The sequence below is a fragment of the Ptychodera flava genome, chromosome 7 (genome assembly GCF_041260155.1).
Source record: "Ptychodera flava strain L36383 chromosome 7, AS_Pfla_20210202, whole genome shotgun sequence".
In the NCBI taxonomy this organism is placed as follows: Eukaryota; Metazoa; Hemichordata; class Enteropneusta; family Ptychoderidae; genus Ptychodera; species Ptychodera flava.
Window position 1 is genome coordinate 13,781,922 of NC_091934.1, and position 144,179 is coordinate 13,926,100.

Here is a 144,179-nt window from a genome sequence, read left to right on the forward strand (position 1 = left end):
GTGCACCAAGAGTTCATAATTTTACCTCTATTTATAGATTTTGAGCGGATCATGCCATGTTTGCCAAGAGTCAACCCTAATCGAAAACACTCTTTGTCTAAGTTGTTACGTGAAGAGAAAACGAACAAAAGGGTGAACTCAGCAGTTAACGTTTAAACAAAATTTATTACGAAAATAAAACTAATTGCTAAGTCAGGGATAGAGTACAAGCTTTAAAAGTGTACAGACTACTTATCTCAGCTGGGACGGCAAAGCTCCAGTCTCAGAGTTGTAACAGTCAGTCTGATGAATGAACAGTCCTTCGGCTTGCAGGCTTGTAGTTGCACAAAATCCACAGTATAAATCCAGCGTTGGCAGTGAAGGTCTTGAAAAGTCTTGAGAATGACTACTGCTGGAGTTTAGTAACACACAAGAGACACGATCCCAAAAGTCTGACTAGAAGCTGTGCACGTCCCTTTTATATACACATGCGCTTACATAAGACATATAAGAACAGTCTATAACTTTTATTGACATGCTAATTACTGTTCTAAAATTATCTCTCTTACACAACTAATCAACTTTCAAGAACATTCCAAACATGAATAATTGAATTCAAGGTTGTGAGGTCATTAAGGGCAGTGACCTTGAGAATGTTCTAGTCTAATTGAACTCAGGTCATGATGAGTGTGGGGGGAAATGACCTACATAACAAAGTCAACCAACAGAGTAACATAGAGAGAGTGGTAACGCCTGCATGCCTTTTGTTCCATGGTCGTCTCGGTAGACTATTGGTTTTTCATATTAAATGAGCTTCAAAGGTGTTAAACTTTTTGGAGGCTTTGTTTGTGGTTGATAATTACACAAGATTATGCAAAATATACGACGAGATGGCAATGTACTGCCAGTCGCGTAGCAACCATAGTTACTTTCTGAGCTCTCAGGCCAGAAACACTGCTTCACGCCAATCAAAACATAACACGCCAGCAGTTTCATAAACATGTCCTTCCTTGACGCATGTGTGAAAGACGGTATGACTGACCGTAAACCATTGAGTAAAACCAGACAGTATCGATAAAAGACTTTCAAATTTGGTTCAAACACACTCATTATATATTCATAAAAATATGAGAGGAATTTTTAAAATGGTAAAACTCACTTTCCTGAAGCTCAAAACACTCCCGTTTTCGCCAGCACGTCAATTCTGCTCAGCACCACACGAAAACAACAATACAAACTTTGCCGAACATACTTTCGCTTAACAATTGGCGAAAATCCGAAAATTACCGAAGGATTCATGGTGGGCACTCTTCGGAAAAGAGAGGCAAGAGCAACTTGAGGCGAGGCGAACATGGATGGGTTACGTAACCGCTTCACGCCTTAAACAATACCCGTTGCGACTCTATCTATCTTTCTCTATGGTCAACCCTAAAAGGAAACACTCTTTGATACAAATTACCTAGAATTTGGAACTCGGCCAGTGAACAATAAAATATGTCAAATCTGGCCGTGCGCATGGAAATTGTATAGAAATTTGCATAAAGGCTAAGGCTCACGCATGCTCAGACTGATCTACCGTCACACTCGTAATAGATCGATAAATACTTAGTGTTCATAGTGTTGGTATGCCCGGGCAAATTTCGCGGCAGTCAACTGAGAATTTGTCAGAGAGAGAGAGAGATTATTCAACTCGTCATCCATTGTTATTGTGGCCGGCACTGCTGCACTGAAACCATCTGACTTCAGACAGGCACTCGATCACACCCGATCACACGCACTTGAACACAGCCGAATGCCATGGCCCTGAAGGTACTCCATGTTTATATGTGGTATACAAATGAGGCCCCCTAAGCATGTGAAAAAAAGTACGTCTCCTAGGTGATGTAAAAAAGACCCCCTAACTTACCCAAGTGTTCTATACCTGCCCCTATACTACCAATGGCAATATGAATTTCACCGTTAAGAAAGTCTATGACTTTCAAATTAGTCGTACAAACAACAATAAACATGGCGGAGCAATGATACCGACGTATTATTAGCTCATATTTGGTTTTGTATATAAATACCAAAAAGAGCTTATATGATGTGTCGGTGGCATCTGTATGTCTGTATGTATGTTGGTATGTATGTGCGGATGTATGTCCGTCACACAAAAAGGCTCCCATACCGCCAAAGCTACCATCTCAGTATTTGGTGTACAGGTAGATGCAGCAGTTGAGATGTGACGTTGTTCAAATGAACACGTAAGTGTCAAAAATGTGCAAATGAGGTAAGAAAAAGGGAAATCCTGCAAATGTGCAGGAGTAATGGTATGCCAGTGACTGAACTCCACTGTGCTTGAGTCATTTCCTGTAATGTTTTATGAACTGTTACATATTAACAGACCTGCTCAAACCATAGACAGTCGAGGGTGGGGGGAGACTATCTATGCTCAAACTAAGAGGGGCTAGCTTTTTCTGATATGCATGCTGCTAAAGTTAACATCCAGTACCTAAAGTTTCAGACCTTATTTACTTTTGTCATTCTTGTTTTTCTGGTCTAAATATTTCTTGTTGTTTTTCTGGTTGTACTGTGCATAAATCATTGTCATAACATCAACGTAGAATTTTTCTGCACTAAACGGATAGAATCAACATTTATTGTTGATCTTGCGTACCCGTACTGGTATTTACCAATTCTGATCAAATTTGAGCGTCACCGCAAAATTGCAGTATTTTTTTTCTCGACCGCTGATGAGAGCGACTCGCTGAAATTTTCCAACCTGGTAGGTATTTGGTTTTGCCCCGTGTGCTGGGTTATGTACACGTAAACTAATAACAAATGTTGTATTCTCTGTAAATCAATAAGCCTTTCGAACACGAAATATTCGAATATCTGAACCTCAACATCGGTTACGCAGCTCGAAAGTTATCCTCCGAAACGGGACAGGAACATTGGTCAAAGCCGGATTTCGTATGGTATATAGATATGGAGACACGCTGCTAATTGTTAGAAAGCATGCAATGCATGATGCTCCCTAGCTTGGTCCTTGGATTGTTGCCTTCCGTCTCGCCCCTACAGACCGTCAATTGCCTAACAATCACAGGATTCAGTCACATGTGTCTTCAAATTTTGATACATTACTTCTACCAATCATCAAGCACGGAACACATCCAAAAAAATGGTCGCGGCTACGGGTTCAAGAACGTTCACATAGAGACAACATCACGGATTTGTCGCAGAATTGTTTCGACTAGTTTTATGGAGAATATGGGCGATCTGCGTACTGAGTACGCCAAGATAAAAATATGATGTCCAAAAGTTTAGTTTTGTTTTATTCAACTCAGTCATCGCCTTTGTTATCGCCTAAACATCCTCGGGTTTTGTTTTTTTCGGGCAGATTGCAACATGAATATCTTCCCAAAGCATACCGTAGAGTACGGCCGTTCATGCAATCATAGACCCATGTGCTTTGGCGAACGGGCCAAGTTTTTGTACGTTGGTTAAAAACTAATGACGATATAGCTAGGTGAAGATGTTACATCTGTCAAACTAGGACAGAGTATTGAAGATTAAATTACTTTTATCGATCGACAAAGAAGAGAAAGGATGAGTCAGTGAATATCGAATCATAGACAGGAGAATCGAGGGTTTATGATCAATTGGGAACAAAAATATTTCGATTAATTGACTAATACAAACAGAAATGAAATTTTATTTAACTTTTAAAAAGTCACCGCCTTTCGTTGACATTATGATGTCGTTTAGGTCCTCAAAAAAGATTCTAAAACGCCACGACGATGATAACTAAAATGAATGAATAATTAAAAGCCCGTATTTAAATGACACGATATCAGTTGTCGTTTCAATTTTTCCCTTTTTGTTAGAAACTCTACGATGATGTTTTGGAAATCGAATGGGAAATACCATATTCTCAATGCTCCTATCGATCCGTCCATTGAGGTAAATTTCACTTCCATGATCCGCCCATGGATGTGAAACAATAGATGATCCGCCTCAGTAAATATCTGAAGTTTCTACAGGAAATCTCTCGTCCGTCCACGGATCTTTTTTTGTCTTTCATTTTAGGGAAACGCCTTGCAAGACCCTGCTTTGTAGAGAGAAGAGAGATTGTAGGAACTCTGCTTCATATGAATACAGAAATAAGTCTGCAAGAAGAGGTGCACAATTTGTACCCATTGGTATGCCGATAGATTGCTGAAATGTCATACCACCAAACTTAACAAAAATGTTGTCAATTAAGAAATTAAGCATTTTAATAATTTCTTCGAATACCGGTTTGGGTCCAGACCGGATCGACAAAACTACCCCTGATGGGCCATTGAGGGCCGAATATTGGAAAAAATCTATCATCCTTCCAATAGTTCTAAACTAAGCAGGAGCTACCGCAAGCAAAGTGAACACTATTGGATCACTGAACTTGGTACAGCTATGCCCTATGGATGTAACGAGTGATCTATTGTGTATACTTAATCAGCCATTAGGTGTTCACAAAATAAGAACTACTTTGTTTGCTTGCTCCTTGCAGAAATTGAGATCTTCACTATCAAGAGTTCAAACGATGAATATCAACCAAAACAGCCCTGATTATCGTTTAGTCCAAATTATTATCGATATCAGCAATTACCGGCTGTTTAAGCCGGTAAGGACAGAAGTCTTGAACAGTGACAAGCGTTTATTTTTTCATGTACCATTTGCAAACAAGGGGATTGACCAAATAAGCATTAGCAATATTTTGCATGATAAGAAAGTTGTGGAAAAAATACCTCCATATTTTAAATTTCATAAACCACCTATAGTTTCCGACTCATACACAAAAAACATTTATAGGAAACTTTTAACTATAACAATGTCTTGAAAAATTTCACCTTTCCATTAAACAACAGCAGAGCTTGCAATTGCTTGTCATCCCCCTTTTGCTATAATCCTCTTGGTCACATAATAACTTGTGACCTGACCATCATTACCAACAGTAAACTTCGGCAACTCTTTCAATATGGCCCAAAATATCAAGAGCCACAAAATATTAATTGGAAATTTTATTTCAGAATTATCATGGATGTCGCCGAAAAATATGCAAGACAGTGGGCTGCAGTTGAGGAAGTTGATGTGGAACGCCTCTCTGACTGGCTGAGCAAAGTCAGAGATAAATTAAAATCACGTATTTTACATTTCCGTTCTCACAGTAAAGATGTAAATACTTCCTCAGTATTAGATGACCTATTGGTCAAAGCATGCCTCGATGCTTTACACAACGAATATGTTGTAGTTCCTGCAGACAAAGCTTCAAATACCATTATCTTTGTCTGTAGGAATTATAATATATCCAGTGTATAAGAGATGAATTAAACGTCCATTCAGATAAGAGTAATACAACCTACACTCTTTCCTCCCTCACTGATGAAGACATTTTTTCAAATCATTCATCTGTGCTCAATGAATTTGGTATTCCTTTGAAAGAGAAGGACAAAAAAACTGCCTATGTTGTATTGGATACCTAAACTGCACAAGAAGCCTTACAAACGACGTTTTATTGCAGGATCAAGCAATTACACTACGAAACATCTGTCACAATTACTGACTATAATTTTAACAACCATCAAAAATGGTCTTTTTCGATACTGTGACAAAGTGTATGAAACAAGTGGGTTGAATCAAATGTGAATACTAAAAAATTCGAAGAAATTGTTGCTTGATTTAAAAGTCAAGAAAAACAAGTTCAGCTCAATCCGAACATTTGACTTTTCCACATCATACACCACAATTCCCCACGATAAACTTAAAACAAGGCTGTCATCTCTTGTTAAACAAGCTTTCCTGCATAAAAATGGCAGTAGAAGGTACCAATACATTACCATCAAACATAGGTCAGGTTATTTCAGTAACAACATGGATGCCCAGCACAAATACATAGATGAAGAAACTATTAAAATGCTTAATTTCTTAATCGGCAACATATTTGTTAAGTTTGGCGGTATGACATTTCAGCAATCTATCGGCATACCAAAGGGTACAAATTGTGCATCCCTTATTGCAGACTTATTTCTGTATTCATATAAAGCAGAGTTCCTACAATCTCTCTACAAAGCAGGGTCTAAAAAACTTGCAAGGTGTTTTAACAACACGCACAGATATATCGATGATCTGATTAGTCTAGACAATCCAGACATATCAAATTACTTACATCATATTTACCCTGATGAGTTGGAAATCAAAGAAACAACAGAGCGTAGGAACTCTGCTTCATATCTTGATCTGTTCCTACAAGTGGGTACTAATGGGCTACACACTAAGCTGTATGACAAAAGGGATGATTTCGATTTTGAAATCATAAATTATCCCCATTTGTCAAGTAATATTCCATCTGCACCTGCTTATGGTGTGTACGTGTCTCAACTTCTCAGGTATTGTAGGGCTTGTGATTCCTACTCTGATTTTCAACTGAGACACAGCTCATTGGCATCAAAATTACTGAGACAAGGATACACAACAAAAAGACTCGTTATAGTCCAGTCAATTTAGGGTTTAACCCAGGACTAATTGCAACAGAAATTATTTCTTCACCATGCCCTTTAGAAAGGTCTCACTAATGACATATTAAAAGTATAGGAAAATCCAAGGGTTCAAATTGGTTAAATTTGCATATATTCAAATTAGCTATATATCACCTTTAAACTGACTGCTATACTCACATTTTGGGCATGTAAACTGAATTCAAGTGACGTTTTGCATTGCAACACAATTTAGTAAGGTTCAACAAGTTATTTTCTAAATGTTTTGAACAATAAAGATTATGCAAATTAAGTAATTTGCATACATTCCAGTTTTTCCACTATTTCAGACAAAATGAATGTTTAAGCTCACACTTAAACATTTTTTTTCTCTATGAAATTGTTAAGGTTTTGCAAGAATTACCTAAAACAAATGAGGTTGACCTATTTTGCATGCATAATTTGCATATTTTATTACAAAAGGACTAATTTGCATAATTAACACAAACGACTTCTGAATACAATAAGCCTACAATAGCTTCCATTGACATTTTCTGGTTATTCAGAAATGCAATGAATAAAGAGAAGAGTTTCAGATCATTACTGTAATAATAAAAGAGAATATCAGAGTTCTTTCTAATGAAAGGAATCAGAATTCTTTCTTTGGATATTCTTCTTTCTTTTACGACGATAAGGTTATTCATAAAAAATCATTGGACGTGTTCAAGTTTTTGACATCAATTGTCATTTTCAGTCATTTTCTCCTACAACATGTTCAATTGCAGTAAAATTTTTTAAGGAATTTTTTATGCTTTCGGTCACTATTTTCAATGACAATGGAAATATTCAATTACTAATAAATGGTTCATCACACTTAACAGTTGTGCCTGTAAATCATCTTTCTCATTATTGAACTATCATTAGTATAAATACGAACATCATTTGAATCACCATGATGGTAGTGGTGATGACAATTATTATGATGGTCATTATCATATCAAAATTTCTTCCTCTTCCTCTCTGTTTACATCTTCCTCTAGGTGGTTCATTTGTTTACAGCCAGAATCCTTTCGTTGACAACAGAAAGTCTAGATTTTGCTTTCTTTCGGGTTATTCATGCTGCTGCAGTTAATTGTAGAACCCATAAGTATGGGGAAGGGTAACTCAATGAAAAGATGTGAAGCATAGGATGATATAATTGTACTGCGTATCATATCAGATCTTAGATGTGCAAGTATCACTCATGGGGCTGTTATGTAATGGACTTCCCATTTGCAGATTATTAGACTTTTGTATTATTACCAATAAGATCGATCACTCAAGGAATTGAGAGTCTGGAAATCTGAGGTGAGACTTCCATACGTTCAAAATACAGGATAACCAATTTTATGATAATTTGATGTCAAAATTTGATATCCTAATTGATAAACTTGTTAACGGCAGCTTCTGTGATGCAAATCCCTTCACATTTTGGTTTTCCTGTTTCAAGGTCATGAAATTTTGAAAGAGCAGCTAGACCATGTAACATTATGAAAAGTATCTAGATTTGCCTTTACCAGTGATTTAGATTATCATGATTCAGTCAACAGATTTTTTTCAGTTTTTCCTCAAATGCTATGGCTGTGTACGGTAAGATTAAACAGGAAATCTCTTTCTTCAGTAAATTATATGACTTTATATTAATTTTCATTTGTTGTCTTCAAAAAATTTCAAAATTTTGAGAAATGCAGTGTCCTTCGATTATTGTAATGTCTTTCAGCTGATAAAGGAACAGCTTTCCTTATCCATATTTCATGATAGTTGGCAGTATAGTATAACATTTGTACCTCTATATCATCATGATTATTATAATTTATTTATGATTATTATCATAAATTTCTGTATGTGGCATGAACAGGCAAGTTGCACACTGTCAAAAGTATATCTGATTTACCAGTGACCACACAACCTGATCTTTAATTACATTTTACCAACACTTAATCATTATTAGTAATACCGGTAAGGGTGAAAAGAAAAGAAAATAGAGCTGAAACACAAATTTTCTTCAGCGTCGCCTAGTACAAAGTGTTGGTTATTTGGCCAAGCATTTTGGTATGCATTAAGAAAATCAAAATCTTCCAGTAAGTTCCCAATGTTATTGACATTATGCAAATTCTCTAGATAATTGAAATGAACTGTACGGATCAATCATTGTTTATTTTTACAGGGCTTTTCATTCTGTAGGCCCTATTAGTATATAATCATTACAATGAGTTAAAATACACAGAAAATAAATAACCATGTCAATTTCTTTGTACTGAGCAAAATGTTCATTCAAGTTATAAAATAGACATCTTTCGATAGAAACAATTTAAAGTATTAAATAACTTAAACAAGTAGTGTCTCTTAATGTAACTTCTCATTTTACTGATAACATAATTAATTAAAATAAGTTGACGTCAATTTGAAAAATTAAAGAAAATTATTTTAATGGTCATCATATAGGATTTATGCACATGAGGAATCGCTCAAAATTAGGTAAAATATATTTAGCAATATTAGTAAAAACATCCAATCTTTCTTTACATATTGTAAAAAAATTCAAGTTTCAATTATTACATTTAATACAGTTTAGGCATTTCCTATAAATCTTTTAAAATTAGCCCTTTTGCACAATGTAGATTGTATTAGACTTTGAATATACCTTTCTTGGACCTTTTAAGCATAAAATGTGAAGAATAATTCTTGTTCCAATTAGAAAAAGGAAGTGACACTGTTGACTTATTGGACAAATGCAAATAAGAATTTTTTATCGCTGTAAGATATATTTAAAAACATTCCCTGAACTAAAAACAAAAAAATGATGTTACATAGCCATTACAATGTCAGCTTATCTCTTAAATCACTTTTGTAAATAGATTATCAGCACCAGGCTTGTATAGCATCTATGACCCATTTAGCGTTTTGGTAAATTAGCTGTCATATGCACTACTTCATTAAATGCACTTTTCGCGATCCCTGGGATCGCCTTTTTTCTTGTCTGTAAGAGAATGATTGAGGTGTAATAGCCTTTTGTTTTCCATTGATATTGTAATCTGGTGGGTAAATTTTCGGATGAGAAAATCTTGTGCCGACACAGGCCATTAAACTTGCGATATGTAACTCCCATGACCCTACTAAAATTTAGTTCTAATGATCTCCGATGTTTTTTAACACTATATATAGTCATTTATACCATAGGTCAAAATAGGGAAAAGTAAAGTGGTAGGAGGGGCACATTGCAGTTATATAATGAGGAATCTTAAATGATTTTATGCATTGCCTATAAACACAAAAAGTAATTAAATAATCAAATTGCTTGAATTAAATATCAATTTGCTGAATATATTTTAAGAAATCTATTAACAGCAACGATTTTGTTCCCTTTTCTAAGTTTTATGTTATTCAAATTATGCACTATCTCCCCTCTCAATGGTCATTTTGTTTGTCATTCTATACATTCAATACATAGTGAAAACAAAAACTACTTCTTTTGTAGATTAAATATAATTCTTAAGTGAAATGCAGTGGCAGCCATACTTTATTTAGGCAAATTAGGAATATTTCTCGGGCGATTAAATGTATTCAAAAATATTGCCTGGACAAAAATTAAGATAAATGCATACATTACTTGAACATAATGTCGCATTTTTCTCAATTCAATATGCATATTTCTTTTATCAGTGAATGTATTGCTCCCATTATCCGTTCATATCATTCTATACAAATTAGGTAATGTTATACCTCTTAGATTGTATTGGACTTTTAGTATGTCATTCTAGGACCTCTTTAAAATACACAAAGAAAAAATAATTCTATTGCTGTAAGAAGTAGCTAATATAGTTATTAATTAGGGACATGCAAAGAAAAGCGAAGTCTTGTGGCGGCCATATTGGATTTATGCAAATGAGGAATATTTCTATGACGACAAAATATTTTAATCAACATTGCCTGAACCAAAAACAAGGCAAATAAGCCCAAAACCCGCATATATCATGTTTAGCCGAATATTTTTAGTAGCAACATTCTATCAGCACCTAGTTTGTAACCATAATCTTTTTACATATATGCAAATTAGACATTGTTTACATTTCTAGATTGTGCGAGGCTTTTAGTATGCCATTGAAGGACTTCTCTGAAATACACAGTGGATAAATAATTCTATTGCTGTCAGAAGTAGCATAAAACTAGTTATTGATTGGGAAAAATACAAAGAAAAGTGAAGGTTGTGGCGGCCATATTGGATTTATGCAAATTAGGAATATTTCTATGACGACTAGATATTTCCATCAACATTACCTAAACCAAAAACAAGGCAAATAAGCCAAAAACCGCATAACATATCATGTTTAGCCAATTATTTTCAGCAGAAAGTCAGCACTAAGTTTGTACCCATAATCTTTTATATCTATGCAAATTAGACACTATTTACAATTCTGGATTGTACTAGGCTTTTAGTATGTTATTCTAGGACTTGTCTAAAATACAATGTAAAACAATTATTGTATTGCTGTCATTAGTAGCTTAAATATAGTTATTATTTCGAGAAAAACTAAGAAAAGTGAAGTGTTGTGGCGGCCATATTGGGTTTATGCAAATGAGGAATATTTCTATGACGACAAAATATTTTCAACAACATTGCCTAGACCAAAAAGGAGGCAAATAAGCCAAAAAACCTGTATCAAAATCATGTTTAGCCACATATTTTAAGTAGAAACTATCTATCAGCAACAATTTTATACCCATGAGCCCCCTTTACATTTATGCAAATAAGGCACTGTTGCACCCCTTAGATTTTATTATACTTTTAGTATGTTATTTCTAGGACCTTTCCAAAATGCATGGTAAAGAAATAATGTCTGTTGCAATTACTCCTAGGTTGACCCCTTTTTTGGCTTAGATTGACTGGACTATCAGGACTCGTATATATTTCAAAAAGTTCTACAGTCGATATGACGACATTGTAGCCAAATATTACACCTCGGTCACTTAAATGATTAACGACAGCATTCCAGGCTTTGACTTATTACAGTGATTCATATCCTGTATCTTTTCATACAATATTAAGACAATTTTGGGACCAACCCTGACGGGTGTAGCATGCTAGCAGGGTACGCTTACCCATTCCGGACACCTGATACCACCACTAACTATCAGTGGTTCAGGGTGGTCCTACTTAAATTTGTAAATCACAATTGTCCCATGGACCTGGTAATATATTACCTTGAATGGAAATGATTATTGGACCAGTTTAATGTCATATTGTTAATAGGGTAAAGAAGCTTGAAATACATCAAAAAATCAATTCAGGGTCTATGATCAAAAGCATGAGTGCGTTTTGTCATCAGCTATCGGCAGATTGTTTTCCAAACTGCGACAGGGCCTCGTAAACCCACCATAGTGTCACAGGAAGCTAGACCTAAATTATATGTAATTGTGTGCTATCGTTTGGTCCGTTTCAAGGTTAATTGACTCTAAATAACCTAATCACGGTCTTGATTCCCGTTTTTGACATAACTATATAAATACCCGTCAGGATTGAGTGTTCATGGCGTCCTCTTGCACTTTGACCAGCACTTTGAATCAGTCTGTAAATCGTACGTCTCAGCCCGATCGGTATCTCGGTACGCGGTCTCTCGCCGATTTTTAAAACCTGGTGTGTGGAATATGACCAGGTCTGAGTAAGCAGTCGGGAGACGAAGTCGTCTAATACTATAAATGACTACTTTATTCTGTGCTAATATTATAGACAGTGGGTAATACAGTGAAGCATATTTACACTTGGGTGAGAGACCGTACACAGAGTCCAGTGACGTGAAGTGTCTGTGTTGAGGGTGGAAAAGTCTCTGATTAGGGAAGGCGAGGTTTCCCGTAGATAAAGCACTTTTGGAGGGAAAGTGTCTATGGGTCATGAGAAAGACACATGACGGATTAGACATATTGTCTTAGCAGATGGAATTTCTGGTTGGTAAATAGAAAGTGATAGGAAGCGGTGCCTCAAAGCTTAGTCGTAAAAGAAATGCTATCAGAGTATCTAGAGTAAGACACTTTACTAATAATGGCGTTATACAATAGTATATTTCCTAACACCTGATGAACAAAGTTCTTCGAAGTCAGATATGATATTCTATTCTCCATTATGTAAAGATAAATGTCTCATTCATATTTTTATTTAGACGAATATATCAACTTTTCGTGTTTGGAAATAAGTGTCTTTCGATAATTTTCATCGGGACTTCAATGATGAATTCACTCAGGCGTTCGCTCATGATACACAGCACTGTACTTCCATGGAGATCGTATCGCTGTGTTAGCAGTGACTTTGATCGTAAGTTTTCATTCGACCAAGGTGATGAAATAAATGCTGACAACCCTGACAAGCACTAACATTGTACAGACTGAGTTCACTTCTCATCCTCAGTATCGCTCGCACTTTCAAAGTGAGCACGTACACTTCAAGCCCTCACATTCGCTCCTTTAACTTTGGCCCCGCACTTTTCGATTTCCGGTACCCTTACATGCCTTACTTCAGGAAGTCAGTCGCAAGAACGGTCGCATTTGCTGTTTGCCCATTAAAAGAGAGTCTCAGAGCCGGTCTCAAATTCACTCGCAAATATAAATCACAAAGCGAAATGGGAGTCTCGTTCAGTCGCAAACGTGATCGCACTTTGACTCTTCTATGAACTGAGAGTCTCAGAATCAGTCGCATTCCTTTTCATTTGGGGTCGCCATGAGTTGGAAGTAGAAATTATTGGACGTACGATTCAAAGGTCGCAGAATTAGAGCAAGAATTATGGTCCATGAGGTTCCGATCGAACGAGTATGGAATGTCCGATTTACGGTTGCAACGCCTATTCAGACACTGAGACAGGACACTCTCGCCATATACTGAGTAGAGTTACCCTACGAAACGCATAATGGCAGAGATATTTGGCCATCGAAATAGTTTGAGAGTGTAAACTTTAGCGTCTTTTTTAAATGCGACTTTAAGAATTTACCGACAAGGTTCGGGTAGAAACTACAGACAGATTCAAAGGTCGCATTACAATTTACGATGCAAATGGCACTCGACTGGCCGAGTTACCTTCCCTCTTGGGTGATGTTATCACATACTTCACGTACGTGTCGGAAAAAATACTTCCATCCTCTGCATTTTAGTGACACATTTCACCATATTGCCAACGAAAAACATAAATATTTCTTTGAAATTGCTTGACTAAACCAAAACAGACTATTAGTAGCGTGCTCAACATTGAAACCTCGCAATGGCGCAGAGTAAGGGTGCAGTTTTGGGCGGCGCAATATACCGGCGCAAAATGGGGGCACACTTTGAAATGTGCCGGCGCAGTTTGCCAGCGCCCTTCGCTTATTTAAGACCGCTTACATAGCTCGCGCTTCACACGAAAATTACACATTTAGAAGATCAATATCTGTAGGTGGTTTCACCAAATTTGGCGCAATAATTTTAGAGTTATATCACTAATTGCAAAGTTCATTATATATGCAATTGAATCCATCATTAAGTTCACTCTACTAAATCCTTCACAACACAGTGAGATATCTGTCTAATGAGTATCTGCCGCAGATTCTATTAATTTCGGTTCAGTGATTTCAGAGGTATATGGCTAATTACAGAACTCCATTAAATATGCAAATGAGCTACTCATTAACTTGACACAGCACAGTACTTCACGTGACAATTACATATTTATCACATGAATATATGTAGCTGGTTTAACCGAAGTTGGTGCCATAAATTCAGATTTGTATCAATATGCAAATGAATCCTTATATAACTCCAATCTACTAAATGCTTCACAACACAGTCAGATATCTGTCTGCTGATGAGTATCTGCCGCAGATTTTATCAATTTTTAGCAGTCATTTCAGAGTTATATGACTAATTACAGAACTTCATTAAATATGCAAATGGGCTACTCATCAACTTGACACAGCACAATACTTCACGTGACAAGTACATATCTATCGGATCAATATATGTAACTGGTTTCACCGAAGTTTGTGACATAAATTCAGATTTTATCAATATGCAAATGAATCCTTATATAACTCCAATCTACTAAATGCTTCACAACACAGTCAGACTCCTCTTGGCTCAGTATCTGCAGCAGATGTCATCTAATTTGTTGCAGTTGTGTTGGAATTATATGACTAATTACAAAACTTCATCAAATATGCAATGAGCTGTTTCTTAAATTCACATTGCTCAACACTTCTCAGTTCAATTAGCTATCTCTCAAACCAATATTTGTAGCAGGTCTCATCAAATGTGGTGTAGGAATTTCAGAGTTATATCACTTATTACAAAAGTTCATTTAATTTGCAAAGGAGCAGATGCTTGACATGACAGTCACAGTATCGTCAAAATGTTCTGAGATTGTCATCTCTGAAAAGTTTCATGAAATTTTGTGCAGTATTTCTTGTTATAACACGCCACATGCTCATTCCGTGTCGCGATTCGCCAGAATACGTCACGTGACGAGAAAATAGATACGTCTAGTCCCCACCAAATCGACAAAAGTGACGTCAGAGGGTATTTTTTGAAAAGCTATTTCCCTAGGGAAATAGCTCTGACCAAATTTGGAAAAGTGCCCGGTCACGTGACCGTAGTGTCGTCTGCAGCTTTGCAACAATGGCGGGTGACTAGAACGTGATGTGCGTCCGGGATAGGTGACGACACATTCTCTATAACAGATTTTCCAACATTTTCCAACATTCCAAGAGCGTAGGAACTTGAATAGCTCATCGACGGAAAAGATTAAGGTGCAACTAAGGATGTCGCTAGGTATGCTTAGAATATTTTTTGAAAGAAAGTGGTACCACGTACAACTGAAAGCGCTGTGTAAACATCGCCCAGTAAACTTGTCACAATGGATTGTTGCGGTGAAAAATATCAAAACACATTAAAAACTATATAACAATACAACATGAGCATGTGGTGTGTTATAAAACACCTATAGCCTGGTCTTTATTTGGGCTTGTACTGCGGCATTTTGTAATACTGACGCATTTTGTAATAACTTACGCAAAATGTAATAAGGGGTATCAGCATTTTGTAATAACTGACGCATTTTGTAATAACGTCTGCAGTATTTTGTAATAAACCAGTCTACGCGTTTTGTAACAAGGGTATCAGCATTTTGTAATAAAAAATTGTCTACGCAAAATGTAACAAGGGTATCAGCATTTTGTAATAATTCGCACTTTGTAATAACAGTTAACGCATTTTGTAATAATTTTAAAAACTTTTCCCAGTTTTAAAGCATTAACAGATATTTTTTGACTTTGGAATGGTATTACAAAGTGTGTGTTTACTTGTTAAGTAAGTACAAAAATTGATCGCTCCCTGACTTCCATTTCATATTAGAATGACTTAATTTTAGATAGCTGTCAATCATTATTTTTACCGACTGATCATCTGAGGCAGGTAACTACTAGATTTTGACTAGTTTATTATCATATATTTGAGAGAATCATTGGTATACGCAGTCAGTTGATTTGTTAAATAGAGGATAACGACATTCTTTCTGATGTATTGCAGACAACCAGCAATGAACAGGTAGATACTCAGATAAATTAAAATATAATAACATTAAATAAATTACTATACATCTGCCTTCGCAAACAATAGAATCGAGCTTCCGTAAAAACGGGCATGTAACGGGCATGCAGTAATCCCTTTACTTTCATATTTGAAAATAAACATTGCATCATTGAATGGCTCCATACTGAAACTCCATACTGTACTTTGAAAATAACTTCTGATAAAAGAAACAGAAGTAAATGTATTACGACTGTTTGCAGGTGAAAAATATTATGAGGTAATAACGACAGTTCACCAAGACGGCACTGTACAAATTTGGCACGACATCGCGACGCTGCTCGGCTCGTACATCCGATGTTGGATGAGCGCGCGATGTAAACAAAGATGGCGCTTACCCTTAACCCGCTCGCAGAATATGCCTTTAAAGTGTATGGAATAATGCATCGGAAACGACGGGTGCATATATTCTTGATAAAAAAGGAGATGTATGATAGAGAAATACCGGGCGACGCGCTGACCATTAACGTTTGTTTGAGGGCAAGGGCGAGAGGAAAGCCAAAAATTAAGCCTCGCCCGTTAATTTGGCTTTCCTCGAGTCCAAGCCCACAAATAAACGTTAATGGTCAGATCGGAGTCTGTTATTTCCATTATATTATCATCGAACGCAAGGAAACCGTCAAAATTTCCGAAAATTTCAGGAGCGAACGTCAACTGGGCCCCAGAAACTGAGCAATACGCGACGCACTGTCACGCGCGCTGTCAAAAATTGGCAAAGCCGGAGATGTTTTCAGAAAAAAGTATCTTAACGTGACCTACAAGTGCTCCATTTTATTTTGTGATTGATTATGAATTACGTTTTAGCTGTAAAATTACGATACTTTGAGTCGTTAATCTTATTATTCACATTCACGGGCACGTAATCAAACCATTACTGTGTATTTTTGGTCAGTCACGTGTTTAGCTCCACCAATCAAAATGCGACGGGCAGGGCATGGTAATATAGTAATAACTATTACGAAAATACCGCAAAGTAAGCATTCAGACATTGGTGCAACACATCGCCGGACGCGCTAAACGCGCGCTAATGACTAAATCTATGTGTCGTTATACATTCTTTGCGTTATTTTCATAATAACCTTAACTATACTGAAGTAATCTAAAGTAAACAAAATTAAAAATAAACTAAACTAAACTGAACTAAACTAAACTAAATAGTCAGAATAATCTGATGTTTTAGTGATTCGACTTGTTAGTCCCCGCGTCTGTGCGTCCGTCCGTCCGTGCGTCCGCAGCCGTTTCTCAGACACTCCTGAACCATTTTGTTCAAACTTGGCACAAAGGCATAGCACTATGACCTATAGATGCACATCGATTTATTTTTCGAAACGATTCAATATGGCCGCAAGGTGACCATATTTTGCGATTTTTCATGTCTTTGAGCCATAACTCAAACATCCTTGAACCGATTCTATTCAACTTGGCATAAAGGCATAACAGTATGGCCTACATATGCATGTAGAATTATATTGCGATACGATCCAAAAAATGGGCGTGAGACGGCCATTTTGTTTGCGATTTTTCGTGTCTTTGAACAATTAACACAAACATCCTTGAACCGAATTTGTTCAAACATTGCACAAAGGCAAAGCACTATGGCATACATATGCATGTAGAATTATATTGCGATACGATCCAATATGGGCGTGAGGCGGCTATTTTGTTGCGATTTTTTCATGTCTTTGAACCATAACTCAAACATCTTTGAACCGAATTTGTTCAAACATTGCACAAAGGCAAAGCACTATGGCATACATATGCATGTAACCTTGCGATAGGAGCCAATATGGCTGCAGAACTGCCATTTTGTTGGAATTTTGCATGTCTTTGAAGCTTAATTCAAAGGTCATTACACCGATTTTGTCCAAACTTGGCACAAAGATCATGCACTATGGCATACATGTACATGTCAATGTACTTCGTGACATGTTCCAATATGGTTGCCAGATTGTCATTTTCCCAAATATCGCTGCCAGATGGTCATTTTTGGATTTCTTCATGTCTTTGAGGCTTAATCATATGCAAATATTCCTTATCCAATGTTGTTGAGACTTGGTACAAAGATAAAGTACTATGGCATACATATACATGTCTACTAATTTTGTACTATGATCCATATGGTCAATAGACAGCCGTTTGATTTCAATTTTGGTGTGATTTTTTATGTCTTTAAAACATAAACATAGGTCACTGTCCTTCGATGGACTGATTTTGTTTTAAACCTGATATGGCTGCATTCTTGTGCACATTAATTTGTTTCATTATATTATCCGAAATGGCTAATTACAACAGCATACCCGATCCCATACCATTTCTAAAATTCCACCAAAACATGTGTATAGTATGTGCCATCATGACACTAGAGGCAGTGAGGGCATCGTTATGTGTGATATAATCAAAAGTTCCTTCAATGGTCATTACCGGCAGAGAGGGGTCAATTTTATTGAACGTTCCTCAGATTACTTTATCATGCAAGTCACAGGCCTGATGCACCCCGCATCAATATCATTTCACAGCTACGTAGACCACAGCTACCTAGACACCAAAGATTATAACAAAATGGACAAGCAGGGACTGTGTCATCAACGATGACTTGTTTAGCTACTAAAGCGGAAGTATATCTGACCTGTTGAGTATGTATGTATGTATGTATGTATGTATGTATGTATGTATGTATGTATGTATGTATGTATGTATGTATGTATGTATGTATGTATGTATGTATGTATGTATGTATGTATGTATGTATGTATGTATGTATGTATGTATGTATGTATGTGTGTGTGTATGTGTGTGTGTATGTATGTATGTATGTATGTATGTATGTATGTATGTATGTATGTATGTATGTATGTATGTATGTATGTATGTATGTATGCATCTACGTTGGTAGGGAGGAAGGAAGGGACGGAGAGAGGAAAGAGTGCCTGAGTATGCCCATCTATCTATGTATCTATCTATCTATCTATCTATCTATCTGTCTGTCTGTCTGTCTGTCTGTCTGTCTGTCTGTCTGTCTGTCTGTCTATTTATCTTTCTATGGCTGTTATCATTTAATGATTATGGCAGATGGCAGGTATAACCAGTAGGATAGCGAACCAAATTAAGCTTAATCTTAGTATCGCAGGGCAGCTTATCCTAGCTCGTTGGCTAGACAAATTTTACCATAGGGCGATAGCGTAGATTCAAAGGAGGAAGACAACGGGAAAGAAATAGATCTATGAAAACAAAACCATGGCTCTGTAAATATGAATTGTCACCTTTTACATACAAGGAAAAGTGGCTGGTCTGTCGATAGAGCTTTATTTTGTACTTGTTTATGGGATGATTCAAATAAATGACCATTCAGTATTTTAATTGACTGCTTCACGTCAGTATTTATTTTAGTATATTTTGAAAAATATCAGCTGTCAGCATTGACATATTAACGTGCCTCTCCCATCTTATTACCGTAAATTATCGACAATCAACTTTAGAGAATCATTAATCATACGTATAGAAGTTGCTTAGAATACTGCAATCTTTCGTACGTTATTTTCCACTTTAACCCTTTGCACACCAGGGCCCTGTGGTGGAGTTGACATTTGGAAGTACCATCTAGCATGACGTCTGACTTCTTAAATTAACAAAGACTGTCCACCATACCATTATAATTTTTGAATCACCATAAAATACTTGTCCCAAAAATATGCAAATTATGGTCATGTGACCTCATTAAGTATTCAAAATGGCCGCAAATATATAAAATACTGTATTTTTTTTAAATATATTTCTTTATTTTCATAGGAATTCCTCATTTATTCATCATTTTCATCACGAAACCTCTTTCTATCACGTCAGCATGGACTGAAATGAAATAGTGACAAAAATTTTGAAAAAACACTGATATTTTGTATCATTTTGACCTGCTAAGTGTAATGTAAACTAAGGCTCTGTATATTAAGTGTTAGGTCGGTCAAAGCATAACGTAACATAACATCCAGCAACTAATATTATGAAATATTTCCCACAGTAAGTATGTATATTTTGAATGACAATGACACACTTGTCCCAAAATATGCTAATAATGGTCATGTGACCTGATTAGGTATTCAAAATGGCCGCCAACAATATAAATTTATCATTATTTTTACATAATTTCCAATTTTCCAGTAAAAAATAATCGATATTGTATCATATCCCAATGCTTAATCAGTATTTATAGTGCCATGACCATGGACTTTGATGTAAACTTTATATATTATGAAAAACTTTACACAGATTTGATAAAACTTACACAAATTTTCTTGTCTTCATTCATAAGTGAAGAATTACACACAGCGCCCTTGAATATGGGAACAGACAGGTCAAGGTATCCTATTTTATAACATCTGACTATTGAATTTATCAAACTTTGTCCACAATTACAAGATATTTTTGGAATTGTAGTATTACAATTGCCCCAAAAATACGCAAATACTGGTCACATGACCTCATTAAACATTCAAAATAGCCCCCAGTATTCTAAATTTACAATGATTTTCACATATTGCTTCTCCTTCTGACGACATTCTAAAGAATTTATCCATTCCTATTTCTCAATTATGTCTAAATGTATATTAGATTCCGTTGTCCACAACTGATGGTTCCAGGAAAATGTTTGTACACCATCCCTCCACCCTACAGCGATTTTGCTGAATAAACTTGTCGATATTGTAACACAAACGTTTCGATATTGAGGTGGGAGCCTCAAGGTTCTTTCACATTTTTATACATAAAAATTCATTTCTTTTCAAAGCTTTTGCGTACTCTTTTGGCCTCCAAAACAGATTGAGCTTGCACGGAATCGCCGCTAAACAATTGTACGCGACCGTACCTCTAAGTCTTAAAACGGATAAACAAAGACACAAACAAAATCACTATCCCATAAATCATCGTTTCGGACGGAAAAAACATCAAAATAAGTGTCTCACCATACGTAAAATATCGTATATTTAATGTTCAAAGACTGAAATATGCTGGGTTGGATTAGATTCAAACATGGAAGGAAGGAGAAAACACTTTGTGACCGAAGAACAGACGTGCGCGATCAAAGTTTCAAAATGGCGTCGCGACAAACTCACAGCGTTCCGAAACATCGAAAGCATAAATTTCGAGTAATGTTAGAATGAAAATTGATTCTAGAAAATAAACTTTTAGGAGGTATGCACCTCGCAAGTCAAAATTCACGGGGAATTTTACGGGTTGATTGGCAATTTTCGTTGTTCAAAAAACGCGTGGCCGACGTATGGTGGCCGCCATGTTGATTTTTAACAACAAATGCATCGTCGAAAACTCGGGCGTTTTCTGCAACAGAACAGAGTAAACGACAAAAAAACCCATACTACCAATTTTAAATCCCATCGCTGATTGATCACGCCAAATTCGTTTCGATTTATTCTTATTTCTACAAGTGAAAGGGGGGAAAACTTTCGTACTGTAAGGTGCCTCTTCCTACCTAGGGAGGTCAAATTTGGTGGACGAAAATCTAAAAAGAAATTACTCTCAATAAACACAGTTTCTCAGTTGTAGCAGAAATCGTGGCTATGGTAACAAAGTTACCTGAGGAGCAAAGACATGACAAAAATAAAAATACTCCGCACCGCAAGATGTTGCCAAACGCTACTGATGGCGTCCCCAAGCAAGCATTACATCCGTAACGCGCTTCGTACCAACGGTAGAGCAATTAACACCTTTAAACAATAGCGCACGTGTCGCGTTTCCAGACCGGTGGGTGGAGGGACGTTGGTTTGTAACATCATTTTTATGAACCCAATAAAAGCTTCGTTCAAATCACTGTGTACACTAATATTACAATCATTTTGCAAAACTCAGAATTTGATTATTCGAGTTTTGCAAACTTCATCCAATATACATGCAAAAACATAAGATACACAATTTTATTGTAACCAAAAACAATATAATGTAGCAACGCCCTAAAAATCAGACCGAAACCCTCAAAATGTCACAAGGGAACCATTTCTGGATAAGGTTGGTTTTGTTGCATGTACATCATTAGTATAATAAAATTAGGTCGTAGTATACAACACAGTCAATGTTGATGATGTCGCTGTCTTTTATCATATTCTGAGCTCTGCATGTCATCTCCAAGCCTTCCTCTTTCCATCCACCAACAGTAATATTGAATAAAAAAATGCAGAAATGTCTGCAGTATATTGTCTTTTCAAAGTACAGTACTCTATGTAAAACCAACAAAAACTTTATCAGTTTGTTTTCTCAATTATAAATCGCATAATCTCATTCTGTCTTCCATTGCATTTTCAATGTCAACTCAGACCCCCTTATATGGCGTTAATATGATAACCTAGCACCGGTAGTGAGATATAATCTCGATATCATTATATGCTATCATATTTTTACGTATTCAGAAACCACAAAGCATTTTAAAATACATACAATATCAGCGGATGTTTATAATTATTACAAAATGCGTTAACTATTGTTACAAACGCGTTTTATTACAAAACGCTGATACCCTTATTACAAATCGCGTAAACAATAATTTATTACAAAATGCTGATACCCTTATTACAAAATGCGTAGACCATTTTATTACAAAATGCTGATACCCTTATTACATTTTGCGTAAGTTGTTACAAAATGCGTCGTATTCAAAATGCCGCAGTACAGGGCTATAGCGCTCGTCTATTACCCCTTGTGGCCGTGTGTTACCAGAAACACACAGCTATACCCCTCGGCCTAAGGCCTCGAGGAATAGCGATGTGTTTCTGGTAACACACGGCCCCTCGGGTAATAGACGGTCGCTATAGCCCTCATGACCAGGCAATAGGTGTTTAATATATGTTGACACTGTCATTACTGTCTCCATAGGGAAACCCCTGTATGAAAAAATAATGCTTCATAACTTTATTAAAGGGCCTATGACATCATTTCAAAAGTTTTTATTTCTTCCCGTCAAAAACTCAGCTGGGGGACCTGTCTACGGATTGCATATTGTGTCTGTTGGGAAAGATGTGCGCGAATGGCGAAATTTGACTCCTTTTTCATGCCTGGTGGTCAGGGGCAACTTCGCAACAGAGCCAGGCAGCGGTATTTGCATATTGACCAACAGGTACAATTGACGTCATTTGTTCCACGCTATCGACACGAAAATGTATTTAGCGGTCCTTGCATAAATTAAACCACAAACAAAGTCAGCTATATAAACAGTGCTCAGAGACGCCCAGTAAACACTGACAAGACAGCCACTCCAGCGGTCCAGCTGCAGGCACTTGTCAAGTTGCTCCAGTGAGGACCAGAATTCAGAAAATGATTTCGAGGGGAATTGGCTTGAAGGCGCATAGGCATAACAATTTGAACCTCAGGCATCCGGGACGAGTGGCTGCAAATCAAAATCGGATTCTGACTCTGAAGGACAAAGCGTGAGTGGACAAAGCAATAGAATGCTCAGGACAGATTGGAAAGTACGATGAGGCCAAGTTTGTATGTGCGATGTGTGATAGTGAGCATGCGTGTGTGAGTGCTTCACGAACTCTACAACATGTGGAGCGGTCTCAGTCAGAAACATGTAACAACTTAGCCGGCTCTTGAACCACTCTTTTTTGGGAGTGGAGATTTAGCCGAGCGGTTCTCTCTGTGGCCTCTCCGCTAGGCGACTGATGCTGTATGTTGTGGGTCGAACCCGATTGAAAACTAGCCCTATTTTCTACCCTGGGTTGGTAACTCTGCTGGTGGATAGAATTGTCCCAGAGGTTATCGTTCGCCCGGTTTAAGCGATGAATTCGTTTCTTCGCTTCGATAAAGTTTGTATGTGCGATGTGTGATAGTGAGCATGCGTGCGTGAGTGCTTCACGAACTCTACAACGTGTGTAGCGGTCTCAGTCAGAAAAATGTAACAACTTAGCCGGCTCTTGAACCACTCTTTTTTGGGAGTGGAGATTTAGCCGAGCGGTTCTCTCTGTGGCCTCTCCGCTAGGCGACTGATGCTGTATGTTGTGGGTTCGAACCCGATTGAAAACTAGCCGTATTTTCATCTCTTTGTATTAAATAAGACAGTATCAGTTTTGGTTTGATCTTTTCAAGGTTGATTTTATTTTATAGAAAGTTGAGCGATCCCGCCCCTGAGTGTTTCGGTTCAATGAGTAAAAAATGCTTTGCATGTTGTATGACGTAGCTGCAGTACAGTAGCTGTGTTGGACATCGACCTTTGACAGAAATATCATTTTCTTTGAGCACGAGACAAATGATGCCATCGACCCACGTTCCCGTGCATTTTCAAAGCGGACTATCCAGCAAAAAGTGACGTGTTAGGCCTATTTGGACAACTTTTAGACAAATATTGCTCGTGATGCCCAGTGGTTGGTGTTCAACTTGAATATGGAGCACTTGTTTCTCAAATGGCCTAATTTCCCACTAGCAAAACACGACTCTAACTGTTCTCTTATATTTTACCGTTTTAAGTTGCTGAGGTAATAATCTTTTTGTCCTCGGTTTGGTGAGTACTCCATCGGAAATTGCCCGATATGTACCCTTTGGCGCGTTGCTTGGCCAAGTGCACTTGTTTCTTTTTAGCTCGAGCTTAGGCCTTATTTTCGTCATTAGATCCTTCATTTAGCTCGTGGGTCACATATTCCTCCACCATACCACCTAAGATCAGATTTATTGGCCATTCATACTAATGTATATCGAAGACATAATGTTTTTAACAATCGGTTTGTCTGTGAGCAGAGTTAGGACCGGTAATTGGGGCTTGCTGACCAAGTTGTTGGACCGGAGCAAGAGTAAGCGAGTGAAGTTCGAAAACAAGCAAGTGAAATCCATCATACACATTTTAGGGTTAGGGTTAGTTTGTTCATGTCATCTAGTCAGAAATTCCGTCTCATGGGTATTATACCACCTCTCTCATATTTTATATGTCAAATTTGTGGTTATATACAAAATAACACCGACAGAAATGGCCACATTGACCCTGTTTAAACAGTGCAGTTGCCAAAAATAGTAGCCTGCTACGTAACAAAGATCAGAGTATATTCAAATTCAAAGAGCGATCGTAAAGAAAGCCAAAATACTTTTTATTTTCTCATTTGCATTACTTGTTCTATTGACCAAAAATCAAGCGTATATTAGGTCAAACTCTATTCAATTTGATTTCTTTCATATTTGTCCGGAAATTTGTTTCTTTTGTCTTTGCGAGCATGCCTCCGTACAGATTTGTGATCCGGCTGTATTGTAGAAATTGATGAAACCATGGATGTAAAAAAATCCACGATAAATCTAGTTTCGGAAAGTCAACTACAGCTGGGGTCGACACTGTGAGAGACATTTGGTGTTCGGAGTCATCTGTGGCAATGTTTCTTTTTTGTTTTTAATTCGTGATAGCTGTGGTGTGATGACAATATTTTAATTCCTTTGATCTCTGTCTGTCTGTCTGTCTGTCTGTCTGTCTGTCTGTCTGTCTGTCTGTCTTTCTATCTATCTATCTCTATCTATCTATCTATCTATCTATCTATCTATCTATCTATCTATCTATCTATCTATCTATCTATCTATCTATCTATCTATCTATCTATCTATCTATCTCCTGGAAACAGGTCGTAAGTATATCCTAAAAGAGTGTTACCATTTTTTAATACTTGCAGTCTTACCAGGATAAAACAATAATCATTCAATATATTAATGTGTGTACACAAGTACACACAAAAGGAAGATATGTCATTTACTACTCTTTCAGTTTTAGAGGGCTCACACAAACTCTTTTCAAAATATTAATGTGTAGTACAAGTTTAAATTTCTTTTGGGAAGTGATCCTGTGTTCGATAATCTAAAGTTGTACTAGATATGAAGTTACTTTCTTCCCTTCAATATTATTTTGTGATAATTCTGTTAAAGTACAAATGTAACCTTATTTGTGACAGCAGAAATATACATAACAAAAACAGGAAAATACGATAAAAAGCATAACATGCATTACATCAGTGTGATAGAGCGTCCTTTACACGCTTTCTGTCCTTGAATGTCATTATATACTGATTTTGTTAAACTACAAGGTTCATCTCATTTCTTTAGTATTTATTAAAAGGAGATATACTAACACATAAAACACATTTAGAAAAATACAACATGTATTACAAAAATGTGATTGAAATTCCTTAAAGAAAAGCTCGTATAAATCTCTTTGTCTTTGACTCTGTCCCTGCTTTGGTCTCTGTTTCTTTGTCTCTGTCTCTGTCTGTCTGTCTGTCTCTGTCTCTGTCTCTGTCTCTCTCTGGCTCTAACTCTGTCTCTGTCTCTCTGTCTCTGTCTCTGTCTCTCTTTCTCTCTGTTTCTTTGTCTCTGTCTCTGTCTGTCTGTCTGTCTCTGTCTCTGTCTCTGTCTCTCCTCTCTCTCCCTCTCTCTCTCTCATAGTATGTAAGTGTACCAGAAACTAAAGTTTCAATTTATTTTTCCGGCAGTTTCAGTGGGCTGAGACAAACTCATTTCAAAATATGAAGTAAAAAAATTGATTTATATGGGAAATTCTCATGTGTCTCGTCATCAAAGCGATACTTAATATGTCGTTAAACTCTTTCTGCCCGTCAATGTTATTCGGCAGTGATTCTGTAAAATTGCCAAGTTCACCTCATATTTTTAGGCATTTATTAAGAAACTGAAATACATAACAAAAAAAGAGGAATATACAACTGAAACAAAAAGCATGCATTACAAAAGTAGTATTGACTGTTGTTCAAGAACCTCTCTCTCTCTCTCTCTCTCTCTCTCTCTCTCTCTCTCTCTCTCTCTCTCTCTCTCTCTCTCTCTCTCTCTCTCTCTCTCTCTCTCTCTCTCTCTAAAAGGCTGTAAGTATACCCAAAAGGAGTTTAGGTTGACGATACTTGTAGTCGAACTATTTTTTTAAAATATTAAAGTTTACTTAAGGTTTTCTTTTGTAACGGGCAATGCCATTTAGTTTCATCATCTAATGCTAAACTTGATGTGAAATTAATTTGTTTTTGGCCTTCATTGTTATTTGGTAGTGATTCTGTTCAAATACAAAGTTCATCTCATTTTTGAGGCATTTATTTAAAAAAGGGGAAATATAAATACAAAGACAGGAATTTGCGAATGAAAAATACAATCTCTCTCTCTCTCTCTCTCTCTCTCTCTCTCTCTCTCTCTCTGTCTCTCTCTCTCTCTCTCTCTCTCTCTCTCTCTCTCTCTCTCATAGACTGTAAGTATACCAAAAAGGAGATTAGGTTGACAATACTTGTATTCGGACCACGCTAAAAGAAAACACTATCCTTTTAAAATATTAATGTTTATTAAAATCTTTCTGTTCTAACGGGGAATGCCAATTAGTTTCATCGTCTAATACCATACTAGATGTGATATTAAATTGTTTCTGCCCTTCATTACTATTTAGTAAGGATTCTGTTAACGTACAAAGTTCATCTCATTTTTGAGGCATTTAATAAAAAAGGTGAAATACACAATACAATGACTGGAATTTGCCCATGAAAAAACAACATTGTTGACAACAGTGTAATTGAGTTTTGTTTGAGAAAACATATTTCAACTCTCTCTCTCTCTCTCTCTCTCTCTCTCTCTCTCTCTCTCTCTCTCTCTCTCTCTCTCTCTCTCTATAATGTATGTCAGTGTCTGCACTAAGTTTCAATTTTTTCTCTCTCTCTCATAGACTGTAAGTATACCAAAAGGAGTTTAGGTTGACAATACTTGTATTCGGACCACGCTCAAAGAAAACACTATCCTTTCAAAATATTGTTTATTAAAAATGGTTCTTTTCTAACGGGGAATGCCAATTAGTTTCATCATCTAATACAACACTAGATATGGAATTAAATTGTTTCTGCCCTCTATTGTTATTTAGTAATGATTCTCTTAAAGTACAAAGTTCATCTCATGTTTGAGGCATTTATTAAAAAAAAGGCCAAATACACAATACAAAGGACAGGAATTTGCCCATGAAAAAACAACATTGTTGACAACAGTGTGATTGAGTTTTGTTTGAGAAAACATATTTCAATCTCTCTCTCTCTCTCTCTCTCTCTCTCTCTCTCTCTCTCTCTCTCTCTCTCTCTCTCTCTCTCTCTCTCTCTCTCTCTCTCTCTCTCTCATAGTGGGTAAGTATACCAAAAAGTGGAGTTTCAATTTATTTTTACGGCAGTTTCAGTTGGCTGAGACAAACATATTTAAAAATATGAATGTTAAGTAAAAAAGTTGTTTATTTATGGGAAATTCTCATATGTTTCGTCGTTAAAGATATAATAGATCTGACGTGAAACTTGCTCTTACCGTCAGTGTTATTCAGTAGTGATTGTATAAAGTGCAAAGTTGATCTCATATTTAAGGCATTTATTAAAAAATTGAAATACATATAAAAGGAGAGGATTATATAACTGAAAATTAAAGCATTCATTACAACAGTGGTATTGACTTTTGTTTAAGAAAACATCTCTCTCTCATCTATCTCTCTCACACACACACACACACACACACACACTCTCTCTCTCTCTCTCTCTCTCTCTCTCTCTCTCTCTCTCTCTCTCTCTCTCTCCCCGTGTAATAGAAAGTAAGTATACCTGAAAGGAGTTTAGGTTGACGATACCTGTAGACGAACCAGGCTAAATTGAAACAATATCATTTCAAAATACCAATGTTTATTGAAATTTTTGTTTTCAAACGGTGAATGCCAATAAGTTTCATCATCTAATACTATATTAGATACGAAATTAAATCGATTTAGAAATTAAATATTTACTGCAAGTTTTCGTTAGTAACGAGGAATGCCAATTTGTTTCATCATGTGATGCTATACTAAATATTAAATTAAATTGATTCCTGCCTTAATTGTTATTTAGTAGTGGTTCTGTTAAAATACAAAGTTGATATAATTTTTGAGGCAAATATTCAAAAAGGCGAAATGGACAATACAAAGACAGGAATTTGCGAATGAAAAATACAACATGCTTTACAACAGTGTGATTGAGTTTTGTTCGAGAAAACATATTTCAATCTCTCTCTCTCTCTCTCTCTCTCTCTCTCTCTCTCTCTCTCTCTCTCTGGAATAGGCTGTAAGTACACAAATAAGGAGTTTAGGTTGACGATACCTGTAGTCGAACCAGGCTAAAATAAAACACTATCCTTTCAAAATAATAAAGTTTATTAAAAGATTTATTTTCTAACAATGAACAAATAACAAATTCATCTCATATTTGAGGCATTTATTAACAATTTTAAATACATAATAAAAAGAGTAATATACAACGGAAAAATAAGGCATGAATCACAACTGTGGTATTGACTTTTGTTTAATAAAATCTCTCTCTCTCTCTCTCTCTCTCTCTCTCTCTCTCTCTCTCTCTCTCTCTCTCTCTCTCTCTCTCTCTCTCTCTCTCTCTCTCTCTCTCTCTCTCTCTCTCTCTCTCTCTCTCTCTCTCTCTCTCTCTCTCTCTCTCTCTCTCTCTCTCTCTCTCTCTGGGAATAGTTGGTAAGTAGACCCAAAATGAGTTTAGGTTGACAATACCTGTAGACGAACGAGGCTAAATTGGAACAATAACGTTTCAAAATAATAATATTTATAGAGAGTTTTCGTTTGTAACGGGGAATGCCTATTTGTTTCATCATGTAACGCTATACTAAATACTAAATTACATTGATTCCTGCCTTCATTGTTATTTAGTAGTGGTTGTGTTAAAATACAAAGTTGATATAATTTTTGAGGCAAATATTCAAAAAGGCGAAATGGACAATACAAAGACAGGAATTTGCGAATGAAAAATACAATATGCTTTACAACAGTGTGATTGATTTTTGTTTTAGAAAACATTTGAATATCTCTCTCTCTCTCTCTCTCTCTCTCTCTCTCTCTCTCTCTCTCTCTCTCTCTCTCTCTCTCTCTCTCTCTCTCTCTCTCTCTCTCTCTCTCTCTCTCTCTCCCTGTAATAGGTTGTAAGTATACAAATAAGGAGTTTAGGTTTACGATACGTGTAGTCGAACAAGGCTAAAATAAAACACTATCCTTTCAAAATAATAATTTTTTTTAAAGTTTTGTTTTCAAACCGGGAATGCCAATTAGTTTCATCATCTAATACTGTATTAGATATGAAATTTAATGGTTTCTACCCTTCAATGTTATTTAGTAGTGATTCTGTTAAAGTACAAAGTTCATCTCATTTTTGAGGCATTTATTAAAATCAAAGTGAGACTTGAGTGGACACCGTGGGTCATCAGTATGTATTAGGGAGATGGTGCAGTGGCAAAGAATGTGAAATTTTCAGAAGAGTTACTTTCAGAATGTGCTTAGGAATACAATTCAGAATAACATTCAGACACTCACTGTGTGGAGATAATATTCTGTATATTCCAGAAGAGTCCTTTCAGAATGTGCTTTGGAATACAATTCAGAATATATTCAGACACTCACTATGTGAGATAATATTCTGTATAGAAGTAACAAGTCATTGACATTGACATAGTCCCCACTTGTAATAGGAGTATTAGTCTTGATGGGGCAGGGAAATGAGGTCATTAAGAAGTATCACTGGAGTGTATATGTTCAGATCTATGGACACATAGGTCGATGTCATTGTTCCCATTTTGAAACAAGAGGCATGTCTAAGTTATGGTTCTAAATCGGGAAAAAAGATCAGACCTCTAGCTGTATTGGCCAGCCAAGAAATACATATGTGCATAATAAATGAGGTACAAGATGTGAGCTCTTAAGGTCTACTATCCTATCAAAATTGAAGCGTAAAGAACTTGTTATTAGATATGTGCATAATTAACGAGGTACAATATGTGGCGTCATAAGGTGTCCCATCATACCAAATATGAAGAGTGTAGCACTTGTGGTTACTGAGTTATGCACAAATATGTATATTTGAGGTCAAAGGTAATTGAGGTCACGTGACATTTTGTCAAAAAAAGAGCATTGCTAAGTTATCCGTAAATACCAAAAATTAGACCTCTGGCTCTATTGGCTCGCTCAAAATTAGATATGCACATAATTAATGAGGAACAATATGTGGCGTCATAAGGTGTCCCATCATACCAAATATGAAGGGTGTAGCATTAGTGATTACTGAGTTATGGACAAATATGTATATTTGAGGTCAAAGGTCACCAAGGTCACATGACAGTTTGTCAAAAAAATTGTATTGCTAAGTTATCCATATATACCAAAAATCAGACCTCTAGCTCTATTGGCTTGCTCAAAATTAGATATGCACATAATTAATGAGGTACAATATGTGGCATCATAGGGTGTCCCATCATACCATATATGAAAGGTGTAGCACTTGTGGTTACTGAGTTATGGACAAATATGTATATTCGAGGTCAAAGGTCACCAAGGTCACGTGACATTTTGTCAAAGCGTCTGAGATATCTGCGTGAAGGATGGACTCACATGGATGGACTCACGGACTGACATGACCCAATCTATAGCCCCCTGGACTTTATCTGTGAGGACTAAAAACTGTGTCACTGCATCCTTTTTGCAATATGAATACGATGAGAAACTAAATTTTTATTTTTTTGGCCTTATACATGGGAGTCTATGGACTGCCTTATACATGGGAGTCTATGGACTGCCTTATACATGGGAGTCTATGGACTGCCTTATACATGGGAGTCTATGGACTTCCTTATACATGGGAGTCTATGGACTTTTTTGGTCCTCAAACATACATATATGTTTAGTTTATTGCATTCCAAGGCCTCCGGCCCATTTGCAAGGAGTTACAATTCAAAAAATTATACAAATGGTTAACGGAAAAGAAATTGAATTGATTTGACAGGTAAAGAGAAATTACAATTTAGTTTCACTTGAAAGAATTTCTTCTGAGCGAAGCTGAAAAGCTTTGTAAACAAATTTACATAACTTAATTAAAGTATTCTCATCTCTTGATCGTAGTAAACGTAGAAATTTACACTTATTTGATGAATAAGAAATTCTTTTGCAAAATACATTAACCGAAGCTTGTCTATGGACTGCCTTATACATGGGAGTCTAGGGACTGCCTTATACATGGGAGTCTATGGATTGCCTTATACATGGGAGTCTATGGACTTCCTTATAATGGGAGTTTATGGACTGCCTTATACATGGGAGTCTATGGACTGCCTTAAACATGGGAGTCTATGGATTGCCTTATACATGGGAGTCTATGGATTGCCTTATACATGGGAGTCTATGGATTGCCTTATACAGGGGAGTCTATGGAGGCGAAAACTAAAAAGTCCTCTAACACGGCCAAATTTGATCACATTGTGAAACAAATCAACGTGCATCTGTATGAGGTAGAGTACTATCCTTTTACCAAGTTTGAACGAAATCGCTCCAGGCGTCTCTGAGATATCTGCGTGAATGAAAAAAGTCATAAAATATGCAAATGAGCAATTAATTAATAAGCCACACCCACCAAAATCTAATCAGATCTAAGTCTCATCATGATAATACCAAATTGCATGACATTGGACCTAAGGGTTCTTAAGTTATGAGTGGAACAAAATCTGTCTACGGACGGACGGACGGACGGACAGACAGACGGACAGACGGACAGACGGACGGACGGACGGACAGACGGACACACACACAGACATTGTGGTGACAAAGGACACCTTTGGTGCTTCGCACCACAGTGTCCAAAAATGGCGAAATACACATTACAAAGACAGGTATTTGCGAATGAAAAATACAACATTCTTTACCACAGTGTGATTGAGTTCTACCCTTCAATGTTATTTAGTAGTGATTCTGTTAAAGTACAAAGTTCATCTCATTTTTGAGGCATTTATTAAAAGGAAGGCGGAATACAAAATACAAAGACAGGAATTTGCGAACGAAATATACAGCCTGCTTTACAACAGTCTGATTGAAGTTTGTTCGAGAAAGCATTTTAACACTCTCTCTCTCTCTCTCTCTCTCTCTCTCTCTCTCTCTCATAGACTGTAAGTATACGAAAAAGGAGATTAGGTTGACAATACTTGTATTCAGACCACGCTAGAAGAAAACCCTATCCTTTCAAAATATTAATGTTTATTAAAATCTTTCTGTTCTAACGGGGAATGCCAATTAGTTTCATCGTCTAATACCATACTAGATGTGATAATAAATTGTTTCTGCCCTTCATTGCTATTTAGCAAGGATTCTGTTAACGTACAAAGTTCATCTCATTTTTGAGGCATTTAATAAAAAAAGGTGAAATACACAATACAATGACAGGGATTTGCCCTTGAAAAAACAACATTGTTGACAACAGTGTGATTGAGTTTTGTTTGAGAAAACATATTTCAATCTCTCTCTCTCTCTCTTTCTTTCTTTCTTTCTCCCACTCCCTTATAGGATGTAAGTATACCCAAAAGGAATTAAGGTTGACGATACTTGTACTCGGAACAGGCTAAAATGAAACATATCCTTTCAAAATATTAATGTTTATTATTAGTTTTCTTTTCTAACGGGGAAGGCCAATCAGTTTCATCATATAATACTATACCAGATATTAAATTAAACTATTTCTGAACGTCAGTATAATTTAATTTTTGGGAGTGGAGATTTAGCCGACTGGTTCTGTCTCAGGCCTCTCAGCTAGGCGACTGATGCCGTATGTTGTGGGTTCGAATCCGATTGAAAACTATCCGTATTTTCTATCCTGGGTCGGTAACACTGCTGGTGGACAGAATTGTCCCCGAGGTTATCGTTCGCCCAGTTAAAGCGATGAAATTCGTTTCTTCGCTTCGATAAAGTGTGTATGTGCGATGTATGATAGTGAGCATGCGTGCGTGAGTGCTTCACGAATTCTACAACGTGTTGAAAGGTCTCAGTCAGAAAAATGTAACAACTTAGCCGGCTATTGAACCACTCTTTTTGGGAGTGGAGATTTAGCCGAGCGGTTCTGTCTCAGGCCTCTCAGCTAGGCGACTGATGCCGTATGTTGTGGGTTCGAATCCGATTGAAAACTATCCGTATTTTCTATCCTGGGTCGGTAACACTGCTGGTGGACAGAATTGTCCCCGAGGTTATCGTTCGCCCAGTTAAAGCGATGAAATTCGTTTCTTCGCTTCGATAAAGTGTGTTTGTGCAGATGTATGATAGTGAGCATGCGTGCGTGAGTGCTTCACGAATTCTACAACGTGTTGAAAGGTCTCAGTCAGAAAAATGTAACAACTTAGCCGGCTATTGAACCACTCTTTTTTGGGAGTGGAGATTTAGCCGACTGGTTCTGTCTCAGGCCTCTCAGCTAGGCGACTGATGCCGTATGTTGTGGGTTCGAATCCGATTGAAAACTATCCGTATTTTCTATCCTGGGTCGGTAACACTGCTGGTGGACAGAATTGTCCCCGAGGTTATTGTTCGCCAAGTTAAAGCAATGAAATTCGTTTCTTCGCTTCGATAAAGTGTGTATGTGCGATGTATGATAGTGAGCATGCGTGCGTGAGTGCTTCACGAATTCTACAACGTGTTGAAAGGTCTCAGTCAGAAAAAATGTAACAACTTAGCCGGCTATTGAACCACTCTTTTTTGGGAGTGGAGATTTAGCCGACTGGTTCTGTCTCAGGCCTCTCAGCTAGGCGACTGATGCCGTATGTTGTGGGTTCGAATCCGATTGAAAACTATCCGTATTTTCTATCCTGGGTCGGTAACACTGCTGGTGGACAGAATTGTCCCGAGGTTATCGTTCGCCCAGTTAAAGCGATGAAATTCGTTTCTTCGCTTCGATAAAGTGTGTATGTGCGATGTATGATAGTGAGCATGCGTGCGTGAGTGCTTCACGAATTCTACAACGTGTTGAAAGGTCTCAGTCAGAAAAATGTAACAACTTAGCCGGCTATTGAACCACTCTTTTTGGGAGTGGAGATTTAGCCGACTGGTTCTGTCTCAGGCCTCTCAGCTAGGCGACTGATGCCGTATGTTGTGGGTTCGAATCCGATTGAAAACATCCGTATTATTATCATATACCTACATTCATGTGCCTGTGTAAAGCTGCGGGAGAAGCGCCCATTCGGAACCCCTTGCATTTGTTGTACGTATCACGTTCCCGGTCCGGTTTGGTGCTCAAATATGGGCACTCGCGTGCACTTCTGAACTATCTCGATTCTCGTTACTACGTGCGTTGCTATCCCCAAACGTTCCATTCGTACACAAAGCCAGCGCGAGATTTTGAAAACGTCTGCTCGCTCAGATCGAAGTTGCCCGTGGCGACAGTGGAGCCGCGCAGGTGACATCGGCTTTTCTTTCTAAATTCTAGTGAATTCCTGTGTATACTAAGTGTGTGCCTGTCCAGTATAAATTACAAGCAACTGGCATCACGCTTTCATCCTTCTTACACCTCGATTTCAGCCTTAATCTCTGTTGGTCACGTAATAGTACTCATATTGCTTTGCGCGTTCTGGAATTCTGTAGGCAAACAAATGACGTCATTATGTATGTCAACCCGCGACGGGAAGTGGCCATCGTATTTATGAAAAACTGACACTAATTGCGATGAATTTTTGATATCGCACGTATTTTTATCTCCTTAATAATGTTGAATATTATGTAAACTACATATTTATCATTCCATAAGGTATATGATAAAACCTTTGCGGCCCTGATACGGCTTTTGCGGCCCTTGGTCGTACGGCGTACGGGCCCTCGCACGCTCGGGCCCTTCCGCCGAACGACCTCGGGCCGCAAAAGCCGTATCAGGGCCGTAAAGATTAGTAATGATTCTGTTAAATTAAAAAGTTTATCTCATTTTTATACATTTATTTAACATAAGGCGAAATGCACAATACAAAGACAGGAATTTTAGAATGGAAAATAGAACATACTTTTCAACATTGTGATAGTGTTCTCTCTCTCTCTCTCTCTCTCTCTCTCTCTCTCTCTCTCTCTCTCTCTCTCTCTCTCTCGAATAGGCTGTTAGTATACCAAAAACGGTTTAGGTTGATGATACTTGTAGTCGGACGAGGCTAAAATCACACATTTTCCTTTCAACATAAAAATGCGGTTTTTAAATTTTTATTTTCTAACGGGGAATGCCAATTAGTTTCGTCATCTAATACTATAGTAGATGTGAAATTAAATTGTTTCTTCTCTTCAACGTTATTTAGCAGTTATTCTGTGAAAGTGCAAAGTTCATCTCATTTTCGAGGCATTTATTAAAAGAAAGGCAAAATACAAAATAGAAAGACAGGAATTTGCGAATGAAAAATACTAGTTGCTTTACAACAGTGTGATTGAATTTTGTTTGAGAAAACGTTTCAATTCTCTCTATCTATCTCTCTTTCCCTCTCTCTCATTCTCTCTCTCATTCTCTTTTTCATTCTCTCCCTGTCTCCCTGTCTCTGTCTCTGTCTGTCTTTCTGTCTGTCTGTGTCTGTGTCTGTCTGTTTTTCTGTATGTCTGTTTCTGTGTCTGTCTGTCTGTCTGTCTGTCTGTCTGATTGTCTGTCTGTCTGTCTCTGTCTCTCTGTCTCTGTCTCTGTCTGTGTCTCTCTGTCTCTCTCTGTCTTCTCTGTCTCTCTCTCTGTCTCTCTCTCTCTCTCTCTCTCTCTCTCTCTCTCTCTCTCTCTCTCTCTCTCTCTCTCTCTCTCTCTCTCTCTCTCTCTCTCTCTCTCTCTCTCTCTCTCTCTCATAGGAAGTAAGTATACCAAAGGATTTTAGGTTGACGATACTTGCAGTCCGACAAGGCTAAATAAAACAATATCCGTTCAAAATATTATTGTTTACTAAAGTAAAGAATGTCTAAATGTCACATCCACTGTACACAACATTACCTTGTGGTCTTTATAAAGAGAGCAATAACTTGGAACGATGTACCTTCCAGTTTAATCCACTGTTTTATGTTTTCCTATGGTCTACGCTGTCTTTATGTGAGTTTTTCTACCAAGAAGACCAAAAACTTTCTTTAGAAAAGGTTTATCATTTCGAAATGTCAGGCATAATGTGAGGTTATTACGAAAATACTGCAAAGAATGTATCACCCGACCCAAAGCGGAGGGCAATGCTCGGCGCCAATGTCCGAGTGCATCCTTTGCGGTATTTTCGTAATAACCTTATAATAATACATCTTATATTCGTTACTGGGGCATCAATTTGTCAGAGCAATGACCGTTTTTGTGCAATGTCAACAATTTTTCTTCCGATTTATAGCATGTTTTCACACTGTTGCAATGAGTCCCTTGAAACCATTCAACACTGAACGTGCAGATACAGCAGCTGGGGATGGGGCGCCTTGAAACCGTACGTGTTACGGAACGGGCGTGCCGTACGGCTTTTTAAGCGCACACTAAACTATATTGTTCTCGATTATTGATTATGTGAAAATTTAAATGTTTGCTCATAAGCGTTATAAAGTAATTTACCTACAGAGTGGGGCAGACTTGCAGCGATTTTCTAAGCTGTTATCTAATTGGTAAGCAGAATCGCTCCGTTATAATTGACTTATACAAATTAATTCCCTAAATTTCTGTAAATAATGACGATCGACCAATCAAATATAGCCTTGTAAACACGCTGCAAGTCAACCGATAGTCACCATCCAGCCGATAGTCACTATCAAGAGTCTTATTCATTTTAAAGGGACAAAGTCGGCTATTTTCTACACATTTTTCAAGAGCAATATTCCTCAGTCACAAAGTCGACCCAAATAGTGATCATAGATATATGAAAGCGCCTTCTTACTCTTTACAGCAATGTTCAATGTTTGCCTTGGCGTCCAGGCGATTTGAATTAACCACCATAGTTGAATCCCATCAGATAATGAATTAATGCGCACACAACTTCAGATCATCGTTTGGAAAAGTGCGTAAGCGGCCCATAACCTTCATACAACCTTCAGTACAATGGATAACGAGGAGCACACTACAAAACGAACAACAGTAAAACAGTGAAACTTAAAAGGGAATTTGCTCGTTAAACTATCGAATGATACGGACTGTGAAACATTAATAATACCACAGACCAAATTCTTCTATGATAAAACTAAAACGTACCACATGTGTAAGATTGCTACCTTGATACTGATAGTGAAACAGTTACAGAGTAATACATTTTCTTTGCATTTTATGGTGAACAAATCTTGATTACAAACCTGCATCTTCGAAGACTTTTATGTAGGGAATCTTTCTGCCATTCCTTTATTTTTCAAACTTCATATGAACGTTGAATCATCGCAGCCGGAGATGCGACGGGACATCGGTGACATCGTTGCACTGCCGAGTACAACCGATCGTTGGTTACCTCTTGACAAACAAATTTGTGCGAATGTTATTGTACGGGGGATTTCTCTGCGCCTCATGTAACTATTTGTTACAGTTTTACGGTATTACGAACTACATGTGAGTACATGGATGGCAATGACCGCAGCATTGACAGCAGCAGTCGCCCTTATTGCCTTCCTGTCACAATCATCGCAGGGCAGTCTTTGCAGGATTTGCTGCGCTGACTGATAGTGGTTTTGCCCGAAGTCAAAGACCGCTAAACAAACACAACAAGCCGCTTACAGGAAATCCCCTTGATCGATAATTGCTGTGAATGCCATAAAATTCATGCCACGAACAGGAACACATTGTAGGAACCTATTATCTTAGACTGCCCCGGTCGCCTGGCTTTCCCCGACAGCTGAGTTACTAGCTGGTCAAGCAAGGCGTTCACAGCCTGCCATTAGCGCGTCGGTCTGCTGATGTTTAGTCCTTCAGTTTTGAAACCTATATCATGCCCCCAGACTTGGAGCAATTCTACCTTTATATGTAAAATATTGTGTTCGCCGGTACAGCTGAAACCACAAGACTGATTTCCCTTGGCATGCACCCAACTAGCTACTGGAGGCCTATAGCCGGTAACACACAGCCCTGCCATGTAGAGCTTAGTTACTACTGCAGAACATTTTTGTATGGACGAAGCCCGGGTTGAAACAACCCGGGAGTGAATCTGATTTCTGATGATGAAGCTTAGTCTCACCGTTGATTCTTTTAGACGTGATAAGAAAAAGTAGAAGTATGTCTCGTCGGATTGAAACATTATCATACGGTGTATTCATGCAGTCATGACTAAAGGACCGGGCATACACAGCATGCAGCAGTACCCACAATGTATGCATCAGTCACCAAAGTATATTGCTTCAACCTGGTGATCACCTCAATACTAAATGAGACAGTCTGCGTAAGTTTCTTCCTTCATTTTAGTCCCTTTTGATATTTCTATACCCACAGTCCATGGCCAAGTAAGTCTACATGAAAGTACAAACGAGACAAAAAGAATCCGCTATTTAGGCAATAGGTCACAGTGAGAGACACTCTAGACGATCGGCAAACGGCTACGTGATTGTTGCAGCCTGTAGGCATTTGAAATTCCCTTTCGAAAAATGTGCTCTTTTGCAGCAAACAACAGTGTATCGAAGAACAAGATTGGTCGTCAAGGTCTGCATGCAAAGCTGACCGTCAAAATGTAACTTCAGCAAACGGCATCGATAGTAAGCTTGGGTGAATCCGGAACTCTGCTTCTTGACACGGAGCTATATAACTATAAGCGGCAGGTGTCATTGTGTGTTTTTTTTCATACGGATGCTCACACTACTCACAGCGGTGAACAGCCGAGTTGTTGGTCATGACCATTTATTCTTTCTCGTGATGGTTTTATTTATCGTGCCTAAAACCGGGATGGAATACATGCATGCTCACCCATTCATTCAGTATCTTTCAACGTGTCAAACAATGTAAATAGTGTCTCGTATCAAACAAAATTCATGAAAAACGGCCGACTTTGTCCCTTTAAAGTTATATGATTGCATAAATAGATAGCGAATAATAGCTTAACTTCTTCTCGAAAAAGCCTTGTTAAAACTATGCAAAGCGACTTAATGTTGATGATTATCTCAACAACAAGCGGTCAACCGCTAGTTCCTCATTGCGTTTTGCGTTGAATTTGCAGGCATACATCTTATGAAAATTTCGATGTCAATATAGCACTGTATATATGCGTACCCCTTGTGAAAATGTTTATGGCAATATGTGTGAACATTAATATTCTTTTTTACTTTTTTACCAGAATTTTTTCATGAGGCTTCAAGAATCCTCTCGAAGAAGTGAAACGTGCAGAAATCTTTATCGAGGACGGGTTATGTTAGTAGGGGCATATGGTGCAGGGAAGACATCGACAAAAGGAAGTCTTTTCAAAGAACCTTATAAAACAGAGCATTTGAGCACAGATGGAGCTGATGTCTTCAGTATAGATATCACAGAATGGATTATTAAAGGTAATGTTTTGTCCCACGAAATGATGCATTAAAATTGTTGTCTTAAAAATTAAAGTACTTAAAGGGTTAAAGACGCCCCTCGGGTACTTATAGCGGATTACTAGAAATGGACGCTCATTATGCAAACCGACACGGAACGAGTAAGACAAAGGGGAGCTCCCGAAAATGTAGCATTTTCATCATTTATAAGAGACTACTTACTTGGGGCCAAATTTAAACACCTACGGTAGCATGAATATGCTACCCAGTAGTTGAGGGTCTCAATTTAAACACTAAATAAGTTTAGAGGTAGATTTCGATGTCTAAATGTAACAAGGACAAAGTGCCCTTGATTTACATATCAATGCATAGCAGTACAAGTCACTGGCATCGACTGTCGATCAAACGCTTCTTCAAACTCAGCCTTGTATCAACGCAATGTTTGTAAAATCTCTGGAAGCGTTTGTTTAGTAAATCAAGAATAAACACTTGTAACCACTTTGCCTTGCTTGATCTTCTAACGGTAGCCCGAAAGGTAAATGTTCCGAAGATCAACGCGGTTATGCAAAACCGTTGAGGTAAAAAAGTCCACCAGACGAACTTTTCCTGGGACCTGCAAAGTACCTACCTTCGATGCATTCTGAAAACAAAACGTAGTTACATTAGTATCTAGGTCGGTATAGTTCGGTATACTCTTTTTGGAGGATGTGGTGGCCCTGAAAAGGGCCGTTTTGGTTTGGATTGAACGTGCAGAGGAGTGCTCATGACCACGTATGGCCAACGTACGGTACCCCGGGCAAATTAGGATACAGTGACCATACAAGGGAAGTTACACAGAGGGGCATAAATTCCCTCCTTGTGACGATGACATCATCTGCCTGCATAAGTTGTTGCTTTCGCAACAAATACCGCTCGTCCCGCCAAGCATTTCTCCGATCCAACATGTTCCAGAATTGTCGATAATGTCGATGTCGAATCGACACGTTGCCGTTGCAGGGCTCCTGACCATTGCCAAGCCATTTCTGTCTGTTTGTTGTCACACAGGGTTGGCCAAAACAATGGATGCATTCGTTGGCGGCGGGATCTCGCGGAATTAGAAAACGACGTCCGCTGTTTTCACCTTCGACTCCTACCTTTTCCACTCCATTGCTTTCTTGATGCGTGCTTGCGGTTACAGGAATCGCTCTTTTCTGTCTTTTCTGACAACGCGACTTCTTTGACTTTGGAAGATACACAACTTGCCAGCCACGGTCATTGGAAACTTCTTCGATGACACGTAGCTGCTCTTTTGGACATGGCGATTCCGACGTTGTCACCCATGCTGAAGCCAAACTGGGAATGAAATACGAGGGTTTTTCTAGAGCGATTTGAATCCCCCTCCCCCCAAAAACCCACATTCACACGTATTCTCATTACCATGCTTGTAAACGGCAAAGGTCGTATGGTCGAAGTTTGATACCACAACAACAACTGCAAATGTGTATTTTCATATCATTGCCAACTAAAGGTGTTGTTGCTAAGGCAGAATACAATTGACAGGAACTTGTGCCATGTCCTGTGACAAGGTGTAAATTTCACACAACAAAGCTGGGCGAAAGATGAACAGGTAGCTTGTCACACTGGCGGAAGGACGAAAGGAGCCGATCTTTGAAGTTGGATGTCAGACTAATTCACACATAGACAGTAGGAGGAGACTTCTGCTGTCAATTTCAGGAGATACAAACATCTTCATATACGATCCCACCATGATCATTTCAAACATAATTGTCTCAGCGCTCCAAACGTTCATTACTATACCCTGCATTGCAGAGAGTTTAGACTTTTTCGTGAGGTAAATTTATCCCTTTTCCAGCATTATTTTTAATAGTTTGTTGGTTTTTTCGAGTGTAGCAGAGACCATGTTTCAACGAAGGTCCTGTCTTTTCGGTTGATATATTTGTTCCAATTTGTTCGATGCTGTAAATCGCGACAACAAAACCTGGCTAAACCGACATGCAGAGAATAGCTACCAATATCCACGCGAATACCCTATCTGCTTTCTACCAAGAAGTACTCCATAAAATTGCTGTACTTTAGGCAAAATGTGTTTCCTTCATGAAACAATTAGGAATGGCGCCGTTGAAGTGGTCGCAATACACACGAAACACGCTCACGCCAATGACACACTAAAAAGACCCGTACGGTGAGAAATCGGGTGCGTCAGTGGCATGCAACGCCGTAATTTATAGCCAACAAGTTTCTAATAACACCAACCGAGCGAGGTAGTTGCAGTTTCTATGAACTTCCATTTTCAACAAGTTGTCTCATTGAGATGGTTTGGCTGTTATAATTGTCTTTGTTCAAGTGATCAGCGTCCCCTTAAACTGATCGATCAGCATGGCCTGACAGCGTCTATTCACCTACGACCTCGCCGCACCGCAGGCGAACATCAAACGAGATAGAAAATAACAAATGTAACTTAGCTTGCTCAAAAATCATTGGTTACAAAGCGAGTTTTTGAAGTTCGTGGGGACAATCGGGGATTTTACATATTGATCGATCAGTTTGTGAGGTCATAACGCAGGCGCAGCGCGATAAGCTTATGCTCGACAGCATGGTCCAAATCAAACGTCTTTTCGTGCGCGCACGTCCGTTTCATTCCCGGATTTCACTTGTGAAAAATACATATTCAAATTCGACTGTAACCTCAAATGTGGTAACCGTTATATATAATGTACATGGATAATTCTTGTGATAATCGGGTCAAGTAAATCTGTGTAGAGAGTGATATTGATACTGATAAAGGCTATGTTTGACCGGGAGGAGTACCCACTAATGCGAGAACCAGGGATTGAGAACGGCGGCTTTAATACTCACAATAGGGTGATAGGAAACACATGGTTTACGTCTGTGCAACCTTCACCGTGGAAAATTCCTTGTAATTACTTTGTACGTTTCAAGTCACTCGTGGTTGTATTATTTTGATGTCGAACTCTCCTCTGAAATGAATGACTGACTCTACAACTCAAGATACTAACATACACATTGGAAGACCACAGAACACCTATATGTGGTTTATTTACTCAAATGTGAGCAATTTCTACGTTGTTGTGTTCTCTTGGCAAGAGGAATTGTGCCACACCCCATTTCATGAAATGATTGATGAAAAGTTAAAGAATCCTTTGGTACCATGTATGCGTCGAGTATTGCAATGATAATATTGCTAAATCCTACCCACGTTAGAGTTCAAGTGGTCTGCAAACATTAAAATTCGCCCTGCAGCTGAAGATCCAACGAAGCATTCCGTTATATGCCTTTTATAGGAGTAGGGAACTTAGTACTTGTTTAGCGCTAATGCAGCTCTTACGGAGTGTGTAAACTTTATATATAAAAGGGTCTGACCATGTGCTACAGTAATGGACAACGTCGAAAAAATTGTAAAATTTGTTCTCTAAATACCGTCAGCAGTAGTAAATCCCACGTGCGAGTTGTTACATTTAATCAACACCTACAATCGAGGTCATCACTATCGTGGTTGACTTGTGATTGAAAATGAAAACTCGGAAAAGGAGAGTAAAGTTAGAATGTTAATTATAAAAGTGCCAACGTTGTTGTAGGGTACATGAAAATATATAAAATGATATAACAAAAATGTTTCTACGCATATGTCCATGTTGCAGGGAAATTAAGCTATTTCAAAGGATCCACATCTCTGCAGACAATTAAGATGGATAGCAACATTAACACATTTGATTATAAATTATGCATATTGTCGTACTAAGCAACTAAATCTTTGATTGTTTTAGACGTTGTATTTGGTACGCTCAGAACACTAGTAGATTTATGGTGTCCAATCCATGCTAAAATTTGTTCTTTCTCTTTTGTTGTTCTGAATTTCAATTTTATAACTCAAGATTGCCCTCGCCTTTCTTTATTACTATTCTATACTTAATTTAAAAACTCGACTTTCTATGTCTACTTCTACGTTCTATTCTAAATCCCAAATTACAAATAAACATTTCTCTCAATTTTCCGTATTCTTATCCTATATTAAATTTGACAATTCACAACCTTAAGATCAAAATTGTGTTTACGTTGTCAATGAAGGCTTCATTCTACCGTAATGTAGCAAAATTGTACCTGCATTACTCGGTCACAGCAATTCATTACGTTTAATGATAGAACAGTGGAGAGGTTGGCACAATTTTCACCGAATAAAATTTCACCCTATTTTACTAATCTATACTTAGCGGAATGTTGTTCGACAAACCACGGTTCGTGGACAAACCGTCGAAATTAGAAGACGTCGCAACCATTTTTAAAGATAAAAAGACAAAAAACGTGTGGTTACGTACTTTCCAAGCGGGAACAATTTTAAATACCGGATTTCACTGAGTTTTGGCAGACGTTCGTCAGCAAATGAACATTGTTGTTTTAGTAGCTATCGGACGGACTGTAACTGAAATGTCTTTATCTTTGACCTCTTACCGCATTGATCGGCTCTCTATATTGATATTAACGAAGCAGCCCGGCCGTCAACATAAAATAGTAAAAAAGTATATGAATGGTATTTAAATGTTTACATTGCTGTTTTTTTACTTCTGAAACGATCACATTTCACTTTTTAAAAGTACAAAGGAGCTACCATTACCTCTTTGAAATCAGCTTATTGATAAAATAATTCCATCAATCTCCTTTTATAGAGCCACAACTTGGGCTGATCAAAGTACATATAAGAATAATAAAATTATAACAAAAGCTAAGGCCACTTTAGCAACTGGAAATGTTATTTACAGTTTGAGTATATGCTGTGCATACTTTGTGATCATATGCCCACGACCTCATCAGTGTCTCCTCTGACGTGAACATGATTTATCAGCCGTGACCAACTCTTTTAGTGTAACCCGCATTAATTTAAAGGCGACCACCCATTATTAAAACGGAACAAAAAATTCTCAGCTGTCTTACGTCTGATCCCTAAACGTTTTGGGTTTTGAAAACTATTCCGAGAAAATCGGGCCTTACGGTGTTCAGGACACGTGCTGACGTGTTACGTGTTATTTTGTTGTAGATAAACACTGTACGGAGCCATGTAATCGTACAATACTGTCGAGAATTGTCGTTATCGGTCAGGATGCTGCCATTCTCTATGTTCAGAGTGTTTAGTATGTCGAAACACACAAAGAAATAATCAGTTAAATGTCACTTAAATTTATAGCAAGGAACAATACAGACAAGATAGAGTAAATGAATACTTAAATGGAAATGATTATTGAACAAGTTTAACGTTAAAGTTTAACAAAAGAGAAATATACTATTTAGACAGTGTTATTCTTAATAGTTAATCACACTCTATGAAAATCGCGATCCGATCTTATATGTTGTATTGTCTCCTGCAGAGTCATGTTAGCCATATGTTGGCTAGTGCTCAGCATTTTCATAATTATTTGAAACTTAAAATAATATCCAGACACTCGTCTTTCCCTAGTAGAAGTAAATTGATCCCAGTAAACTACTAAACGTCGGTATATGTTGGGGTAGAAATTCTTTGTGGACGCATGGACACTACATGGTACGGTCAAACAGTTCCTTCAAAATTTAGGCAACATCAAATTTATTGCAGGTTTTCAATCAGTTTCATTTACATTTAGTCATTGGGATATGATAAAAAGGTGATATCCCATGTTATTTCCACTCGGTCGGAACACATTCGTCCTGTTTCATAAGTGAGGTCCGAGACACATGTACCTGTCACAGTGATTGGTGTCTGCGGTCCTATAAGGTCCGCTTACAACCCACTCAATGGCAGGACCCTTTTTCTTAGGTCTCATTACCGTGTAATGTTTAGTTGACGGCACTCTGCCTTTCTGCCTCATCATGATGTCCCCGTGTTACTAATAGCCTCGTTTTGAATGTTCACTGCCTTCTTATGTGTAATGTTCCATGTATTTCCTGGAAACCGTTGTAGTAATCAGTCATTCATGATGTTTGAACTGAACTAAACTTGGTTCTACCGCGACATGAAGACGATGACAAGGAGAATCAGTGTTCACTGAGAAATATGAAGTCATTCAATTTGGTTGTTTTATTTTGCAATGCACGCTTGGTGTTCAGCGATTCCACGATTCAATAGGAATATTTTGATGTAGTCGGTAGCGCAAAATAAGCATATTCTTTTCTGTAAATTTGGAAAAGTTTGGCCAGTGATGACGTCTTGTGCAATGAGGAAAGACGTTTGGTACGATTGCTATCTCTAACAATGATTACAGCGTTCAGACATGAAGGATATGATTCCAACAATCATCACTGCCCGTAAAGCAAAGAAACTAGTAAAATTTTGAATTCTGCATCCCTTACGACTAATGTCACTTGTTACCGTAAAACATTAGGACGTGCAGTAACAATGTTGTAAATATCGTAAATATCGTAAATGCTGTAAAATCGTTATATCGTAAGGTGTCGATGTGGTGGATATATTTTGACGTTGGGTGGAACTACCGTAAATATTGAATAAGGAAAATGGGAAATGGATTCCGGAATGTGTAGCATTGCGCCTTAAAAACTCAAATCTTGTAATTGTGGAAATTTGAAACACTCACTACTGTGTTTTCCGACGTACAAGATACACAGACCTGCGTATGATGCCTTTTTCCTACGCGTTATCCGGCCTCCCAACACAGCCGTACTAAGGTCCATAGACAAAACAGGCGACATGCGGTCCTAATTTGGATCGTGCATGAATAATGACATACATACTTTCCAGATCACAGTGTCTGAGTTTTCCGAATATGTAGTATAAAAACAGTAGAGAGTTTTTCTAGTATCTCAAAGTTGCGCAAGCATAGATACAGCGAAAATAAAGCTAGCGTGGACTCTGTTTTGTGCTGCGCAACAAAGTATACGCAGCCATTGACGTTTTTACAGACAAAACATATAGGCATTACTGCAAATGTCATGAAATCTTTTTATTGACCCTGTTATTTTTTCAAAACTGACGCTAAACATAGATAGGGCCTTTAAAACGAGAACGGACGTGTGTGGATGCGATGGAAGAGGTTCTTTGGGAATAGGTGGGAACCATTCATTGGTACGGATAGTCGCTGATGTGGGAGTGGCATATAAGAATCGGTCATAGTCGATGACATTGTGCTCGCTGTTGTCGGAATTTCATCTGGACGTTTATAATAGACGTACGGTGATGATACTGGCATCACATAATATTGATAAGGTGTATAACACTTGCAATTAAGTTTTTAGCATTCTTTAAGCTGTCTGCTTCGGTGTTTGTTCGGTTGATGTTGTTTCTGACTTCGGGTTTAAGTACTGTCTGCTCTGACAGAATTTTATCTCTTTCATTGTAAAGCTCATTAAGACGCATATTCGCCATCTCTAATTCTTCAACAAAAGCTCTGTAGTCAGGATTTAGATTGTTCCATTTGTAGAGCTTATTTTGGTATACTTGTATTTTATGTGCATTACTGCTAGCAACATGTCGTAAGAGAGTCAGTTCATCTCTGATTCGTCCCATATCATCGGGTGTCAGATCCTCGACTGGTATTGTATCGTTTAACAGATCTTCTAACCGCATTGTACGACTCATATAGTCGGGCTCTGCCAACCCCTCCCACTGTATACTTTTCATATAAATTCAGAAGCTCCCGCACTTTTTTTAAAGATTCGGGGGCTAAAAATCCACCTCCTCTAACTTTTGATAGCCTGAGGTTTTTTAAAATACAGCTTTCCATACAGCATTATTTATCATTTCAGTTCGTGCTGCTTCATATGTAATTCTCGTCTAAGAATTGTTCAGCCATTTGTATTCTAGGTTCTACTCTCCGTTTAGTCATAGACTCTAGAGAAAAATGGGACAGGCAACTGCTGTGGTTTCTTTGTGCGATCTATCTTGGAATATATTAAGTTTATTTGCCAAGCGGTCGCCAACAACAATATTTCGTACTTAACACTGAATCTCATTAACGATCAAACTGACGTTCTGAATATGTACACTTTGCTCTTGCACATGGCACGTTCCCAGTGATGACACAGAGAATTTTGAGGGTTTTTTGGATACCAGTCATGGTGAATGTTCTGGTAATGATGAAGATCACATTTTGGATTCTAGCCGATGCCAATAGGAAAACACCAGACGATAAAAACAGTGTATATTTAGCCATAGATGCTACAGAAAACTCTTGCTAGGTATCGACATCTTAAGTTTACATTCACTACGATACAAATCTCTGATAACAACAAGTATTTACAAGTCAGACAGGTCTACACTTCCCCAGTCCTGCGCAACAAAAATCTGACCTTTAATTTGACGAAAATCAGGGTACACAAAAACTGATTACTTCATCGGAGCTCAAATACACGACCTTTTACATTTTGGTACTGTTTTAGCCTAAAGAAACGCCAAAGTTCGGATATACTACACATGTCTACACCCGCAAAGTACTAGAAAATACATTTTTAACACTGACTTTCGCTGTCAGGCGAAACTTTGCGATAATCGGACTATCCATCGGTTGATGGAGTCAGAAGCGATAAGGTAGACATGCATTTACACAAAGCTGAACGCTGTCCTCACAAATTTTGCCTTTCACAGTTTTCAAACAACAACATTTCAGTAGTTAACATACATACTTTACCGAATCATGGAGCACTCCTCGCACAGAAAATATTTCGATGGTTAAAAAACAGCAAAAACGAGGGAAACTTCTGAGATACATAGACGATTGTGGAATGTTAACAACTCTGTGATGTCAACTGCTGTCAAGTCTGGAACTGCAGTTATATGTGTTTGGGATTTCTATTGTAACCTTTGTCACTTTACAGCACCGTACTGACTCCCTGCAGACTTCTAGTTGCATCGAATCTCGCTATCAATATGTTAAAGTTCTTTAAAACGATTTTGACGAATTCTTCTCAAAATAGTTGTAACACTCTTCTTTCTAAAAATGGACTTGCGGGTTATCCAAAATAACTTGTAATCCGAAAACATTATTACCATTTACCCGCATGTCTATGAACCGGACGTTGTGCAGTCGATCTGGTCCAGCTTCATTCCATCCCTGACTCATTAACACCTCTTAATTATTCCAATTAGGATCGCACGCTGCTAATCCCATGGACCCTTTGTTCTCTTTCGCAGTTGCCTGTCCCATTTTTCTCGAGGGTCTATAGTTTAGTCAAACGATCCATCTTTGGGCTATCGCATGAGCTGTCAACCTGGAAAGGGTCGGCTTCTGCAAGGGCATTATCGTCGTCCATAAAGTAGGTTTCAGCAACATCAGCATCATCATCCACATTAGTATTAAATTCATCGAAATCCTTGAGTGGTATATCTTCTCCTCCCTCTGTCATTTTGTGTCTCTATATTACTTCTAATTATTTTATATCATCCCTTACATATACGGTAAAACAATGCACGTCTTAGTCGTTGACAATGTTGAACAGTTGGCTGACTATATTGAAAGAATGGTCAATGCTTATCGCTGTAGTTATAAATTAATGGGGCGAATTAATGTAGCTCTTATTGTGACGAAGGGAATTCTTGTAAGTTCTGCTGTAATAGCAGCCATTCCAACAGTTCCAGGACTGTAAGCCTTAACTCCTATACCAGGTGTTGTCATTGATGTAAGACAAGGGAAAACAGGTGTAGCAAAGAGATGTGAGAAGTATAAACATTACTGTATTCAATATAAACATTTGCTTACACAAATACTCGAAAAAGCCACATCTATAAAGAAAGGAGAAGAGAAAGAGGTCCCTTCGGAATGCGCTTCCGACCTTATTAAGGACATATTCAAGCAGGCATTAGAAATAGAAAAACAAGAAAGATTTAGTCCTCCACTCGAGCTTTACATGATGCTCTACGGCCTAAATGGTTATGAAAGTTAACTCTGTAGGGGCTCCACATATCCTATCAATCTTGTTTCTGCCAACTATTCTTTTGTGTCTATGTTATATAACTGCACACGTTTGATATCAATTGGCACCATCATGATTTTACTACGTTTTTCACTACGGATTTCACTGTTTTTTTCAGTACAAACTGTACAAATTGTGCCCGCTCAGTCTCCTTCCTTCGGAACGCACCAGTTTCAAACAGATCCTTATAGTCTTCAAAGTTGAGATGTTTACAAACACAAACATCTTTTATCACTTTATTTTTTAACGTTTCCGAAGTTAGAGTCCGAAAATCATACACTTTCGAGCAAATGCCAACAAAATCAAGAATAGGTTCTCCATTCAATTCATCTTTAAATTTACCTATCACTTTTTTATTAATCTTTGGAAAATCGTGATCTGCCATCCCACTAGTATCATATATAGATTCCTCACCATTCTGTTCTACATCTTTCCGAACTATGTCATTGAAAGTTATGCCAGGAGACGGGAGAGGCACATCGTATATGAATCTTTCGGTATCTATGGAGGCAAATCGTATTCCAGGGAACCGCTTTCGAAAGTAATTTTAATGCGTGGCATACATAAGCAGCTTAGAAAGTTCGAGTACTGCCGTGCCAATGAAAACTGGCTTCACATACCGATGTTCATCCGTTTTTAGTACCAGTAGGGCACTGTCGCAGGAATCACCATCCTCTTCATTAGTTATGAGAGTTATATGTTTCATCTTTGGATTATTCTTCTGAATTTTTTACGACAATAACTATCGTGACCTGCCACAAATTTAAAGTCTCTGTACTTTCGGACATCTTCTATTGTCTTGCCGAACATTGCATTATTCATCAGCTTATAGAAATTCTTTTCGAAGTCTGTCTTCTCTTTTTTGTATTAAAATCGATATATTTCTCAAGACACTTCTCCTCTACAAAGGCAAGTGCCCGATGAATCTTTTTTTGAAGATAGATTTCAAGTAACCTGTAATGTAAGACGTTCCGCTCTCTGTTCATTAGACTAGTAATCAGTCGACTACCTTGCCTTGGAAATTCGTAGTGATGTGGCGCGAGAGGTAGGTCACTATGTTCTTCATGTAATTCAGTCGGATATTCTAGGTCTACTTCTAGAAAATACGATGGAAATCTATCACTGGTGCTCCAATCCAAGCCTGCCCCGCCTTCCCGAGCAGACCACTTGAGCCACTCTTCCCTTGTCATCCATTGAAGTCCCCCCCCCATTGGCATTGGTTGACTCATTGCCCATCCATCGAGGTTTTTGGCATCAAGATATTTTATGTCGGACAACTGCTTATCCGGATCCCAATTCACGCCAGCGCCCTCACAGAACTGTTCTGATAGGGATTCTGAAGGGGCACCATCGGTGTAAGCCAGATGATTTGTCTGTAAGTAATGAATATTACTCTGACTGATACCACCTCGACTCCCCCTCTGAATTAAAGTCATCTGCTCAGCATCCTGAATGAGCTTAAACTTATTGCCCATCTAAAGTAACATAGCATCCCATGTCAGGCTGGGCGCCAACATATAGTGTGCTGGGTCTAACTTATATGCTTCTATACATGTGTCACGGAAATTTTCGAATATATTCGCAAGAAGGAGAACATCCGTCTCACAATAGAATTCCATATAATCTTTTACCGTACGACATACAACTTCGTCCCATACTCGCAATGCTTGTTCCTGATTAGACTCCGAAATCCCCTCTTCCGTCAGCTTGCTATGAAATTTCTCTCTCGGTGGGAGCTCCTACTCTTCCAATCGCTTAGGAGAATCTAAGTATTCATATGGGAAGAAACCCTTTGCCCGCTGAATCTCTGGGTAGGAAAGTGGTACACCCATCCATCCTCTGGCACAGTCTTTGCCAACTTTGCGAGCGATCCAGACATCAATTGGACACTGTCCATAAACTTTAACAAAAAGACTCTCCACCGACAACAATTGAGGCACTAAAGATAAATGTTTTCATAAGACAACAATTCTGCCATTGCTCGTCTTAGCTATGATTTTTGGCTCTGGGCCCCCTCCGACGTCAGCATCCCCTTTCGGCATCTATTTCATGTAACTTATTCAAAATAAAAGAACCATCATATCCCTTGAGGTTGTGAAAGTAGATAGGAATGGTTCTCGATGGGTGGCACCCTTTACAATAGTAGATTGTAGTACAAAGCTCATCCTTTGCTCCTATCCGATGTGTGGCAAGAGTGTCAAATGCAATACAGTCTTGATTCCCGTATATGGATGGATCTTTCATCGGTTTTATTTTCCAATAGTATGATCTCGAATAATTCTCAGTCCTTTTCTTCATATCCTTCAGAAATTCTGCAAGACATGAGAGGCCCATGATTGTTCTTTTATGATAAATGTTGGGCTGGCTGCCCGGCAATCGCTCAATCATAACATACGAAATACAAATTTGAATGTGCCAGCCGGTGTCCTTCTCAATGATTGCCTCAGTATATGCATAAATGACATAGGGGCAAACCACCTTCTTCCGATGCCCTTTGAATTGGTACACTTCCTTAAGAAAAACTGGCTGAGCCGTGTCTGTCCCACAGTATATCTGATGTATTTCCAACTCTTGTTTTGACGCATAACCTTGCGTACAATGCGTACAAATACACTTCCGTCTGTCCACATTCTTACGATTATTTTGAGAATTATAAAGATGATTAAATGCAGTAATTGGTATGAAGTGGCCGTCACTACCACATTCTGAAGGGTCTCTGCTAGCGGCACCGACTTGGAGTAAGGTATTGGCTATCTGTACTCCTTCCATTCCGTAGGGCTCCACTATACAAGACAGGTCGGGATCATTGTCGTAAATCTGAAATACTTGGAGTTTCACCCCTGGATTTTGCAACCCGAAGCGCTTCAACAGAGCCAGACCAGTGGGTGTAGGAAATGGTATTCCACCCCGGCAGTAATTGGCCATCAATGGTGCATACGTCTTCCAGTTTCTTCTAGTCTGACCACAGTTCTTCTTAATAAACTCGTACTCACTTAACTTTATACTTGCCACAACTGCATACTGGAAACAGTTCTTGCTACCGCAAGGTACAATTAAATCGCTTACTTTTTAATCCTTGGGGCCGTTGAATCGGGCTGTCACGTGAAGGGGTGCCCAGTAGAAGTTCTACCAGTTTTACTTCAAAATTAAGTATCTCATTGAGAACGAGACCAGAACTCTCAACATTTTCAATTGTAACAAGCATATGGTCATAGCGTTCTATTAATTGTTGTTTTATATGCGATCCTCCTACGTCTTTTGTGTATGCATTTTTTAATTTAACAGGCAATGTACGAATTTGTGAACTGTTACTTCGCTCATCTTACGGATCCACCAATTTGACTTCCATTTCTGCTAAAACAGAGTACATCTTTCTTTCTTTGGCCATGCCTTCGATGTCGATCATGGCAATGTCCTCGACTCACTTGACTTCAGGAAATTTTTTTCCTAAAACTACCCTGTTGAATGCTTTTCGTAAGCGGCGCTGGACAATATTCTCTTCAATCATAATATTTTATTATATATACTATCCTAAAAATGTTTCAAAAGAAAATATTCTATGATAGGTTATCAAAAACCTCTATATTATCTATTTCTATATTTATTTGTTTATACTCACCTAAATCTGTCTAAGTCCACTCCTTTTTTCCTCGTCTTGAATTTCTGGTTTATAAGGTAAAACGAAAAATAAGCTCTCTATGGTAAATAAAAGACTGATCGTACTGGAACGTTTAAATAAGTGCAGTATAAATGCCAACAATTCTATCTTACTACCTTTTTCAATATTACGAGGTACAATAGCAGGGTTTTCTCTGGCTGGCAATCTGGTTACTGCTTTTAACCCACGGTCGTTTTCTTGAGCTATATCAATGCATGTAGCGAAAACGGAAGTGTGATTTCCAAATCTATTAAATCGAAATTTAAAATACTTTGCCTGTGCGCCGCTCCCTCGCTTCTGATACACTTTAGAAGGATTGTATAATGTTAAATTATTTTTGGAGTGAGCGGCCAGGCTTACAGTGAAACTTTTAGCAGTGCTTGCATCAAAACTTTCACCTAAGCTCAGGGATACTACCAGATCGGTAAACTTTTGAAGAGTTGGTCGCCAAGATACACACATTTCATCACATGTGGCAGAATCTTTGGAACAATATTTAGGGTTGATTGGGAAATCACTTCTAACTCTAGATTGTCTACATGTATAATAGGATCTTCATATTAATAATAATAATAATATTTATTTCTTACAACGCACTACACATACGTCTCAGTGCGATTTACATATTTTAAAAGAAACAAACAATACTAAAAACCAGCAATGGCAATAAAAAAAACCCGAAAATAAACAATGTCAAAATCTATCAACACCTGTACCATTCTCGTACAACAAACAAAAGACGGTAATAAAAAATTTAAAAAGTTAATTAATTATAAAAATGAAATAAAACAAAAGACGGTAAAAAAAAAAATATGAAAGCAGCAGAATAAATTAAAAAGTCCCAGTTAAAAAGTCCCAGTTAAAAGTCCCAGTTAAAAACCATACAGAAGATGATCCTAAAACTCAATCACCAATAGCACTGATTAAAAAGATGAGTTTTTAAAAGACGTTTAAAACAGTCCACAGATCTGGCGTTGCGAATCACTGGCGGCAGCGAATTCCACAGAACAGGTGCACAAACAGAGAATGCTCTCTGCCCGTATGCCTTATTAAAGTTTCCATGAGGTGGCACCAACCGCAAAGAGTCAGCTGATCTGAGATCTCTTACTGGGGTGTAAATTTCAAGTAAATCAATTAAATAAAGTGGTGCGAAGCGATGAATGGTTTTATAGGTGGTTAACAAATTTTGAATTTGATGCGAGCATCAACAGGCAGCCAATGCAGATCAATAAGAACAGGTGTGATGTGATCGAATTTCCGAGTCCGGGATACGAGACTAGCCGCAGCATTTTGAAGTGATTGTAGGCGATCCAGCTGAGTCTTATTAACACCATACATAGCAATAATCAAGCTGAGACGTAGTGAATGCATGAACCATCTTTTCCGTTGTAGGTTTGTTCAATAATGGGCGGATCTTGCCAATTCTAGATAGTGCATAGAAACCCTTCCTGCAGACATGGCTAATATGATCAGAAGCAGAACCATCGTTGTTGAGTTAACACCTAGATTTCGAACTGAAGTGGATGGGGCAATATCAACCTCGCCTATCCTAAGGCTGGAAATTTTCACCGCATCTGATCTCAGGCGTGACGAAAACTGAATCACCTCTGTCTTATTGTCGTTGAGAATCAACATATTGGATCTCATTCACCTGTGAATTTCATCTACGCATAGCTCAAGAGAAACTTGAACTTCATCAGGTCTCTTGCACATGACATACATCTGCGAGTCATCCGCATACAACATAGTTGAAGTCATGCTTGACAATGATGTCTTCAAGTGGCGCTGTATACAGTGTAAAGAGAATTGGTCCCAAAACCGAACCTTGGGGGACGCCATATGTCATATTTGTACTGGGTGATGTAAATGAGTCTATCTTAACACACTGATTACGATTGTTGAGATAGGATCCGAACCATGATAGAGCTTTACCAGTGATGCCAAAACGGAATTGAAGTCTGTGAAGGAGTACATCATGGTCAACCGTATCGAAGGCAGCAGACAAGTCCAACATAACAGGAGAACATCTTTCTTTTCGTTGAGAGCGAGCATGATGTCATTATGGACACGCAGAAGGGCAGTCTCTGTGCTATGGTGAGCGCGATGCGCACTTTTGAACTTGGTTAACAGTGAATGGTTAGCCAGGTGAATGTTCAATTGTGAAGCAACAACCTGTTCAAGTAATTTCGAAAGAAATGGTAGATTTGACACAGGTCGGTAGTTCTTCAGATTGTTTGGATCAAGGTCCGGGTTTTTCAGCAATGGTCGAATGATCGCAGATTTGAAATGACTGGGAATGACACCAAATGTTAGTGATGCATTAAAAAGATGCCTAATGAACGGTGCGAGAACACAGGCGAATTTCTTGATATAGTTTGTCGGGAGAATGTCCAGATCGCAACATTTGGGAGCTGCCCGCTCAATAGGAGTACGAACCTGATGCACAGACACCTCACTGAAAGTTGTTTAAATTATGAGATGGTAAGGTGTAGCCGGTGTCAGTAGTGTCACTGATGAGGCCTTCACGAAGTTTGGCAACTTTGGAGTTGAAATAGCTCAGGAATCTGGATTGTAGTTCCTTCAATGGAATCTCACTGGTAGAGCTTTAGCGTTGATTGCTTTTGTATCAGATAACTCAGAGACGATCTTAAACAACTTCTTGTCGTCTGCCTCTTGGATGCGAGCGCGATGGTAGTCGGCCTTTAATTTGTCACAGCGGCGAAAATATTCGATTTGCTTTATCAGAAAAATCTGCCGATCAATCTCGAGCTTTGTCGAGCGATACTTTGACTCCAGCCGTCTCACATTCTTTCTCAACATCAGTAGCTCTTCGCAGTACCATGGAGCACGTACCTTTTCAGTCACCAATTTCTTCTTTATGGGCGCTACAGTGTCTAATATCTCAGTAATGGTGTCGCAATAAAATGTAGATATGGCTTCAACGTCAAAATCTCGTGGATAAGTGGACAACTTGGAAGAGATTTCATCTTGAAAGACATCGATGTTAACAGTTCGGAAATCGTGACGTGAAATACTCACTTTTTTGGGTGCAGAGTGTCGAAGATTAAGATCAAACCGTATGAGACTATGATCAGAGTTCATAAAGTTCGATACATCCACCGATTGAACAAGCCCATCTGTCGAACGTGTAATCAGGAGATCTAGAACATGGCTCTTGTTATGCGTCAGTGTGAGAATATGTTGATGTAACCCCATTGAGTGCAACAGGTTCATAAACTTGACCGTGTCGGTCGAGTTCTGCTCATCAATGTGAATGTTAAAATCGCCAGCGATGACAAGATAGCCGGGCGACGGTAAAGCGGACTCAAGTAGAATGGAAAATTCAGCAAGAAACTCGTTGACGGTTGAATTATTCTTCTGCGATTTCGGTGGGCGGTAGATGGTAATAACACGTAAAGACTGGCTAGATGATTTAAACATGACGTCCAACACACTCAAAAGATTGGTATGAACCGGCTCGTTTCTCTGTAATACGTAGATTAGAACGGCAATTACGACGACACTGCCTCCTCTACGTTTCGAGCGAGACCGGTGGTGAATAGAATATCCGCTTATGGCCGAGTTGAATTCAGCAATTGCAGGGTCAGCTTGATTCTTGAGCCATGTTTCGGTGAGAACGAAAATGTCCAAATCATCGTTAATCAGGGTTGTTGCAATGGCACCAATTTTTCCAGTTACTGAGCGAGCATTCCAAACGGCAGCATTGAGTCGTAATTTTGCGAACAAGTCGACAACTTTGGGATTTTCAATAGGACTGGAATTCGTCTCTCCACAGCTGGATGAATAATATGATGTGTAAAGAGACTTTGAATAGCTTTTGGCTCACCGTATGCACGATCATGACAATATACCTGGAGAAGTGCACTTGGTCAAAAAGGTTTCTTCAGATATCGTTGGGTCTCGCTCAGTTGTTATGATGGTAGGAATATGGTGTACTGGCTTCGGATGTTTCAGTCAAGCTTTTCGCCCCTGGGGTTATAAAGGACGTAGGAAAGTATTGCGTAGTGATGAACAAAGACTATCACGTAATAGCTCGACTCGCTGCCATGTTGAACTGCGTCTCAACTGGTGTAAGAAATCACAATTTACAGTCTCTGGAAAAGATGAATTACGTCTTCTTCTGGACAGAACGGTAACGGGATACTTAAAACCACTGGATGAAATAAATTAGCGTAAAACCACGACGGAAAAATATTAAAAATTGCTGAAAACCCAAAAGCAGATAAAAGGGGCAGCCGATCAACAGCGCCATCAACATTTGCCCAAACCTGAATTTGCCTCCATCACTAATTTGAACTTCGTTGATACCACTTTCCAGTATTTTTATTGCATCTGAAATAGAAAGGATTGCCACTGTCTTATCGTAATATGTCTTTACAAAAATTATTTTTTAAAAAATTTCTATGATATAGATATCACAAAATGTCATTCATATTCATAAATGGGCCAACTGAAAGTGGTAAGAGTTATGATGCAGTAAATTTGGCATCACAATTCAACATAGCAGGTCTTCCCGAAGGGTCAACTCACGTACCAGAATTTGACGCCACTTTTTTTAGCACCATTGCTGACTTTTATAATGGAAAAATGGACAGTGTCGATTTTCAGAATAAGTTAATAGAACATACGCTTAGTTTACAATGTGCGGCCCACCCTATCGGAACTGTTTCGAAGGGGAAGGGGGCTGGCGCAGATGCCACTGGGGAAAAATCAAATTGCATCATTTGTTACTCAAGTATAATTCAACATCTGACTTTTTCTCGAATTGATGGTGTTGTCATGGAGTCGCAAAAAAACGCTTGTTTCAAGGGCATTTGACGATTTACACAGTTTCATTATCATATTCAAAGACGTAACTTGAGATTATTGCAAGCGGAATATACTGAGTCGGGTCATATGAAATAGAGCCTCCATCCGCCTTAAAAGAAATGGAAAAGATACATAAGCGGTCAAACAGACTTTCTTAGAAATTTGTAATGATTACAGACTTCCATGTTTGATAGTTAGTTGTAATGGGGGTAGCGGTCCACTTACGTGTTCCCTTCTCAAGAATATACTTAATCTAACGATTGATACAGAAACAGTCGGTCCAGTAGATTTTTTCCACAGGCTTTTGATTTTGGAATTGCATTGGGCGGCGACAGTGGTGATAGCGGTGGCAGCCAGGGATTTTTGATTGATGGTTTCGGGGAGGAGGAACTTGAAAAAGCTTATTATCCACCTAATCAAGAACAACTAGAACAACCTAAGATGTCACTGAAGAACCTACACAAACTTCTTAATGCTTGTGAAACAGTGTGCGCTTATTATGATCCATTTGACTTACGGGCACTTGAGATGTCAAAGAACCAAGACTGCGGAGTTACTTGTCTATGGCTCATGTCAGTTATCTACATTATACTTCAACCAGAACTTCTCAAGAAAGCTGAACAAGGGGGTCTCAAAAGAACGGATAAGGTCAACATGAGAAGTTGTTTTGAAGAACTTGCAAACTTAATATGTGGCGGTAACTGTCTGCAACCTCATCCACATACAGCCCACAAGGATGCAATAAGTGAACACTACTTATGACAATACATGAAAAATACTTGGCCAGGGGGGTGGGATAAAAATAAACATAAACTTTCTACTTTCAAGAAATTAAAGCTTGCTCCATGGTAGAAATTGAATAACTTTCGTAATCACTTGCATAATTACTAGCGTAAGTACTAACATAAGTACTAGTATAAGTACTAGCATAAATCACTTACGTAAGTACTACGTAGTTTTAATAACTTTTTTCTCTGGCTCCCAACTATTGAAACTTTCTGGATAACCTTTCCATTTTATCAGGTAGTATTTCTTTCCTCTAATTTTTTCATCTACAGCTCGTCTGCACCAGCTCTGCAAGCAGCACTCTGCAGCTCATCAGAATAGAAAGTGCCGAGTATTTCCTTTCCATTGAGGTATTTTATCTTGTAAACTGGCGGTGTTCCCAGTCCAGCTGCATACACCACTTTTGTAACTATAAACACCCCCTCTGTCCAGTTTGGTAAATATCCTTTCCTGAAAGTGCTCTTATATTTTGTAATTCGTACCCTTTCTCCTGGCTTTAACTTAGGGGTAGCTGCCATGCCTGCCAATTCAGGACCGTAAAGTGTATAAAATGCCTGCCAATTGTTTTGCCTCTGTTATGTCGGTGGGTTTTTATTTTGATACTTCCATGTACAGTTTTGTTGTAGTTCAAGAGAAGTTCTGGTAGAATAGAGAGCCATTCACGTGTCTATCTGTATGTGAAGTATTTCGACAATATGATCTTGAAAGTACGATTGAATCGTTCCACAACACTGGCTCTTTTATCACTAAACGTATGAAACCAGTGAATGCCCGACTCGTCGAGCCATTTCTGTATTTTCCGGTTAGTAAATTCCCACCCCTCGTCTGTCTGAAGTTTGTCGGGTTTCCTCCCACTTTTCTTAATTATGTCTTTTAGTGCCTCCAGAGTGTCATCGGCCGTTTTTGACTGTATAGGCCTGGCCCACGCATATTTACTGAGTACACCGATTACTGTCAGCATGTATTGAATGTTGTTATTCTCTTTTGTGAACGAGGCGGGCATCTCAACAAGATCTGTCTGCCACTTGGCGTCTATCGATGATACGAAGACGCGCAGCCCGCCCGTAGCTCCGTGAGTACGAGGGACCGGTTTATGAAGATTATAAGTTAGTTGAGTTTGCAACCAGTCCTGCACCTCTTTCTTGGTCAAAGACATGAGTCCGGCAGCATGCACTGCCTCATATAATAATTTTTTACACCTCCAAAATCAGTTATCGGGTGGTAATTTAGTTCTCTTAGGGTTCCTTCAGGTTCCATTGTAGCTCCTATCTCTATATTTACCCATTTATACTAAACATTGCACGCCATACGGGTATCATAAATGAGATACTAGTTTACTGAATGCTCTATTTTATCAATTGCCTGACTCAGTCCGAGACCTCCCGTTCTGAGAGCTCCATTCCATATTCTTTTATAATAGTCTTGTTGTCTGTCTTGCTGGGTGTGTAAAATAGTACTAACATCTGTATGTTTTCCCTGAATGGTTTACTGATACTAGTATTTTGTTTGGTCAGAACCCAGACAGATAATCCATCATGCCTGGCGCTGAAACCAACTTTAACTAAAACGTGACTGCGTTTCTTCATATCTTTTGATGAGGCGCAGTCATCAAGGATTATTAGAGTGTTTGTGCTGACCCATTCGTCATGTACGAAGGATAATGTTTTATCCACAGCATCCAGTCCGACCGGAAATACAAATACGTTGTCATCCGTGTTAGTGAATTTTTTATTATACGTTTTATTGTTCATGAATGTTGGACAAATGAAGACTATGTATTCAAATTTCCCTAGATATGGACCGGTGAGGAGATCACATACTCTGTTTTGCCAGAATGTGTCGGCCCAGTTATAATCATGTTGAATGGTGGTTGCATTTGATCTATATAAAGTACATAAATGTAATGTATATGGCTAAAGATAACAAACTAATTTTGCCAAATAGGGTCCGCGCAGGCAGTATTTGCAACTGCAGTGACCACATCTGCCCTCTTCAGAACCCCTGCCGGACCGGTTCAGATAGTTCGTGTTGGCAGCGTCTGCCTTGTTAGGTGTCTCATCCTGCCACTTCACAGCATCCTCATCCCCATCCATCTCATGTTTAGCACTTTGACGGATTTCTGTGTTTACTACTCCGTTTACCCCAAAGACCATAGTTTCTCTTGCGTATTGCAATTCATTATTATACCCTGCCATCGCAGGGCCCGAAAGAATGACCATTTTAACTGGGTAAACTGGGTGAAACGGCCATATCAAGGTGGACAACTGTATTCGTTATTGTGACTTGATATCGCTGATAACTGATTACTTTATTGGTATAACGAATTTCATGTTCGAGTTGAACGCCAAATTCTTTTCGGACTTGTTGTGCGCTGCCAGTATCGCCCATTATAGTACTACGAATATTCGCTCGTGTGCCAAGGATGCAATATACGTAGGTTTCAAGGCTCTCCTTGAGGCGGGCGAGACCGGCCTTTGTTAATCCTGAGTCTCCCTTCAGAGGGATGAAACTATTGTATTGACCCTCTGATCCATCATTTCTGAAGAAGTAATAGCATGGTCAATCTTTGTCAGGTAGCATGTGTTTTTTCTTTCCAAAAATTGTATGTGTATAGTAAACATTATTCGAGGAGAGAACAAAGTCATGACCATTCATAGCCGTAACCAAGACGTGAGTTTTGAGATTTCCCTTGACGATATCTAAAGTCGGACTTAATTGGGCTTATATTTCTAAATTCGTTACAGAAAGTTCATATTCTACGAGATTGTAGGGATTGTCACTGGTTTTGAAGATTCCCAGGTATCATCCGGAAGCGCAACCTCCATTTCATGAAGAATAAGACGTACTGTAAAATATAAATTAAAACAACAGAATTAACTTATTTGCAGCGGAAATTTGGTATCCAAAAGATGGGGGAATGAAATACCACAGCCAGTGGTGCTGCACCATACGGCCAAATTTATGCTGGTCCCAGTGTTTCATGTGCGGGCTGCCAAACCAGATATTACTTTCTTTCGCTCATCGATGAATTATTATGTTATCTTTGAATATATGCCGCGGGTGGAAAGTAAACTTATCTGTCAGTGTTACATATATTTCTAAGTCCTTTAGAAGGGGTTTTATGTTGTTCGGTTTAGGAGGAATATCAACATGCTGTACCAATGGTACGCTCGTCTTATTCAGTTGAAAGGCAATCGGGAATGCGTTAGTGTGTGTGTCTGTACTCATGATTGTAATATGTTTCTATATATACAGAAAGATTTTAATGGAGGAGAATTTTCATATTCATAGTCTACTACCGTATTATAGGGCTTCTCACATTCCAGATTGTGCTGATACTGTATTTTGGAAACAGGTTTAAACGATTTTTTTATTTTTTACTAAGAATAGATAACATATTGCAAACCATGAAGAATTTCATAAAATCATCGGCAGCAGCTAATGCAGCGGACAGCTACAGCTGCTCCGACGGCAGCGATATCTGACGCCCGATCCATAATTGAGACAAAACATGAAAAAATACTCTTTATTACATTTGTACCACACATTACCAATCTGTTGGCAGCGAAATAAAGTTGGTATTTTCACAGACAGAGATAATATAGTCCTTATATTTCTTTTGCATTTTCCAAAAATTTGTGACACTTTTCTATGTATTTTAGCTTTTGATTGAGCTAATTATCACTGCTTTTAAATATTTTACGAATTGCTTGCTTTCAGCACAGTATTTCATGTGTTTTATCAACTTCAGAGCATTTCGAAAACAGGTCACATGCCATTAAATAATGTTTAATTAGAAAACCATGGTTAACAAATTATTTCACGCTAAATTATGCAAATTAGTTACAATCCCGTACTATTTTCTATTGGTAAATATTGATGCCGGCTCCTGAACAACAATAAATACTGAAGCGGATTGTATATCTGTGGAAGAAAATAATTATTACGATTGGCAGAACTGTATTTATTTTGAACATTTGGAATCAGAATTTTATTATCGAAGTGAAACTAATATCTCGGCACGGACGGAACATAATACTGTGACTACAATGGAAGCGGCGTACCGGCGATGGTACACTGAAGCTGTAGCTGTTGACATGTGCAAGATTTGCTGCGGTCTCGACCGAAGACATCAAAGCTCTCATCTCATCTGTTTGCAACAACTGGCTTCGGATAATAATGACGGAACTTGTACCAGTCGAGCTTGACCCACGACCGTGACATAAATCTTGCCAGTTTAGGTCAGCGCACAGAAACAGCGTGAAGACTGTGAGCTAGATTTGCGATCGGTATCCAGTTACCATAATTACTCGCCTACAAAGATCAACAACGGCAAATGAGTAATATTGAGTTGGGTTGATGACAAATTCAACCCGTGACCTTGGTCCGTGATAGAGAGACCGTGATAGAGGGACCGTGCCTTGACTGAACACCCTGGCCGAGCACATCGACAAGCAATACCTGTGTCGGCCACGGCAAAGACAAATGTGATAGATCGGTTTCTCCGACAACGCGGCGATCAGTTCTTTGCAATCCTGTCAATAGTGTAGCCAGCAAGTTCAAAACCAGTTACACGGGCTATTCTCAAATTACCAGAGGAGTCTTCAACTTCACATTCAACATTGCGGCCTCAGAAAACAACTCTTAACAGTGTCTTTCATCGCCAGATGTCCATACACCACCGTTTTCATTCACGTAACCGTAGATCTGACAGCCGTACTGTACTCGGACTCAGACTAGTCTAATTTCGCGTACAATTTGGAAGTTTCAGTCATTCTAATTTTTATTAGGGGCCCAAGCCGACCGGCTGGGACCCTATTGTTATTGCTCAAGTTCTACTACTTCCTCTTCTTCCTCTTTTTCTTCTTCTTCTGCCGATTCTTTGTCGACCTAGATCTCTTAAACGGCTGAACGAAAACTTCTCAAATTTGCAGGGCTAGTAGGTATCAATTAGTACTCGTGCACCTGACCCTTGAAATTTTGATTGGTCACGTGACCTGGCGGCCATATTGGATTTTCCCAAAACCTAAAAATGGCTTCTCCACAAGACCTAGGGGTCTAGTCGATTTGAAATTTTTTGTATAGTAAGCATGACCTAAGGTCTTTAGAATTTGCAAATAAAATCGCATGCGGTCACATGACCTTGGCCACCATATTGTATTTTCTAAAATAGTCATTTAATCTTTAAAAATCTTCTTCTCCAGAACCGAAACATCGATTAAGCTCAAATTTTACTCATGTCATCCTTACAGTGATCTCTTTTAAGTTTGCAAAAGACATTTCGATCGGTCACGTGGTTTGGCCGCCATATTGGATTTTTGAAATCATAATTTAATCTTTAAAAATCTTCTTCTCCAGAACAAATTCACCAATGAAGTAAAATTTGATAAATTACATCTACAGTGTGATCTATTTCAAGTTTGCGAAAATCGTTTCGATTGGTCACGTGGTTTTGCCGCCATATTGGATTGTGCAAAAAATCGTAATTTAATCTTTAAAAATCTTCTTCTCCAGAACCAAAACACTGATTAAGCTGGAATTTTACTCATGTCATGCTTACAGTGATCTCTTTCAAGTTTGCAAAAGGCATTTTGATCGGTCACGTGGTTTGGCCGCCATATTGGATTTTGTGAAATCACAATTTAATCTTTAAAAATCTTCTTCTCCAGAACTAACACTCCGATTGAACTAAAATTTTACATCTATCATCTAAAGTGTGATCTCTTTCAATTTGCGAAAGGCGTTTGGATCGGTCATGTTGTTTTGGCCGCCATATTGAATTTTGCAAAAAATCGTAATTTAATCTTTAAAAATCTTCTTCTCCAGAACCAAAACACTGATTAATATGAAATTTTACTCATGTCACCTTACAGTGATCTCTTTGAAGTTTGCAAAAACCTTCTACATCTATCATCGAAAGTGTGATCTCTTTCAAGTGTGCGAAAGGCATTTGGATCGGTCTTGTAGTTTCGCCGCCATATTGGATTTTGTGAAAAATTGTAATTAATCTTTAAAAATCTTCTCCTCTAAAAAAACACCGATTGAACTAAAATTTTACATTTATTTTCCCTAGTGGTAGTCCTTTAAGTTTGCGAAAGGCATTTTGATCAGTCACGTAATTTGGCCGCCATATTGGATTTTGTTTAAATCACAATTTAATCTTTAAAATCTTCTTCTCAAGAAGCAATACACACATTCAACTGAAAATTTACTCCTATCTTTCATAGTGCGAGCACTTTCAAGTTTGAGAAAGGCATTTGGATCGGTTAAGTCGCCCAAATGTTCATAAGGCTGCAGTTTAAAACCTCGTCAGTCAGAAGATCGATCAGTGATGTATATTATATTTACACTTGAAAGTCAAAGACGGCACGACAGACTGCAATGCCCGCTGTCAAATTCAGCTAGCAGTCACACGAACCCTAATCTCGGCCCCTTGTGTAAGGCAACTTTTGCGACCAGCTTTTGTACGCCAGGTGACGTTGTCGAGTATACTGCGACGGAAGTACTTAGAGGAGTGTGCCACTTGCTTTAAGGGGTGGCCGACCGGTGTGATCGACTGAATAGAGACAAGGTCCTGCCAGGGCACAATTACTGGGGTCTACGCACAGCTGATATGTGAGTGTCAAGGACCATAAATGAAGCTATTCGGGTATTTTTATATGTAGGTGTCTGAATGCACGCTCACTTGTTCATCATGATAAAAAAGACAGATACATGACATTGCAAGGTGTGGTGATTTGTTTATGTTTCTCTATCTGACATGGATGGAATGGCCCTGGTGTGTTGTGTAACTGAGAGCATGTAGCTGATTAAAAATGTAAACAAGACCACATCAAGTCCAGCTGTTAATGTCGTAAATATCGCTGATACATATCCATTGAAACAGCACCTTGTTAAATGAAGTTCTGCAGCTTGATCGAATTTCACTGTAATTGCTTTGTGCAGTTGCATGCCCGGTCTGTGAAATTGCCGAAATTTACCCGATATTTATCAGGGATTTGGGGACTCTGATATCAATACTAGACAATAGTAGAATGACTTGCCCTGTGCTTCGGTACGCCAGATCTGTGAAATCGTCGATATTTAATTGGATGTTTATCAGCAATTTGGGGACTCTGATATCGATAGTACACAATACTAGAATGACTTGCCCTGTGCCTCGGCACGCACGGTCTATGAAGTCGCCGATATTTACCAGATATTTATTGGCAATTTGGGGACTCAAAAATCGACACTAGACGATACTAGATTCTGTCAAATCCCGGTTAAATATCCGATATATATCGTGACCTTGCATTTCTGGTCAAACCCGACTTCCAAGGACTGACTCTAACTTCGATACTGAACGATACTAGATTCTGTTGAATCGCGGGTTATATCCAATATCGGAGAAGTTGGACGCTCTTGCCATAGTTCTAGGTCTAAATAGGTGCGACCTGGCATCTTATGTTTGTTTGCACAACTTATTATAGTGGAAACACTCAGTAAACATCCACTTCCATCGGCGTCTTTTTGTTTTGTGCGCGACTTCCGCGCTGTCAGTAACTTTATGATGGCAGACAATGGCTCGGAAATGCGCGATTTGCGCAATCGCGCAGGCGAGAGAAAACCATGTCCACCATCGTAAATTATGCCGGTTCCATCACTGTTACTAATGAATCAAAAATAATCCTTATATCAGCCATATTATCGACATATTTTGTCATTTAATTGTCTACTCTTTGCCAAAATAATTTGTCGCGTTGTCGTACGTCGGCCGATGACTGACGGCAGACTTCTTCGGCATGCAACCAACATAGTGAGTTGATAGCGTTGGAATTTGACAAAAGCTTAAATGAGCATGCGCCAAAAAGTTTCAAGATCCCCCCCCTGTTTTATAGTCCGGTCATTTTACGCTTTCGGTAGTTTCGAGACATCCAAACGATGCAAATGCATTACAAATGCACGGTACGATGCGCCTAGAGTTGATTGAAGTCGGTGAAATGTGTCTCTCCTATATCCATACAAACCTATTTGGAATTAGGCAGCGCAGGCCAGGTTTCCTAGCAATGGAATGCGTTATCTGAGTCTGTGCAGTAGTGAGTTAGTTTTAGTCGGGGATTCAATATATATCGGACATTTCACCACCTTACATGTACATGTTTTCATAAAACCGACTTCATGGACTGACTGTAACTTCGATACTAAACGATACTAGATTTTGTCAAATCGCGGGTAAATATCCGATATATATCGGAAATTTCACCGCCTTACTGTTCTGGTAAAACCCGACTTAATTCCAGCATGCTATTTTTTACATCCATGATTCCAGGGACTGACTCTAACCTAGATACTAGGCGATACTGAATTCTGTTAAATATATATCGGATATTTCACCACCTTATAGATCTAGCCGAGCCAATCTAACTTCGATATTGTATAATGTAGTAGCCGTAAATATGGGATATCATATAAAAAGTGCAATGTCGCGGTGTCCTCGGGATTCCGGGATAAACTCCTTTGTGTAGCGCTCACCCCGCCTATCGCGTTCACCACACTCAGGTGTCTCACATCGCCTTCACCCCACTAAAGCATTCACAAATCACAGTTTACGATGCAACTAGAAGGCAGCTACAATTACCAACTACAAATTGTTTATTGATTGTTGTCAGTTGGGAAGGAAACTAGGTTTAAAATGGCTGCTCACTCACAGCCTGTCGGTAAAATGGCTAATCAAATCTGGACGCTCTTATAATAGTTCTAGGTCTAAATAGGTGTGACCATTTCAGTTGTTAGTGTAGCTGTTCAAACGTTTCTTTGCACTACCTAATACATTGGGAACACTCAGTAAACATGCACTTCGTGAGGTTTATTAGTGTAAAAGTAGCCTGCGTTCAGGTTTGTGTTCCCGGCGTTATACGGCCTCCACCACAGCCTTGAAACGGTCTTTGGAGATAACTTGGGTCTCTTCGGCGAGATTCACAATGGCGATCTCCATGGATAAATTTAAATAACTTGTCGAGTACGTTATGGAATGCGAGCGGTTTTGGACGTTAGGAGAAGTTAATCGCAACTTTTCTGCGGTAGGTTAGGAGGTAAAAGCAGATAGGGAAAGGATATTGCCTCTATTTTTTACATCAATGCCCCAATAGAGAAGAATTTTGGCCAAAAAGACCGTATTTCGTTGCGATCTGGATCTGGACCGGACCGCAGAGACCCCAGTTATTACTTCCATACGATCAACCTCCCTATCAGTGCAACGGGTGTCGATCATTCTGATGTGATCGTTGGCCCATCAAACGGGTTTATATAAGTACTGAACCTTTTCAGAGGGGCTGTTCAAGTTACGGATAAGTTTGGAAATCCGTGTTTGGCTGTAGGTGACTGTGTGATTATGGATAATTGCGGTTTCCACCACGCGCTATATATTGAACAATATCTCCAACTACTATTGCGGAAAGTCTACCGTGAATTTGGAAAGTTAAGTAGCGGCAAAAGCATACGACTTAAAAATAATATTTTACAAAGTAGAGCGAGTAAGGCACTCCTGAACGGCGAAAATGTTGGTGGTGTATTGCTGGCAACAAGACAATATCTTTACAGACGTTAGGAACTTGTGTTGATTGGCTTCCGTAGAGATGAATTCGCGAGATTTTTCAGTGTATTGTGACGTGATATCGGAAACAGATTTTCAGAGAAGGCGCTCGCTCGTCTGCCGAGTCAACGTACTTCCGCATTCATATCGTGCAAATGCGCAATTCTTGTCGCGATATTTGAGCATTAAACTTGATCGTCAGTGAAACAAAAAGATGGTTCTCAATATCAAAACATTATGTATTTTATATTTTAGGGTTCTGTTTAAGTAATAGACATGAATATTTGGATTTATGATCCATGATTTCCGCGATCCGTGGCATGATTCAAGCTGGCCGTGAATACGCACTGATTTTTTTGTGATGACCCCTGATAAAAGTGTCATCGATACGTTGTGCGCGCTGTCCGAGCATCGCTTTCTAAAATTCATGGACCGGAGCTACCAAAGCTCCATGCTAAATTCAAGCGTAAAGCAAATGTATCGAAAGTCTAACATGCACAAATATCTCAAGTCTATGAGTATTTTACTTTTGAACTGGTATGAAAATGGATATCTAATTCGTTTGAAAAACTGGTGTGCTGAAGCAGGTTTCGTGCTGTTAAAGCGCGACATGTACAGTACAGCACTGATAGCGATTGCAGGTTTGTTACCAAGGCTGCGTTCACAAAAAAAAAACGGTTAGGGGGGCTGGAGAAATTCAGGAACGGTGATTCGAAAATTTTGAGGGTAGTAGAGAGGGAACTTGAAATATTGCCCCACCTGTAGGGGGCACTTGAAAATGTTTTGGTTTCCTTTTATGTTTTACATTTTCCGATTCCAAGTAGGTAATTTAATGAACAATGAATACCATTTTTATGTCATTCAAGTGTTGCAATGTTAGTAATAATTTAACATAATCTACAACCATTTTGTCACATTCCTGACTTTATCTCGACAAAATCTAAACATTTGTGATTTGTCGTAAAAAAATCAGACTTGAGCCTAGTAACAGGGCACAAGCTCCAACCGTTGATGATTTTTGCAATATTTCTATCCAATATATCAACTACAGTTTCTTGCTGTGTCCCTACAGCAGCTCAAACACACAATTTCAGTTTCTCGACAAAGCCAGTATATATAAATATGTATTAGGTGATAGTTTAATTAGAGTCCAGACTGACAGTCAGTGTCAGCATTGATGCATGGTACACATACACTGGCTGTGCTAGCAAGCTGAATACTGGACAGTTCAACATACTGTAGAGAGTAGAACACGAATGCAGTTGTATAAACTGAACATAAATATTGTCAAAATTATCAAAGATAATACCGCTACTGCCTATGGGCAACTGTCACTACCAGATACTGCCCTGTTACTGGTACAGTAGTGTCACTGTTACTGCATACGTGAGCAGTGACAGAGAGAGCTCTGACTCTGATGTACATGGTAGTTGAAGAATGGTGTGTGTCAAATGACGCCAATGACAGTGAAACATTATACCTAAACAAGATCAGGCCAGAAAGCAATACAAGGAAGAACACATGGAAAAATTTTGAATTCTGGCATATGAGAATAATCAAATATTACAAACAAAAGATGGGGTCACCATGCTTGATTTTCTAAATTTTCACATTCTTGTCATAAAATTATACAAAAGTAAAACTTTGAACAGTAAAGATGAAATGAAAAAATATATGACTAAATGGAATTACAACCAAATTTGCAATTATTGCACTCAAAATTTCAGAGATGAATACATTAATTTGATGGAATATTTCAGCCTTCCAGTATTGTCAATATTGAGTAGCATCTAATTCATATATGTCTTGTACTTTTGAAAGACATTTTCGGTAGCTCACCGTGCTCAGTTTCAGACTCCACATTTGATTTTGCGAAAATCGCAATTTGTCTCTAAAATCTTATTCTCCAGAACTACAACACTGATGGCAAAAGAATTCCACTTTTGTCATTCTTAGTGAGAGCTCTTTCAAGTTTGTGAAAGGCAATTTGATCGGTCACGTGGTTTTGCCGCCATATTGTATTTTGCATAAAACATACGATTACGATTGAAACAGACAGTAAATATGAGATGATGTTCAAAATTCTTCTTTACAAGGACTTGACTGTTTTCAAGCTGAAATTTTGCATATAATAAAATCACTGCACGAACTGGAAACCATGTTAATCGCTTGGGCCCCGCCAACGCTGCTTGCAGCTTTAATTACAATTGATCTTGTTACTCTAAATACATATTTTGTTTTCATGTATTTAAAATATTTAAGATTTCTGTCCTGAACCGTCTTAGTTTGAGTCTGTTTTTGTTGTCTTAGTCGAGATGGAAATACAGTGATATTGAAGGTACACTGCATCAAATATTTGCATATGAATAGTAGAAAGTGTTCCCTTAGCCAATCAGTGAGCTCACAGCTGATGAAAAATTCATTGATGGCATATCAATGCGCACTATATAGAATCTATATGCAATCAGGCCGTGTTGTAATTAGCTTGGGTTATTTTGGACGGCAATCAAAAGTTCAGAATATTGGGGAACATCTGTAATAATAACAGAACCCATGGCCTTGGAGGGCACTCTGTGGCGTTCCGATGGTATTTCCCTCGGGATACAGTGTATTCTGCCTTTACTTTTCCTCGCTTTGCTTGGACAAGTACTGGTGGCAGAATACACCGTATCCCTTGGGAAATACCTTCTGAACTTCACAGACTGCCCTCCAAGGCCATGGGGTTCTTTCATAGTATCATTGCAAGTGGACAAAGCAAGTTCTTTTTTGGTACAGAGATTTCACTTGAAAGTGTGGAAAGGTGGAATGATGATACGGTAAATAAACTCTTTAAAGTCTATGAAGCGAGATACACTTCTCTTATAAGTGATACAGTTACTCAAAGTTTAATAGACCTAGGAGCCCATGCAATCAGTCAGCCAGTTCCAATCGGTGACCGAGATACCTATTCCTCTGCTCTTAAAAATGATTTCATTCTAAACAGTGAAATAAAGTGATTATCAGGATGCATAGCCTACACATGGGGACCTCTACTTGCACTAGTTTCCACAGGTTTAATAGATTTAAAAAAGCGGGTTTAAAATAATATCTGAAATTAATGGATCCAACTTTGCAAGCACCGCCACCGACCCAGCACAACGAGATGGCTCCACCGGTTCAACAGCAAACAGCTCTGCTGGCCCTGCCGATGACTATGCCGTGGTGCAACATAGAGAAAATTACAATACTGATGAAACATCCAGGCCGAATGGCTGCAGGGAAGAGATTGGCAGACTGGAACAGACAGAACAAGGAGAAGGAGCAACAACAAACAATAGCGCAGCATCAAGCGGGCTCCGCGATAGTAATGACTGAGGCAGACTGTGTAAGCCTACTGCAACAGTGTGACAGATGGTATAATAAATGTTATCTTGTTTTTAGGTGTTATAGGAGTTTCATTGACTGCATTAGGGTTATATTGAGGACGTACTCGGCATATTTGTCCTCTGAAGCAACCGAGTCCGCCTATGCATGAGCCTCTTTGGAATGGGCCTACAGAGCCCCTGGCGAAGCCTCTATCCGAATGGAGCAGTAAACCAGGTCCTGGTCCCTCTACATCGTATGAGATGGATTAACTCCGTAGGTCCTTTGGGACCGTTCTGATAGGGAATTATTTTATTTTTCTATTTTATATACACACAGCGATCATAGACACTAAAACAGTTGTAAAAACAATGTATGATGGTATTGTAATTGTGGGACTTAGGATGGGATATCTAATGATCTCCAGCAAATTTCTGATGATGGATACAGGTGATCCAAGCTGGCCAAATCTCACTCCATGGCTAAATTTTCGGGGAGTGACTGCTGCTGTGGTTGCGACAAAGATATCCTTGAAGAGAAAACTATTATTCCTGCACAACCTTATTCTTTGTAATGTATATAGAGACAATTCCCCTACAACCATAGATGCAGCAGTAGGAATGACAGTTCTCGGTGCTGTATTAAATGCAACAGCATTCACAGGAGGAAATATTATTGATCAAAAGCTTAGCGGGAATAGCAGTGCTCTTATTGAAGAAAAGATTACACATGATAAGGCCCTGGAAAAATATGAACATGACAGTGCCGTCTGGTCAGAAAAAAGATTACTCCAGGCTGATTGGGAAAGAGAAAATCAGGCCAAAGATGCACATGCTGCGGCTGAATTAAGAGATACAGATGCAGAAATCCGGGAAGAAGCGGCAGCGCAAGCCAACTCTGCATCAGCCTGTTCCAAAGGGCCAGTTCAATAATCGGATTATTATCAGTCCAGTCCCGAGCAAAAAAAATATGAAATGATCTATATTGCTGGGGGATTGGTTATAGGAAGGTTTGCGTTCTGATAGGGTGCTACGCTAGGCCACTGGCGCTAGCTACAACAATTTGATACAAATTGGCCAGTTATTGAAATCGACTTCCTTTCCGTTCTGATCTGTTATCCAATATGCATTGAACTCATGTATCTTGAGCCCTTTCTCAATGGAATGGTAATAGCAGAGTCGCCACTTTTTAAGTCATAGCTAACCTTTTCACTTATTTCTTTTGTATCCCGGGTGGGAAATCTTTGTAAACAGTCTGAGGTTTTTGCCTGTATGTATTCACTCGAGCTGCTTGTAAAGTAATTGCCAATCACATCGACGACATCTGAATGAACTATGTATTTAGTGACTGTTATGAAATCCACTTGTTTTGGACTCATGGTACTTTTTGTCACAGGGTTGTTCTCAGGCCTATCTTAAAAACCGACGACATCGGCGAAGCTACCTGTGGCATTAAAATAAACTTTAACATCTTCAGTCAGTGTAAGATAAACGCGGCTTGTTGGCAGATTTTTTTTTCGATATTGATTTTCTGCTGCATCCCAATCACTTCATTGAGGGTATCAATATTGTAGATACCTGGAGGTATTGATTGGGTCTTCTTCGATTGGTTTTCTTTTCGGTATTTTAGTACATTATTCGTCGATGTTATGTTATGCCATGAATTGTGAAGCGTGCACTCTAGTAGTTTTACACTCGTAAACCATGTTATGTCAATGCAAGGATCAAAATTAACAGTAACAGATTCGCCTGTTTTGCTCTCAATCCAAATGATCCTCCTTAAGCATTGAACATTATTACAAGGTATTATTTAATTTTTTACTGTATATACTACAATCATGTCAGAGCCTCGTAACTTTGGTATAGGTGTAATTTACGGACAAAATCTTGAGCTCGAAGATCTGAGTTATGTTCAAGTTAACAACAATACTAAGATCGCAGGCAACCATAATAAAAATTATGTCTTTCGATATAGCCGCTGCCTCTGTACAAATCACAAGCACTCTCAAGAGTTTTCCAAACTGAAGGATGTAGATGAAAGCACGATAGCTGCCACAAAGGCTACAAATGGCCCTACTCCCTTTGCTTTAACATGGGATGGGTCTAGTCAGAAATTTAGACCGTATAATGTGGCACGTAACATCGTAGATATATTGGATAGTAAAATTGCAGGTAGGGTGAGTGAACCGCAGGGGACTCCAAATGTGATTTATTTCGACAGCAATATAAAGAAATATAAGTTGCTAAATTTTCGTCATTGGCTTACGCCTAAGAATCCATACACCATATTACTCGGTACACCAATTCACCTCAAGATTAGTCATCATACAACAATAATGAAGTTAGATAATACACTGCGAAGGTGGATAAACGGGGGAAAAATTATTGTTCATATATGGCTAGCGGAGTTCCAGTAAGATTATTTTGGGACACAACTTTGCAGAAACTGGGTCTGAAGAGTGATGGGGAGGCTCAAGCGCCAGCGTCAGCTGTATTGACTTTACAGTCAGGCAATCAACAGATGATTAATAATATGAAAGCACTTCAGCATGGTACAGTCCTCATTAGATGTGTAAAGTTAGCTACAGGAGATGAGTTTGATGATTTGGTTGGATTTTACGCTATGAAAACAGATAGCAGAACATCTTGTGATATATTTATAAATATCGATAAAGATCGTAATGATATAAATATTGCATGTTTTGTTAGTGGGAATAGAGTAGAGAACGACTCCGGAACTACATTTGTACGTAAAGACAGTAATGTAAACACTTTAGATATCAGTGTTATTCATCTGAAACGTCTCATTTTATTTGAACTAATGGTTTCCCACACATTTTAAGTTCAGAGGAAATTTATAAAATTATATCTATCTCGTGCACAAATGTTCCAAAGAAGAAATGAAAGTTGTCTCCGAAGGGACTCCCCACGAGCATTGGCCTTGGAAATCTAATAATCGGAGAAAAGGAACGGAAGTTGTTGCAAACAATCCAACACGGTCGAGTAAAATCTAGAACATGGCCCAAACATGGCCGGCAGACATGGCATGGTATGGCAGACACGCTGTCGTCAAAACGATTCACATGCAATATTCATTCATCCCTCGATCTCTTAAATTTGAGACAGTGCCAGAGTAGGTAAGCAGATGCCCAAATAAAAGTGTTTTGTTTGCAAAACACAATGTATTTCCATATTTTCTCCAATAGGTAGCTATGCTACGATAATCAATGTCTGTTTTGCAATTCATTGTTACGCCGCTGACGATGCAGGTTTTCTATGTGGCACGAGCCGTAATTGTGTCCAAAATTATGTGCAAAACCCAACAATAAATTACTCGTATAGAGTCAATTTGAAACGCCAAATGGGTGGACATGCGGGTAAATACAAAATTGGTGGGAAGAGGTCCGTACACAGCAAAATGTGTACGAACATAAGACATCAAAGTGTATTTTTTGTTTGCCCTATGAAATAGTAACTAATATACTGTCGCTATTGAATGTACACGAAGTCAAGGCATTCTGTAGTACTAGTCGCTTATTTTGGTATAACTACTCTGCTATTCCCTGTATTTGGAAGTCACTATTCTTAAAAGATTTTCCTGACCAGGCAAGTGTTTTAATCGATTTATCCTGTAGTGACACTAGTACAGAAATTTGCGAGAAATTTGCGAGAAATGGACACTTTCTCGCTGTATTGCGAGAAGTAAGCGAGAAAACATACTTTCTTGAAATCAAGCTGCGAGAACTGTGCTTTCTCGCATGCATCTGCAAGAAATTGAATTCTCGCAATCAATCAGCGAAAACTATGTTTTCTCGCTCTGCATCTGCGAGAAATTGTGAAATTTTTGTGAAATGCTTACACAGAAGAATACAATTTCTCGCTGACTGATTGCGAGAATTCAGTTTCTCGCAAATGCTGAGTGAGAAAACACAGTTCTCGCCAGCTGATTGCGAGAAAATTAAATTCTCGCTAGGTTATTGCGAGAAAGTTATGTATTCTCGCTTACTTCTCGCAAAAAGCGAGAAAGTGTCCATTTCTCGCAAATTTCTCGCAAATTTCTGCACTAGTGTGATGAATCAGAGCTTAGCAGTTGGTATGACATGTACAAATTCACACATGTGTATATGAAGAAAACAAATTTTACATATAGGGCACAGGATGAGAAATATAGAAGTGCACTTAGGGAAATTTTGATGTCATGTGACAATTTAAGAACTAAACATCTAGAATTAAAATTCAACAGATGGATTGATACGTGCTTTGAATGATCATGGGAGACCTAAAGTCTTTATGCAAATTAGAAGGCCAGAAATATGTTCCTCTGAAGCTTCATCGTGAACCCTAAGAGCCCGTTCAAATATTTTAGAAAAGTTTGAAGCACAGAAAATATCAGTTCCCGGTGTAAACACTGACAAACGGAAAAGTGATGAAATTGCATAAAAAGTTAGTTTAGTGAAACGCCGTAAAGATTCATTTAAAGAAGCATTAAATGAAGATGAAATAAAGGTGTTCCAAAAATTTTCTCGTCAGACAGTACTTGGATTGAAAGGTGTCCTACTCTTAACAATGTGGTGCCTTATAAAACAAGCCTTTCAACTTGAAACTGGGGAAGATGTCTTCGGCTCAGACAAATTGCTGAGAGCAGAATTTAGTGATATTCACTTTGAATACGAATGTGGTGAATTTAATGTTGTTGTCAAAGGTGTTAAACAAAGTTTAAATTTTTTGAGGTAGTGGATATGGCAACAGTCATAAGAGGTACAGTAGATGAGCTTCAGGAGACTAAAAAACTTGCATATCTGAGTAATATTTCAAAACAGACATTATGGGTTATGCTTTCTGGAGACAAAGGCAGAACATCGACTAAATCAATGCTCGAAATCTTGAACGGAACATCAGGTGTCAAGCATTCAATCAAGTCCGCAAAACTCCTAAGCCAGTTTGAGGGGTCAAAAGATTCACGAGAATGCATTGAAATGACTTTTGGACCAGTCATCAAAGATTTCTTGGCAGTCACCAAAAATATCAGTGATCAACACATTCAAGTACCTGAACTAGCAACTTCTGAATGCTGTTTTTAACCCGTTAAAGGTGAGTTATGTGTTTTTATTGTGACGCTGTCTGGTGAATGGATTTCTACTAGACAACTGGGTAGCATGTCGGGGCTAGCAAAGCTGATATTTCAGTGTCGTATGGCTGTATAGGAAGACTGGAGACGACGTGTCTAATTAACTAAGATGCTATTTTATTGGAATCTAGCACTAGACTGAAGTGATAAACACTTGGCAGAGGGAGACACGTGACTCATGAATATCAATTGTGCTCATGAATATCAGGAGACATCTCATTATGTCACATTGATATTCTGTGTTTGTACTATCATCAAGAAAATGGTGTGTTGCACTTGACTTTCGATAGAATGCAATGTTCAGGGATCTCATTTATTTATTTTTATACAATTCAAGTTCAGACCATTGGTGCCATACAATGAGAAGAACACAACCATTAGTGAAGACTGCCTGATGTGTCAATCTACTTGTAAGTATTCGGTAGTTATGTTTCCCTTTGTAGTATAGAAATGCCTAGTGAACAGTATACTTGCATCTCAATTGATCCATCATTCAATGCACCTTTATTGTCTGAAGTTAATTTAAGCACAATGTTTGTAATTCAAACGAAAATATGACAAGTAAAGTGTAACGTTTACATTCATTTTATTGCAGTTGAGTTGCTGACACAAACAGACTTAAAGGAGGAAGCCAAGAATCTAACCCTGCCTCAGTCGAAGATGAAAACCGACCTGAAGGAAATATTGCAGCAGGTAATGAATGTGTATATAAACACAGTGCTTGTGTAGATAATATTTTGAATGTCAATGTCACCCCCTTCTCCAGCATTGTCTATATATGTATCAGTACATGTAAATACAACTTTGTGCAAACTGGGTTTTATCATAATGCAATCTATAATTTGTGCAGAGTACTAGTAATTCAAAATAAATAACAACACTGAACCGGCGGGGACTTTGTCATCGACTGATGACTTGTCATTTTCATATGTTAATTTTGCTTCGGATAACTGAATTTCTGGTTCAGTGTGACTAGAATGATTGCTGTCTGTTTAGAAAATAAGATAATGTAATTATGTCATGGAATGACAGTTGTCTAATGCATTTGTAATTACACTTCTGTATTTCAAGGCAAAACAATAAAACCAGTCAGTTGCAGGAATTACATGAGACTAGTAGGAGTGCAAAGTATCTAATTCATAGTTGACATTTTTTTATCATTTTTTCTAATAAATACATTTTTTCTTCATTTAGATGAGAACACAAAACCCTGTGGAAGTAGTGATGTCCACTCATATGCATGCAAACTCTACACAAACTGCAAGCTGACATTTGGTGGTGATTGGGAGTGGTTGGCAAGACTGCTCGGACTGTCTGGGCCTACGAGAAATATTTTTGCCCCTGTTGCTTGAGTACTTTGTCTCAGTTGAGCAACGAAATGCCACATGGTCACCACATTTTACCTAAATACCAGTCTTATCTTTCAACTAGTCATGTACCTTCCTGTGATATTCCTCTACGATCATTTGAACAGTGTCATAAAGAAGCTGATCTATTGATCTCTTGCTTGTATTTGCACGACATTGCTTTACAAACCGTTGTTCTTATTTCCATCCGAGTGAATTTAAACTGTGTGACTACTTCTATATATATATAGATTGAATTGAGTCTTTGTCAACTGATTGTCATCATATGACCCATGTCGAGTTTGGATGCGTCTTTTGACACATTCCATGAGAAATAAACAAATGATTGTTATCTGTAATTGCTTGGAAATGTTCTGATTTTGTAAGACAGGAAGAAATATAAAATTTTATAGGCACCATTTTACAAGTGGTATAGCAACAAACTGATGACGTCAAATCGCCGTACCCAAAACACAGATGCCAATAATTACGGCACAGTGTATTGTGTATGGTGATTCTACAGTACACATAATTACTAAAAATTGAAAAACTATTTCTACACAGTCTTCTCTTCAGTTTTCTAAGCAAAAAAATTCCCAAATTTGAAACTAACTTGATAAATGTACTGGTGAATGTTTTGGTCGATCAGATTTTTGTTCTTGACCTTGTTAAAATCTAGTTGCATTCGAAACAACACATCAAAACATACTCAAAATATGCTAGAATAACTACAGATCAGTATATTTTAATAAAAAAGGTTTGTTGCAGTTTCCCTTTGTCAGAGTGGAATCCCTTCTGCTGATGCCATCATGAATGAAACACTATCCGTCATTACGTAATACATGTCAATATGCAAATTAGTTCAAGATGTATTTCTAGACTAAGCTTTTGTAATAAATCCTAACGGAATTTGAAAAAATTCTAGTTAATTTTGAATGTCAAGTGAATAATAAACACAAAAATACCAAAATATTCACATAACTTGTAGCACTTTTCATAAAATTCACTTATGAACTAATATTTAGCAGATAGGTACTTACAGTTTATGTGAACAAAAAGTGCATGCCAAGCTAAGTATACGGTTGATTTTGATACTCCAAGATCGGTATTTCAGTCATATCATGGAGCATACATTGCAAATGGCTATCCGCTGATGTAATGTACCATATAAGACAAATGAAGATCATGAAAATAAGGGAAATAATTTTAGGAATACGACTTTCAGAACATATTAAGTAATATTCTAAAGATGGGCGGGGTCTTTAACGTGAAAACAATATCGTACCTGTAGACATCGAACAACTATCAATAACTAACGCAACGTACGTGTTGTTTACATTCCTTTAATAGAGAGTGACCAGCTTCTTCCTAACATAAGCGAAAACATGCATAACTTGACGCTAAACTGAAGATTTTCAACAACATTTCTTGTATATGTTGTAAAAATTACAAAATAACGGTCATTCGTTCGAAAAAGTCGAAATCTGCTAGTAATTATCCGATTTTGAAATGGTTTGCGTCATTTCAAAGATCGCGAGGTCATGCATGATGATTAAAGGTCATGACATCACAGGCTGCTAAGTGTCAGTTATTGCATAAGGTATTGCGTTATTGCGCAAGACACAGCAGACAGTTTTAGTAGAAGTCTGAAGACGAGACTCCGTAGGGACTGCATAGGGAGTCAATAAAATTATTTATTTATTTATTTATTTATTTATTTACTTATTTATTTATTTATTTATTTATTTACTTATTTACCAGCAGGGAAGAACGGGCTTTCGCCCAATTACTGTTCCAGCAAGAGAAAAAGAAACTAACAAAGAGCACAACAAATAAACAAAGACAATAACAACACAGTTAAAAAGAACAGTCATTGGTAAAAAAATACAGATCTAAAAAGAATAAACATTATTAAATAAAAATCTGCGAAATTGCCCATACTTACAGCTAAAAATATCAAAAGTCTCATTGTTCAAAATACTATTCAAATGTTTCACAGTTCTTTGTAAAAATGCTGAAGAATGAGCAATGACTCTTGATACCTTTGGTTTAATGTGTTGTTTTGAGCGCAGAGTACATGAAGGCACATGCAGACAGATACGCTTTAGAATTTCGTAGCTGTTATAAAAAGAGAACATACATTTGTAAAAGAAGGTGGCATCAAGAAAACTCCTTAGCTCTTGTAGAGATTGGAGTTTGAAAAAGGTACAGAGTTGGTTGTAGTAGCGCAGATGAGTAGGTTATGCCAGTTTTACCGCATAAGAGCAGTTCAGATTTTGGGTGAGAAGGACACCAAGGTCTTTAACTGATGTTACTCTGCATAAGTTGTCACCATTAATACTATAATCATACAGAAGGTGAGTTTTCTTGTTCGTAAAGCAAAAAACCATACATTTTTTAAAATTCAGTTTTAGTTTCCATTTCGTGCACCATCTCTCAATGTGGTTAAGGTCTTGTAGAAGAGAACTGCAGTCAGAGATATTAGAAATTTGCCCATACAATTTGAGTCATCTGCATACAATGATATAAAACTTGAAACTGAAGAACTAATATCATTAGCATAGAGAACAAATAGAAGCGGACCTAACTGAGACCCTTGAGGTACATCAGAAGTAAATTTACTCAATGAGGAGAAGTTCCCATTAAGGACTACACGCTGCACTATATTACTACGATATGAGTAGAACCAATTCAAAATGTTACTATGAATGCCAAAGTGGGAGAGTTTATGCAGCAGAAGTCTATGATTGACTGAGTCAAAGGCTTTGCTAAAATCAAGGTATATAGAATCAACTTGGCCACGATCATTAATAATGCTGGATAAATGGTCTGTGCAGGAAACAAGGTTGGTGACATTGGAGCGCCCCTAACAAATCCGTGCTGATTGTCAGCCAATGCATTCTACACATGATTATAAATGTGGGGAAAGACAGCTTTTTCAAAAGCTTTACTAAAACTAGGGAGGAGTGAGATTGGCCGGTAATTACAGGCCTCATTACGAAGACCAGATTTATAGACCGGAACAATATTATCTCTTTTGAACAAAGACGGAAAGACACCAGTCTGAAGTGACTTGTTGAAATCAACGTAAGCAGTAGAGCAAGCGGTTGTAAACATGTACTAATGACTCGGCGGGTATCCCGTCAGGACCTAGAGCCTTATTAGGGTTTCAGTTGTTCAAAATGTCAGTTGCTTCATCTACAGTAATATTGACATTGTTTAAACAATCGTTAACAAAAGGTTCGCATTCAGTCAATCATCAGTACTTATGTATACTTACATGTATTCAGAAGGATGACTCTGTAGGGATGTACCATTCTTCCAGAATTTGTATACTTACATGTAGCCAGAAGAGCTAGAATGTATAGTCCACTCCATTGTAGCATGGAAAATGAGGACCAATGGTCTCTGTTGCAATACTTATTTGCGAGGATTATGAAATATCCTTTGGAACGTGAATACGTTCCCTACAAAGTCATATATAGGTCACCCGGACTTGCGCAATTCATATAAGTGGTCTATGACTCAGTGCCAATGCTTCCTTGCACAATCCGCTACGCGCAAGCCATTTATGTGTCAATGACTGTTGCTATGGATGCGCAGTAGGGGTTACAGGGAGGGGGGTTTCCCCTCCCCTCCCTCTAGCTATTTTCAGAAAAAGGTAAAAATTATTTATCACAGATAAAACATTTACCTTACTACTGTTGTTCTCCCACTCAAAAGTGAACGAATGTAAAAGGCTCTCCGGGCGGCTGATATATCAACAATGCTATCTCGCAGCATACCATCAGTGGTATTTTAACCATGGTACATAACGAGTAATACAACGGGTATTTTTTGTCTGTGAAGCAATCAGAGCGTTGGATTTGCGAGCTTGTATATTATAATTCAGGGTATGCTGTCGGCATGCTCGGAAATTGAAAACTGCCCGCTATATATGTGTTATATATAAGTGCTACATGGTTCACAAACCCTATCGGTGAACAGTCGATATCTTCGATATTATTCAGAATATATATGTGTTTAGAACAAATTTGCAATAGAAGAGTCTTTAGTTCACGCCAGCGACCGTCAAAATATCAGCTAAAACAATCATTTCCAGCAAGTATTCGGAGCCAAATAGACATTCAACAATACAAGTGAATGTTTCTAAGGCGAAGTCGGCCTTCTGTCTTTGTCTCTGTGCGATGTGATTGAACCACGTTCCAGGTGCAAACATTTTAAGGTAGCTTTCCTCCTTTATCGGGGTATTTTATGTCGAAAACACGAAAATTTGTATTTTCCCTGAAAAGTATTCTTGTAAAATTAATCTTAAAGTGTGAAGAATATCTTGGTTCGAAAGTTCCTGTTTCTGGCTTAAAGTTTGCGATAAAGATTTACAAGAGGAACCGATGCACCGTTTATATTTTGAGACTACCGTTAAGTCTTGATTGGTGAAGGATTAGGCTAAGCGGCAACATCACATTATTGTAGCATGCACTTGGACAACATCTGTTGTGAAAATCCTTTTGACACATACCCTTCACTGCATGTGTCAAAACCATCGTGTGTATGCCTAGCGATCAGCCGTAGCAAGGGTGATCATACGGTTTTCTCATAGGGGTGACCGCCCCTTAAAGATGGCAATTTATAAGGATTAGCGACACAATGCGAGGCCAGACTTGTGAAGTTCTTGAAGATCGAATTTCCGGTTAGTACGGAAGACAAAAAGCAGCATATGTCGAGTGTTACAATCTACAGCACGAGTAACAGCAGGACCTGCAGTTATTATCAAATAAAAGTGTTAAAAAGTCACGGTCAAGTTCGCTTGTCAGAGATCGCTCGCCCATCACGCTTGTTCATTTCAATGATCATCGGGGCAGACTTTAGTTTACATCAGAATCCAAAGGCTATATTTAGTAGCATAATCCGAGTCAGTCTTTCGGTGTATTTGTAGTTGCTTTGCCACATACCACATTTTCTGCGCGTTTCAAAAAGCAGCCGGAGCATTAGATACATTTCTTAATGTTCAGTATCTTTTGGAGAAGCTCAGGCCGTCCCACCCCGTATACATAAACGGTACGTTCCACTAGAGGCCATAGCGATAGCGAATACCTGAATTCCAATATCTACATGCCCGTACCTATTCATTCAAGGCAGAGACAGATACAGCATGGTGGAAGGAAGAAAACGTAAAAGGGGTCCTCGAAAGTCCACAACAACCACACCGATGTTCATAAGTGTTGAAGACAGGCTTCGAATTTCAGAAAAGATCATACTACAATCACACTTTATTGATGATTTGTCGTCCGATGAGAGCATTTGTAACCATACCGTTGACACGCTATGTTTCGAGACACACCTCGAAGAGAATAGCGGATCAGATGATGTTCTTGTCTTTTATGTATGTTCAAGTTTTCTCAAAATCTCTCCTTTGACTTTGTTGCCGCCGACCGGTATTTGGTTAAGGTAGCCAAAATGACTCCAGAAACGGTGTTCACCACAGAAATGTCGTAAAGAGCGAAGGCAAACTATTGTCTGAGAAACGCTCGGAGTTGAATAGTGATACGCGTGAAGTTAAAAAAAATAGCAACTCACTGAATCACAGCGTGGAGGTTTTTTAAGCCTCATGATCACAGACACCGCAAATCTATATCTACATACAAATGCAGGTATTTTTGTCGTGTTGTCAACCAATATTCCGTTGGCTATGTCACTCATTATTGCGATCGCTTGATCAGAACCTTCCACGGCTATGAACCCTTTCCGAGATCGAATGCTGAACTAAAATTACATTATACTAGTGTATTTACGTTTGTGTAGACGGCATCGAGATGCCGTAGCAGTCCCAACAGTTTGGTCGAACGGTTAATACTCTGTCTAAATCGTACAGCTAATCCGTCAACAATTATGCTTAGTCCTTTCCTGGGGAATCCTCATGTTTATTTAGTAATAGGCCACTGTGTGCTCTGAAAGAAAACATCGAAAATCTCCCTATTAGCCTTATTTCAACTGCTGACACTGATTTCAATGAGTGAAAATACTGTTTGGGTTGAATAGTTAATTGAACTATCTTGTTTTGGTGTTTTATCTGTCGATTAAATTGTTTATCGGCATTCAAAAGGAAAAAACGAACCATGTTTAATAATAAATCGCCTTTTTGTCAGTTTGGCATTTTGTCACATTGCAGCACGCTCAAAAGAGTTTAACTCGAGAACGCGTGAATGGAAGTCCACATATTTTCACACATGTTTGTTGAATAGGTTGTCTCTGAAACCTTGTCTCAGATTTTTAATTTAGGTCTTTAGCGTTGAGTTATTGGTGCTTAATTAGACGGCACTGTGAGACTAATCGGTTGATAAACTTTTATTCAACACTGAAAAAACTGAGGCTTTTTTCAAAAATCTGAGACACGGCTTTGTAGTCGGTATTCTGAACTGCAATCACTCGATGACACCTAGAAACCCCCTTTCACTCTGATTTAAACATTTTTAAAGTCAGTTAACCCAATTTATTTACACTATCACCAAAATTTTCATAAAAATTTGTCGCCAATTAAATTTTCTTGATCAAACAAATATATCACAGAAATAGCTTTCAGGTGATATATAATATTTTGGTAAAAATACACAACTTGGCGGCAAAACTCACATTTGAAAAGAAGTCGCAAAGGTGGAAAGTTATCTTGAATATCTGGTTACCACAACGCTATCCAGGAAATACAAGTCAACTAATCACAGTGCCGTGATCTGAACATTACAAGTTAAAGAGACCTACGAGAGAGGGTCTAGCCAATGAGTGAGCTTTACAAGCTTAAGCGGACTTTATAGGACCTCAGACACCAATCACTGTGGCCGGTACACGTGTTTAGGACACAAACCATAGGTCATTTTGAAGCAGAACTATTGAAACTCATGAGGATGCGGCCAGCATCACATTCGTCTTCGACCGCTGTGGTGAAGCAGGCATCCTCACTTGTAGCAATACGATCCAACCAAACGATGATAACATTGGATAAACTCCTCTTATATTCACTTGATTTTCTTCACTTTACCTATCGTATCCACAGATTAAAATGGAATCTTATACAGATATGAGCACGAAAACGAAAACCTTTTTCAGTCAAATTTGCTTACAAGTAGGTTTTTTGAAATTATGACTCTCACCAAAGATACTTGCGCTTGTCCAGTTTGTTCAAACGACATATCCCTAATGCAAAAGCTCGATCGTAGGAACGACAGATATGGATGTCAGAATAGTTGTATTTTTTATTAAATCGAATGATTGAAGTATTTATAACGTAACTTTGTGATTATCTAATTGTTTTCATGTAGAATCTACTACAGAGTACAAAGGTGATAAATCTATCATAGAAATGCAGAAGTTATTGGCAGATGTCCTCACAAGCGGAATGGCCGAGGGTCCATCTGCTAGTGGTGCTACACAGCAAAACACACAGGGAACCACAACAGCTGAAGTTGCCGATGTATTGGATGCAGTTAAACTGGAAGGAGAACGAATATCTCAAGCTCATAAAAGGTTATATCTTCAGCTTAAAGAAAAGCGAGAACGACAACGGATGAGGGCTGAAGAATCAGATGTATTCTTCAGTTTATGGGATTTTGCAGGACAGAGTATATATTACATCACACATCAGGTCGGTTTCTTTCTTACGTTTACTGTGATATTTGTTTCAAGAGTCAATTTTCAAAAATAGATATTTGTCCTAATAAAAGTATATTGCTTCATTTAATTTAGGTAAAACCGTGTTGACTGTATTTTTGCATACAGCCAAAAATATCATCCAATGATCTAAAATATATTTTGATTCTGTATCATCAAGTCATTTGTCTTCTAAAAAGTCACTTCAATGCGTTTTTATTGTGTCAGCTGATGGTAAGCTTATTATATGGGCAATCAAAATGCAAACTTCACTGATAAAGTAATCGTTTTTATATTTATTATGGGAGATTTATTGGTGATGAAATATTTACAAAGTACCGAACATATCAAAATACTATGATGCATGGTTGAGATAAAGTTACACTAATACTTGACTTTCTTATACTTGTATTAATAATTGACTTATCTTAGTGACGTGGGCCTTTTACATCAAAGGTAGAAATATTTATTGAATATATATAATTGAAAAACTTAAATTTTCACGATTTCCATAAACAGTATTTCATGCATATCTGTCTCTCTGTCTCTGTATGCGCTCTGTCTCCCTGCCTCCCACCCCCTCTCTCTCTGTCTCTGTCTCTCTCAGGTATTCCTCGCAAGTCGGGTCATCTACATTCTTGCAACTGATCTCACTAAGTCTCTTGATGACACTTTGCCTGTCAGTGATGGTGAATGTTGGACGGTAAAGCGTAAGTACCCAAGGTGGCATTGATTAAGACCAGTGTTTGACGGTCAATCTGAAGCTCTTTGTTTCTTTTTTCTTCCAGGGTCTCGTTGTCACATGTCAGACGAGTGAATATACAGTGCGCGTGTCTCATAACCAATCGCACTATGCACTTCGTAAACGCATCGCATCGTCTACATATCGCCTCGTATATCGGTCGCATCATCATCGTATCACAATCGTATCCGCATCGCATCGGCTAAATATTGCATCACTGATTGGTCGCATCGACATGGCATCATTAATGGATTGCAGCGATCGTTGCGTGTCATATCGCATACGCATCAATCGTTGCTTGAAAAAATCGCATCAATGTTGTCAACTTGCATCATTATTGAGAAAGATCGAACATACTCGGTGTGTAGAAATAATAGAATCGTACTTAAACAGACATTCCAAATGTTTGTTTTCTATATTTAATCGTGGTAAAATCCAGCAATTTACGTGTTCATTATCAAATGAAATGTTCTGTTCAATCTATAGGTGTAAAACCTTTAACATTGCTGTGACCGATATGTGACGATAACTTAGTAATGTCGTACTGTCGTAATGGTTTTGTACGAATTATATGCTTATGTCTACAAGTCAAGAGTTCTTTTTGTAATAAAATGCGACATCGGCAAATTTGTCTCAACATAAAAAATTCGATATGAATAACCATTATATGTCGGATATCGTCTGTTAAATGTTTTCACGGAAATACTATTATCATGTCAACCAGGTCTGTAGGTAATAGTTACATCACAAATTAAAACACTTGTCACGTCAGAAAACGTTTTGAAATTGAAAATGAAAGGAATACCTTTGTTACGAATAGAAAACTTTTCTCAAAGAAAAGAAACTAAGAAAGGGACAATATTATCAGACATGTACGTAAAAAATTATATATTTGAATGTCACACATACTGTAGTTACAGAGATAATTCTTTATTCAGCATAATTCTTGAGCACGAAATGTTACTACTCATTTACCGAATTAATGTTTTACGAATTCAACCTTGGTTTTGAACCGGTAACATATGACCGATTGAATAAAGTGTACTTTCAATGAGATGTTCCTTTGTCGATCCCGGGGATGCGATGCTACCTGAGGTGATCGATCGATGCGATGCAATGTATCCTCTGCTGCTACAATGATGCGATGTACGTTGTTTCCCTGTTGATGCGATGCAATGTAGGAAAATAATGATGTGATGCGTAAGCTATACGTATGCGATACGTATGAGATGCATATACGATGCCAGAAAATATTGATGTGATGCGATGATATGCATCTTTGGGCTGCGACAATGATGTAATCTTCGTTTTTTCTCTGTTTATGCGATGCGATGCGATGCTTATGCGATGAGGGAAAATATTGATGCGATGCTATGGGGATGCGAAAAATGCGACTGATTATGCCATACACATACAGTAGGCTGACATACCCTTAAAGGGATAGTCCACCCAAATATCAACCTGCCTTTAACACCACCTATCGGAATTCCTCTGAGAGGCTTGATCTTTGATGATGTAAAGTTTTAGTGCTTGTTTGACGAAGTTAGGGGGTATTGCTAGCGGGTCTGATCTACCGTACGTTTGTATTGAGCTACTGCCCCATGGATACACTTTTCCTTCAAACTTACTTTGAACCGGAATTCAGCGATACCGTACACCAGGATTTCGAACTTGGTGTTTCCGACGAATACACGGACACATCGATAAATTCAGAAGTAAAAGAAGGGCACGTTGTTCCACCAGTTACCGAAGGAAGCTGTACAAGCATGGCTCTTTTGGTAGCTCCATATAAGTTACAACGTTACGGAAGGCCATGTTTGGAGCTCAACCATGTTCCCCCCACAGTGGCTGAACACATCTTCGATATTGCCTGGTGACAAAACAAACTCTAAATTACCCAACATGGTTGTATATTTGGGCAAAACATTTTGATCAGCATTGCAAGCTAGCTGTTATCACTTGAAAAAAAAAAACCAATGTTGGATTTCAAACTCCCGAAGAGAACTGTATGACGACATTGCTCCGCCTATTTAGCCATTGCAACACTGATTTTAAAATACGGATAACTCTTTTTATAACAAAGAATGGTTATCGAAAATTGTCAATTCAAAGTTCTAGTTTTTCAGTTACAAGTATTTCAGTTAAAAGAATGAACGAATTACAAGATAATTCCAAGCACCATTCCCCACTTGGGAGGGAGGACAAAGCGGACGACCGGAAACGGCTCATCTGTCGACTCTAGATTTCCCTCATCTAACAAACAATATTTATACATACACACTTTCATAGTCTCCGGAGCACTAAATTGAACTTCAAACACACTTTCATGTTCTAGGGGCACTAAATGAAATTTCAATTTATTCTTTCAACGTACAGTCATAACACACTCTAAAATTGTCCTGTTCTCACAACTCACATTGAACTTTAAACGTAAGTTACCGGTAATTAGAAACCACCAGAGATCGTGAATCCGAGTAGCCGTTTTCTGCTGTCAGCTAGGTGCAGTCTTGGAAAAAAAAAATTGAGAATGGTCAAAATCTGAAAGCCACGACTTCACGACCAGTCATTGCGAAAAATGTCGGGAAAAATTCAACACTTTACAGCAACATCCGGGTGACAGGTCGTGGAGATAAAATACCGAAAAATTCATAAACGTGAAAGTCACAACCTCACAACCGGTCATGGAGAAAAAAAGTCATAACAAAATTCTACACTTTACATTTATGACCTTGTGACCGGTCATGAAAAGAAAATACAGAGCAAAGTAAAAACGCTGAAAGTGTTCACATCCTCATGACCGGTCGTAGAGAAAAATGACGGAAAAAATTCAACACTTTACAGCCACAACCTGTCGACCGGTCGTGGAAAGACAAAAAGAAAAAAGTAATAAAAGCTGAAAGCCTTGACATGTTGACCTGTCAAGGAGAAAAATTACAGACAAAAGTCTAAATCTGAAAATCACGACCTCACAACCTGTCTTGGAGAAAATGTAAAAAATTCAATGGCACTTTACAGCCACAATCTGGCAACAGATCGTGGAGACAAAATATAGAAAAACAGTCATAAACTTGAAAGCCACTTCTTCACGGTCGTGGAGAAAAATTACTGAAAAATTCTAAAACTTGAAAGCCATGACCTCGCGGCCGGTCTTTGAGAAAAGATGTCGGCAAAAATTAAACACTAAAGTTACAGCCACGACCTCGCGACTGGTCATAGAGAAAAATTACAGAAAAAAGGAATGAAATAAACTACCTTACAACAGATCGAGGCGGGAAGATGGCAAAATTAAAAAGTCATGTACTATTTTATATCAATATGGAGAAAAAGCAGCTCTGAGAAAAAAATAAATCTGAATCACGGTTACTCTACGCTACAAGAGTAACGTGTCTGAATAGCCTGACTGAGAAACGTTAAATATTTGCGATCACATATATTGAGTATCTGATTCCATCTTTATACTCTGGAACGTACAGTTTTCAGGCTTTAGCTCAATGATGTTATCATATGTGCTGCTGAGGTTGAGTGGCTTGTTTGAATTACGATACGATGCTCTCTGATCTTTGCGCAATTTACATGGAAATTTCTAGAACCCTACAACAGAGAGCCTCGTTTTCACTAAAATCCAACGTGGTCGTACGACGTTGGTTCATTTTGAACCATCTATTGAAATCCATGTGATTAGATGTTTTGGGGAAAATCACTTGTAATTCCGCACTAGCAACGAAGTAACGAACTTCACTTACTGTTCTTGTTTTTATTGTCATGAAATACTGGACACCAAATCGCCGTTGGAGCCCGTTGGTGCGGATGGGTCCCTACTTTGAATTTGCAGGTAGTTGAAAAAATCGGCAATATCCCTGATTTTCAGATGAGCGCGTTCCCGTGTACGTCAGTCACCAAATTAGGGGCGGGGTTTTAGTCACGTGTCCATGATAACCATAGGCAACCCATCCCCCCCGGATGGGACACTCTGGAGGTAGCTGTCCTGCAGTGAGCAGTCCATATCTGTGCTCTCATGATCTAACCTCTTGGCTACCGCTATTTCCTTCTATTTTCCGTTAAATCATACTTCTTGCTACTCTTAGTAAGCCTCCGTGAGGCTGAGGTGCCACCTTTACAGGTATACCAAGTCAGTTTTCTCAGGTTCTCTTTGTTGTTGGTTTCGCCTGAGTCAAGGCGTGCGTTCAGTCGCCTCTCGAGATCCAGTGTTATACGTGCGTGTTCTGTCCACACACAAGTCGAACACCTCAGTGACGGACGTCATTCAGAAGCCCGTTCACGTTACCACACTACAGATTTCTGAGAGAATTGTCCTTACGTATTTATCAGGTGTTAACTTTCATGGTATTTCTGGTAATTCAGAGGATTTTGTTACAACTGGGGGCAGCTTTCTGAGATATAAAATGGGTTCTCACCTAGTGGGTTTGCAGATGATTTCCGTCTGCAGGTCAAAACTATTGTGCGAAAGAAAGATCAGTCATTACAAGATTTGGCCCAAGAAATTAGAGAAATGATGATCAAAGCATATCCGAGTGCTACTGGTGAATGTCTGGAACGCCTCTGTATTGATAACTTGATGATGGCTGTGAAAGATGTAGCTATTCAAAAATAAAATAAGTGAAGCGGGTAGAAAAAAAGATGCTTCCCTAGAAAGTGTTGTTCATGAAGCGCAATGCGAGGAAAGTTTCCAGAAATTTTGTCAAGGTAAAAGAAAATCTGCTAACATTCGAGCCACATGTGTCGGTGATGATGTTGAATGTCAAGTACAAGCAAAAGTTACTGATGACGTGTTATTACAAATACTCGATCGTTTGGAACGGTTAGAAGCTGCACAGTCAGTAAAATCGAGAAACCGAAAGAAATTTGTATGCTAAATTTTTGGAGTTGAAGGACATCGAAAAGTTCAATGTCCTCAATACAAAGCCAGTCAGTCTGATGTGAAAGGGCAGTCGTCAAACTCCAAAGGGTTGGGAGAGCCGGCCGGCTTCCAACCCGAATAAAACAGTCACACAGTAAAACTGTAAAAAGGGCCGGAATAGATCGACCTAGTGAGAAACCGACGAACAGTTCTAATTCTGTCATACTACCTCATATTCCTGTACCTGCTAAAAGTAAAAGTAAGAAAGTCGGTAAAAGCCGACGGCCCAAGCAATACAATGCTACACCTCTTCCTCTGAAAGCTAATACCGTAACAAAGAACTCTTCTTCTCAAACAGAAATTGTCACCGCTGACACTACGCATTTTTCGTCTGAACCTGGAGACAGTTTTCTGGTCAAAGGTCACGAACCTGTAGTCGCACTGGGTCATTCACATCTTGGTAATAATGAACAGTCTATAAGCATGTTACTGGTTGATGTCACATTTCAGGGAGTAACACAAAAGTGTCTTGTCGACACTGGTTTAACACACAGCGTAATATCTAAAGATTTTTTCAAACTTATTCCAAAGATTGAACGCCTTCAGGTGACAGATTCTGACACATGTTTAATACAGGTGGACGTGTCCAGGGTATCTCTATGGGATGAAGCTTTAATCAAAGCAGAAATAGGGGGCAGGCAAGGTGTCGTACCCATCTTAATAGCCGAATCTTTGAATGGATCTGCGGGCATATTGGGTATGAATCTTTTAAGGGAATTTGATTGTTGTTTAGACCTCCAAAAAGTACAGTAATGGTAGGAAACAAACATGTGGAATCTGTTCAAGAAGATGTAAAACCTTTTTGTTGTCTTTTGCAGGCAAACTGGGCTGAATCTGTTCCGGCCGGGCATGAAGCCATTATCATGTCTCGTATGAGTAGAACCCTTCACGTCACTGAAATTGGTTACAACTTGTACGGGGTCGACAGTTTTATAAAAGTGAAAAATCAGGTGGTACGTTAGGTTATGATATCCAGAACAACTTCTCGGAAATAACAGCTTTGGTGACACCAGTGCAGTTGAATAAAGTAGGACTAATGGGGGGGGGGGGTAGGGTCCCTCAGTCAAGTGGGAAGTAAATTACATGCCGTGCGGGTTATAATCTCAGTAACCAAGACATTGAGGTTAAAAAAGGACAGTGTTTGGGTTTGTTGAGAATGGACAAAACTGTTAATTTTGATATCGAGTCCTCCCAGGCTTTGGGTAAACATAGTGAGCACACAATACCTCCGTCAGTCAACAAAATAACTGCTGGCCAAAGTGGCACAATGCCTGACCATCTAAGGGATCTATATGAACGCAGTGTCCAACATCAACTTCAGACAAACAAAGGCAGTCAGTATTTGATTTGTACGCTGATGTCTTCAGCAAAGACCCACAGATTTGGGAAAGACACACGTAGTGGAGCATCATATTCCGACGACAACTGAGAAACCCATAAAATCGCTTCCATATCGTGCTCCATTTTGGAAGAATGCCGAGATTGATGAACAGATACAAACATTTGTTGACAAGGGGCTGTTGGTAGTAAGTGATTCCCTGTGGAGTAGCCCATGTCTACTTGTAGCTAAGAAAGATTCCTTATTTGTCTGGTTTATGATTTCTGTCGTCCGAATGCAGTAACCCTTGTAAACGCTTACCCTTTGCCCCGTATACAAGACAATTTGGAAAGTCTGGGTGGAGTAAGCTTTTTCAGTTGCCTTGACCTTTGTAGCGGCTTTTATCAGGTTGCTCTGGATGAGGCAAGCAGAAATTAAAGAAATCGACAATTGTGACGCCATCTGGTAGACTTCTGGAATGGACAGGTATGCCCATGGGTTTATTGGGCACCAGGCACATTTCAAAAATTAATGGAGAAGGTATTTTACAGTTTGCAATGGGAAATTTGTTTATTATATCTGGATGACTTGATTGTTTTTGCTAGTTCATTGGAGGAAGAGCTAAAGCTGCTGCAGTTGGTGTTTGATAAACTGAGGGGAGCTGGGTTGAAATTGAAAGCAAAGAAATGTGTGCTTTTTGCCGAGCAGGTCGAGTTTTTAGGCCACAGAGTTTCAAAAGACGGCCTTTCTACTGACCCAAAGAAAATTGCATCTATTTGCAACTGGCTGGTGCCAACCACCATATCAGAGGTGCGCAGTTTTACAGATTGGCATCTTACTACAGACGGTTCATAAAAGACTTTGCCTCTATAGCAAAACCACTAAATGAGCTGACCAAGAAAAATGCTCATTTTATCTGGTCATTCGAATGCCAAGACGCTTTTGATCGACTCAAGCAATTATTAACAACCTCGCTAGTATTGGCCTTCCCGTCTGCAGAGGGAGATTTCATCCTAGATACGGATGCTAGCAAAGTCGGTATAGGTACTGTACTGAGCCAAATACATGGGAGCGTAGAAAGACCCATCTGTTATGCGAGCAAGGTCCTAGGTAAAACAGAAAGAAATTATTGCATAACATGAAAAGAACTGTTAGCGGTTGTGGAATATGTGAAATATTTTAGACCCTACTTGCTCGGTAGAGATTTTACAATTCGGACAGATCATGCCTCGTTGGTCTGGTTATTGCGGTTTAAGAACCCTGAGGGGCAATTTGCCCGCTGGATAGAACTTTTAGGTCAGTACAAATTTAAGATAGAACATAGGCCTGGTAAGAAGCATCTGAATGCAGATGCTCTGAGTCGTGTACCATTCGATACTGTAAGCAATGTGGTAGAGAGCATCACAAAGACACACACATTAACGCAAGGGTAACTAATCGGTCAGCGTTTGAGTCATGTGAAACAGCACAGCAAGACTCTTCTAATGCCAAGATTGCTAAGAACAGTCATAAGTCTTCCGAGGTGGAGAAAACTCCCAATCGATTAATGGGTGGCCTAGGATGGAGGGACACCTCCATCCACATAGGTGTGATGTACGTAAGGTAACCACAAAGCCCCTTGTTGCTCAGCCCGAGCAACAGGAGGCGGAACTTAGCTTAGATAGTGAAAGAAACATTGAGCATGAGGTATTGTGGTAAATGGCCGTGTTAAGGGAGCAACAATTGGGAGACTCAAATATAGGTTTGATAATGAGGATGGTGAAGATTGGTGAAACTTGACCAGCGTGGGAGGACATTTCTTATAGATCACCAGCCCTCAAAACCTATTGGTCCCAATACTCCCAACTCAGGGTACATAATGGAATACTATATAAGCTTTGGGAAGCTGCTGATGAAAGATCGGTAAGGTGGCAGATCATATTGCCAAAGGCTTTCATACCCCTTGTGTTAGAGACATTTCATGATAGCAAGTTTGGAGGCCATGTAGGTATTGGCCGAACCCTCGCAAAAATCAGGCTCAAGTACTTTTGGTATGGAATGTCTGTGGACGTGCGGAGTCATATTCGAAAATGTGATGTATGTGCTAAAATAAACTAATCATAGGGAAAAGGAGGGCGCCACTTAAGACCTACTTTGTCGGAGCACCCCTTGAACGTATAGCAATTGATGTAGTGGGGCCATTTCCCGAGAGTAGCAGGGGTAATAAAAAGATTTTGGTACTTGGTGATTACTTCATCCGCAGAGTGACGAGCAGGTGGAGCGTTTTAACCACACGCTTGTACGCTATATTAGAGCTTATATGGACCCCTTGCAACACCAAACTGACTGGGACGAGAACATCAGTTTAGCCACCTTTGCATACCGCAGTAGTGTACACCCATCTACAGGAGAAACTCCTAACATGATGATGTTGGGGAGAGAGTTGCACTACCCATTGGATATGGCACTGGTACCTGTAGACATACCTGAAGGGGAGGTTAGCTCTGAGTATGTGGCCAATTCAAGAGATAAATTAGAACAAGCACATGCACATGCAAGAGAGCAATCGAAAGTCACTGCTCGCCGACAGAAACGTCTGTACGATCGTTTTGCGACTACCTATAACTATAAGGTGGGAGCATTCGTTTGGTTAAAAGATGAGAGAAGGAGGAAAGGCTAAAATTACAGTTGGCCTATGAGGGGCCATATCTGGTCATTGGTAAAGTGTCTGACCTTGTGTACCGGATACAACTCAGCCCAAGGAGCAAAGCTTAGATACTACATCATGAAAAATTGAAACGGTATCAGGGGAAAGCTCTGGATCCTTGGTTGGACAGAGTGAAATCTATACCCGTGGACAAGCGTATACAGGTTGGCAGACCTAAAAATGCTGTTCATGCTAAAGCAGGAGAAGAAAGTAAAAGTCAGGTTTTCAAACCCTTGATTGCGGATAAATGTGATGATGTCTTTGATTACGTAAATGATCAGTCAATTGACGGCAACCTTGGGTCAGATATTCCTACTGATACTGGTAAATAAGGGAGGAACGACCTGAAAAATGACCATAATGAAAATAAGAGTACAAATGATATAGATAAAGGGAAAAGTTCTAATAATCTGCAAGGTGATAAGGAAGTTGATCAAAAATGTGATAATGAAATGCCCATGGAAAATCCTCATAACCTAAATGACTACAAATCTGAGGAGCTAAACAGTAGCAATAGGTGTCCAAGAAGAAACAGAAAAGCAGTTGATCGCTATGGTTTTAGTAGACTGTCAAGGGCCGTAAAACAAGCGTGGAGAGGGTAGACAAACGAGAGCTCCATTAGTGGTGTACAAGTTATATAGCCACACATGTATATTCTATGGTACGTAGAGAGGGAGATTGGTAATATCCCTAGTGTAGGTGAGCGAGACAAAGTGCAACAGTCAAATAGGGGTTACATTTGGTGAGCAGTATAGTTCACAGTTCCACACATAGTCACGTGATTCCAGGAGTACTGGTATGGGATCATCCTGACTAGCTGATGAGAAATCATCGTTATAATGAAAAAAAAAACAGGAAAAAAATTAAAATTAAAAAGATAAAAAAATATAACGGGGACAAAAAGATAAAGGTAAAAAAGCTGAAAGCCTTGACATGTTGACCCGTCGTGGAGAAAAATTACAGACAAAAGTCTAAATCTGAAAATCATGACCTCACAACCTGTCTTGGAGAAAATGTAAAAAATTCAATGGCACATTACAGCCACAACCGGGCAACAGATCGTGGAGACAAAATATAGAAAAACAGTCATAAACTTGAAAGCCACTTCTTCACGGTTGTGGAGAAAAATTACTGAAAAATTCTAAAACTTGAAAGCCATGACCTCGCGGCCGGTCTTTGAGAAAAATGTCGGCAAAAATTCAACACTAAAGTTACAGCCACGACCTCGCGACCAGTCCTAGAGAAAAATTACAGAAAAAAGGAATGAAATAAACTACCTTTCAACAGATCGGGAGCGGGAAGATGGCAAAATTAAAAAGTCATGTACTATTATATAGCAATATGGAGAGAAAGCAGCTCTGAGAAAAAAATAAATCTGAATCACGGTTACTCTACGCTACAAGAGTAACGTGTCTGAATAGCCTGACTGAGAAACGTTAAATATTTTCGATCACATATATTGAGTATCTGATTCCATCTTTCTACTCTGGAACTTACAGTTTTCAGGCTTTAGCTCAATGATGTTATCATATGTGCTGCTGAGGTTGAGTGGCGTGTTTAAATTACGATACGATGCTCTCCGATCTTTGCGTAATTTACATGGAAATTTCTAGAACCCTACAACAGAGAGCCTCGTTTTCACTACAAACCAACATGGTCGTACGACCAGTTGTGTAGTGTGCTAAAACGTTGGTTCATTTTTAGCCATCTATTGAAATCCATGTGATTAGTTATTTTGGGAAAATCCCTTTTAATTCCGCATTAGCAACGAAGTAACGAACTTCACTTACTGTTCTTGTTTTTATTGTCATGAAATACTGGACACCAAATCGCCCTTGGAGCCCGTTGGTGCGGATGGGTCCCTACTTTGAATTTGCAGGTGGTTGAGAAAATAGGCAATATCCCTGATTTTCAGATGGGCGCGTTCCCGTGTATGTCAGTCACCAAATTAGGGGCGGGGTTTTAGTCACATGTCCATGGTAACCATAGGCAACCCATCCCCCGGCTGGGACACTCTGGAGGTAGCCGTCCTGCAGTGAGCAGTGCATATCTGTGCTCTCCTGATCTAACCTCTTGGCTACCGCTATTTCCTTCTATTTTCCGTTAAATCATACTTCTTGCTACTCTTAGTAAGCCTCCGTGAGGCTGAGGTGCCAGCTTTACAAGTAAACCAAGTTGGTTTTCCAGGTTCTCTTTATGTTGGTTTCGCCTGAATCAAGGCGTGCGTTCAGTCGCCTCTCTAGACCCGGTTTTATACGTGCGTGTTCTGTCCACGCACAAGTCAAACACCTCAGTGACGGACATAATTCAGAAGCCCGTTCACGTTACCACACTACAGATTTCTGAGAGAATTTCCTCACGTATTTTATCAGGTGACTTTCATGGTATTTCTGGTAATTCAGAGGATTTCGTTACATTATTTACAATTTAGTGGTAAGATTGCTCATTACTTTTTCGACGCCACAAAAATATGACTTGCTGCTGTGGTATCGTAGATACCGTAGATTATCGTAGATAATAAAGTTAACTTTGACATGCCTATTTTTTCTAAAAGGAAGAAAATACTTATGTCTGAAATTTTTCTGACATCAATCAAAGTTGTCATCTACGCATCTACTTCTTTCTCGAACTCTTTTGCACCGATTCTTGGTTCCAGATAACACATTTCAACATACGGTTCGTTTCCGGTGACGTGACGCGTTGTTGCCCTTAAACATGCCCGAGCAAAAATAAAACTTTCTGATTTCAACTGATCACGCAAACTTTATTTTGTTTTAAATAACAATGCGATGTCATCAAAATAATAAGAATTATAAGTAAACTTTTTGTAAGAAAGGTGATCACAACAAACTCTCCGGCGGTTCAGAAAAATCATAAATATTTAAACCATTAACCTCTCTGCTTTTATGGAAAGTCTCTCCCACAATCGCCCTTGATGCTCTCCTTTTCACCAGTGCATTTGCTTTCCGGTGTAATTTTGTTGTACAGCATCATCTTGAAGTCTTTTCCTAATCCCAATTTGATTATGGAGCATCAAACTGCCGACTAAGTCCTCTTTGAAACGGCATTTGCATACGTAAAAACATGCACTGTACTTATAATTTTGAAAACTTATATCAGTGCCAATCTTTACCTGCAACAATTTCTGGAGTTGGCGTTTTCATTTCAGGTTTCGAATCCTGCAGAATGCCTTATCGAAATCTCATGCACGATTATTGGTACATCCATAATACTTACAGGCAGGCATAAGCTGTTTATGAGACTCCCTAGATTAGACCCCCTAGCCAATGCACAAAAACACGAAACCTTTACGTCATCATCCGGGCATTTCTCCCGGCATGCTTTGCGAAGGAAGTAGACAATATGGCCGCGCACTGTCGACTAAAAAGGTCTCCATATTGCCTGATTTTGATATTTATTTTCATAGACAACTTCAACAAATCGCTGTTTCCGTGCAAAAATAATGACAAATGCTTTTATGACTCAAATATAAACCTGCATAAAGCTGATTACATTTTGGGTGGACTATTCCTTTAATGATGCGATTTTTATGACTTTTGAACGTACTGTGTCGTCTGACAGCATTTGCTAATACTTTAAAAAAGTTGATAAGTCAAGGTATTATTTTCAATATGGCTGTCAAATATTTTATGTGCGTGTGAATAAAATAATCTTTAGAGCCCAGATATGAGTTTAAAGGGCACGGGTTGTAAGGCGGTAGATTCCGAGCATGTGCGGGATCTTATGTCTTATGGCTGAGGGTCGCGAGACCAATATCAGGGTCGGATCAGTTTTTTCTTATACCTTTCTGCGGTCTCAAGTTGCAGTATAATTATTACTTTTGATACTTTGCTAATGACATCGTAATTTCATAAGCGCAAGCTACGCCGAAAAATCTCGCGTTTTGAAGTGAGTTTGACGTCGCTTATTTACATAAAAATACTGTTACGTGCAGAGAAAACGAACAAAAGGGTGAACTCAGCAGTTTCCGTTTAAACAAAATTTATTACGAAAATAAAACTAATTGCTAAGTTAGGGATAGAATACAAGCTTTAAAGTGTACAGACTACTTATCTCAGCTGGGATGGCAAAGCTCCAGTCTCAGAGTTGTAACAGTCAGTCGGATGAATGAACAGTCCTTCGGCTTGCAGGCTTGTAGTTGCACAAAGTCCACAGAGTAAATCCAGCGTTGGCAGTGAAGGTCTTGAAAAGTCTTGAGAATGACTACTGCTGGGTTTCCAAACACATGTAGTAACACACAAGAGACACGATCCCAAAAGTCTGACTGCGAGCCTGCTGTCCCAGTATTTATACTTGTGTGCTTACATAAGCATATAAGAACAATCTAGAACTTTTATTGACATGCTAATTACTGTTCTAAAATTATCTCTCTTACACAACTAACTAAATTTCCAGAACATTCCAAACATGACTAATTGATTCAAGGTTGTGAGGTCATTAAGGCAGTGACCTTGAGAATATTCTAGACCAATTGAACTCAGGTCATGATGAGTGTGGGGGAAATAACCTACATAACAATACCCTAATTCTAACCTAAACAAACTTCAAAACACTTACGACAAAAATTGCATGAATCGAAAGAAAATATCAATCGTAAGTAGATTTTAATGCTTAATAGATATTTAAAGTTTTAAAATCATGTAGTTCAACATTAACCTTAAGTTTGCAGCACACGTGCCTGACACAAACAGATTGCACTGATGTAATCCATTATTGCCTATCACGATGAATATTGCCTTGTAACAAGTTTCTTCTCAACATCACGGACCGTGTGATGAATTAGCAGAAATTGGGAAAAAGTCATAGAACGGCCAACAAACTGTCTCTAAATCACTGACTATCAGTCCCAGGGTGGCTCTCTACTGTAAGGGCGTTGGGGGCGCTGGCGGACGCTTGACACTTCCATTGCAAGCACGCGCGAGAGAGTAGAGCGACAATCTATCTACTGTCCGTCTCGATATTAATGTCACATTCTCAAAATTCTGCAGGGAAATATCTCCCGATTGTCTTTCTGCAACAGCTATGCAATTTTTTAGGGCACATCGAAATCATGGAGCTCAATGTTCATGGTAAAGGAGTCGTCATGATTTACGGCCGGGTGGGGTCGGAGGAATTTCATCGGAAACTCTGAAAATGTGAGTACCCCCACCATGATGAATTTCATTTACCCCCCTCTCTAACAGAAATTTTGACTGTCCCCCACTTACAAAAGTTAAATATCAATACATGTACTTGTAAAATGTATAAAAAATATAGCAATAGCAATGACCTTTCGAATCATGGTGTACCATGCTAAATTATAATCGGTTATTTCATGACCTTTGAAAATGGTGAAACCAACAAAATAACATTCAACGTCACAACAAAATATTTATAAAAATTTACGCTATAACTTGTATCCAAACATATAGTATTGTTTAATTTTGGATGGGTATCATGAAAGGGTTCTCACTAGGATATCTGACTGAAAGTACTGGGGGAGATAACACGCGAGAGGTTAAGGGGGTAGTGTCAGCAGGTGCCCCCTATCTTCCTTGGAAAAGGTTGAGAAATTTATGTGTGCAATGGTGCAGTCTGAGATGTATTTTCAATTTCTATTTTTTACTAATTGAAACTGTTCGAACGCCCGAAGGGGAAGAGCATGAAGGGGCGTCCCTTCCCCCTCGCATCGAAAATTTTATGAAATTGATGTGTGCAATGGTGCAATCTGAGAGGTGTTTCAATTTATTTTGCACTTGATGAAATTGTTTGAAAATGACATACAGCGATAATATTTTATTACTGTAACATTTTTTGCGTGATCGGTGTTTGAGTCACAATATTCAACAATAAAACAATGACAATACATTTTGTAAAAAACAGTTTTGAGTTTACCAGAGATTGAAGACCAAACAATATGCAGGAATGGAAAATCTTCGACCTTCTTGTGTCATTTGCAAAATCTTACAATTTCGAATACGATATTAGAGGACCGTCAGTCAGATTCAGTTATTTTTAGTCTATTCATTAGCGTTTTGCAACCTTGCAAGCCATATAATTTCCCCAGTTTTGTCCTTGATCCTATGAAAATTTTGAGAAATTGATGTATGCAGTGGTATGGTCTTGTGCAATCTGAGAGGTGTTTCTAATTTGCAATTTTACTTTTGTAAAACTGTTAGAACACCCCAAGGGGGAGAGGGGCGTCCTCCCCGTCTCGCATAAAATAATAATTGACAAATGAATGTGTGCAATAGTGCAATTTGAGAGTTGTTTCAATTTATTTTACACTAAAAATTGAGTCACCCCTTCTTTCGCTCCACATTTTGAGCAACCCCCTTGCTTTCAATTTTTTAGTGACCCTCATCAGAGTCCTTCGACCCCCAGGCCCTAAATAATGACGGCTCCCTAATGATGCCCCGTAGCGTGAAGATTATTGTTACCCATCCTTCTTCCACAGAATGCCTGTCTTCTTCCTTCAGTGGGAGAAATAACCGGAGATGCTTAAGGTTACTTCCCATTCCACGTTCTTTGTAATTACATCGACTTTGCCTTCAATGCTCGTTCGTCAATTCAAATGACTTATCATTCAGAGAAACGCCGTGCCGCTGTTCAAATAAATAGCTCTCGATGCTTTGTTTCAAGGACGAGATTAAATCGGGCTCGCAGTCATTCCTGTCTCCCTTCTTGATATGGAATGTAAATCACAGCCGAGTAATCATTCATAACGTGACATAGCCCTTGATAGTTAATATTTCATGACTTGAATTTAGCTTTTAATACCACTGACAATGACCTTCTGCATGTGGGGCATCGTGAGGATAGTCCCCTTGTTTATTTTCGTGATCTTTGGATGTAACCTTGCATCCGCTTTTAGTGAACGTATTGTTTTGAGAACAGCTTAAGACATTAACACCGACAGGATACTTAAGCTGGACCTCCTGCACTATGTTGACAGATGTACTAATGGGAGCGACCCTCCTGGCTTTCACATCTGCCGACTGTCTTAAGTTAATTATAGACGCATACCAAAGTCATGACAAAGCCAGATATTCACTCAATATAAACTCTGCATTTTAGTGTGCTAAGGTAGAACCTGTTGAGATGCCCGAGACGACATTGACCGTGACCGACGCCTATAGTATTAGACAAGTGTAACTCGTGTTACTCAGCTGAATAAAGTGCTACGACTTAGAGTATATTTGTGTACCCGTTGCCGTCTCTACTACTGGACGTTCTTTGCTACAGAGTGTGCGTACCCGACAATAGCTACATCACACCTACGCTAAGTGACAATAAGATGGTTGTTTGAGAGTTACAGAGCTCTCGATCGTCATCGAACCCATATGAGATAAGTCGCCGCATCTTCTTTACATCTCTTCCGGCGTCTGTCACAGTACTGACCTTTTGCCTGAGATTTGATGAAAATGGTCATTGAATCCATGTCTTCATGTGCGATAATGGATTTCTTAGTAATTATCTTTGCAAAATCATCGCTGGTATTACCAAACAAGAGACTTACAAATTTTGCAAAGAGAGCAACCTCCGCATTATTTCAACAGTTTCCTCCCAGGACTTTCAGTCGATATCAGCAATACGCAGACAACACTCTCCCAATCAATCGCTTGCTTGTTTATGAGTTAAGAGTGTATAACAGCAACACACCTATAGTACCCAGAAAGAAAGTCGCCCACAAATGCACGCGGTTGCTCATATTTAGGCAAAGTAGGCAGCAATGTGGGGGGGGGGGACTTTTGCCATTAGCATTGCACGGAAATAAGATCACAAAGTGTATGAGTGAGTCGCAAAAGATTATTTAACAAAATCGTGTACACCTACGGAACACCAAGTACACAAACCAATCGCACTTTACAAGGATGGACCGTCTTTATAGCTTCAAATCAAGATATCTTCACTAAAGAAACGTTGCTTAAGTAAAGGAGAGTATGATGGTACTTAAAATGCTGCTTGCTTTCACAGTGACAGATGAAGAAATTTTAAATCTTCATAAGATGCTATTAGTGTACGATACGGGGCATATTAGTATTAATTTATGAACATTATATAAATGAGCATTGTTTCAGTGTTGAAAATTCGTGCTAATAATTCTTACTCAATGTGAAATATTCATATGCCCCGAATCTTGCCTTTAATAATAAGATGATGGACAAAGTTGATTTGTAGGTAAATTTTCTCGTCCGTTGAGACTTGACGCTTGACCTTGAACTCATATTGACAGTTACATTGCACAGATATTATACTTTATCATACATGCTGTGCCTGTATTGCCATTCTTCTATTGTTCAGACGGTACTGATATGAGCCCATATTTTAACTAGTGAAAATACGAATTATATTTTCACTGTAACCGAACTACTTACAGCGACGCGCACGCGTGACCTTCGCTGTATGCGCATGCATGACCTCCGTTACATATAAAACAGCTGAGCGAATAAGACAAATGACAATCCGAAACGTCATTATGATTATGGTCAAAATTCTGTTGTTTACAGTCACTTCATGGGCATTGCACTTAGGCACAAGTACAGTTGTACCAAAAACATACAAACAAACGTATTGAAAATTTGTATAATTTGCCGACACCTGTCAATTCACGGCCGGTCCCGTGGCGGTGCACGGTGCAATGTTTTCGTATCGTCTACGCTGCTGAAGATTACACCATGGATGTATGATTACACGTAATGATATCGGTTGACAGAGCATCATGATAGAATCGCTTTACGACAAGTTTCCTGTTGATGAGCTTAAAGTATCTGGGCGGTGAATTACATCGTTTACAGTCGTAAATGAGCCACGAAAATCCAACCGCACTAAAAATACTCGCGACAGACAAGGTTGAAGGTGCACATGATATTTCCGATTTGTACCTGTCAGTGCACAGGTCATGATCGTGTCTGGTGGCACCGATGCGGTGCGGGTTTCAGATACAATGTACCATCCAGGGAAAGTCAAACTTTCGCTTAGGTTGTTAAAGGAAGTTTAGTTCTATTTAGGCAAGCCAGAAACGAAAATATACGAGCAGACGACGGAAATACCTTTGAAATGTTTTATTCGTACAGCAACAAAATCACGAACGAGTTACGACACTACAGCTTACAGTGTACTCACTTCATGTTTTCACTAATCCGCTTACTGAGATGGTAAATTCGGCATATTTGACGTCTGGGAACATGTATAATTCTTCGAGATAAACTGACTGGTACGGGTATTATATCCACTGTATGTGCATTCATAGATGTCGCAGAGCTGCTTGCTCTCTGTGCTCTCAGCTGTTCATACTCGATAGAGTTTGAGCGTGGCGCGAGTATTTTGACCCGATTTTGGCGGCCTCATAACTTTCACGCAGGGATGAGGTTATGTATCAAAACACGAAAACACACCCATTTTACAAACTCCCGCCTATGTTTTACATCCACCGTCATTTTAAACTAAAAATAAATCTTCTTCAAATTGTGAAAACCTGTGTCGACATCGTAATATCTAAATTGTTTGCTTTAAAATGCTCCATTAACCCTCCTTTGAAGTGGAATGGCCCAATAGCGGAATAATATCAAGAAGTGATACGGTTGTCATCACTCCTTAGCAACCAACTTTTTTTAAGTACAGCCTGGAGGAAACAAGGTCGATTTCAAGTTGATTTCGTCGCTAATTTCGGAGCGTCTGTAGGAAAACAGTCATAACCAAAGCATGCATGTATGATAAAGGGGTTATTACACTAAGTTAGGGCGATACCGCGTCGTATTCGAGTGATGTGTCCGTATTTTGACTCGTTGCTGCGCAACTCGTCAAAATACGGACACATCACTCGAATACGTCAAAATACGGACACATCACTCGAATACGACGCGGTATCACCCAAACTTCGTGTAATAACCCATAAATATTCTCTTTGTTTTTAAATATCCTTTGCACAATGTCTGTTTGCCTTACTTATTAACAGTGATGTAGACATGACACTTCATGTTAATTGCTGACGTAGCGATTTCTTAATAAATTTTACTTTATTTTCAAAAAAGAAAGAAGGAAAGAATGTGACATGGGCAATATGAAAAGGTAAATTAACCTGTACAGAATCGTTAAGTACACTATGGCGATAGTTCTTTGTGTCGTTTCTGTAGAATTTCTTAGTTTTTGGATGAATTCAATTCACACGCATGCAAGCCAAGGATCTCAAGTTCGTCTCAAGCAATCAGACGGAAGTTTTAAGACAGCAGTTGCACCACCTGTCATCATTTTAGGAACAAAGAAAGACCTCTTAAGACAGGTAGGGTTGCAAATGAGTCACCTAAATGTTTGTTATTAAGATTTTATCGAGTGGTATCTAAAAATTATTGTTATAAAAACAAAATTATTCGGTATGAATTAGGCTAACTTGCAATTGATACTGACACTATATGCTCTCAATATTCGTTGGTATTGAAAGATGGTATAGCTTTAGAATATTCTTTTCTGTTTATCATTTCTAATATCGTGGTCGTCAACATTTAATATAGTTGTGTTTGCCTCCGACAGTAACATATCCATAAGGCAAAGGTCTAAGCAAATAAATATACATAGAAATTTATGAACATGTCATACTGATATCAACGCTTCAAAAGTATAGACTTTTACTTTCATCTCTTTTACATACAAAGATTATAAAACTTTTGCAGCAGATCCTTTAGGTTTCTCGTGGATAATTGCGACATTTGTCAATTTAGCCGAAATTTTGGACCTTTATCAATGCTAGAATACCGTCTCTCTCTTTCTTGAAACTGTTTAGTCCAACTGAATAGTTAACGATGAATTTGTTTAGAGGGAGCGGAACTAAGTTTTTACCCGTAAAAGACCGATGTAATATCTGTACATAGCAGTTATGAATAAAGTGTTCAAACGCTTGCAAGGAAAGTATAAATTCAATGATGCAGGGAAAGCCGTCCAGCTGTTGTTGCATGATTGTTCAAGAAGTTTTGCCTTATGAGTACTTAGAGAGACACGTCAAGGTATTAGACATGCGCTAAGCAATCATCCGGAGTGGGGATTTGGCCGGAACAGGACTATTTATAGTGTAAAGCATGGGGTTATGCATATGCAAATAGGCGGTTGAGGCCAGTGGTAGGTCAGTTGTTAAATGAGTAGTAGGAATTATTTTGTGTCTGCATTTGGGAAGGAATTCTGTCTGCTTGTAAAGGGTTGATTTATTGTCTGAAAAGATGGAGCTTTTCTGTTATGCTCAGGTTTGTATTATTTGAATAGGGGAGGACCCTATTGATGATTGACCATTTGATATTGTAGATTCTGTTGTTGTCTTGAGATTCCATATGAATTTTCAAAGTTCTGTGTTTTTTCTGTGTTTGGGCGTTTTGAATGAGTATTTATGGTATGTGTATCTTTTTTGAAAGTTGTGTCCGTGAGTCCAATACAGTGTTTCTGATCATCGTTCGTGGTGACAGTGGCTGTGTATATTATTGAAGAGGTGAGGCAGTTTATGAGAGTGGACAGTCGTCTTTTTTTGCGGTAGCCGCACAACTGGTCTTGTTCCTTTTCTTGTATAATAGTCGGGCGTTGTAGGTTTTGAATAGTTAATCAAAAACAATTGTTTTCCCGGCGGCATTTCGAGACGAGTTCTGTACTTTTTTTGAGTTAGTTTTTTCTGTGTGCTCTGATCGGATACCAGTAGTATCTCCCTTTGTTAGCGATCAGCCCAGTAAAACAGTAACATCACAAATTGCTGAAAACTACATGATTTCTTCTCAATCTCTGAAATAACAAGCTAAAATGATAAAACCCTTCCACTCCATGTCTTGAAAATGCACCGTTCACAATATCAACCGCCACAGAACATTTGTAATTTACTCAAATATTAAGAATATAGTGAAAAATAAAATTATCGTTAGATAATGAATAGAAGGAAAATTTTATAATCATAAAAATGCAAAGAATAGATTTCATTGCGCATTAAATCTACAGTCTCACTACATACATATTTTTTCTTAAGAATATAGGCGAGCAGAAACATTTAACACGCATTGCACAGTTATGTGCGCATCTGTACGACGCTAAACGTTTGTGACGCACATATGAATATTCCGCAGTGGCTATAGAAATGCAATCAGTAGTTTGAAAAGCTGTAAATCTCCAGTCAAGATCTTATATTGATTTTTTCTCAGTTTGTGAGTTCTGAAATTTAAGTGTAATAATGTAAATATAGTAAAAAGTAAATTATTCAATTTATTCACATAGTTTTCCATTCTTTTTGTAAATTAAGACTCTTCACTGTTTTCAGTTTTATTTTGTGTTATCATTATAAAATAAGAACATAAACATTTCGTTTCCACTGCATGAACTTGAAATGAAAGGCTTTTTATATCAGATTTCAATAATTTTCGTCCTTTGTTGTTTCGTAGAAATCGAAGCATGGTGACCCCATCTTCTTTCTTTGATATTTGACTAATCTAATGTACCGGAATTCAAAAATTCCTAATTCAAAAGAATTATGTTTCGATTGTTCTAATCATGCATGGTTAACTAGATGCTTGTGAAACTAGTTCTTATAACCAATGAAATTCAAAGTTGAATAGTTAGTAAGATTCATGACAGGTATAGTTCATTAAAAATTTTACATTTAGAACATGACAGTTTTGATATAGTAATTTAGTGTAAAACTACATCGAATTATGAAATAAAGAAACCTTTATTACTCCAATTTTAGACAAACACAGCTAAAGATGTTGCAGCTGTTGACATCGATGGTGAAGTCCATAGACGATTTCTTGAAATAGAGGAATACTTGGCTAAGCATGCTACTCAAGCAGTAAATGCCCACCTTGTTGACATGATTGCAATTGATAACAAGTCCAGAAATGAAGATGGCACCATTGCAGATCCTGCAGTTGAAACTCTTCGAGTGAAGATACAGGAATTGGCAAAGGAGTACCTTTTCCTTGGTTCAGTGCCAGCGAAGTGGATACTTTTGGAACTTTCGTTGAGGAAACTGCAAAAGGAGATAATATCTCTGGATGAAGTGAAGGATTTAGGGAAGAGGATGAAAATGGAAGAAGCGGAAGTCATCGAAGCTCTTGATTTTTATCACAGTGTCGGGGAAATACTATACCACAAGTCAGTACCTGAGCTGCAAAACACCGTGATCTTGGATGTCGGTTGGTTGGTGAGTCTTTTCAAGATACTGATCAACCAATCAATCACGTACAAGGATAAGCTAGATGTCGGTGTACAGAACAGAAATCTGATTAAGGAGTTGCATTATGAAGGCAGATTACACGATGATTTGTTAGATTATCTTCTGAAGCGTCACAACCGACAGGAAGACAAGACAATCCTTCTGAAAATGATGGAACTGCATGACATCATTTGTGAGATGCCCGTAAAGCCAAGAGAAAAGCGGATGTATTATCTACCAAGCCTGATGCAAAAGGATGCAAAAGGCAAAAATAGCGCGATTTTCCCAGCAAGCAGTTCAGTGTGTTGTCAGCTGTACTTCCATTTCATCGGCAATTTTCTGCCCGAAGGCCTGTTTTACCGTTTACTAATTCGATGCATAAGACGTTGGTCTGACTGTACAGTAGTGTTGAGAAAGCACATGGCTCGCCTGTATTTCCCCGACGATGATTTCCATTTAACCCTGTGCAAGGAAGATGCTGATATCCAATTGAAGATTCTGGTTATTCCTGCCAGCGATCAGCATCCATCTCCACCACAGCCAAAGCACGTAAGCAATGTAAGGCAACTGATTGAGGAAGATTTAAAGGTGGTCATCGCAAACTACACCCCTACCGTGATGTACAACGCATCTCTCAAGTGTCAGTGTCCAAATCACAAGGTGGGAGAACTACTTCCCCTTGGCGAGGATGTAGACGACAGGTGTGTTCCTATCTCAGAAGAGAAAGTGACAGCCATCTGTCCGAGAAGTGCATTGCCTTTGAAGGATTCTAACTTGAAGATGTGGTATTGGAAAGGTAAGTATACAACCATTAGTATAATACATTTAACGTTGCCCTATATTCAGCTGTACGAACGATACCACGTTGTGTGTGTGCTGCTATTTTGACCGATGTTTTCCTGTTATATGATGTTGTGCGAAATGGCAACTTTTACATTTTGTCATAAACATTTCGAAGATTTTGTTGTAAATATGAGTTATCGCAGATTAAAGCAAAATTGTCAACACGTTATACTTCTCGACTCTTATTGATTATAGAAGGACAGCAAGTCGACAAATCCCATCCTGGAACAAGCAGTAAAGTTTTCAGACGTAAAGGTAATCCATAATTCCCACAGTGAAATGAAATATACATTGACCAATTAAAACAATCTGCCTCGTCAATTGTTGTCTTCAGCCCCATCGTATTTCTCTTGCAAACTGTGTTGTGTTCAGTCCATATTTTGCATGAAAATAATCTCATCGTGTAATTTAAGGTCAATAATTCTACAGAAATGGAGATTTAAACATCTCTACATATATAAATGCCTATATGAATATTGGCCTTTGCATATACGTATTTATGTCTAATTAGATTTTAAAGCATGTTTAGAATACATGTTGAGAATACGTGGATCTTCTTCACTTGTTATCCTTTACGATAAAAATTCTAAAGCTAAACATTGATTTAAATCTGATTAACTTTATAGTGCTGTAGCACATAATGAGAATAATTAACAAAGCAACAGCAGGACTTATGATGAAATCCTGTCTTTATAAATTGTTACAGATGTCGATGGTTTGTCAGAGCTATTCTACACACTGGATGAGAACATGACAGATGATGACACACGCCATATGATTAATCTACTGACACCAAAGCAAATCATCCGACGTGATGCAGGGAAACTCAGAGCACCTTATGATGTATTTGTCTATCTTCGCGAGCGCAACTACGTATCAGAGAAGGACCTTGAATTGCTCAAAAAAGTATTTCGTCGAATGGGCAGAGCTCCATTGGTGGATCTCATCAATGAATACCTAAAAGCAGAATGAAACAGCCATGCCGTATAGATTTGAAAGAAAAACATCCACATTACACTGGCAATGTATTGTATAGATAATTTGAACTGCTTTTCTGTTAGAGTAGGACGTATGTTTCAAGTGCAGATGTACTTAAGAAAAATGAAATGTCCCACCTACCACTTATTATATTTTCAGATTTAGAAATAGAAATGAGCATTTGTTTGAAAGAATTTTTGCAGAGATTATGACAAAAACTCACTTGCAAGGTTCAGCTATGGTTATAGGCAAAGCAAGTAAAAAGCTAGAGTTAGTATCTAGAGTGATTTTGGCTACTTAAACACCATACCAGAGAAATGGCAGTAGGGCTTCGACATACCTACGAAACCTCAATAGTCTATCAAAATGCGAGTTTCGGCGTTTGCTGAAAGAATCCAGGAGATCACATTATGTCATTGAACGTTTTGTTCCTTTTACTGGATAATACTTTTATCTTTATAGTATACATCTGTAGAGTGGAGGATGTATTGGATTTATTCTATGATTTAAAGCGAAAATCCAACACAATGATTCGATTGGCAGTAGTATAACTCTGATCGAACATTCGTTGTTTCTTATTTTTATACATTAATCCAAACTCTAAAGTGTGTTCTTCAGTACCGTAAAGAGGTGTTTGATTTAGCGTTTGATGTATCATTATAGTATTTTTGGTTCATGCTTTGATTCACATTTTATTTCATTTTACTTAAAAATTTTAATAATATTATAGCTGTGCCATAAAAATTGTCGACTATTCACAATCTGCATTCAGCGTTCAATCGATTGCTTGGATAGGCTCATGTCAGAGAAATTAAAAGTCATTTATGATGACTTGTATTTCATATTTCTCGTAAAGTAAGAACATGTTTCTTTTTTCATTACTGAGCCATAAGCCAGATCGGTAAAATTTTTATCAATCACTCAATTCTTCATTTTTTATGTCTAACAAAATATATCTGAATATATTATGGTGAAAGAAGGTTCATCATTTGATAGCAAATGGAAAATGAGGACATAATTTTTAGAAAAGCAAACATTGTTAGCGTTTTGCATATATTCTACAGACTATTTGATTTCTTTTTATCGTATTTCTAAGCCAAATTACATGTAAATCAATGTAGCCAGTTGCAAATGCCAGTAGTGATTATGGGTTGTGAGCTCACATTCTTATAGCTACTTGTAGAAGTTGTGTTTGAATTTTACATACATTTTACCGCCGCTTTTTATTCCTTTACTGTATTTGTTAGCCTAAATACATGTTAATCAATGTAGCCAGTTGATTATGAGAATAGTGATTAAGGTTATGATCCCACGTTTTTATGATACAGTAACTTGTAAAAGACTTATTTGATATATACAGTACTTTTGAATGCATAATGAAATTTATTAATATTGCTTTCACATACTCTTTTACACATATTTAGCACAACATTAGTCATTTATGTTTATTTCTGAGAAAATACATGTCAGTATTAAAATTAGTTCACATTGAAAACATCAGACAGGTAGGAGATTGAAAGATTTGGACATGTCAATTTCATATTGGAAACATTAGAACAGGTAGTTTAATGGAAGATTTGGACATTTCCGTGATGCCGTTTTTATCATCTGGTCAAGATTTAAGGAACAAATACACTAACGTGATTAAAAGTGAAAATGATTGTTATGCGCAATTGTTGCCGTTTGCATGAGTGAAATGCTTATTAAGTGTAATAGATATATATGATGTATATCACTTTCAAGTTCACCTTATTCTCATATTGTATTTGTATAGATCGCTTTACTTGAAGATAAAATGCATTGTTAATTTCACACTTTTGATACAGTTTGTCACAAGCTGATGATGGAGGATATTATGCGTCACAGCTATCGTTTCTGATGTCAGCTCTAGCTGGTGCAGATACAATACAGTGATCAAAAATATAAAAGTAACTCTTATGCGTGTTTTTTTGCGTTCACTTATAAAATTCGCAAAAATCTGCATTGGTACCGAAAAGCAAGTCTACATTTAGTGACCTTTTTTGTGCGTATACACGAACATTGATATTAGGCATAACATTTTCTGTCACCATCTTTAGTAATGTATATTCAGAAATTAATGTTTGGCATTTGTTAGACGAATAAAAATAAAGTACATACCGATGGCAAATTACTCTTGTTTGTTTTTTATGTCACTAACGCCACCCTCTGCTTCGACCAAATCTTAGCGACGTGTTTAGTTCATCGTAGAGAGAGTACTTCATTGGCGTTCATTCAATTGTCATTAACTCACTGCAGATCATGAACGAGATCGAGACGGGGGGGATGACAATCTATCTAAGACATGTATAAGGTTTTGTTACGCCTTAATTTCGTTTCCAAGGGGTAGACTTAATCATTCAACTTCGGATGTCTGTAGTTTACCGTAGCCAGTTGCTATAGTGATCAATCAGCGGCATTAAAGGATGGGAATTGCTTAGACAGCGAAAATAAATTTTGGGGAGGGCCGGTGTTTTAAAGGAGTTGGCCGCCTTTTCGTGCAAGTACTTTTCAGAGGTCAATTAATTTTTGCATATTAATTTGAAGGAGGGAAGCAATATTTATGCATGATAAGAAGGCAGCATACGACAAATGTCGTCTGAGTGACGGCTTCCGGGATGAAATCTTCAATTCTGTGGTTGGTGTAACAAATAACTCAAATAACTACTGTGAAGAAGCGTTGATGTTCTTACAAGACCAAAACTGCATCTAGGTTTTCGCTTCAGGTAACTCCTTGTCTCATCTAAGTAAACATTGTTAATATATGTTATTGATCTGAGTGTCAGCTTTTGTCCTTTTACCCGATGTGTTTATTGGTATGGCTTTCATGTGATTCAAACAATAGTGATCGTCATCAGTCCTGTTTAAAGGTCGCTAATACAAGCGAATACCTCAAATTTCAGCCTCCTCGTTGGAGATGAACAATGCTTTGATTGGCAGAATGTAAACAGGCAGAACATCATCAATGTTACAGAGTGCTTGATATTCAATGCATGTAAAGAACATTACACAATCTATCTACCGTGAACACTTTATTCATGTCTGTGTTGGTTTGAAGAAATACATTTTAGAAAGAGATGGATATAATTAACATATTTTGCACCCGAATATAGCGTGCCCAATGCTTAATATAGGGCCAGACTAGTAGGAGGACAAATTTCAAATATTCCTCGCGACCATGTTCGAAAGAACAGCGCAGCCAGTGGCAGAATGATGCAGTCCTTCACAAAGGGCATCACTCGTTGTAACTAGGATTGTCGATAGGTGGCAGTACAATTTAATTTCTTAGGATCGGTTTTCTAGAGATAATTTGTTTTATAGAACAGTGGAACACAAAACTTAACCATTTAAACACAACCAAAAGAATCTAGTCAATAGTCTTGGCACACACAACGAATTATGTGGCATACGTGATGTGTTTGTTGTCAAATAAAGTCTACATTTGGACTACAATTTATTCACCTATTAACAATAACGTCTGACAGTTCACAGTCTTTATTGACAAATGGACCACCGCGAACTTCGATATCCCTGTAGATGAACACATGAAAATGTTACTTTTCTTCAACTTGATCATTTATGATGTTCCTTCCTGGTTAATTTGACAAATATGCGTAACAGCTATGTAACCAATGACTAAATTTCAACATGTACATCATACCAAAGTATTCAGAAAACCTTTATAACCGCCGTTCTCAATCCTAGGTTCGCGCATTAGTGGGTGGTCCACCCTGTCAACATAGTATCGATTTCATTGTCGATGGGCGCGTTAGAATACGCACATTTTTGCATGAGGTGTTTTCACCGTACGTGGCGAAAACAGATTTCACCGGATGTGGACCCCGATCGATGCGGACAGTGCAAGTCAATATACTGGTATGCAAAAATACAATTTGCATTGCTCGATTCTCTCATGTTTTCATTACATTTGGAAACATCGATGTAGAAATTTGCGGCCAAGATGGCGGTCGAAAGTCAAAAAACAAGCCCAGAATATCGTCTATAACATCATTTGTCAATTGGTGTCGCGAGACATCGTTTGGATTGGAACCAAAAAAGTAAAAAAATCAGATGCATTTCCAAAACTCGGACAGGAAATCTCGTAAATTTGTCAGACGTAGTGAAGTTCAACCAATATGCAGATCCGAACTTCATCGCGTCAGTTATCGTCATAGTATCGATGGCACTTGCCCATATGGATACGTCGTACACTCTATTTTAGTGACAATTGCACGAAACAGCGGAAGTCAAATGAATATTAGGTTTATTAGGAGAATCATGGAGGTACAAACGACAGTCCATGGGAAACTATACACGGATACCGTATCGCTTCGCACCTCTGTGATGGGGTATTGAACATTTTTTGATTTGTTGCTCTGAGTTTACCATCATGAGTTTGGCAATGACAACGCGTCCGTACGAATCCGACTTTGTCGGAAGTATTGGGACATCCGGGATCGGATACACGATTGTCGTGGTGAGCGATATTTGAACCGAAAACATAACCTGATGCAGGTCGATGACGTAGTTGTCACAAGAAAAAAAATGATATGCAATTTTGCGTGATTTCTTTCGTCCGATAGTTTTGTTCAAATTTGCCAGGCGTACTGTACACGTTTGTCATCGTTTGGTGTTGGGTAGAAAACACAAAACCAAACCAAACGGCCTTTTTAGGGCCACCAAAGTTTCCAAAGAGAGTACCCGAAAATTTATTCTTCACGATTGCCAAGACGTAATCGACTTGAATGTAGTCTGGTCACGTTTTTATTCCAGGAAATGTTGCGGGAAGGTACAAAAGCTGGAGAACTGTCAAAAAAAAACTATTGAGCACGTCTTTCGACACTGGAAATCTTGACACATATTTTACTATTTTTAGTCACCCTTAGCAGATAAGGCGAATGCTAATTGACATTATCCTGCTGACTCGTGTCTTACTTTGCACAACGTTTGATTGACAGAGATATTCAAATCTCCACCGCCGTCCTCCGGGTCGACGTTTGCAATGGCAACGCACAATTACTCACTAAAATCGTACGCACAATTACTCACTAAAATCGTACCGAAAACTTATCGTTTGAAAAATATAGAATCATTATGCATTGATAGGGTATTTACCCTACTGTAGAGCATTCCCGTTTCATAAGTTTCTTTGAAAAATACGCAAAACACCGCAAAGTTCTGGAGCTCTCAGTTAAAGCTACTAGTACGGCGTCTCTTGGCATAATGAGGGTCCCTTTCATGTTATCCGGTATTTATAACTAATGGGTGTCTTTAGCGTTATAGACCATGAATTGCAACATACAAAGATCAATATATCACTGCAAATTACACAATAATACGTGACAAGATTCGAATTACACTGACTTTCTCCAGCGGAATACTTTTTCAAAGTGTATAAAATATGCTACGTTATCCCGTGCTATGTCTTAAAAAATATTCAAATACTAGTAGAATTAAAGCTGCAAGCAGCGTTGGCGGGGCCCAAGCGGTTAACATGGTTGAAATATCTTGCACTAATGATATTATGTACAAAATTTGAGCTTCAAAAAGTAGGATTTTTAACATCATCTAATAGTTACTGTACATTTCACTTGAAATTTAATATTTTACGGAAAATCCAATATGGCAGCAAAACCACTTGACCGATCAAAACGCATTTCGCAAACTTGAAACACATCACACTTAAAATGGTATATGCAAAATTTCTGTCAAATCGATGTTTGTTCGGGAGAAGAAGATTTTTAAAGATTAAATCACGATTTTCGAAAAATCCAATATGGCGGCCAAACCACATGACCGATCCAAACGCCTTTCGCAAGCCTTAAAGAGATCACACTTAAGATGTTACACATAAAATTTCAGCTCAATCGGTGTTTTGGTTGTGGAAAAGAAGATTTTTAAATATTAAATCAGGATTTTCCTAAAATCCAATATGGCGGCCAAACCACATGACCGATGAAAACGCCTTTCGCAAACTTGAAAGAGATCACACTTAAGATGTTACATGTCAAAATTCAGTTGAATCGGGGTGTTGGTTCTGGAGAAGAAGATTTTTGAAGATTAAATCACGATTTTCACAAAATCCAATATGGCGGCCAAACCACGTGACCGATCAAAACGCCTTTCGCAAACTTGAAAGAGATCACACTTAAGATGTTACATGTGAAATTTCAGTCGAATCGGTGTTTTGGTTCTGGAGAAGAAGATATTTAAAGATTAAATAATGATTTTCGCAAAAATCCAATATGGCGGCCAGACCATGTGACCGATCAAAACGCCTTTCGCAAACTTGAAAGAGATCACACTTAAGATGTTACATGTCAAATTTCAGTCGAATCGGGGTGTTGGTTCTGAAGAAGAAGATTTTTGAAGGTTAAATCACGATTTTCACAAAATCCAAGATGGCGGCCAAACAACGTGACCGATCAAAACGCCTTTCGCAAACTTGAAAGAGATCACACTTAAGATGTTACATGTGAAATTTCAGTCGAATCGGTGTTTTGGTTCTGGAGAAGAAGATTTTTAAAGATTAAATGGGTATTTTTCAAAAATCCAATATGGCGGCCAAGGTCACGTGACCGCATGCGATTTTATTGGCAAATTCTGAAGACCTTAGGCCATGCTTGCTACACAAAAAATTTTAAATCGACTAGACCCCTGGGTCTTCTGGAGAAGCCATTTTTAGGTTTTTGGAAAATCCAATATGGCCGCCAGGTCACGTGACCAATCGAAATTTGTATACCCAGGTGCACGAGATCTCATAGGTACCTATTAGCTCTGCAAGTTTCAGAAGTTTGCGGTAAGCGGTGATTGAGTTCTAGGTCGACAAAAAAAGAGCGGAAGAAAGAGAAGAAGAAGAAGATTAAAGCTGCAAGCAGCGTTGGCGGGGCCCAAGCGGTTAACATGGTTGAAAAATCTTGCACTAATGATATTATGTGCAAAATTCGAGCTTCAAAAAGTACGGTTTTGAACATCATCGAATAGTTACTGTATGTTTCACTTGGAATTTAATTTTTTACAGAAAATCCAATATGGCGGCCAAACCACGTGACTGATCAAAACGCATTTTGCAAACTTGAAACACATCACACTTAAGATGGTATATGCAAAATTTCAGTCAAATCGGTGTTGTTAAGGAGAAGAAGATTTTAAAGATTAAATCACAATTTTCAAAAAATCCAATATGGCGGCCAAACCACGAGACCGATCAAAACGCCTTCGCAAACTTGAAAGAGACAACACTTAAGATGTTACATGTCAAATTTCAGTCGAATCGGTGTGTTGGTTCTTGAGAAGAAGATTTTTAGAGATTAAATCACAATTTTCTCAAAATCCAATATGGCGGCCAGACCACGTGACCGATCTAAACGCCTTTCGCAAATTTGAAAGAGATCACACTTAAGATGTTACATGTCAAATTTCAGTCGAATCAGTGTGTTGGTTCTGGAGAAGAAGATTTTTAAAGATTAAATCACGATTTTAGCAAAATCCAATATGGCGGCCAAACCACGTGACCGATCAAAATGCGTTTTACAAACTTGAAAGATATCACACTTAAGATGTTACATGTCAAATTTCAGTCGAATCAGTGTGTTGGTTCTAGAGAAGAAGATTTTTAAAGATTAAATCACGATTTTCGCAAAAATCCAATATGGCGGCCAGACCACGTGACCGATCAAAACGCCTTTCGCAAACTTGAAAGATATCACACTTAAGATGTTACGTGTCAAATTTCAGTCGAATCGGTGTGTTGGTTCTAGAGAAGAAGATTTTTGAAGATTAAATCACGATTTTCTCAAAATCCAATATGGCGGCCAAACCACGTGACCGATCAAAACGCCTTTCGCAAACTTGAAAGAGATCACTCTAAGGATGACATGAGTAAAATTTCAGCTAAATCGTAGCTTGGTTTTGGAGAAGAAGATTTTTAAAGATTAAATGTTTTTTTTTTCGAAAATCCAAGATGGCGGCCAAATCACGTGACCGATCCAAATATTTTTTGCAAACATGAAAGAGATCACTCTAAGGATGACATGAGTAAAATTTCAGCTCAATCGGTGTTTTGGTTCTGGAGAAGAAGAATATTGAAGATTAAATTGCGATTTTCACAAAATCCAAGATGGCGGCCAAACCACGTGACCGATCAAAATGTCTTTTGCAAACTTGAAAGGGATCACTCTAAGGATGACATGAATAAAATTTCAGTTTAATCGGTAGCTTGGTTCTGGAGAAGAAGATTTTTAAAGATTAAATGGGTATTTTTCGAAAATCCAATATGGCGGCCAAGGCCACGTGACCGCACGCGATTTTATTTGCAAATCTGAAGACCTTAGGCAATGCTTGCTGTACAAAAAATTTCAAACTTACTAGACCCCTAGGTATTCTGGAGAAGCCATTTTTCGGTTTTTGGAAAATCCAATATGGCCGCCAGGTCACGTGACCAATGAAAATTTCAATGGTCAGGTGCACGAGTACTTATTAATACCAATAAGTCCTGCAAGTTTGAGAAGTTTTCGTTCAGCCGTTTAAGATATCTAGGTTGACAAAGAAACGGCAGAAGAAGAAGAAGAAGATTAAAGCTGCAAGCAGCGTTGGCGGGGCCGAGCAGCTCGCATAGTTGATGAGACGCATGATGCGTCACCTTGAGATCTGCTATTATACTAACGATGAAGGTGTTTGTACTAATTGTTGCTCATGTTAAGGTACATGCGTATATTTGAGGTCAAAGGTCACCAAGTTCACATGATATTTTATCAATATATTTGTGTCCCTTTATTATCCCCATATACCAAAAATCAGACCTCTATCTCTGTTGGTTTGCCCAAAATTAGATATGTGCATATTTAATGAGGCATGACATACTGTACCATAAGGTCTCCCATCATACCAAATATGAAGGGTGTAACCCTTGTGGTTACTGAGTTATGGACATATATGTATATTTGAGGTCAAAGGTCATCGAGGTCACGTAACATTTTGTCAAAAAAAATTGTATCCCTAGTTATCCCTTTATACCAAAAATCAGACCTCTAACTCTATTGGCTTGCCCAAAATTAGTTATGTGCATATTAATGAGGCATGACATGTGGTACCATAAGGTCTCCCATCATACCAAATATGACAGGTTTAGCCAATGCGGTTGCTGAGTTATGGACAGATATGTATATTTGAGGTCAAAGGTCATCAAGGTCACGTGACATTTTGTGAAAAAAATTGTATCCCATAGTTATCCCTATATACCAAAAATCAGACCTCTAACTCTATTGGCTTGCCCAGAATTAGATATGTGCATATTTAATGAGGCATGACCTTTGGTACCATAAGGTCTCCCATCATACCAAGTATGAAGGGTGTAGCCCTTGTGGTTACTGAGTTGTGGACATATATGTATATTTGAGGTCAAAGGTCATCAAGGTCACGTGACATTTTTCCAAAAAAATTGTATCCCATAGTTATCCCTATATACCAAAAACCATACCTCTGACTCTATTTTCTTGCCCAGAATTAGATATGTGCATATTAAATGAGGCATGACCTATAGTACCATAAGGTCTCCCATCATACCAAGTATGAAGGGTGTAGCCCTTATGGTTACTGAGTTATGGACATATATGTATATTGAGGTCAAAGGTCATCAAGGTCACGTGACATTTTGTCAAAAAAATTGTATCCCATAGTTATCCCTATATACCAAAAATCAGACCTCTAACTCTATTGGCTTGCCCAGAATTAGATATGTGCATATTAAATGAGGCATGACCTATAGTACCATAAGGTCTCCCATCATACCAAGTATGAAGGGTGTAGCCCTTGTGGTTACTGAGTTATGGACATATATGTTAGTTGAGGTCAAAGGTCATCAAGGTCACGTGACATTTTGTCAAAAAAATTGTATCCTATAGTTATCCCTATATACCAAAAATCAGACCTCTAACTCTATTGGCTTGCCCAGAATTAGATATGTGCATATTAAATGAGGCATGACCTATAGTACCATAAGGTCTCCCATCATACCAAGTATGAAGGGTGTAGCCCTTGTGGTTACTGAGTTATGGACATATATGTATATTTGAGGTCAAAGGTCATCAAGGTCACATGACATTTTGTCAAAAAAATTGTATCCCATAGTTATCCCTATATACCAAAAAATAGACCTCTAACTCTATTGGCTTGCCCAGAATTAGATATGTGCATATTTAATGAGGCATGACCTTTGGTACCATAAGGTCTCCCATCATACCAAATATGAAGGGTGTAGCCCTTGTGGTTACTGAGTTATGGACATATATGTATATTTGAGGTCAAAGGTCATCAAGGTCATGTGACATTTTGTGAAAAAAATTGTTTTCAATAGTTATCACTTTATACCAAAAATCAGACCTCCAGCTCTATTGGCTTGCCCAAAATTAGATATGTGCATAATAAATGAGGTTTAGAAACATGCTAGGGTCATAGGTCAAGTTCATCCTCAAAACATTGATTTGCAGTTTGATCCCCTGTTGGTCATTGTTCAGTAGTGACAAGCCCCCGGCCCCCCAGGACACTCACATAGGCCAGAATAAGCCATCGGTATAGCTTAGCTGCAGAGGTATAGGGGAGGTCAAAGGTCATTGAAAAATCAGAAAAATAATACTTTAAAAATCTTCTTCTCAAAAACTGCCTGGTCAATTTCCTTGAAATTTAGTATATAGCATCTAGATAGTATGGCCTATAAAGTTTGCGAAAAGATTTTGGATCGGTCAAATTTTATGGAAATGGGACAGTAAAAAACATTTTCATTTCAAAATTGTAGCCAGGTCACATGACTAATTAAAAATTCAAGACTAACATGCACTACCTCTCATTGACCTTAAACATTGTACCAAGTTTCAAAAAAATTCATTGAGCAGTTTCAGAGATTAGGACCGACAAAAAAACGGCAGAAGAAGAAGAAGAAGAAAAATTAAAGCTGCAAGCAGCGTTGGCGGGGCCCAAGCGGTTAACATGGTTTCAAGCTCTTGAAGAGATGGTAATATGTGAATAAATTGAGCATTGAAAATTCTTTTAGTTGTTGTAAAGAAGGATTTTTAACATCATCTCATAGTAAATATAGGTTTCATTCATAATCATTTTTTTACACAAAATCCAAAATGATATTGCGATTTTTGCAATATCCAAGATGGTGGCCATATCACGTGACCGATCCAAATGTTTTTTGCAACCTTGAAATAGACCTCTCTAAGGATGACATGAGTAAAATTTCAGCTCAATCAGTGTGTTACTTCTGGAGCAGAAGATTTTTAAAGATTAAATTGCTAGTTTTTGAAAATCCAATATGGCGGCCAAATCACGTGACCGATCAAAACGCCTTTCGCAAACTTGAAAGAGATCACACTTGAGATGTTACATGTCAAATTTCAAAAGAATCAGTGCGTTGGTTCTGGAGAAGAAGATTTTTAAAGATTAAATCACGATTTTCTCCAAATCCAATATGCGGCCAAACCACGTGACCGATCAAAACACCTTTCGCAAATTTGAAAGAGATCACACTTAAGATGTTACATGTCAAATTTCATTGGAATCGGTGCGCTGGTTCTGGAGAAGAAGATTTTTAAAGATTAAATCACGATTTTCTCAAAATCCAATATGGCGGCCAAACCACGTGACTGATCAAAACGCCTTTCGCAAACTTGAAAGAGATCACACTTAAGATGTTACATGTCAAATTTCAGTCGAATCGGTGCGTTGGTTCTGGAGAAGAAGATTTTTAAAGATTAAATCACGATTTTCTCAAAATCCAATATGGCGGCCAAACCACGTGACCGATCAAAACGCCTTTTGCAAATTTGAAAGAGATCACACTTAAGATGTTGCATGTTAAATTTCAGTCGAATCGGTGCGTTGGTTCTGGAGAAGAAGATTTTTAAAGATTAAATCACGATTTTCTCCAAATCCAATATGGCGGCCAAACCACGTGACCGATTGAAACGCCGTTTGCAAACTTGAAAGAGATCACACTTAAGATATTACATGTCAAATTTCAGTCGAATCGGTGCATTGGTTCTGGAGAAGAAGATTTTTAAAGATTAAATCACGATTTTCTCAAAATCCAATATGGCGGCCAAACCACGTGACCGATCAAAACGCCTTTCGCAAACTTGAAAGAGATCACACTTAAGATATTACATGTCAAATTTCAGTCGAATCGGTGAGTTGGTTCTGGAGAAGAAGATTTTTAAAGATTAAATCACGATTTTCTTAAAATCCAATATGGCGGCCAAGGTCACGTGACCGCACGCGATTTTATTCGCCAATTTTTAAGACCTTAGGTCATGTTTGCTATGTAAAAAATTTCAAACTGACTAGAACCCCTAGGTCAGCAGAAAAAGGCATTTTTAGGTTTTTGGAAAATCCAATATGGCCGCCAGGTCACGTGATCAATCACAATTTTAAGGATAACATGCACTAGTACCCATTAGTACCTATTAGCCCTGTAAGTTTGAGAACTTAACGTTAAGCGGTTCCTGAGATCAAGAGGGGCAAAAAAGCGGCGGAAGAAGAGGAAGAAGAAGAAGCGGAAGAAGAAGAATATTGAACTCCTACGAAACCAATAGGGGCCCAGCCGGTAGGCTTGGGCCCCTAATAAAGCTGCAAGCAGCAATGCCGGGGCCAAAGCAATCTTAAGTGGGAAAAAGAAGGCAAATGTATTCAGAGAGGGCAAAGGTCATTACCGTTACATGTCTTTTTTGCAACAAAACTTTCTTTCCTTATGTTACATCTGTCAACAAAAAATCAGAACACTAGGTTTATTGCCAGCTAAAAACTAGAAATGTGCACAATTATGAGGTACTGCATGTGGCGTCATCAGGTCGAGGATCGTACCAAATATGAAGGGTATAGGACTCTTGGTTACTGAGTTATGGACAAATATGTATATTTATGGAAAAAAGGTCATCGAGTTCACGTGACATTTTGTCAAAAAAATTGTATCCCATAGTTATCCCTATATACCAAAATCAGACATCTAGCTCTGTTGGCTTGCCCAAATTAGATATGTGCATATTTAATGAGGCATAACATATGGTATGATAAGGTCTCGCATCATACCAAATATAAAGGGTGTAGCCCTTGTGGTTACTGAGTTATGGACAGATATGTATATTTATGGTAGGGTCATCGAGGTCACATGACTTTTTGTCAAAAAAATTGTATCCCATAGTTATCCCTATATACCAAAAATCAGACCTCTAGCTCTGTTGGCTTGCCCAAAATTAGATATGTGCATATTTAATGAGGCATGACATATGGTACCATAAGGTCTCCCATCATACCAAATATGAAGGGTGTAGCCCTTGTGGTTACTGAGTTATGGACAGATATGTATATTTGAGGTCAAAGGTCATCGAGGTCACGTGACATTTTGTCAAAAAATTGTATCCCATAGTTATTCCTATATACCAAAAATTAGACCTCTAGCTCTGTTGGCTTGCCCAAAATTAGATATGTGCATATTTAATGAGGCATGACATATGGTACCATAAGGTGTCCCATCATACCAAATATGAAAGGTGTAGCCCTTGTGGTTACTGAGTTATGGACAGATATGTATATTTGAGGTCAAAGGTCATCGAGGTCACGTGACATTTTGTCAAAAAAATTGTATCCAATAGTTATCCCTATATACCAAAAATCAGACCTCTAGCTCTGTTGGCTTGCCCGAAATTAGATATGTGCATATTAAATGAGGCATGACATATGGTACCATAAGGTCTCCCATCATACCAAATATGAAGGGTGTAGCCCTTGTGGTTACTGAGTTATTGACAGATATGTTTATTTGAGGTCAAAGGTCATCGAGGTCACGTGACATTTTGTCAAAAAAATTGTATCCCATAGCTATCCCTTTATACCAAAAATCAGACCTCTAGCTCTGTTGGCTTGCCCAAAATTAGATATGTGCATATTTAATGAGGCATGACATATGGTACCATAAGGTCTCCCATCATACCAAATATAAAGGGTGTAGCCCTTGTGGTTACTGAGTTATGGACAGATATGTATATTTGAGGTCAAAGGTCATCGAGGTCATGTGACATTTTGTCAAAATAATTGTATCCCATAGTTATCCCCATATATCAAAAATCAGACCTCTAGCTCTGTTTGCTTGCCCAAAATTAGATATGTGCATATTTAATGAGGCATGACCTATGGTACCATAAGGTGTCCCATCATACCAAATATGAATGCTGTAGAACTTGTGGTTGCTGACTTATGGACAGATATGTATAATTGATGTCAAAGGTCATCGAGGTCACGTGACATTGTGTCAAAAAAATTGTATCCCATAGTTATCCTCATATACCAAAAATCAGCCCTCTAGCTCAGTTGGCTTGCCCAAAATTAGATATGTGCATTTTTAATGAGGCATGACCTATGGTACCATAAGGTCTCCCATCATACCAAATATGAATGCTGTAGAACTTGTGGTTGCTGAGTTATGGACAGATATGTATCATTGATGTCAAAGGTCATCGAGGTCACGTGACTTTTTGCCAAAAAAATTGTATCCCATAGTTATCCCTATATACCAAAAATCAGACCTCTTGCTCTGTTGGCTTGCACAAAATTAGATATGTGCATATTTAATGAGGCATGACCTATGGTACCATAAGGTCTCCCATCATACCAAATATGAAGGGTGTAGCCTTGTGGTTACTGAGTTATGGACAGATATGTATAATTGAGATCAAAGGTCATCGAGGTCACGTGACATTTTGTCAAAAAAATTGTATCCCATAGTTATCCTATATACCAAATATCACACCTCCAGCTCTACCATAAGGTCTCCCATCATACAAAATATGAATGCTGTAGAACTTGTGGTTGCTGAGTTATGGACAGATATGTATATATGAGGTCAAAGGTCATCGAGGTTATGTGACATTTTGTCAGAAAAATTGTATCAAATAGTTATCCTATATACCAAAAATCAGACCTCTAGCTTTATAGGCTTGCCCAAAATTAGATATGTGCATATTTAATGAGGCATGACCTATGGTAGCATAAGGTATCCCATCTTACCAAATATGAAAGGTGTAGTCCTTGTGGTTACTGAGTTATGGACAGATATGTATATTGAAGGTCAAAGGGTCATCGAGGTCATGTGACATTTTGTCAAAAAAATTGTATCCCATAGTTATGCCTATATACCAAAAATCAGACCTCTAGCTCTGTTGGCTTGCGAAAATTAATATGTGCATATTTAATGAGGTACAGCATATCTTACCATAAGCTATCCCATCTTACCAAATATGAAGGATGTAGTCCTTGTGATTATTGAGTTATGGACAGGAATGTATATTTGAGGTTAAAGGTCATCGAGGTCACGTGACATTTTGTCAAAAAAATTGTATCCCATAGTTATCCCTATATACCCTATATACAAAAATCAGACCTCTAGCTCTGTTGGCTTGCCAAAAATTAGATATGTGCATATTTAATGAGGCATGACCTATGGTACCATAATTTATCCCATCTTACTAAATATGAAGGGTGTAGTCCTTGTGGTTACTTAGTTATGGACAGATATGTATATTTGAGGTCAAAGATCATCGAGGTCATGTGACATTTTGTCAAAAAAATTGTATCCCATAGTTATCCCTATATACCAAAAATTAGACCTCCAGCTCTGTTGGCTTGCCCAAAATTAGATATGTGCATATTTAATGAGGCATGACCTATGGTACCATAAGGTCTCCCATCATACAAAACATGAATGGTTTAGCCCTCTTGGTTACTGAGTTATGGACAGATATGTATATTTGAGGTCAAAGGTCATCGAGGTCACGTGACATTTTGTCAAAAAAATTGTATCCCATAGTTATCCCTATATACCAAAAATCAGACCTCTAGCTCTGTTGGCTTGCCTAAAATTAGATATGTGCATACTTAATGAGGCTTGACCTATGGTACCATAAGGTGTCCCATCATACCAAATATGGAGGGTGTAGCCCTTATGGTTACTGAGTTATGGACAGAAATGAGTAATTGAGGTCAAAGGTCATCGAGGTCACGTGACATTTTGTCAAAAAAATTGTATCCCATAGTTATCCTTATATACCGAAAATCAGACCTCTAGCTCTTTTGGCTTGCCCAAAATTAGATTTGTGCATATTTAATGAGGCATGACCTATGGTACCATAAGGTCTCCCATCATACCAAATATGAAGAGTGTAGCCCTTGTGGTTACTGACTTATGGACAGATATGGATATTTGGGGTCAAGGGTCATCAAGGTCATGTGACATTTTGAGAGAGAAATTGTTTTCAAGTTATCACCATATACCAAAAATCAGACCTCCAGCTCTATTGGCTTGCCCAGAATTAGATATGTGCATAATCAATGAGGTATAGGATGAGCTGGTCATGTGACATTTTGTTAAAAAACGTAACACTGATACATGTCCTTGTGTACCAAAAATCAGAACTCTAGCTCTAGTTTGAAGGCTGGAATTACATATGTGCATAATCAATGTGGTAAGAAACATGCCAGGGTCATAGGTCAAGTTCATCCTCAAAATATTGATTTGCAGTTTGATCCCCTGTAGGTTATTGTTCAGTAGTCACTAGTCCCCGGCCCCCCGACTCTCACATAGGCCAGATAAGCCATTGGTATAGCTTTGCTGCAGAGGTATAGGGGAGGTCAAAGGTTATTGAAAAATCAGAAAAATATATTTAAAAATCTTCTTCTCATAAACGGCAAGGTGAAAATTCCTGAAATTTGGTATGTAGCATCTAGGTAGTATGGTCTAAAAAGTTTCTTAACAGATTTTCGATTTTTCAATTTTTATGCAAATTAGGTGAAATTAAAATTTTTAATAATTAATAACAGCCAGGTCATGTATCCAATCAAAATATGAAGGGTCAGGTGCACCAGTACTCAGTATGCTTAATATGCCCTGCAAATTTGAAAAGGCTGCGCGCAATGGTTTTGGAGATCTAGCTTTGCAAAGAATTGTCGGAAGAAGAGGAAAAAGAAGAAGTGATCCAGAGTAAATACAATAGGGGACAAGCCCCATAGGGCTTTGTCCCCTAAATATAGCTGCAAGCAGCAATGCCGGGGCCAAAGCAATCTTAAGTGGGAAAAAGAAGGCAAATGTAATCAGAGAGGGCAAAGGTCATTACCGTTACATGTCTTTTTTCCAACTAAACTTTCTTTCCTTATGTTACATCTGTCAACAAAAAATCTGAACACTAGGTTTATTGCTAGCTCAAAATTAGAAATGTGCACAATTATGAGGTACTGGATGTGGCATCATAAGGTCTAAGATCGTACCAATATGAAGGGTATAGGACTCTTGGTTACTGAGTTATGGACAAATATGTATATTTATGGAAAAAAGGTCATCGAAATTAGATATGTGCATATTTAATGAGGTACAGCATATCTTACCATAAGGTATCCCATCTCACCAAATATGAAGGATGTAGTCCTTGTGGTTACTGAGTTATGGACAGGTATGTATATTTGAGGTCAAAGGTCATCGAGGTCATGTGATATTTTGTCAAAGAAATTGTATCCCATAGTTATCCCTATAAACCAAAAATAAGACTTTTGCTCTGTTGGCTTGCCCAAAATTAGTATGTGCATATTTAATGAGGCATGATCTATGGTACCATAAGGTGTCCCATCATACCAAATATGAAGGGTGTAGCCCTTGTGGTTACTGAGTTATGGACAGAAATGTGTAATTGAGGTCAAAGGTCATCGAGGTCACGTGACATTTTGTCAAAAAAATTGTATCCCATAGTTATCCTTATATACCAAAAATCAGACCTCTAGCTCTGTTGGCTTGCCCAAAATTAGATATGTGCATATTTAATGAGGCATGACCTATGGTACCATAAGGTCTCACATCATACCAAATATGAAGGGTGTAGCCCTTGTGGTTACTGAGTTATGGACAGAAATGTATAATTGAGGTCAAAGGTCATCGAGGTCACGTGACATTTTGTCAAAAAAAATGTATCCCATAGTTATCCCTATATACCAAAAATCAGACCTCTAGCTCTGTTGGCTTGCCCAAAATTAGATATGTGCATATTTAATGAGGTACGGCATATGGTACCATAAGGTCTCCCATCATACCAAATATGAAGGGTGTAGCCCTCTTGGTTACTGAGTTATGGACAGATATGTATATTTGAGGTCAAAGGTCATCGAGGTCACGTGACATTTTGTCAAAAAAATTGTATCCCATAGTTATCCTTATATACCGAAAATCAGACCTCAAGCTCTGTTGGCTTGCCCAAAATTAGATATGTGCATATTTAATGAGGCATGACCTATGGTACCATAAGGTCTCCCATCATACCAAATATGAAGGGTGTAGCCCTTGTGGTTACTGAGTTATGGACAGATATGTATATTTGGGGTCAAGGGTCATCAAGGTCATGTGACGTTTTGTTAAAAAACCGTAACACTGATACATGTCCTTGTGTACCAAAAATCAGAACTCTAGCACTAGTTTGAAGGCTGGAATTACATATGTGCATAATCAATGTGGTAGAGAAACATGCCAGGGTCATAGGTCAAGTTTATCCTCAAAATATTGATTTGCAGTTTGATCCCCTGTAGGTCATTGTTCAGTAGTCACTAGCCCCTGGCCCCCCACGACTCTCACATAGGCCAGAATAAGCCATTGGTATAGCTTAGCTGCAGAGGTATAGGGGAGGTCAAAGGTTATTGAAAAATCAGAAAAATAATACTTTAAAAATCTTCTTCTCATAAACGGCAAGGTGAAAATTCCTGAAATTTGGTATGTAGCATCTAGGTAGTATGGTCTAAAAAGTTTCTTAACAGATTTTCGATTTTTCAATTTTTATGCAAATTAGGTGAAATTAAAATTTTTAATAATTAATAACAGCCAGGTCATGTATCCAATCAAAATATGAAGGGTCAGGTGCACCAGTACTCAGTATGCTTAATATGCCCTGCAAATTTGAAAAGGCTGCGCGCAACGGTTTTGGAGATCTAGCTTTGCAAAGAATTGTCGGAAGAAGAGGAAAAAGAAGAAGTGATCCAGAGTAAATACAATAGGGGACAAGCCCCATAGGGCTTTGTCCCCTAATTAAAGCTGCAAGCAGCGTTGGCGGGGCCCAAGCGGTTAATCATCTGACCGATCCAAATGTCTTTTATAAACTTGAAAGACATAAGCCTAAGGATGACCTGAGTAACATTTCAACTGAACTGGTGTTTTACTTCTCAAGAAGAAGCTTTTTAAAGAGTAAATTGGTATTTTTCGAAAATCCAATATGGCGGCCAAATCACGTGACCGATCAAAATGCCTTTCGCAAACTTGAAAGAGATCACACTTAAGATGTTACTTGTCAAATTTCAGTCCAATCGGTGCATTGGTTCTGGAGAAGAAGATTTTTAAAGATTAAATCACGATTTTCGCAAAATCCAATATGGCGGCCAAACCACGTGACCGATCAAAACGCCTTTCGTAAATTGAAAGAGATCACACTTAAGATGTAACATGTAAAATTTCAGTCGAGTAGGTGTGTGGTTCTGAGAAGAAGATTTTTAAAGATTAAATCACGATTTTCGCAAAAATCCAATATGGCGGCCAGACCACGTGACCGATCAAAACGCCCTTTGCAAACTTGAAAGAGATCACACTTAAGATGTTACATGTCTAATTTCAGTGGAATCGGTGTGTTGGTTCTGGAGAAGAAGATTTTTAAAGATTAAATCACGATTTTCGCAAAATCCAATATGGCGGCCAAACCACGTGACCGATCAAAACGCCTTTCGCAAACTTGAAAGAGATCACACTTAAGATGTTATATATAAAATTTCAATTGAATCGGTGTGTTGGTTCTCGAGAAGAAGATTTTTAAAGATTAAATCACGATTTTCTTAAAATCCAATATGGCGGCCAAGGTCACGTGACCGCACGCGATTTTATTCGCCAATTTTTAAGACCTTAGGTCATGTTTGCTATGTAAAAAATTTCAAACTGACTAGACCCCTAGGTCAGCAGAAAAAGGCATTTTTAGGTTTTTGGAAAATCCAATATGGCCGCCAGGTCACGTGATCAATCACAATTTTAAGGATAACATGCACTAGTACCCATTAGTACCTATTAGCCCTGTAAGTTTGAGAACTTAACGTTAAGCGGTTCCTGAGATCAAGAGGGGCAAAAAAGCGGCGGAAGAAGAGGAAGAAGAAGAAGAAGAAGAATATTGAACTCCTACGAAACCAATAGGGGCCCAGCCGGTAGGCTTGGGCCCCTAAAAAGTAGAACTTCAGCAATACCAATAGGGGCCTCGCCATGAGGGCGCTCGGCCCCTAAGAAGAAGGAAGTAGAACTTGAGCAATACCAATAGGGTCCTCGCCCATGAGGGCGCTCGGCCCCTAAAAAGCCAATGAAAGCAATAGGGGAAAGCTGTAGGCATATGGGCCATGGTACACATAGACAGGGATATGCTGTTGAGATGCTTAGGTCAAAGGTAGAGCTACTAGGTCAAAGGTCATCCGTTACCCACGAAGATAGTCCGGTTGAAAAAAAAGTGCGTGTCTTATGTTTGAATAGCAGCTGATCAGCACTCAGCCAGTGGCTTACAAAGATAGAGCATGGGTTGTAAGTTGATTTTAGAGCCAACATGAGATTCATTGCAAAATCAGATCAGTATTTCAGAATGTGAAGCAAGCGAGCTTTCATCTGATTGAGTTACGTACGAGGCCAGCCTACAGCTTATGAATAGGGAATATGCTCAGCCAGCATTACTGCACAGCTGATCAGCACTCAGCCAGTGGCTTACAAAGATAGAGCATGGGTCGTAAGTTGATTTTAGAGCCAACATGAGATTCATTGCAAAATCAGATCAGTATTTCAGAATGTGAAGCAAGCGAGCTTTCATCTGATTGAGTTACGTACGAGGCCAGCCTACAGCTTATGAATAGGGAATATGCTCAGCCAGCATTACTGCACAGGGGCTGCTAATGCCAATGCTGGGCAAGCCAATAGAGCTAGGGGTCTGATTTTTGGTACATGGGCAGACGTGTGGAAGCCAGATTTTGGGCAAAAAGTCACGTGACCAGGATGACCTTTGACCTCGATTTCACGAATAGGCTTGTAAATCAGTAACCACAAGTGCTACTGCCTTGATATTTGGTAGGATGGAAGACCAATATGGTACCACATCATGTAGCTCATTAATTATGCGCATATCTAATTCCGGGCTAGCCAATAGAGCTAGGGATCTGATTTTTGGTACACAGGGAGAAGCATAGGAGCCAAGTGTGTTGACAAAATGTCACGTGAACAGGATGACCTTTGACCTCAAAAACTTTGTTTGCCTCCTTATAGCAAAAATCAGACCTCTTGCTGTATCTGCTACTCCAGAATTGCATACGTGCATGTTTAATAATGTGCTAAATGATGCCAAGGTCAAAGGTCAAGGGGCATCCCCAAATTTTCGGTGTTCAATGTGGTCCCCAAAAAGGTCATTGTTCAAGACACGCTAGCCTATTGGGACCCTTACATAGGCCAGAATAAGCCATTGGTATAGCTTAGCTGCAGAGGTATAGGGGAGGTCAAAGGTCATTGAAAAATCAGAAAAATAATACTTTAAAAATCTTCTTCTCAAAAACTGCCAGGTCAATTTCCTTGAAATTTAATATATACATCTAGGTAATATTGCCTATAAAGTTTGCGAAAAGATTTTGGATCGGTCAAATTTTATGGAAATGGGACAGTAAAAACATTTTCTCATTTCAAAATTGTAGCCAGGTCACATGACTAATTAAAAATTCAAGACTAACATGCACTACCTCTCATTGACCTTAAACATTGTACCAAGTTTCAAAAAATTTCATCGAGCAGTTTCTGAGATTAGGAAGGACAAAAAAACGGCAGAAGAAGAAGAAGAAGAAGAAGAAGAAGGAAGTAGAACTTTAGCAATACCAATAGGGTCCCCTCGCCCATGAGGGTGCTCGGCCCTAAAAAGCCAATGAAAGCAATAGGGGAAAGCTGTAGGCATATGGGCCATGGTACACATACACAGGAATATGCTGTTGAGATGCTTAGGTCAAAGGTAGACTACTAGGTCAAAGGTCATTCGTTACCCACGAAGATAGTCCGGTTGAAAAAAAAGTGCGTGTCTTTATGTTTGAATAGCAGCTGATCAGCACTCAGCCAGTGGCTTACAAAGATAGAGCATGGGTCGTAAGTTGATTTTAGAGCCAACATGAGATTCATTGCAAAATCAGATCAGTATTTCAGAATGTGAAGCAAGCGAGCTTTCATCTGATTGAGTTACGTACGAGGCCAGCCTACAGCTTATGAATAGGGAATATGCTCAGCCAGCATTACTGCACAGCTGATCAGCACTCAGCCAGTGGCTTACAAAGATAGAGCATGGGTCGTAAGTTGATTTTAGAGCCAACATGAGATTCATTGCAAAATCAGATCAGTATTTCAGAATGTGAAGCAAGCGAGCTTTCATCTGATTGAGTTACGTACGAGGCCAGCCTACAGCTTATGAATAGGGAATATGCTCAGCCAGCATTACTGCACAGGGGCTGCTAATGCCAATGCTGGGCAAGCCAATAGAGCTAGGGGTCTGATTTTTGGTACATGGGCAGACGTGTGGAAGCCAAGATTTGGGCAAAAAGTCACGTGACAGGATGACCTTTGACCTCGATTTCACGAATAGGCTTGTAAATCAGTAACCACAAGTGCTACTGCCTTGATATTTGGTAGGATGGAAGACAATATGGTACCACATCATGTAGCTCATTAATTATGCGCATATCTAATTCCGGACTAGCCAATAGAGCTAGGGATCTGATTTTTGGTACACAGGGAGAAGTATAGGAGCCAAGTGTGTTGACAAAATGTCACGTGACCAGGATGACCTTTGACCTCGATTTCACGAATAGGACTGTAAATCAGTAACCACAAGTGCTACTGCCTTGATATTTGGTAGGATAAAAGACAATATGGTACCACATCATGTAGCTCATTAATTATGCGCATATCTAATTCCGGGCTACAGCTTATGAATAGGGAATATGCTCAGCCAGCATTACTGCACAGGGGCTGCTAATGCCAATGCTGGGCAAGCCAATAGAGCTAGGGGTCTGATTTTTGGTACATGGCAGACGTGTGGAAGCCAAGATTTTGGGCAAAAAGTCACGTGACCAGGATGACCTTTGACCTCGATTTCACGAATAGGCTTGTAAATCAGTAACCACAAGTGCTACTGCCTTGATATTTGGTAGGATGGAAGACAATATGGTACCACATCATGTAGCTCATTAATTATGCGCATATCTAATTCCGGGCTAGCCAATAGAGCTAGGGATCTGATTTTTGGTACACAGGGAGAAGCATAGGAGCCAAGTGTGTTGACAAAATGTCACGTGAACAGGATGACCTTTGACCTCAAAAACTTTGTTTGCCTCCTTATAGCAAAAATCAGACCTCTTGCTGTATCTGGTACTCCAGAATTGCATACGTGCATGTTTAATAATGTGCTAAATGATGCCAAGGTCAAAGGTCAAGGGGCATCCCCAAAATTTCGGTGTTCAATGTGGTCCCCAAAAAGGTCATTGTTCAAGACACGCTAGCCTATTGGGACCCTTACATAGGCCAGAATAAGCCATTGGTATAGCTTAGCTGCAGAGGTATAGGGGAGGTCAAAGGTCATTGAAAAATCAGAAAAATAATACTTTAAAAATCTTCTTCTCAAAAACTGCCAGGTCAATTTCCTTGAAATTTAATATATAGCATCTAGGTAGTATTGCCTATAAAGTTTGCGAAAAGATTTTGGATCGGTCAAATTTTATGGAAATGGGACAGTAAAAAACATTTTCATTTCAAAATTGTAGCCAGGTCACATGACTAATTAAAAATTCAAGACTAACATGCACTACCTCTCATTGACCTTAAACATTGTACCAAGTTTCAAAAAATTTCATTGAGCAGTTTCTGAGATTAGGAAGGACAAAAAAACGGCAGAAGAAGAAGAAGAAGAAGAAGAAGAAGGAAGTAGAACTTGAGCAATACCAATAGGGTCCTCGCCCATGAGGGCGCTCGGCCCCTAAAAAGCCAATGAAAGCAATAGGGGAAAGCTGTAGGCATATGGGCCATGGTACACATACACAGGAATATGCTGTTGAGATGCTTAGGTCAAAGGTAGACTACTAGGTCAAAGGTCATTCGTTACCCACGAAGATAGTCCGGTTGAAAAAAAAGTGCGTGTCTTTATGTTTGAATAGCAGCTGATCAGCACTCAGCCAGTGGCTTACAAAGATAGAGCATGGGTCGTAAGTTGATTTTAGAGCCAACATGAGATTCATTGCAAAATCAGATCAGTATTTCAGAATGTGAAGCAAGCGAGCTTTCATCTGATTGAGTTACGTACGAGGCCAGCCTACAGCTTATGAATAGGGAATATGCTCAGCCAGCATTACTGCACAGGGGCTGCTAATGCCAATGCTGGGCAAGCCAATAGAGCTAGGGGTCTGATTTTTGGTACATGGGCAGACGTGTGGAAGCCAAGATTTTGGGCAAAAAGTCACGTGACCAGGATGACCTTTGACCTCGATTTCACGAATAGGCTTGTAAATCAGTAACCACAAGTGCTACTGCCTTGATATTTGGTGGGATGGAAGACAATATGGTACCACATCATGTAGCTCATTAATTATGCGCATATCTAATTCCGGACTAGCCATAGAGCTAGGGATCTGATTTTTGGTACACAGGGAGAAGTATAGGAGCCAAGTGTGTTGACAAAATGTCACGTGACCAGGATGACCTTTGACCTCGATTTCCCGAATAGGACTGTAAATCAGTAACCACAAGTGCTACTGCCTTGATATTTGGTAGGATAAAAGACAATATGGTACCACATCATGTAGCTCATTAATTATGCGCATATCTAATTCCGGGCTACAGCTTATGAATAGGGAATATGCTCAGCCAGCATTACTGCACAGGGGCTGCTAATGCCAATGCTGGGCAAGCCAATAGAGCTAGGGGTCTGATTTTTGGTACATGGGCAGACGTGTGGAAGCCAAGATTTTGGGCAAAAAGTCACGTGACTAGGATGACCTTTGACCTCGATTTCACGAATAGGCTTGTAAATCAGTAACCACAAGTGCTACTGCCTTGATATTTGGTGGGATGGAAGACAATATGGTACCACATCATGTAGCTCATTAATTATGCGCATATCTAATTCCGGGCTAGCCAATAGAGCTAGGGATCTGATTTTTGGTACACAGGGAGAAGCATAGGAGCCAAGTGTGTTGACAAAATGTCACGTGAACAGGATGACCTTTGACCTCAAAAACTTTGTTTGCCTCCTTATAGCAAAAATCAGACCTCTTGCTGTATCTGGTACTCCAGAATTGCATACGTGCATGTTTAATAATGTGCTAAATGATGCCAAGGTCAAAGGTCAAGGGGCATCCCCAAAATTTCGGTGTTCAATGTGGTCCCCAAAAAGGTCATTGTTCAAGACACGCTAGCCTATTGGGACCCTTACATAGGCCAGAATAAGCCATTGGTATAGCTTAGCTGCAGAGGTATAGGGGAGGTCAAAGGTCATTGAAAAATCAGAAAAATAATACTTTAAAAATCTTCTTCTCAAAAACTGCCAGGTCAATTTCCTTGAAATTTAATATATAGCATCTAGGTAATATTGCCTATAAAGTTTGCGAAAAGATTTTGGATCGGTCAAATTTTATGGAAATGGGACAGTAAAAAACATTTTCATTTCAAAATTGTAGCCAGGTCACATGACTAATTAAAAATTCAAGACTAACATGCACTACCTCTCATTGACCTTAAACATTGTACCAAGTTTCAAAAAATTTCATTGAGCAGTTTCTGAGATTAGGAAGGACAAAAAAACGGCAGAAGAAGAAGAAGAAGAAGAAGAAGAAGGAAGTAGAACTTTAGCAATACCAATAGGGTCCTCGCCCATGAGGGTGCTCGGCCCCTAAAAAGCCAATGAAAGCAATAGGGGAAAGCTGTAGGCATATGGCCATGGTACACATACACAGGAATATGCTGTTGAGATGCTTAGGTCAAAGGTAGACTACTAGGTCAAAGGTCATTCGTTACCCACGAAGATAGTCCGGTTGAAAAAAAGTGCGTGTCTTTATGTTTGAATAGCAGCTGATCAGCACTCAGCCAGTGGCTTACAAAGATAGAGCATGGGTCGTAAGTTGATTTTAGAGCCAACATGAGATTCATTGCAAAATCAGATCAGTATTTCAGAATGTGAAGCAAGCGAGCTTTCATCTGATTGAGTTACGTACGAGGCCAGCCTACAGCTTATGAATAGGGAATATGCTCAGCCAGCATTACTGCACAGCTGATCAGCACTCAGCCAGTGGCTTACAAAGATAGAGCATGGGTCGTAAGTTGATTTTAGAGCCAACATGAGATTCATTGCAAAATCAGATCAGTATTTCAGAATGTGAAGCAAGCGAGCTTTCATCTGATTGAGTTATGTACGAGGCCAGCCTACAGCTTATGAATAGGGAATATGCTCAGCCAGCATTACTGCACAGGGGCTGCTAATGCCAATGCTGGGCAAGCCAATAGAGCTAGGGGTCTGATTTTTGGTACATGGGCAGACGTGTGGAAGCCAAGATTTTGGGCAAAAAGTCACGTGACCAGGATGACCTTTGACCTCGATTTCACGAATAGGCTTGTAAATCAGTAACCACAAGTGCTACTGCCTTGATATTTGGTAGGCTGGAAGACAATATGGTACCACATCATGTAGCTCATTAATTATGCGCATATCTAATTCCGGACTAGCCAATAGAGCTAGGGATCTGATTTTTGGTACACAGGGAGAAGTATAGGAGCCAAGTGTGTTGACAAAATGTCACGTGACCAGGATGACCTTTGACCTCGATTTCACGAATAGGACTGTAAATCAGTAACCACAAGTGCTACTGCCTTGATATTTGGTAGGATAAAAGACAATATGGTACCACATCATGTAGCTCATTAATTATGCGCATATCTAATTCCGGGCTACAGCTTATGAATAGGGAATATGCTCAGCCAGCATTACTGCACAGGGGCTGCTAATGCCAATGCTGGGCAAGCCAATAGAGCTAGGGGTCTGATTTTTGGTACATGCGCAGACGTGTGGAAGCCAAGATTTTGGGCAAAAAGTCACGTGACCAGGATGACCTTTGACCTCGATTTCACGAATAGGCTTGTAAATCAGTAACCACAAGTGCTACTGCCTTGATATTTGGTAGGATGGAAGACAATATGGTACCACATCATGTAGCTCATTAATTATGCGCATATCTAATTCCGATCCGGCTAGCCAATAGAGCTAGGGATCTGATTTTGGTACACAGGGAGAAGCATAGGAGCCAAGTGTGTTGACAAAATGTCACGTGAACAGGATGACCTTTGACCTCAAAAACTTTGTTTGCCTCCTTATAGCAAAAATCAGACCTCTTGCTGTATCTGGTACTCCAGAATTGCATACATGCATGTTTAATAATGTGCTAAATGATGCCAAGGTCAAAGGTCAAGGGGCATCCCCAAAATTTCGGTGTTCAATGTGGTCCCCAAAAAGGTCATTGTTCAAGACACGCTAGCCTATTGGGACCCTTACATAGGCCAGAATAAGCCATTTGTATAGCTTAGCTGCAGAGGTATAGGGGAGGTCAAAGGTCATTGAAAAATCAGAAAAATAATACTTTAAAAATCTTCTTCTCAAAAACTGCCAGGTCAATTTCCTTGAAATTTAATATATAGCATCTAGGTAATATTGCCTATAAAGTTTGCGAAAAGATTTTGGATCGGTCAATTTTATGGAAATGGGACAGTAAAAAACATTTTCATTTCAAAATTGTAGCCAGGTCACATGACTAATTAAAAATTCAAGACTAACATGCACTACCTCTCATTGACCTTAAACATTGTACAAGTTTCAAAAAATTTCATCGAGCAGTTTCTGAGATTAGGAAGGACAAAAAAACGGCAGAAGAAGAAGAAGAAGAAGAAGAAGAAGGAAGTAGAACTTTAGCAATACCAATAGGGTCCTCGCCCATGAGGGTGCTCGGCCCCTAAAAAGCCAATGAAAGCAATAGGGGAAAGCTGTAGGCATATGGGCCATGGTACACATACACAGGAATATGCTGTTGAGATGCTTAGGTCAAAGGTAGACTACTAGGTCAAAGGTCATTCGTTACCCACGAAGATAGTCCGGTTGAAAAAAAAGTGCGTGTCTTTATGTTTGAATAGCAGCTGATCAGCACTCAGCCAGTGGCTTACAAAGATAGAGCATGGGTCGTAAGTTGATTTTAGAGCCAACATGAGATTCATTGCAAAATCAGATCAGTATTTCAGAATGTGAAGCAAGCGAGCTTTCATCTGATTGAGTTACGTACGAGGCCAGCCTACAGCTTATGAATAGGGAATATGCTCAGCCAGCATTACTGCACAGCTGATCAGCACTCAGCCAGTGGCTTACAAAGATAGAGCATGGGTCGTAAGTTGATTTTAGAGCCAACATGAGATTCATTGCAAAATCAGATCAGTATTTCAGAATGTGAAGCAAGCGAGCTTTCATCTGATTGAGTTATGTACGAGGCCAGCCTACAGCTTATGAATAGGGAATATGCTCAGCCAGCATTACTGCACAGGGGCTGCTAATGCCAATGCTGGGCAAGCCAATAGAGCTAGGGGTCTGATTTTTGGTACATGGGCAGACGTGTGGAAGCCAAGATTTTGGGCAAAAAGTCACGTGACCAGGATGACCTTTGACCTCGATTTCACGAATAGGCTTGTAAATCAGTAACCACAAGTGCTACTGCCTTGATATTTGGTGGGATGGAAGACAATATGGTACCACATCATGTAGCTCATTAATTATGCGCATATCTAATTCCGGGCTAGCCAATAGAGCTAGGGATCTGATTTTTGGTACACAGGGAGAAGCATAGAGCCAAGTGTGTTGACAAAATGTCACGTGAACAGGATGACCTTTGACCTCAAAAACTTTGTTTGCCTCCTTATGCAAAAATCAGACCTCTTGCTGTATCTGGTACTCCAGAATTGCATACCTGCATGTTTAATAATGTGCTAAATGATGCCAAGGTCAAAGGTCAAGGGGCATCCCCAAAATTTCGGTGTTCAATGTGGTCCCCAAAAAAGGTCATTGTTCAGACACGCTAGCCTATTGGAGACCCTTACATAGGCCAGAATAAGCCATTGGTATAGCTTAGCTGCAGAGGTATAGGGGAGGTCAAAGGTCATTGAAAAATCAGAAAAATAATACTTTAAAAATCTTCTTCTCAAAAACTGCCAGGTCAATTTCCTTGAAATTTAATATATAGCATCTAGGTAATATTGCCTATAAAGTTTGCGAAAAGATTTTGGATCGGTCAAATTTTATGGAAATGGGACAGTAAAAAACATTTTCATTTCAAAATTGTAGCCAGGTCACATGACTAATTAAAAATTCAAGACTAACATGCACTACCTCTCATTGACCTTAAACATTGTACCAAGTTTCAAAAAATTTCATCGAGCAGTTTCTGAGATTAGGAAGGACAAAAAACGGCAGAAGAAGAAGAAGAAGAAGAAGAAGAAGGAAGTAGAACTTTAGCAATACCAATAGGGTCCTCGCCCATGAGGGTGCTCGGCCCCTAAAAAGCCAATGAAAGCAATAGGGGAAAGCTGTAGGCATATGGGCCATGGTACACATACACAGGAATATGCTGTTGAGATGCTTAGGTCAAAGGTAGACTACTAGGTCAAAGGTCATTCGTTACCCACGAAGATAGTCCGGTTGAAAAAAAAGTGCGTGTCTTTATGTTTGAATAGCAGCTGATCAGCACTCAGCCAGTGGCTTACAAGATAGAGCATGGGTCGTAAGTTGATTTTAGAGCCAACATGAGATTCATTGCAAAATCAGATCAGTATTTCAGAATGTGAAGCAAGCGAGCTTTCATCTGATTGAGTTACGTACGAGGCCAGCCTACAGCTTATGAATAGGGAATATGCTCAGCCAGCATTACTGCACAGCTGATCAGCACTCAGCCAGTGGCTTACAAAGATAGAGCATGGGTCGTAAGTTGATTTTAGAGCCAACATGAGATTCATTGCAAAATCAGATCAGTATTTCAGAATGTGAAGCAAGCGAGCTTTCATCTGATTGAGTTATGTACGAGGCCAGCCTACAGCTTATGAATAGGGAATATGCTCAGCCAGCATTACTGCACAGGGGCTGCTAATGCCAATGCTGGGCAAGCCAATAGAGCTAGGGGTCTGATTTTTGGTACATGGGCAGACGTGTGGAAGCCAAGATTTTGGGCAAAAAGTCACGTGACCAGGATGACCTTTGACCTCGATTTCACGAATAGGCTTGTAAATCAGTAACCACAAGTGCTACTGCCTTGATATTTGGTAGGATGGAAGACAATATGGTACCACATCATGTAGCTCATTAATTATGCGCATATCTAATTCCGGACTAGCCAATAGAGCTAGGGATCTGATTTTTGGTACACAGGGAGAAGTATAGGAGCCAAGTGTGTTGACAAAATGTCACGTGACCAGGATGACCTTTGACCTCATTTCACGAATAGGACTGTAAATCAGTAACCACAAGTGCTACTGCCTTGATATTTGGTAGGATAAAAGACAATATGGTACCACATCATGTAGCTCATTTATGCGCATATCTAATTCCGGGCTACAGCTTATGAATAGGGAATATGCTCAGCCAGCATTACTGCACAGGGGCTGCTAATGCCAATGCTGGGCAAGCCAATAGAGCTAGGGGTCTGATTTTTGGTACATGCGCAGACGTGTGGAAGCCAAGATTTTGGGCAAAAAGTCACGTGACCAGGATGACCTTTGACCTCGATTTCACGAATAGGCTTGTAAATCAGTAACCACAAGTGCTACTGCCTTGATATTTGGTAGGATGGAAGACAATATGGTACCACATCATGTAGCTCATTAATTATGCGCATATCTAATTCCGGGCTAGCCAATAGAGCTAGGGATCTGATTTTTGGTACACAGGGAGAAGCATAGGAGCCAAGTGTGTTGACAAAATGTCACGTGAACAGGATGACCTTTGACCTCAAAAACTTTGTTTGCCTCCTTATAGCAAAATCAGACCTCTTGCTGTATCTGGTACTCCAGAATTGCATACGTGCATGTTTAATAATGTGCTAAATGATGCCAAGGTCAAAGGTCAAGGGGCATCCCCAAAATTTCGGTGTTCAATGTGGTCCCCAAAAAGGTCATTGTTCAAGACACGCTAGCCTATTGGGACCCTTACATAGGCCAGAATAAGCCATTGGTATAGCTTAGCTGCAGAGGTATAGGGGAGGTCAAAGGTCATTGAAAAATCAGAAAAATAATACTTTAAAAATCTTCTTCTCAAAAACTGCCAGGTCAATTTCCTTGAAATTTAATATATAGCATCTAGGTAGTATTGCCTATAAAGTTTGCGAAAAGATTTTGGATCGGTCAAATTTTATGGAAATGGGACAGTAAAAAACATTTTCATTTCAAAATTGTAGCCAGGTCACATGACTAATTAAAAATTCAAGACTAACATGCACTACCTCTCATTGACCTTAAACATTGTACCAAGTTTCAAAAAATTTCATCGAGCAGTTTCTGAGATTAGGAAGGACAAAAAACGGCAGAAGAAGAAGAAGAAGAAGAAGAAGAAGGAAGTAGAACTTTAGCAATACCAATAGGGTCCTCGCCCATGAGGGCGCTCGGCCCCTAAAAAGCCAATGAAAGCAATAGGGGAAAGCTGTAGGCATATGGGCCATGGTACGCATACACAGGAATATGCTGTTGAGATGCTTAGGTCAAAGGTAGACTACTAGGTCAAAGGTCATTCGTTACCCCACGAAGATAGTCCGGTTGAAAAAAAAGTGCGTGTCTTTATGTTTGAATAGCAGCTGATCAGCACTCAGCCAGTGGCTTACAAAGATAGAGCATGGGTCGTAAGTTGATTTTAGAGCCAACATGAGATTCATTGCAAAATCAGATCAGTATTTCAGAATGTGAAGCAAGCGAGCTTTCATCTGATTGAGTTACGTACGAGGCCAGCCTACAGCTTATGAATAGGGAATATGCTCAGCCAGCATTACTGCACAGCTGATCAGCACTCAGCCAGTGGCTTACAAAGATAGAGCATGGGTCGTAAGTTGATTTTAGAGCCAACATGAGATTCATTGCAAAATCAGATCAGTATTTCAGAATGTGAAGCAAGCGAGCTTTCATCTGATTGAGTTATGTACGAGGCCAGCCTACAGCTTATGAATAGGGAATATGCTCAGCCAGCATTACTGCACAGGGGCTGCTAATGCCAATGCTGGGCAAGCCAATAGAGCTAGGGGTCTGATTTTTGGTACATGGGCAGACGTGTGGAAGCCAAGATTTTGGGCAAAAAGTCACGTGACCAGGATGACCTTTGACCTCGATTTCACGAATAGGCTTGTAAATCAGTAACCACAAGTGCTACTGCCTTGATATTTGGTGGGATGGAAGACAATATGGTACCACATCATGTAGCTCATTAATTATGCGCATATCTAATTCCGGACTAGCCAATAGAGCTAGGGATCTGATTTTTGGTACACAGGGAGAAGTATAGGAGCCAAGTGTGTTGACAAAATGTCACGTGACCAGGATGACCTTTGACCTCGATTTCACGAATAGGACTGTAAATCAGTAACCACAAGTGCTACTGCCTTGATATTTGGTAGGATAAAAGACAATATGGTACCACATCATGTAGCTCATTAATTATGCGCATATCTAATTCCGGGCTACAGCTTATGAATAGGGAATATGCTCAGCCAGCATTACTGCACAGGGGCTGCTAATGCCAATGCTGGGCAAGCCAATAGAGCTAGGGGTCTGATTTTTGGTACATGCGCAGAC

General features: G+C 38.8%; 1 protein-coding gene across 1 annotated transcript; it reads left to right on the top strand.

Annotated features, from left to right (window-relative positions):
- Window positions 1-40,143: 40,143 nt before the first annotated feature.
- On the top strand, window positions 40,144-113,350 carry LOC139136830 (probable serine/threonine-protein kinase qkgA). Its single transcript, XM_070704668.1, has 7 exons — window positions 40,144-40,345; window positions 86,210-86,532; window positions 87,145-87,247; window positions 106,338-106,483; window positions 108,911-110,174; window positions 110,417-110,476; window positions 110,928-113,350. Exons 1-7 carry the CDS (start codon window positions 40,147-40,149, stop codon window positions 111,191-111,193), a joined length of 2,361 nt encoding a protein of 786 aa, XP_070560769.1. The 5' UTR covers window positions 40,144-40,146; the 3' UTR covers window positions 111,194-113,350.
- Window positions 113,351-144,179: the final 30,829 nt, after the last annotated feature.

Bases quoted from the DNA above. Each gene is read 5' to 3' on its own strand.
- LOC139136830 (XM_070704668.1), top strand. From the start codon at position 40,147: ATGAGGCTTCAAGAATCCTCTCGAAGAAGTGAAACGTGCAGAAATCTT. The intron at 87,248-106,337 runs GTAAGTACCCAA...TCGTTTCTGTAG, and splicing joins TGAATGTTGGACGGTAAAGC to AATTTCTTAGTTTTTGGATG. The intron at 110,175-110,416 runs GTAAGTATACAA...TATTGATTATAG, and splicing joins GAAGATGTGGTATTGGAAAG to AAGGACAGCAAGTCGACAAA.